We start from the raw sequence: 132405 nt of genomic DNA on the forward strand, positions 1-132405 counted from the left end.
GGGTTTGGAAACCGTCAAAATCTTATTATTTGAATGTTATTACTGTTTAGGACAGTCTTGAATCCTGTTTTCTAAGGTGTTGAGCACCCACATGAGAAACATGCTAATCCATTTCAAACTTTCAAACATTACTAACTGTGATGCAGGAATCTTGGAAATATATAGATCTACACAGAAATTATTAACATGGTCACAGCCTGAGGTACAGCCAGGGGTGTAAGCATTAATGAGTGCGCAGAATTTCTTGCCATGTCGAATGTGTGGTCAATGGTGTGAAGCAGTTTAATGGTATTTCTGTGTAGGCGTAATCAAAGAGAGAGACATGATGTCAGCTCTGGATCTCGGTTTATCTTCAGCCTTTCTACTGCCATAGCAACTCTTAAGCAAGGAGGAGCTTATCATTTAGACAAAAAAAATGTTCAGATCCTTTCTGTCAAGTTAGCCAAACCTTTACTATGGCATTGTTCATAAAAGGCATCTACTGGCATCTGCATGCTTCTATATAAACCCTGTCTTTGCATATAAAGCAAAAACACAGCACATTTTTATCTTTTTAAGGGACCACGCTGCGCAATAATCACAATGTCATTGGATCAAACACGTGCCTATACGGGACACATGCACAGGCTTGTTTTATTTATCAGTGTAAAATAACTACCAAGTACTAGCCTATATTTATGTTCTGAATGTGGCTCTGTCCTTGAACATTATAACCTCACTCACCCTCAATTATGCTAAAATAATGAGGGTTCTGCCTTCAAATTCTCAAAAAGCATTTTCTAAAGTAGCATCCTACAGCTTGTGTCTCCATAGACTGTATAAAATTACCTTTAAATAGTAAATAAGCTGTACTTGAACACAGTCATGTTTTAACACTATTGTCAAGATACTAACGTGCTCCAAATGGGAACCCTAATATGGAGCTGTTTATCGCTTTATGTTGCTTTCTTCGTCACCTTATTTGAGTGTGTTAGCAGCTTTTCCTAACTTCCACCAAACACAGAGTACAGCTGAGGCTCATGGGAATGTAATTAATAATATGATGTAATTGACACTCACTAAAGCCATCGCTAAGGGAATATCAATTCCCATAGCACTTCATTCAGCAGCTGTATTTTACTCCAAGCCACAAATGTCAGCCTCACGGCCATGCATCACCAAAGGGATCACTGAAGTGGGATCACAATGAGAGCGATTTTGTCTGAAGCATTCCAATGACATTACGATGAAGTCTAGCTGACTGATGTTCTGTCTTTTAAGCCACTGTTAACACAGAGCCTCGAAGCCATGAATTTGAATTCAAATCACTGATGAAGCACACTATTCTCGTGGCTTGGATGCTTCAGATGCCACACAAATGACACACGGACAAAAAGCTTCTGTAATGGCGACACGAGCCAGTCGTCAAATACTGAATTCTGCCGTTTGATGACAGCCAAAAGTAGACCTTCTCAAACAATAACTGCAAGAGCAACTCGGCTTCAGAAATCTATGGTACTCGAAATTGTTGTTTATTTTGATTCCACAGAAGTAAACATTCAAAGCAGACAGGCATAAACAAGCCAGGCATCTCAAACTTTTTATTGGATGCAAATTAAATAGAGAGGGAGCTCTTTAAGACCATTTGCAATCCTCTATCTCGAGCAATTAGGCGAGGGTACGATTGACAGCAGCAGAAAGCAGATGCAGAGATGTGACAGGCAGCCAGACGCACTCCAGTGTGCTACACCGAACTCCCCTAATGCTTTGGCTTGTAGATAACTTTACAGATCAGCCATGATTATGTTGCTTATTAATTCAATCAGTCAGCTCTGGATGGCTGCTCTTTTATTAGTGCCGTCTTTTTACTTATGCACTCTACAAAGGCAGATGTGAGTGATGCAAGCAAAGAGAAAGCAAAGGAGTGAGAGACAGAGAGAGGGAAGAGAGAGGAGACCTTTGACAAACTCTGAAGTAATTGCCTCTAGTCATTTGAAAAAGAGGTTTTAGGATGAAAAATTGATCCATAGATCTATTTAATCAAGAGCTGACTCAAGAATTGTCCTTTAGAGTACCTCTGCTTTCTGACACAAGCGAAATAAAAAATGAGACACTATGTTTTGGATTTTACACTTTTGACATTTAGAGTATTGTAACATTAATTGACCATATCACGAGTCTCTGCCTAGCTCAGTGGGTTTCTAAGGATCTGGTATCGTGGCGCTAGAGCAGATCAAATGCAGCTTCCGCGAGGCATTAGAGATCCAGCCGAGTATTCCTTTCTCCTCTCTTTTGCCACTTTCTATAATTACTTGCAATACCACACCTCCCAAGTTGAAAAAAATAATAATTACATCAGATGTTAAAACTTTATGAGGGTGACATGGTGAGTGTGATTAATGTAATTATTCCTTCGGGTTATGTAGTTCTCTGTTCCACAGTCAAAGAAAAGCAGTGAAGTCAGATGCATCAAAGAAAAGTTACATAATATAACCGAGTTTCCCCCAAAAAAAGTCAATTATAAACAAAATTTAAGTATTTTCATATCATATGTACTTAACTGAGAATTGCCAATATTAATTGTTGAAAATGAGAAAACGAATTGCTTAAAAAAAGTGCTCAGTTTCAATTTAATGCCGGCAACATGTTTCAAAAACGTTGTGATAGGGGCATGTTTACCACTGTGTTGCATCACCTTTTCTTTTTAAAATAACACTCTGTATGTGTTTGGGAACTGAGGAGACCTATTGCTGTAGATTTGAAGGCAAACTGTTTTCCCATTCTTGCCTGATAGCTGCTCAACGGTCTTGGTCCTTCATTTCACACTGTGCAGCAGGATTTCAGTGGGTGACAAGTCTGGGCTTCAGAAAGGCAGGGCACATGTATTCCTCTACAAAGGAATACATGAAGAATGGGGTTTTGCGTTAGTGAAGCAAGAAAGGTGTTTTTGGAAAATGTTGCTCCAAAACTTCATCATTCAAGCGTCATTTAGCATTAATGGTGCCTTTGCTGAACAAGTTACCCACACCGTATGAAGTAATGGCCTGGTCTCAGAGTCAGTTAGGTTACAGGTGAAACGGTGATCTGCATGTTTGATTTGGCATGGATGCCTTTCTTGATGTAACCCTCCGCCTTTATCTGGGCCGGGGACTACATAGTGGCTTGTGGCAGGTTGAGGTGAAGAGAGTGTCGGGCAGAATCTGAAGCTAGAAATTGAAGGGGTGAAGCTGAATGTTGTGATTGTGTATGACCCACATGTTGGGTGTCAGTTAAAGTAGGAAAAAGAACTATGGCGTAAGCTGGATGAAGTCCGGTCACCACTGGTGATTGATAGACTTCAGAGGACATATGTAGGTCAAGTAAACAGAGGTGATGAGGATGTGATGGGTTGCTATGGTGTTCAGGAGAGAAATGTGGAAGGACAGATGGTTTTGGACTGTGAAAAAACTGATGCAATGATTGTGGTGAATACACATTTCTGGAAGAGTGAGGAACATAGGGTAACATATTAAAGTGGACGTAGTTGTCAAGGAGGGGTTTGGTGTGTCCTTGGGCAGAGAACAAGGAGACTTGGTGATGGGATGAGGAAATACTGGAAAGTATTCATGGGAAGAGGCTGGCAAAGAAAAAGTGGGATAGTCAGGGAGATAAAGAAAGTAAACAGGAGTACTGGGAAGTTCCTCCTGTCTAATAGAGAGGTGGCAAATCCAAAGGCTTAAGGTGAGTTGTACATGAGGCTGGACACTCAAGTAAAGGGGAAAAAAGGCTTTATCAACTGGACAGGCAGAAAGATTGGACTGCAAAAGATTTGAAGCAGGTCAGGGTAAGGATAGAGATGGAAATGTACTAACAAGGGAAGAGAGTGTGCGGGGAAGGTGGAAGGAATTCTTTGAGGAGCTCACGAATGAAGAAAATGAGAGAGAGAGGAGGTCGGATAGAGGACAGTTAGTGAATCAGTGAGTGCAGAGGATTAGTTAGAAGGAACTGAAGGCAACTATCAAGAAAATATAGAGTGCTCCTGACATACCTGTGGAGGAACTGAGCTGTTGAGGAGGGCAATGGACTTTTTAATCAGTTTGTTTAACGCAATTTTGCAGAGTGAGAAGATCAATGAGAAATGGAGAATAAGTGTACTGGTACAGATTTTCAAGAACAAATGCTGAGCTATTGTAACTACAGAAGGATAAAACTGATGAGCCACATAATGATGCTATTGTTGAAGAGAGAACTAACGATCAGCAAGAAGTGGTATGGCTACATGCTGAGAACGACCACGAGAGATGCAATGTTTACTTTGAGACTACTGATGAAGAAAGAACAGGTCGGAAGGAGTTGCACTGTGTCTTTGCTTATCTAGAGAAAGCATATGATAGGGTACCAAGAGAGGAGCTGTATCATGAGGAAGTCAGGAGTTGAAGAGAAGAATGTGAAGGACAGAGATACAGAGAGAAAGTGGAGATGTGTATGGTAGGAGCCACAGATGGGTTTACATCAGGGATCAGCTCAGGGCCCCTTCTTCTTTGCACAGGTGATGGACAGGTTGACAGATGAGGTCAGGGAGGAGTCTCCATGGACTATGATGTTTGCAGATGACATTGAGATCTGTAGTGAAAGGGAGCAGTTAGAAGAGAGTTTTGGAGGTATACTCAGGAGAGAAGAGCAAGACAGAATAAATCTGTGTGAATGGGAGGGAGACAGGTGTAACGGTGAAGTGGCAAGGTGTAGAGATAGTGAAAGCAGTTGAGTTTAAATACCTGGGGTCAACCATCCAAGGCAACAGACAGTGTACAAGACAGGTGAAGAATAGAGCAAAAGCATGGTGGAGTAGATGGAATCAAGTTTCAGTGATTTGTGAAATATTGCAGCATGAGTGAAGGAGAAGGTTTACAAGATACTGAGACCTGCTATGATTTGTGTGTTTGAATATGATGGCACAAAGTTACAATAAAACGTCTTTAAAAGAAAGAGGCTAAGTTAGGAAAGTGCAAAATCAGTCAGGATGACTGGTGAGACTTGAGGTCTTATTCGGGCAAAAATCCCCTGTCTTTCCAAGACAAGAGGGCGAGCTGGAGGTGATAGAGTTGAAGATGTAAAAACATTTTTTATTTTTTGGGGGGAGTGGCAGAAGGGACAGGACTAGAACTGAATATATCAGAGGGACAGCTCAGGTTAAGTAATTCCAAGACAAAGATAGAGAGGCAAAGGTGGTTTGGACATGAGCAGAGGAGAGATGGTGGATATATTAAACAAAGGATGCTGACTGTGGAGCTGCCAGACTGGAGAAAAAGAGGAAGAGCACTGAGAAGATTCACGATGTAGGGAAGGAGGACATACAGAGAGCTGATGGATGCAAGGGATAGGGTCAGACAGAGGTAGATAATCCCATGTGGCAGCTGCTAAAGGGAGCTGCTGCAAGAAGAAAAAACTGAGATTTACTAGGATTTTTTTCTTTTTTCTTTTTTGAATTAGACAACTTCCTCGGGTTTTTGTTTCCCCGGTTCAAACTGTTTCAAAACATGTTGCTAGCATCAGTTTCAAAATAAGTATACATTTTTAGTTTTGATGACTGAGAGCCAACATATGATTGCAGTTTAGCTTGTGTAATGATGATAGCATGTCTTCATATCTTACAGCCACTTTTAGCACTTGTTTGTAATTTAAGACAATGAAATTGGCAGTAGTACAGTAGTGCATTGTATTTCCTTGCTGGAGTCAAAGACCTGTCATTTAAGCCATGGGATGTAAATGGACGGCAGCACAGTGTTGGCACTGTTGCCGCACAGCAAGAGGGTCCTGAGTTCAATTCCATCATCTTTCTATGTGGAGCTTGCATGTTCTCCCCATGTTTGCGTGGGTTCCCTCCAGGTACTCTGGCTTCCTCCTACCGTCCAAAAGACATGCAGTTTGTGGGGATAGGTTAATTGATTGATCCAAATTGCCTATAGGTGTGAATGTGAGTGCAAATGGTTGTCTGTCTCTGTGTGCTAGCCCTGCGACAGACTGGCGACCTGTCCGGGGTGTACCCTGCCTCTCGCCCTATGACAGCTGGGATAGGCTCCAGCACCCCCTGCGACCCTGAAAAGGATAAGCGAATGGATGGATGGGTTTAAATGGACCACTGCTTACATATATATTTACTCATTTCAAATAAATGTGGTACATAATACTGCGTTTTAACCCAAAGTTGGAGGCGTAGCATCATTCTCCAGTGATACAAGGTAATCAGTATTATTAACTTAATTAATCAAATCTTACTCTTTAACAAATAAAAATCAGCATGTAGATGATGAACAAGAAGCTCAGCTCATTTGACTGACAAGTTCTACATACACGATGTTAAAATGAATACAATTCTCTCTCTCTCTCACTCACGCCCTACCAAAAAACCCTGCAAGTCATTATTGAACAATAATTAAATCAGAATTTACAACAGAAGCTCAGTCTTGTGCTGTCGATTCATCTTGAGTAACAATAACACATTGTAAATGCAGAAAACAGAAACAGGAGAATAGAAATTTCCCCTTCCCGATAGTACTGCATAGGTTTGTTAATAACCACATCATTGTGAAGAAGACCTGCAATTAATTATAACTCCCTTAATAAATGAAAGATGCCATTCAAAATAATAAAAAAAAAGACTTTATGTGCAGTTGCAGATCAAATGCTTTTTGAAAAAATTTAAAAACACACACATACATAGAAGTGCGTCGTCTGTGAAATCAGCTGTTTGGACATCTTAATGATTCTTTTTGTCCTCATTCACATCAGTTTTCAATTGTTCTGCTAAGTTTTTAATTAATTTGTTTCAAGGCCACTGTGTGCATTTAAGAAAATCAAACAAAGTGTGAAACGCAGAGAGAAAAAGAAAGTGGGAGAGAGATAGAAAGAGGGATGGGTGTTCTTTTGATTTCTAAATGAATAAAACTTCCTCAGCCTTTAAAAGCTCAGTGGCTCACCATGTACCCACATTACAAACCCCAGCAGCAGTCTGAATTTGAGGGATAAAATAGTGGCATAATGGGGACTCTGCGATGTTTCTGTTCTCCTTGAACCTTGATGAGGTCTACACCATGCTGCTACTTCTGGACTTCTTCTTCTAAAAAAAAAAGAGCAGTTCACTGTCAGCGGCGGTGCACATATCTTCACGCACAACGATGTGCAATTTGACGCCTTGTTGCCAAAGAATTCATCAGAAGTGTCCCAGTTGAGCCGCAGTGAACATAACCCATTTTATACACTTAAAATAGTCCCCGCGAGGAGTAGCATGACATGGTCAGACAGTCCCAGCAGAGTTCGCTGAAGCGAGCTCGAGTGTTTTGTCCACAGGGACATGTCATCTGTGGCTTGCCAGGGAACTTAAAAGGCGGGTTGGGGTGCTTAATATGACTACGTATGTTAACAGTGACTGCAACTGAGGACATGAGGTGAGTCATTTCACAAAAGTAGTCAGCGGCTTCCAGTAGGATGTATACAAAGGTCACGACAATGGGAATGAACCACAAAGGAAGAATTGACTTTGTTTGTGCTTCCAGTCAAGGGAATAAAATTGTAAAAGGCAGGAAAGGGAGAAACGGCAGCAGCAGTGCATAACCACGAAGCAAATAACCTCACCTTTAAAATTAAAGTCACTTGTCAACATGAAAAATAGTGTGGAATGGCGGAGTGTAAGCTCTGATACAGGTTTTCAGTCCTAATAGTTTGCAAGTAGTCCTGCTTACACTTGTTGGATATTAAATGTTTTTCCTTTCGTGTTTAATTCTCACTGTATTATCTTCACTCTCGTCTATTTGGGGCTTTGCCAAAATTGAGGAAAGCCTTGTCGATTTGAACAATGTTTGGGAGCGTCCAGCTTAAGATCGCTAATGAGTGGCACACCAGCAGTGAGGTTGAAGGGGTCAAAGACGCAGCTGCTGAAACAAGAAAAGTCAGATCTCTAGCAGCACCGAGTGCCTCAGGAGCAGATGAAAAAACAAAACTTTAAGCCCTTCGTTTACTGATGTTTGGTGATTTCACATACTGGTTCGAACATTATGTTTATTATCAGCTGAGATCCTCATCGGTGTCTAGTTCAGCACTGGAAAAGGAACACTTAAACATTCAAATTAACAGATAAAACAATTTAATCTGTTAATTTTGTAGCTTTTAACCAGCAAGAAAAGGGCTGGTGATTATATTAATAGTAATAATATTATTGTTGATCTCTTTTTATTAATTATCAGCACTGTGCCACTTAGTGGAGGGAAGAGAGAGAGAGAGAGAGAGAGCATAGCCCAATTATAAATTAGTAATATTTCTTCTGGGTTTTATGGAGGAAAGAGAATTGATATCAGAATTCATGTATAAAGTCATGCATCATAAAATATTAAATAATGTATATACATAGCCTTGGGCGCAGCAACCCATCATCTCATCCACGTTCTGTGCTGCCATTTCTGAATTACATCTGCTGATAATTATATTTGAGGGGCTTATTACATGTCTAGATTCATCTGCACAACATAAACCTTGAGTTGACCATGGATCCCTTCATGTAAAATTATTAAAACCTGAATATATAAAACCGTTACTCACTGAAGAGGAGCACAGTTGTTCTTCTGTGTGGTTAAAAAATGAGGTAGCGTGTGGTTTAAATCAGGCGGTGACTCAGACTGGTTTAGTGTAATTTGTGGAGACCATCTGGCTACGTCGGTGCCACCAGCTAAAGTAGAGTTTCTCACAGACCACGAGAACAAATGGTATCAAGTTACAGGATGTAATAACAGCGGTGTAAAAGCCCATTGCTGACAGATACTTTCCATATGAATTTTGTCAGTTACATGTTCCCAGTGGCCTTGTGGAGTTGTTTAAATGGGAAGGGGGCGGGACTTGGGAGGGACTTTAGAGGGGGTTGCATGTAACATTAGAGTTATTGTGTCCGTTTCTGGCCCTCGCAGCACCTGTCCCAAAAGGCAAATTAATCCCATAACCAAAACATATCCCTCTCTCTCTTGCTGGGCACAGACATGACACATCTGTCTCAGCCATTATCCGTGGCGTGACATGTTGCTGGGATACATCACATGACACCTTCACATGGAGGATATAGTTACTGCAGCATTTGGTCTCACATCTTATGCATGATGCTTCTTTCATCCCCCCCCCCCCCCTCCCCCCTCATATGACCTCACTCAAAACACTTTCTTCATAGAGAAATGTTGTTGAGAGTTGTTCATGACACGGCACTTGAAGACGGAACAAGGGGGGGAGAAATAAGACCTTGAAATTGCTTTAGTATCATGAAGTGAATAGCACTCTTTTTCCTTCTTTGGAAAGTGTGCATTTCACTATCTCGTGGAAAGAAAAAAAAAAAGACCCAGAGCAAAACCAGTGCGTGACTATATCCATGTGGTGCAGTGCCCAGTGCTCAGGTGGTGGCTGCCCTGATGAGACATGGCTGTTGGCTGTTCTCAGTCCAGTGAAACAGCATCATCAGTGGCCAATCACAAGGTCCTGCACACGACCCTGAAGATCAAAACCACAGGGACTGAGTGTGTCTGTAAAGCCGCTTTTCACGCTTACTTACATAAATGTAACAGATGTACAAAAGTGTAGAAATGTTGCCCTTTTTTTTTCCACCCAGCAATATGTTGTCTTTTTTTGCCTCAGACATTCTTGGCTGATGATATTTTCAAGTTCCTATTTCTCTTCTGTACCGCTGGAGACAAATCTACTCCACCATCTCCTTTGATATACTGCCTGCTGAAAAGAAAAATAGGAGTGAGAAATAAGTAATAGATTCTTTCCTGGAAATACATATCTCGTGAGTGGGAACACATAAAGAACTTCACATTAATTGGAACTCTTTGAACTTTACATTTTGAAGGCAGTAGGCTATTTGTTTTATTTATTTTATTTCTTCTTTTTTTTTTTGCAAATAGAAAATCTGTACTTTTCAGCTCTAAATAAAAAGACTTGCATATTATGTATATTTTAGGTTAGATAAGTGTGTATTATATGGATAAATAAATGACGAGTCCCAATGTGAAGGTGCACAAACATCAACTAACAAACCAGTCATTATTGCCATATATTCCCTTTCAAATATCATCCTCACTGCCCCATACCTGCAGCTAAGGTGTTTTGGATGTTTAGGTAAAGTAGGATCGAGGCAAGGAGGCAGGGAAAAGACTTCGGAGATGGTTGTGTGCATAACTGTGGAAGCAGGGAAAAGCTGAGTAGAAGGAATAGACTATACGGACTGTCTCTGCACCTATTTCAACCTGCTCAGTGAGCCATGTGCTCAGTCCTGTAAACTGCAGTGCTGCTTTATTACTTTGTCAGTCTCCTTAAGTGGCTTTTGCACTGTGGAAAAAAATAGGAAGACATGTCTGATAGAGGATGTCCAACAGAGAGTGTAGAGATTACTGGAGACACTGCACCGGGAAAAAAAGGGAAATTATATTTTGCTGTCTTGTGAGCCCCGTATCATCAGCCTTGCCAAGTTTTTTTTTTTTAATGTGCTATAAGCGTTGTATCAATCCGAGCAACCAGAACCTTGCAACCAGAATCACACGGCACTCCTGTGGAGGGCTTTAATCTCACTTTACTGTGCCCATAGTTAAAACTGTTCTGTCATCTTCTCATCCCCCTAAGGAGTCCTGAGGGAGCGGAGACAATTTATTTCTCATACCAAATCCCAGTTCAGTTCTTTTAATAAAATTCAAGCAAGTAATAAAAGACATCTCAAACACACCACTCTTAAGCTACCTTTCAGAAAAGGGAGGGTTTGGATGGCTACGGTGGCTGTCTGAATTGCAGGAGAATAATGATGATACAGGGAGATAATTTCACTCCAGCACTTTCCTGGAAACTCAAATCAAAATAAAACTTATTTTTCATTCCTTTGTGTGATTTCCGTAACGATTAAACATCACAGTCTTGCAGTGAGTGAGTGAATGAAAATTTGGGAATTTGGGAATCCAGTTAGACAGTGCCACCTCTTGGCAAAAATAGGCACACTTTTCTTCATGCGGTCCGTACAACTGCCAGAATTATGCTCACTGTACAATTTATCCATGCAAAACCAACTGACTCAGTGTATTTGTGAAGGAAAGAACATAGAGGGGAAAAGGCTTCATCATAAAAACAACCACGACACACAAAAAACATTCACACGTTCTACTGGGACAAAGGTGGAGATGTATATATGCTTAATATTTACATAATATTTCTATATATTAAGCTTTTATGTATTTAATAACAACAATACAAGGACTAAGATCTACACTCAACTTAAAGATAGGAACTAAACTACTGCAGTGAAACATCATTTTGCTGCAGAAATGATTGCCTTGTCTACTTTACCCTGCAATACACTGGCGACCCATTCAGTTTGTACCCTTTCTCTCCTCCTGCAGGAGGGCTGCAATAGACGCCAGCCCTCCTGCAGCCCTCAATTGGATGAGCAGGTAAAAATTACAAAAAAAAAAAAAATAGATGGATTTTTTTTCTGTCCATCCATCCATTTTTTTTTTTTTTGAGCAGTAAAGTTGTGTATTGGCTACTACTGTTGTCTTACAGCAGGCAAGTCCTGGGTTCAAATCCATCATCCCACCAGGGCCAGTTTGCGTTTTTTTCTCTGTGTCTGCGATGAATGGTTCCTTTTCATTTCAAACAGAAATATGAGCTGTTTATAAATACCAGATCTATTTATTCATTACAGCGTAACAAATGTTAAAGAGGAACATGTGAAAGTTTATCGATCCTTCCTTGCCCACTGTTGATGCATCAGCCTGTGTGAGGTCTGTCGTGAGACTGCATCTTTTCGTCTCCGTGTGCACAAAGCGAGAAAAATCTTAGCGCTTGAAGAATGACCTTTCTTTATGATCAAAGTGCAGTTGGCAGGTTTCATGTTGGGTTTAGCGGCTGCTCAGAGTGTAAATGGCTGTTGGTGTACTATTTCAAGGGTGCATGCTGGTCATGGATTTATCGGTGGTGCTCAAGACTCTGTCATTAGTTAAGTCTTTAGATTTCCACTAACTTACAACTTTTGAGCTTCAGCATGAGGCAAGCCACACTGAATTTGTAGTTGAAAAAGCTTCCATTTTTATTTTGTGAGTCTCCGTGTAATACCTAAACCATTATGTGAATCATTAGATTTTAAATGAGGAAAAAAGAGTAGTATAGATAAAAATTCTGCGCCAGTACTCGTGTGCAGCGTGGTGGAAATCCCAAAGCCAGTGACACTGCTGATTTTGACAGACAAGGACATGATGAGCTATGTCAGCTCTGCACCAGTGAAGCGGGGTTGAGCACAGATGCCAGTGACAGGAGCTGGGCAGGCAATCAAGTAACATTCATTATTGGTACAAGAAAGAACCATAATGATTCTGCTCTTTTCAAACTCACTGCTGACTTAGATGTTGCTGCAATAAGTAGCTATTGTTCCTCTATAATAAATTGCAGATTTTAACAGAGCAGTGACAGGATTCACTGGAGCATGAACTTGGCATTAATATCCCCATCAAAGTCTTCAATACAACTGATGCACAGCAAATTAATCTGAGATTGATTCTGATTTCTATCAAAGCTTTAATTTTTTTCATTATAATGTTACTGCCTGTGTAGTAGAAGAAAGTCTAACCAACATCATCCTGTCATTCTCAGGGGGAAGCAGACACAAAAGAAAGAAAGATTTTCAAAAAAGACTTCAGGTGTGCAATCAGGTCATCATTAAGCAGAGACTGTAAAAATGAGTGGTTAAACCATTGTTGTGCAAATGGCCTAAACGCTCACTGTGACTTGATGAAAATATTTAAAAGAGATGGAAAAGCATAAAGGTATGCTTCTACTCAGAGACTTTTAGGATTAAGCTGAACTCTAGTGTTCAGTCCATATTAGTAAAGAAAGGCATTGCACGCTCACATTTGAAAACACAGAGCTCATCATAATGATTTGATTGGACAACAAACATCCCAGTGTTTTGTTCTAATTTCCCCTCGCATCAGTTGCTTTAACTCTGATCCTCTGGGGATGCTACCCTGTAGAAATCGGGGTTCAATCCACTTCATAGCAGGGTTAAGCCTGGGTTGGTGGTGGGGATATTTGAAGTTCTGAGTGTGAAGTAGCAGTAAGCTGTGGGCCAACAGAGCTGTAAGCCGTGAGCTAACAGGCGTCTCAACCAACAGCTAAATATAGAGTGAAAAGTCCTGATGATGCTGCGATGTCTTCATCCAGTATTTGATTGCAGACACGAAAGCAGGGTGGTACTTCTCCCAATTGTATTTAAAAACCAATGAGCATACTGGACAGCAGTACTCAACGTGATTGCTACAAAACACTTGTGAGATGGGCCTTTATTAGTTTAAATACCTCATTTTTTTTATTATCTTTATTTCTATCACAAAGCCTTATTTATTTAGACAAAAAAGAAACTGCCTCGAAGCTTCCTATAAGACAAGGTAGCCCTTACAGAGCTGCACTGGCTCGGAAAATAAGTTACTGTGTTTAAAATAACAGCAGCGGTGCACTGAGTTGCTGAGGTAACGCAGTTAAGGTCCTATTCAGACTGCCATGACTCCAGTGCATGCGTTGGCAAGATGATATTTATGGATCTTGACATTATTAATATTATTTAAATGGCTTAAGAGATTTATAAAATGATGCATTGCCATTTCGAACAAATAATAATTGACTGTTTAATCATTTCACCTGCAGAGTAATCATTCAAAATAATATTACCGCTGTTATGTACAGTGTCATTAGAGGACCACGAATAAATTGTTGCCCTGGGGTCTTTCGGGAGGTAAATAGAGTCATAATTTTTTTATTAAATTAATTGATCGAACACATTTTTCTTTAGACAGGGCCTTTAGTGATTTTTTTGTTGGTGTATCATTCTTTACTAAAAAAGAACATCTTGTCCCTCATTATAGCCCACAGGGTTTTCTTGATGTCATCAGCTGCTATGAAAAATACAAAACATTTGATCATCACAGAGATTCAAACTTCAGACATATTGATCTGTCCAGGTAGAAAGCAGAAACAATAGTGGCTTTATTTCACTTGCTTTGATGCAAATGAATGTGCGGGTGCACTGGAGAGGCAATAACAGAACAACATGCAAAAAGGAAAGTTTTTAGTTGTTTTTTTTTAAGGTAGTAGCCACAGACCACCCCCCTCTCTTTATCCATCCTGGGTGATTTTTCTCTAGTTTTGCTTTTTCTGTCAATACTGGGAGCATGAGAGCGGCATTCTTGTTGCACAGATAGCCTCACTCCTCCAGGATATGTGCCATCACAAAAAGGTTTGCTGTTTCTCCTAGTGCAGTGTCAAGAGTGTGGAGGATACAAGAGATGAGCCACTACATGAGGAGAGCTGGGCAGAGCATCAGCTTAGCTCCTTTGTGCAAGATGGAACAGAATTAGCACCACCAGAGACCTACGAAATGACCTCCAGTGGCCCTCACGTGTGCGTGTTTCAGACTGGACTGTCTGAAACAGACTCCATAAGGGTAAAATTAGTTCCCGGTGTCCTTTGGTGGGACCTGTGCTCACAGCCGAGCACCATACAGCTTGACTGACATTTACCAGAGAACATCAGAGCTTCAAGGTCCCACCATGCTCACACTACCCTTGTGTGACAGATGTGAAATGGTCTTGAGACAGTGTGTAAACTTTATACTGCTTCCACCATTTAACCTCAATCCATGCATGTTTTTGGACTGTGGGAGGAGTACTGGGGAGAAATCATGCAGACATGGAGAGAATATGCATCTCCACACAGAAAGGCCCCAAAACTGGACTTGAACCCAAAATCTTCTTGTCTGGCATTAGGTCTAGCGGTGGTCTCGTATTCTTGGAAGGTCACATACACCACTACATGGTAGCCAGCAATATGCTCACAGTTTCTTGGTGCTGGGATTAAATCCTCATATCCACTGTCAGTGAGCCCTGGGGTCCTGCTGGTACAAGACAATGCCAGGATTCATGTGGCCAGAATATGTAGGCAGTTCCAGGACAGTGAAGGTGTTCAAGCCACTGACTAGTCTTCATATTCATCAGACAAGAATCCAGCTGAGAACCTCTGATATTACTTATCGGTGCCTCCAACACATTAAAATAGTCCCACAAACTGTCCAGGAATGGAGAGACCTCAGAACACCATCCATGTTTTCAACCAGAACATGCTCTGATGTTGTGAGGAGTGGTGATATGTGTATGATTACTGAGACGGATTGTGAAACAAGTTGAAGGGCCATGTGATTTCAATTTTTGGTAAACCTCCAGTCCTTACCAGGCCTTAAAATTACGTAAGCAGGAAATAGAACCTGAAATGAACTACATAACATGACATGTAACAGCATTTCTTTATTTGTTTGACAATAATGTTGCCAAAATGCAGAAATATTGTATGTCCAGAGTACAGAGTAAATTATCTTCCACAGAAATTAAGAGCTTAAATAGCATCCAGGTGCTTCTAATCAGCACTTGATTAACTGATCATCAGCAAGTGTGAGCACCTTTATAAAAATCAAGTCTTGGCAGTTTGCTGTGGAGCATTCAGTGTGTGTTAACAGAATGCCCAGGAGGGACGATCTCCGCATTGATTTTAGCGAAGCAATTGTTACTGCCCATCAATTTGGGAAGGGTCATAAGGCCATTTCCAAACAATCTGAACTCCATCATTCTACACTGAAAAAGATTATTCACAAGTGGAAAACATTCGAGACAGATGGCAATGTTCCCAGGACTAAATGTTCCAGCAAATTCGGGATCAGACCATGAAAGGGTCAGAGAAATTGCAAAAAACAAATTAAAAAAATGTAAAAAACAAAAAAACAAGAGCTACACCTCAGACTCTACAGCAGGCTACAGCTATAGCCGTTAGCTTTAAAGTTCATGACAGTACAATTAGAAAAAGACTGAACAAGTATGGTTTTGATTGCGAAAGAACATGAAAGCCCAGCTTAGGTTTGCCAAATTGCATTCTGAAATGCTTGACCATAATACAGAGCCAAGTCTGATGAAAACCAAACACAGCATATCAGCACAAACATCTCATAACAACTCCATGGTGGTGGAGGAGTGATGATTTGGAATTATTTTGCAACCACAGGACCTGTGTGCCTTGTAGTCACTGTGTCAACCATGAACTCCTCTGTATACCAAAGTATTCTAGCGTCAACTGTGAGGTCATCTGCCTGAATGGCAGAAAATGATAAGAATCAGGGTGTTGCAATGGCGCAGGAAAATGTTGTGGTGAGACAGTAAGGGTGGTCTTTGTGCATAAACAAATGCCTGCAAACCTCAATGAACTCAAACAGTGGTGGAACGAGTGTGCTAAAACCCCTTCAAAATAATGTGAGAGACTGATTAAATCATACCGAAAAAGATTTCTTCAAGTTAATTTGCTATTGCTGCTAAAAGTTGAACTACAAACTATAAAACCATGGTGTGTAATTAGTTTTTCAAATACCGCTTTGCATTTAGCATTTTATTTTGTTATCATTAATCTTTCACTCTCTTCCACGGAGTGCCTTTTATCCTTCCTTCCTCAACTCACTCCTAACCGGTGGAGACAGATGGCTGTCCCTCCCTGAGATTTTTTCCTGTTAAAAGGAAGTTTTTCCTTCCCACTGTTGCCAAGAGCTGGCTTACTGGGGGTAGTATGATTGTTAAGGGTTTCTCTCTATTATTTTAATTCTTCTTTACCTTGCACTATAAAGACTATATGTTGTTGTGATTTGAAGCCATATAAATAAAACTGAATTGAATTTTTCTCATTTTAAAATCCAGGACAGATCCATTTTTTATGTCCTTTTATGTAAAATCTTAGAAATGAACGAGGGTGTACTTTCCTTTTTACCAAGTTTTTACCTTTTTACTAGTTTTGAGACGGAATATTGACAGAGGGGGTTTTATTTTGGAGGAAAAGCGGAAGAGGAAGAGGGACAGCCTCTTTGAAACTTCCACCAATAGCGTACTTGCTTGGTAAAATATGAAAATGGCGGCTCTCTGTAGTGAGTTTGGGGATCTGGTACAAATCAAAAAACAGCTAATATCGGTGATATCGCTTTGCAAAGAAAGAGGACTTTTACACAGCGCAAAGTGGTGAGACTCCCAGTGAATAATGTGCCATTAGCTGGCTGTCTTTTTGCTCTTTACAGTAAGCGTTGACGTCTAGTTACGTGTTAGCTGCGTTAGCACTGATAAAAAAATAAAAATCAGTCTCTGTATTAGCTAGCTGTTTATTGCCGTTAACTTTGCTGTCAGTGTCACCTTAAACATAAGCAGACCGTATATGTAGATTTACTAGTTGTGTTGACAAAGTCCACTATGTTTAACGTCAGTGTTGCCTGTGCCTGAGGCATAACTTGGTTCAGGTCGTCTCTGTAGTCAGTTGTTTTTGATCAGTAAATTAAAACTGGGGAGTTTAGATGAATGGAAATAAACGAACTGATGTCAGATGAGGAAGAAATCTAATGCTAAATGTTGCACTTAGGTGTTAATATTAAAATTGCGGTTGTTCCTTTACATTTCAGGGCTTCTGAATTGGCATTTGCTTTGGATCCTCTGCCAAAGGATGAACTGCCACCAACATCCCCTTTAACAGAGGTTTGTAACACTGTCATGACTGAGGTCCTTTCTGGGTTTCAGTTGTTACTGATGTTTTTTTCTTATTTCTTCGTTCTTTCACATGCAGTACAGTTTGTTCCAGTTCTTCATTCGTGTCTGTGAAACGGTGCAAAATTGTCACTTGTAAACACGTGTTTTATAGCTCCATTATTACTACATTACATTGGAATCTGATATATTACCTGTGGCATGACTCCCGTCTTGTGGAGGACAACTCTTAATGCTTTATGGCTCAGGTCAAGTTTTATGTTTGGACTCCTCCAGAAATACTAGTGCAAGTGAACTGCAGATCCAGAGTGCTTAAGGTTTTGCACAAACCGGTCCGATGTCGTGCAAACCTCCCTGGAGTATTATTTTCATAGAGAAACCGACACCCTGGTTGTGCAAGAAAATTGAACTCTAGGGTCATCAGTGAGTTTTAATGCCACTGGAGTATAACTGAGATTTTAACTGGGTGTTAAAAGGTTAGTACGTTTACTAAAATGGATCAAAATAGCAATTAGTAATTAAAGTGCCATATTTGTTGTATTTTCATTAATGACACTTGCGTGTTTGTGTATACACTTGAAGGATGTTGTGTAGAATCTCCAAATAAACCCCAGTGTCTATTGTGATAAAGGAAGAAGTCACTCAGTGGCATTGTGGGAACTCTGATGTTTTACTGTTTAGTTAACAGGTGTGTAGAACAGGAATTGGCTATATCAAGATTTGTCTGCACACACAATCTTTTCAAAATGTGTTTGTCTTTAATTTTGATCTTTTAGGATATGTGGATATGGGTGTGGTGATAATTTTCATACTATAATATAATATGAATAAATAATGATCTGGAATTCATCTAAAGTTTGATAAGAATTAAAAAACAATAAAGACAGACAGATTTTCTGGCAGGTGGCAGAATATTATTTTTCACATGTGTATATTGCCCCCTGTTGACAGTTCTTGCAATGTAGATATTAAGATGATCTTGTAATAACTTAATGATGTTATTCAAATGGCTCTTATTTGTCATCATGCAGGAAGATGCACAAGACCTGGATGCACTTACACTGGCCAAATCATACTTTGACCTGAAAGAATATGATCGTGCTGCTTACTTTCTGAAGGGCTGTCGCAGTCAGAAAGCTTATTTCCTCTATATGTATTCTCGCTATCTGGTAAGATTCTGTAGATGTCGAGCATGCCCACGTCCTTTTGATCCTTCCTTTTTATGTCATAGGAAGCCCGATTTTACTTTGATCGTTGCATTTGTAACACATTTTGTCATTGTCCTTCTGTTTTTTCTTTTTTCAGTCAGGCGAGAAAAAGAAGGATGATGAGACTGTGGACAGCCTGGGTGAGGAATTCTTCTTTTACACCCATAAAAGATAAAAATGAGGAATTGTATTCGTCTTTATAGCGTATTTGTATATTTTCTGTGTTTTAGGCCCTCTGGAGAAGGGTCAGGTGCGCAATGAAGCTTTGCGCGAGCTAAGGGTCGAGCTCAGTAAGAAGCATACTGCAGGAGAGTTGGACGGCTTCACCCTCTATCTGTAAGATTGCTCCTCCATAGTGAAACACATTACTGCCATTATGCAGACGTATACAGTGGATTACTTACAGATGATATCATGTTTGTGTCTGTGTGAACACACAGGTATGGGGTGGTTCTAAGAAAGCTGGATCTTCCGAAAGAAGCCGTGGACGTGTTTGTTGAGGGAATACATGCACTTCCACTGCACTGGGGCGCGTGGCTGGAGCTCAGTAACCTTGTCACCAATATTGAAATGGTAATAAGCCTTATGTTCGGACACACAGAAACTGTGGAAACTGATAGCATTTATTTCCATAAGCTAACTCGCCAAATCCACAGCAACAGTTTCAATTAAAAAATCAGTCCTTTTTTAAAAATAATTTTAAAATACAGGATCCACATATTCAGTAAATGTTCAGAAATATTTACACCTTGAAGTGACTCTGTCTGCTTCTACCGCTTCCCCTCAGCTGAAGTCACTGTCTCTGCCAGACTGCTGGATTAAAGACTTCTTCATGGCCCACATGTACACAGAGCTGCAGATGATCAAAGAAGCATTGCAAAAATACCAGAACCTAATAGAGGCTGGCTTTTTGAAAAGTACCTACATCATCTCACAGATTGCTGTGGCCTACCACAATATCAGAGGTTTGTTTTTTCTCTACTTTTTCAGTGGAAATATTGAATTTCTGATGAATGGCATGTGAGCGGGCCGAGTCTTACAGCACGCTGTCTCCCCTTCTTTCAGATATTGATCAAGCTTTGGCTCTGTTCAACGAGTTGAGGGAGCAGGATCCGTATCGTATCGACAACATGGACACATTCTCAAATCTGCTTTATGTCAAAGTAAGTGTATGCCAATTGCAATGTGAGATCTGAAGAACATTAGTCAATAATCAGTAGGACTGATGTGGTTTGCACAAAGACACGGGGGCCAGTTTCTGCATTTTTTCAGTGAGGGGTCAAAGTAAATAAAATTGTAGAAAAAAGGAAAGTCAGTATCATAACTGAAATTTTGTAGTGTTGCTGATTGTAATCATGTTTCCACAGAGCATGAAGCCAGAGTTGAGCTATTTGGCCCACAACCTGGTGGAGATTGACAAGTACAGAGTGGAGACGTGCTGCGTTATCGGTAAGCATTGAACTAATGAGATTAGAGGTCACCGGCTGCAACAGGACGTTACTTATGCTAGTTTTAAAACAAATGGATTGTTCATTATGTACATGTAATCTATAATATATGTTGTAAAAGAAAACTAGTGTTTCCTGCACTGCAGTAAGTCGTGTGTCTGATCCACAGGTAACTATTACAGCTTACGCTCTCAGCATGAGAAAGCAGCTCTCTACTTCCAGCGGGCCCTCAAACTGAACCCTCGCTGTCTCGGTGCCTGGACACTCATGGGACACGAGTACATGGAAATGAAAAACACTTCAGCTGCCATTCAAGCCTACAGGTCAGTCTGGATATCTCATAGTCGCGCTCAGCATCTGCATCATCAGGATGTATTTATTATCAGGTGACACAGGTCTGGAGGTTTAAACGGGATTTATGATTTTAGTCTGGTGTCCTTTTTCTTCCTCAGACATGCCATTGAAGTGAATAAGCGAGACTACCGTGCCTGGTATGGTCTGGGTCAGACATACGAGATCCTCAAGATGCCCTTTTATTGTTTGTACTATTATCGAAAGGCTCACCAGCTCAGGTTTGGACTTAAGCTAAGCAGATGATATTTCATGCTGTTGTTATAAAGAATGGACGGTTTTTGGAAGAAAACTTAAATATTAAATTTAAAAACACATATATATAAACACTTGTTGTTGTTTTTTTCTCAGGCCGAATGACTCTCGCATGTTGGTTGCACTGGGTGAAAGCTACGAAAAACTGTCACAGCAAGCCGAAGCCAAGAAGGTACACATCTACCCATTGCCAGTAATTAACAGTAGTTTCTGTAGTCAGTTCCAAAGCTTTTGGCTTGATTCTAACTTGTGTCATGGATTTATTTTTGTGAAGTGTTACTGGAGAGCATATTCTGTCGGAGATGTAGAGAAAATGGCTCTGCTCAAACTGGCAAAGTAAGTGTTTATCACTATATTGAGCTGAACAACAGTGCTCTGAAGAAACGATTCTCTGATCTGCTGCTCGATATTTATTTTCCTTTTTTATATATTTATTTTTCTGGTCATTTGTTATTTTTGTCAGGCTCCACGAACAGCTGAATGAGTCTGATGATGCTGCCCAGTGTTACATGCTTTACATTCAAGACATTTTCTCTTGTGGGGTAAGTACTTTAAATTAAGCTCTGACACTCATATTCTCAGGGTCTAGGATTGCGATGATTTGCTCTTTCAAGTGAGATCATGATGCTTCAGCTTGCTATTATTATGTATTAGTTATTATGCATTATTATTAATTTGTTTCATGTGATAGAGCCTGACTGACCAGCAAAGATGACTTGGTAAACTGTAATCCAGGTTTTGTCTCCCAGCGTCACTGAATGCAGCATCCTTTCATGTTTCTTCCCAAACAGAAGGGGCTTTAGATCCAGTCTATTAATGCGTGTGGATTTGGAATTGGCAATCATTAATGGGTTTCATTTTATCTACAACAAACAAAAATGGGCCAGCATGTTTCTTTTCCTGGGGACCAGACAGAGTTTTAGACAGTAAACAAAGGCCAGATCTTGAAAAAGGCATTTCACTTTTTTTTTTTTAAATAAAATAATCCCTTTAAATGCTATATCAACTTTAGCCTACGTCCACACAGTGTCTGTCTGATTATCATCGCTGCGCGGGCAACTGATTTAACACAATGTTTTATGTTGTAAATATTGACTCCAGACAACTGTTCAGCCGTCATCAAAATCCAGCATTACCCTTACAGGACATGATCACAAATATGAAAGAAATCCAATTATGCTGTTATTTAGGTGATCTCTATAAACCGATTCTTTAATATAGAGAAACTGTTGACAGTGTTTTGAGCATTTGGACAGGCTTCAGTTGCATGCAAGTGAAGGCTGTGTAGAGGAACGTGTCACATGACTAACATAACTTAGCTATTGTTCTGCAACAATTTAGCTTTTAATACTTTGTGTGTATTAATAAATAATGACCAGAGCAATGAAAATCTTGACCCAAGTATTGGTTAAATTATTAGAAGGCCTCCAAAATTAGCTGTTGCCCCCCCAGGGGCAAAGCCAGCAGATTGTTTTTGCTTGCAGAGATAACTCAGACTTAAATACCAATGAAATACAGAAATGCATCATTGCATTAGTTCATTTTCTGCTGTTTTACTCGTGTGTTAATTAGCCAAATGGGAACAATTAAGATGATGACATTGGGGGCTGGAGGTTCCAGCCCTCTGGCTCTGTTTTTCCCCACTTGTGCTCCAGGTCATGTATTGCATTAATATAAAGGAATATAGTTCTAACCAAATTAAGTCTTGTCAGGAACAACTGGAGCATGCTGAGGTGAGCACAGCCCTGCGGTACCTGGGCCAGTACTATTTCAAGAACAAGCTCTACGATGAGGCATCCCTTTGCGCTCAGCGCTGTTGTGACTACAATGACGTAAGTGTTCCTGTACGATTTGAGCATCTTGTTTTAGTTGCTGTTGTGTGGTCGGTACTGATCGGTCATGCCTCGTCTTGCAGGCACGTGAGGAAGGAAAGGCTCTGTTGCGGCAGATCTCACAGGTCAGAGATCAGATTGAGACGCCTTCAGCAGACCTGTTTGCACCACTCTCAAACAACAACACTCCAGTCAGGAGGGTGTCTCCCCTGAACCTCATCTCATTTACACCCTGACACCAACTCTCTTCTTCATTGGCTTAAAAAAAATGGACAATTTATCTATCCTGTGACATGAAACTGCTCTGAAGTTTATTTTGACGAGGGCTGCGTTGGAATTTACATAATAAACTGCATTTGTTTTTGTAAAACTAGCAATCCTGACCATGTTTGTCCAGCCCATGACATTGTTTTAACATTTCCAGCAAAGACAATCAGCGTACCTGCAGTAAGCACTGGACAGGTCAGTATGCACGGTGCAGCATCGCATACAGTAAATACCCATTTCTTGTTTTTGGTAAGGTTTAATGGTCAATAGTGCAATAGTACAAAAAGAATCCCAAATAAAATGTTCAAGAGCAAACATTCAGACAAGATTAACATGTATATATGAATGAACGAACACACACACTACAGTCTAAAGTTTACAGCACAGAGCATACAAATGGGAATTTGACTTCTCACTTCATTGCTCATCAGTACGGTTTATGTGTAAATAGTTTACAGCACAGTCTTTACAGGGACTGACTGGAAAGGGTAAAATAATTTACTACAGTTTTAAAGCATGATTATATTCAGGCTGCTCAAATGTGTTTGTAGGATTTATTGTTTGGTGGAGGGAGAGTACAGCATAAAGGCACAAAGTGGAGTTGCAGAGGCAGAGCAGGTTGATTAACACACATGCACTTTTTTAACCATACAGTCACTAAGCAGCTTTACCTCAGCTTAAAGCATTAACAGTTCAGTTGATGCCAATAATATAGTTAAAGTAGAAAAACAAAAAAAATATATTATAAAGACAACAGCAACTTAGTTTGCTTTAAAGCTCAGTACTTCCCCCTGAGATTACGAGGGGTGACGACCGGACTAGGAGGTGGAGATGGCTGACGGGACCGCAAAATCCTTGAGGAGGGGGTCAGATTTGCATCCTCGGCAGCACGGGTGTTGTATTTACGTGTTGGGGTGCGAGACGGGAACAGAGACTGGAAAAACGGTCGTTTTTGCGGCGGACGGTTTTCGGGGTCGCTCGGTGCGCCGGCGCCACAGCCTCTCTTTTTGCAGGAGCCCAGCATGCTGGGGGCAGCAAAGCCAGACGGGGGCAGCTGGGGAGGGAGGGACTGTGTTTGGGCCAGGGTCTGCGCTTTCCGCCTCAAGTCGGCTTTGACCAGCATCAGGTCGTTCTGGAGCTCCATAAGGATCTGGCCCTGAGAAGAAGAAGTCAGTTGACAGGGGGTGGGGTTAGACAGGAGCAGAGAGGGAGGGGAGGGCTGTTTAGTTTCAGAAGGTGAGGCAAAAAGCAACAGCTAAACATGCTCTAGCTCAGTGACAGCTTGGTGCAGATGTTAGAAACCTTGTTTTAGTTTAAAATCTGCCGGTGCAAGTGAGTTAGGAGAAGAAAACAACAAAGAGTTTAAAATGAGAACAGCTCATAATATAATACAGGTTTTTTAAAGAGTTCATGCATTTTATCCTCACAAGCTGCTTCTAACTAGAAGGAAACATCGCTTTTAAACTGCACTGATGGAAATTTAACATGCAGTTTGCAAAATGTGTTCAATACTTTTTCAGCTGTTGCAGAACACAGAGGGCTGAGCACCCTGTTAAATAATTTAAAGAAAATCTTAGTTTACAAGTAAAACTGAATGTGCAAATTGCACACTGCACATTGCTTGACTCTACCTGTTTGGCTAAAGTCTCATCTGCAGCTGTTAAAGCGTGGCGCAGCCTCTCCCCTCCTGTGTTGCGACAGCAGGCTCTTTCACCAGACTGCAGGTCCACCCCCAGCCTCTGCAGATTGAGCCGCAGCTGACGCAGGTTCTGTTGTAAAAAACAAAAAAATATATATATAAACATACAAATTTTAATCTTTCAAAGAGTCCAGAGACTCACATGCAGCAGTGAGTTTATGTAGAGCATGTACTGACCCGCTGACCCTCCTCCAGCTTGCGGTCAGCAGCAGAGGTGAGAGTGCCAGCACTACCTGGCACTTCTAGCTGCATCTTAAGCTTTGTCACCTCTGCACAGACAAACAGAACAAATCAGTCAGCCATCATGAACAATAACCTTGTGCATATAATCAGAAATCTTCCAGTCAGACTGTACCTTGAGTCTTGGTGCACAGCTCAGTGCGGCACTGGTCGAGTTCAGTGCGCAGTCTGCCGAGTTCATTCTGCGTATTGACGCGCTGAGAGCGGCGAGGGCCCTCAGAGTCTCCAGGTGGCGCCGTCATGGGGGCTGCTTCATTTGCCTTCTTTTTTTCCTCAAGAGCAGCAGACAGAGCTTCAATCTCCTGATCACGTTCCTGGGAGAACGGAAATATATTTAGTAGAGATCCAGCGAGAGCATCGCAAACCGTTGCGAATGCTTAATTTGCAGAGAATGCAAAGCATTAAACTTTCAAGTCATTAACTGACCTTCAGCTCCTGGGTGTAGAATTTCTTCAGGTGTTTCTGCAGGCTATTTATCTTGTCTTCATACCTCTCTTCAATGAGCGCCCTCTCAGCATCCAGTGTCTCACTACAGGGTGAGAAGATATGAAATGTTGCTATATGTAGTCATTACGAAAACAGTTAAACAACACATTTCTCCTAAATCCCTGCTAAGAAAACACTATTAGATGTGCCTACTGCTCCTTACCACTAAAAAGTATCACAAAAAAAGCCTTTAAATTGGCATTTCAGATTCAAACAAGCACCCTCACACACCTGAAACCATCTTGCATTCTAGAGATGACCTCCATCATCTCAGAGACCACCTGCTCTCTCACATTTGCTTCTAGGACTTCTTTCTCTTCCCGCTGGCGCTGCACCTCTCTCTTCAGAACATCAATGGCCTGCAGCAAAGCCTTAACGTAGAACAGTCGGCTGTTAGAACAATAGACTTTTGACAGTTTTTGACACATTTAGGATCTTAAGTTTATTTGGTTTAAGTAGTGTTTCAAAATAAAAGGTTGATTTATTTTGTCAGTGAAATAAAAGTCCTTAATATTTAGGTGTTACATGAAAAGCAGAGGATGTTACCTTAGTATCTAACATGGTGATATCTCCATCGTCGACATCACTCTCATCCTCTTCCTCCTCCATCACCGTGCTGTCATTACCATTTCCTGTTGGATCACGAAGTAAAGACAGGATGTAGGCCACTCTGGTCTTCGTGGACGGGCCGTGGACGAGCTTAAAGAGAAACGGCACATTTGATTGATCTCACACAGGACGCAAAACTAAACCAGCCACTCAGGTACAAATGAGTTTCTTACTTGGGTAGCAATAGCAGAGAATTTGAGGGCCTGGAGGGTCTCGTCATAGATGGATGCACATGGATTGATGTTGACCACCATGGTGGAGGTTCCTCGCCCACAGAAGAAACCCTGCAGGACACGGGTCAGCTTACTGTCCCTGAAAGGCACCACTTGAGGAGGCCGTGACCTGTTGATGCAGTAGGAAAACCTATATTAAAACCCATTTGGTCATTAAATCTTTATATGTACACTAGCAAAAAACAAAAACGCCATACAAGCTGTAAAAGTTGATTTAGTGTAGGAAATCCACACGCCATAAATTAGCAGATCAATAATTTAATTACTGCAGAAGCTGACGTGAAGAAAATTTATAGCAATTTAGCATTTTCGATCTTGAGAGCACAAAAGTAGTAAAAAGCTCCACAAGATGATCTGTTTCAACCATTTCTCTAATTTACTACACCACCTAAACATTTTAAAACGTACTTATTGCTCTGGTTGTGCCTCAGGGCAGCAATGCAGCGCCCCAGTGTTAGGAGGGAGGTGTTAATGTTGTTGGCCTCCTTCATCCTCTCACCATTACGCTGATCTTTACAGCGTTCGGACCCAGCCAAATCACACACAGTCAGCCTAAAAAGGAGACAGACTTACATTATCACCTTTACAAACTCTAATCAATACAAGTTAAAATGACCCGAAACTGAAATCAAGACTGGGTAATTACAAGCAAACTTACTCGCTGATGTGCATGGCCTGGCCTGAATTTGCTCCAGGGTGGACGTGCAGGACACGGAGGGAAAAGATGCTGTGGCTGTGTAAGCGATATGTTTATGATCAGAGTGTCCACAAGTGTAAATCAAATTAAGGTTTCAATAGGTAAACGCGCCTTCTAACACGCTCCTACCTGCGACTGGAGTTCTGGTTGAGGTGAGTGCTGGCAAAGCTTTGGTTGCGACGCCCAACTCTCAGAATCCTCCAGGCTTCCTCGGCGCTGCGGATCTGGATCCAGGTCAGGTCTGATACAACAGGAAGAAGCACAATGTGGTGCACATGAAGGAGCTGCAGCAGTAGTTACACATGCTGTTATACAGGAAACACATGAATAAAGCTAACGTAGTGTTCAAAGTCGTGACCATCTTTTGCACAGTTCTTTATTCATGCACTCATTCATTGTGGTGTGTTGTTGCACTCCCACAAACACAAAGTGTACAAAGACTGCAGGTAGAATTGAGGTTGGGGAAAATGAAAGAACCAATTTACAGTTTTTAAACATCATTTCCTGCCTGATGAAGCGTAACATACATCAGATGAGAGCGGCTGCCTGGTGGGAATGAGCCTCAGGAAGTTCAGGCCGACATACTTTGATCTAGTTTTAACTCCACTCCTGTGAATGAGCCACTGTTACCTTTCACGTAGGGGTTGCCCTGCTTGTCGTCGCTTAGCCGCAATGTGACTCTCTTCCGGGGCTGCTGGGAGGGCGAGGCGTCCAGTAGGTCGTACAGGAACTCGTTGTAGATTTCATAAAAGGACACCCAGATTGAAAACTGCACTCCTTCCTCGAGATCTTCCCCTCCGCTGTGCGACAGGCTGTCCGGCTCCAGACAAACACTGTCCGTGTCTGAAGAGGCAAATTAAAAGTCACATGTTTGTTTGTTTTTTAAGGCAGTAATGATTTTAATATAAAGAAAGCGGTGTTTAAACTGGAAATTGGTGTGTGCTGCACAAACAACGCTGATGTTGACTTCTTTTTGTGTTCTTATATTGTAAACAGTGCTGTGTACTCATCAAACATCAACTATTCTACTCCAAATACAGCATGTGGTGTGTTTAGCAGAAAGTTTACTCCATTTAGGAATGAAAATCCTCACCTTCCAGCTGAGTGCCAAAGGTAGTGGTAGCAGACAGTCCTCCGATGCCACTATCCCAGATTGTGGTGGTGCCAGTGCAACGAGAATTCCCATCCTGAAATCCACAAGAGGAAGGAGAATCAGAAGATGCATAATTCATCTGCAAGCAAACATTTAACCAAGTGGCAGTCTGCAAGGAAAGGAATATGCCAAATATACCAAAGTGTAGTCACATACGTTTGGAACACCACAATGTCCAAATGCATCCTAAAGTTCACCTTGTGTTCCAGAGTAATGCTGTAAGGCCTTTAAAAGTCATATTTCTGTTTACCTCTTTGAGCAGAGAGTTTCTGCGAATTTCCTCTGCCTTGACCTCACCGGCACTGAGCTGCCTCACATCCTGGTACAAGACAGGCTTCAGGTTCATGCCACCATACAGACGGCCCTGCAGTTTCCTAAACAGGGACACTAAAGCCCGGGGCAGCAGGCCTGCCTCTCGACCGCTGCCTGCAGGCCAAAGTTTGATAAGCATGGTTTATGTTGTGCGATTACATAACGAACAAACCTCGTAATTAACCCTGGGATTTATGTGTCCAAGTAATATCTGCAGAACAGAAAATAACTCACCCTGAATGGTGTAGGTCTTTCCAGAATTGGTTACACCATAAGTGTAGAGAAGTCTATTTTCTCCTCGAAGGACATCGTTTATCATCGCCTTCATTGTGCTCTCATAAAACTGTTGCTGCGCTGTCTCAGGACCAAATATCTAAGGAGAAATTTAGAGAAAAAAAACATCTTCACTGGTCTGTTTCACTCCAGCATTCCCATTTTCCCCACTACTTTAAAGTTCTTCTCTGAAAATATTATTACATGATTACTACCGTTTCTTTTTCTGAATGGGTTTTCAGTTTTGGAAACAGTATGTTTAGGTAAAGAGGAGCTACACATATGACTCTCCTACCTTCGTGAAACTGAACTTGTGAATACTCGGAGTGATGCCTCGTTCTGCTGCTCTCATGTTCTGAGAGTCATTTGGAGCTTTAAGCAGCAGGGTCTCTTCGTCTTGGATAGCCACACAACCCTAAAAGAAAAACAAAATAGACTCAAGTACAAATACAGAGTACTGAAAGCTTTTAACCTAGAAGAAACGAAAATGTTGACCTTATTGTCTTACCTGCTCTTCCCCTCTGGATCTCTCCGTGTCAGTAAGTGGTCGGATGCGCAGGAAAACCTTCACCCTCTCGGTGGCCCCTTCATCGCAGCTTTGAGATTTCACTGCTACTTTCTAAACACACAAGCATCTTTGTAAAAGTTTTGATGGTAGAATGGAAAAATATTAACAAGTGTAACACCACCAAACTGCAATCCCAGGGTTTAGAATTTTACATATTGCATCTCGCTCTACTGTAATACCCATCTGGGCTTTTAATGCCTATTTAAAGCCTGCCAGACTGAAGAAAGCAGCAGTGTTTAAGAATCAGAGAGGTAGCAAGTGAACTGGAAATGTGTCAGAATGATGTAGTTTAAACAGAATGTTTCCCTGCCTCCCTTTCTTTTTGGGGGGGCTGTTATTCATCTCCTCTGAAGGAAAAGCGAGGTATGAAATTATGGCTTTGAAAAACAGTTACACCTCTGGCAATATTGATCAATTATATATATAGACACACAAAAAACCTCATATAGATTTGTTCTGAACATGTTTTGTTATACCTGAGGGACATATGATGGTTTTTTTATTATTATTATTATTGGGAACTCTTACCGGCCCTGTAATGGATGGCCTGGTGTCCAGGCCCGGGGAAATAACAGAGATCTCTGGTAGACGTGGTCTGGCCAAACCTCCGTGCTCTGCTGCTGTAGATTCAAACACAGCCATTTCCTCCTCCTCATCAGAGGGGCATCCACACGGAGATGACAAAGACAGCGCCATGCCCGTCTATCTGTTCCAAGGAGAACACGTTTTCATTAGTATGTAGTAATTCTATTAAAAAGGGATTACAAAATGTTTCAAACATGGGCTTGACTGAGGGCGTGTGCACAAGTCACTTCGAAAGAATAATATAGGCTTGTGTTGGAAAAGCAGCAATATACAACATAAAAGATGAAAAACTAAACACACTCACACGAGTGTGTCTGTGTTGTTTGTAATAATGATGTAATGATGTTATTCTCTGTTCAAGCATTTCATTGCTATGAATTAGTTAAACATGGGTGTGTCGTCATCAAACAAGCTGACAGGTAAAGGAACACTAGTTTACTGTTTAAAGCCAAATTGAACCTGCTTAAGTAGTCAAACAGGAAATATTTCCCAGGCTTTGACCAGACCAGACAAGTTTGGCATTAGTGCTGATCAATACAACTGCTCTACAGCAGGTCCTGTCATGTTTATTCTTTGTAGCTATTAAGATGAGCGAGTTTAGAAGTCTCGGTTTTTCAATTTCATTCCCTTTTTTTTTAATCCAAATGGTATTTGGTGTTACACTGAGCAGCATTTAAAAAGTATAAAATCCACGTTTAGCATTTTAAAAAAAAATATCACTCGAGCCATATTCACATTTCACTGCTTGTTACAGCAAGAAGACTTTGTGCCTTCAAAAGAAGGTGTCTCAGCACTGAGTACAACTAAAATAAAAACCTCAGTGCTGAACCTACATGTGCAAGTAGCCATGTTTAGCCTCCAGTAAGCACGTAGTAAACGGAGCCTATATTGCAGTGAATTAAACAGAGTCACTTTAACGTTTATACTAGCTAACATACATTTAATAACAATGATTTCTACTACAGGTACCAATATATGCTAACAAAGAGATTTGCTTCCTGGTTTTAAATGGGAATATCGTGCAGTCACTCAAAACCAGAAACAAGCACACAAAAAAAACGTAGATATTGCATTTAGCTTAACACACACTTACATAACTCCGTCAAACAGTTATAGTTACAATCTAATATTAATTTTTGTAACTATTACGTTAACTTGTTTAACGTCGTATTGCCCACGTTTAAGTAAAACTCACTTTAACTTTCCTGGAATGTCCAAAATGTGGCTGGTTTCCAGTAAGCTCGTTAGCTTAATGTTTACGATAGATCGCCAAAAACCAACGTTGAGGTAAAACTGTGTCAGTTCAGCAAACCCTCCTCGTCTCGAGCTCTTAGCACCAGCTGAGCCGCTTTACCCGATTGCTTTTTGGGTTTTTGAACAATGCGCTTCCCCACAGGGAGAGTCGTCGATTGGTTAAAGTGTATCGCTGTCTTCCCTTTGATTGGTTAACAGGGCCTCGCATGGCGCATGGGCTTTGGAACGTGACGTCGCGAGAGGGGGGTGCGGCCAGGATTTTTGGTCGAGGTGCCATTTTAGTAGGCCAAACAAAGCGAGCGAAAGCACACGAATAATATCAGCTTGTTTGCCAACCGCCAGTACAAATGTAAGAAAGAAAGAAAGAAGAATAATATCAGCTATGGTTCGTACTTGCTGTGTGATGGGTTGTAACGTTAGATCGCACGACCGGCAAGGGAATAAGCTTGAAAATGGGCTATCTTTTCATTGTTTCCCCACCTGGAAGCAAAACCAGGGAGCTCGTGTGTCGGATGTTACCAAAAGAAGGCGTCTAGCCTGGATAGCAGCAGTGAGACGAGCTGATATCCAGTTCTCCACCATCCCCAGATATCTGTTGGTGTGTTCCAGACATTTTCATTCGGGTAAGTTCTAAATAAGTTCATATTACTCTGTATAGCCTATTAGTTTTATTTGCGATAGGCTCTGAAGTCATAGCAAATTTGAACAAATATCTCAATGTGTAATTTTGCATAACTGCGTTCTATTTACAGAGTTGCTAATTACTTAGCATAATTGCAGGCAAACCAGCCTATGAAATGGATGAAACAAATCCTGACTGGGTTCCAACGCTATACATGGGGCACTCCGAAATCCCTGCTTCAAACCTGGACCGTCACATACGACGAATGCGACGAAAGCAGCAAAGAGCAGCAGTCGGAGGTAAATACAACTCCCACCACCACCAACATAAAAAAATGCTCTCACTGTCCGGTAATCAGCTCATAGCTTTTTGATGAGTCATGCACTTTTAATTGGACTTCTGGTGAACATTTGCCTTATATGTATGCACTCATTGTATCTGACAGGCTTTAGTAATGGAGGAGCAGAGTCTGAAGGTGAGGCCTGCATAGAAGTTACATGAAGAGCTGCCAGAGATGGACACGTCAGAAGACCGACACCTTAATCACCACGTGATGGAGGCTGTGGCCAAGAGTGGAGGCTGAGGTAGTAGCAGCAAATGTAGAAAATGGAGATCGGACAGAGAGAGACGCAGAAGCTAAAAGACAGCTGATGGATTGTGTGTGCTGTGAACAGAGCAGAAATAAACCAGCTGTTTCTACTGGAATACCTTGTTTTGCTATTTTACTGTCCTTATTCAACAATGTAAAAGCTTTCCTGCCAGCATCAAAGAAACGGTGGCATTTCCAAATGCTTTTACTCACACTCATCCGCCTTACATTTGATCTTCCTGTCCAGCATCTTTGTGTGCACAGGTTAAGATCCCCGCGTTTACAAAAGGCTTCTGTCAACTTGATGCCAAGGACAGACATTGACGATACAAGAACTATTGCCCACCTAATAATTCATGTCGAGCGAGTTGAAGGTAGTTTACGCAACAAGTACAAAATGCTGCATACCACCATGTTGGTGTAGGTCAGATTACTTCTTTAATGTGAGGGTGAAGAGAAGACCCTTCAGGATAAGATAGTGAAGGTTTGCTGCGTTTTGGTGAACATGTGCCCCATTGTGGTAGTAAAACCAAGGGAAAATGAAACTTGCTCTTAAGTACTATTAAAAGTCTTGTGCTGTGTATATATAGTTATAATTTTTCAAAAGATACAGTAAATTTACAGAATGTTAGTGGGTGTTATTATGTAAATGCTGTCATTATTTTATTATATAATATATATTTATTATAAAAAATCTGTCATTTGTAAACCATAAACGACATTGATTGTAACTGATTTGATGTTCTATAAAGCGGTTTTAATAACAGGCAAAATTTTGTTTGTTTCTTTATTCAACTTTTAAACAGTGGTACTTAGTAAGTACATATTCAGTAAGTGAAAATTATTTGCATGGCAATGCACTTCAGGAATCAATCTAGACCCCCTAAATAAAAAGTTATGGGGCATTCAGAACAGAACTATGCTTGGAGAAATATTTTCCCACCAGTTCTGGAAGGCACACTTTTTTTTTTTTTTGAAGAACTCTTGTGCTCTCTTCAAACGTGGTTCCCAGAAATCTACATCAGGGAAGATGCGTACCACAGCCATGTCTCTAGGTCCATGCAACGAGGTCACAGTGGTTGGAGCTGGTGACAAAAATTTGTGTTTGCACCTGTGAGTAGTAGGGGTGCGCGCTCTTTAAGTGAAGTCCATTTGCAGCTGACTCCAGGCAGAAGTCTTTATCCTGTGCATCCAATGCCTGCTTAATGCTGTCCATTGTGTATTTAAAAGGACACTTAATCTCCAGGCACCCCTCCCCACAACAGTCACACATTGTGAGATGCTCCAAGTTCAGGAAAAATTGTGTTCACAATAAAACTGCATAAACGAACCTGCAGTTTATAGTGATGTGCTGCAATTGTTTTGGGTGTAGGCCTTTCATGCGTCCTCTTCATGCTCCACTCCCCATCTTGTTTGTGTAACAGACACAGTTTTCAGGGTAGCTCACACAATTAACACTTTGAGCTGGTGTTTCCAAACTTGTGGCAAATACAGCGTGCATCACAGAAGCTGTGATTCTTCCTGCACACCATCGAAACCAACTTCTTGTGCTGAAGTCTTGTGTGTCCTTCAGTAGCTTCTGCCTGCTCTTCAGTCACTGTTGCAGCATTTAGACACTTTACACAGTGCAGCTGTAGATCTGTAAGGCCAAGGAACTGTGTGCCTTTGTTGTGTAAAAATGCTAGAGACTCGGGTAATGTAGGTGAATATACAGTGTATTTAGTGTGATATTTCTCAGTTCCTGACAAACCCACAGCTTTACTGTGTTCCAGCAGTGTACCCAATAGCGGTGACAACTCCTCCAGAGTAGCAGGTGGAATTTTTCTTTTTTGAGGACGGCTTCTTTTGCCTTTCACTACAGACGGCCTGTTTATGTTTTGATCGAGAGCATTTTTTAAAAACGGTGCCTGCTTAAACAAAGCACACATTTCATTGGTTCCTCTCATATCACGTGTTGTAAGTAAATGTGGCATTTGATCATAGCGTGGAGGCAGCATGGCTGTGTATGGGCATGTTTACAAAGGTTGTCATAGGGAAGGTATGTAAGAAAGGAATAACTAAAACTGAAAATAGGGAGACAGGAGTCATAAAGTGCAGAGGATCTCATTCAAAACTTATAATGCCTTTTTAATTTCATGCATATCAAATGTTTATGGCAATAGAAAATTATTACTTTAAAGTCCATTTAATAACACAGTATTGGCTATATTGGCAGTTAAGTACAAGGCAAACAAACTAAACCCATGTCATTACGATGTATTCTGTACAGAAAAATAAAATAGTTGAATTGCATTTAAACATGAAGGAATTGTGAGTAATATGACTCTGTCACATAAAAGGAATGGGCATCGTGAGTACAATTCCTTTTGAACAACTGTGACAGGATGATCACAAAATCCCCCTTTAGGGCTCAGCATAGGGGATCATCTGCCTCCATCTCACCCTGTCCCTAGCATACTTTTCTGTCCTCCTATTTCACTACATGAACCTTCCATAAACCCTCTCTGTGGTCTTCCTTTTTTCCTCCTCCCTGGAAGTTCCATCTTCAACATCTTTTGTCCAGTGTATCCACCATCCCTCTTCTGCACATGTCCAGGCCATCTTGGCTCTCTGACTTTGTGTCCAAATGGCTCAACCTGAGCTGTCCTTCTGTCCATTCTGGTCGCTTCTACTAAAAACATTGTCATCTTCAACTCTGTTGTTCACAAAATCCAAATTTCTTTAGATTTTCTACCATTTAATATATAAGCTAAATGTTTTGGGGGGTTTTTTGTTATATAATACTAATAACTATGTGATTATACTTGAAATACTTGCTGAATCCTTCCTCATTCTTTCCTTTAATTATGTCTTATACAAAAAAGTAATGTAAAAGCAGAGTATTGCATAAAGCCTTACATTGCTGGATGCTGCCAAATAAAAGTTTGTGAATTCCTGAGACAATCACCATTGTGAGATTTATGCAAATCAGGTATTCTTTTTAAAATTGATGTCATTAAATACACTATGTATTTATCCAGTTACATCTTGTCCGGGTTTCGTGCTTTGTTCCATAGCAGCAGCGATGCTGTGAATACTGACTCGATCGTGTGAATTTTCAAGCCTTTGTTTCTGCACACTGTGGCGAACACCATAACAAAAGTAGATGATCAAACCTGTTCAAAATTTTAAAAGAAACGTAGAGGTCACACATATAAAAAGAGATATTTTTGCACACGTATAATCTTTTTTTATGTATTTTGTAGCAGAAATGTGCTGCACATACCTACTCCCATCCACACTGTGTAGCGGATCCAAGTGTCTGATCCAAGCTGAGCCATTAGATGGACATTGACAAAGGTACTAAAAATAGGAAGTAATGGGACAAAAGGAACCTGGGGATATAAAAGAGGAGAAGCATTGTTAAAAGATATTAAAGGGAAAAAAAACCCCAAACCCCCCAAAATTCAGAACTTTAGAGCTTAAAAAATAAATAAACATGTAATGATAATACAGGTTGGCTAAATTTCTGTTTCTATTTCTATGCTTTCATTAATCAGTCTTCACCGTCTTTATTTCATACCATGAAAGCAGCTTCTGCTGTATTCTGCGGTTGCCTCCAGACGATGAGGATGATTAGAAAAATCATTGCTACTATCACAGAAAGACAAAGTATGCTCCACCACTCCAGGGCTTGCAGGTAATCTACAGCCTCAGATACGAAGACGCTGAGAACAACTGCTAAAAAGACTGAGGAGAATCAATAAATCAATACGTTTGAATTCTATTAATCAAAAATTAAATAAATAAAAAGTACAGTACAACAGAAAGATGATAACTCACTAATAACAAAAGTTAAAAGGGACACATTTTTTGATGTCCTTGTAGTGGCTTGGTATGGAGGACATAATATCCCTCCAATGGTAAAAGGTTCTGCTTTGCTTAGACTAGAATCATCACTGAGGTCAGTTTGATACCTGTAAAATTAAGGAAATATAATTAATTTTTTTTTTAGTTATTTCTACTTATAATATTCTCGTAAAGCACCAAATTATTATATTCCTGTTTTTTTTTTTCTTGTTCACATCCTGGAGTCTATTTTTAATGTCTGAACAACACACCTCAAGTCAACAGCACTTCATTACATGATCTTTTGTAATTATAAGTGACTGATTAAAGTAAAGAAAACCTGATGTCTTCATTAACTCTTCAAACAAGCAAACCCTGAGTCATTCATCTGTTTAATTTCATTACGCTCATTAGTGTGCATTGTTATTTCCCTACCTAGCGTACTCACACATTTTACGACAGTAATACGACCGTATCATAGTCAATATTTTGAGGTTGTTGAGCCATTTTGTGACTGACCTGTGTATCTACACATATTATTAGGTATACTGTAAGCATCATAGAAGGCAGTAATAATATTAATTCATTTGTATAAACAACTTAATTCTGTCTCTTATCACAGGTTCTTCGTAACCACTCATAAAAGGTAAGCTTCTTTCAATAACAAATATACAACCTTGTCTATGCATATATGTCTTGAGTGACCGCTTATTTCTCTATACAGTGGCTGCAAAAGTATTCGACCCCCTTAAACTTTTCCACATTTTGTCACATTACAGCCACAAACATGAATCAATTTTATTGGAATTCCACATGAAAGACCGATACAAAGTGGTGTACACGTGAGAAGTGGAACGAAAATCATACATGATTCCAAACATTTTTTACAAATAAATAACTGAAAAGTGGGGTGTGCGTAATTATTCAGCCCCCTGAGTCAATACTTTGTAGAACCACCTTTTGCTGCAATTACAGCTGCCAGTCTTTTAGTGTATGTCTCTACCAGCTTTGCACATCTAGAGACTGAAATTCTTACCCATTCTTCTTTGCAAAACAACTCCAGCTCAGTCAGATTAGATGGACAGTGTTTGTGAACAGCAGTTTTCAGATCTTGCCACAGATTCTCGATTGGATTTAGATCTGGACTTTGACTGGGCCATTCTAACACATGGATGTGTTTTGTTTTAAACCATTCCATTGTTGCTCTGGCTTTATGTTCAGGGTCGTTGTCCTGCTGGAAGGTGCTGCAGACTCCAAGAGGTTTTCTTCCAAGGTTGCCCTGTATTTGGCTCCATCCATCTTCCCATCAACTCTGACCAGCTTCCCTGTCCCTGCTGAAGAGAAGCACCCCCAGAGCATGATGCTGCCACCACCATATTTGACAGTGGGGATGGCGTGTTCAGAGTGATGTGCAGTGATAGTTTTCCGCCACACATAGCGTTTTGCATTTTGGCCAAAAAGTTCCATTTTGGTCTCATCTGACCAGAGCACCTTCTTCCACATGTTTGCTGTGTCCCCCACATTCAAACCATTGTTAACCACTGTTAACAATGGTTTTCTTCTTGCCACTCTTCCACTAAGGCCAACTTTGTGCAGTGCACGACTAATAGTTGTCCTATGGACAGATTCCCCCACCTGAGCTGTAGATCTCTGCAGCTCGTCCAGAGTCACCATGGGCCTCTTGGCTGCATTTCTGATCAGTGCTCTCCTTGCTCGGCCTGTGAGTTTAGGTGGATGGCCTTGTCTTGGTAGGTTTACAGTTGTGCCATACTCCTTCCATTTCTGAATGATCACTTGAACAGTGCTCCATGGGATGTTCAAGGCTTGGGAAATCTTTTTGTAGCCTAAGCCTGCTTTAAATTTCTCAATAACTTTATCCCTGACCTGTCTGCTGTGTTCTTTGGATTTCATGGTGTTGTTGCTCCCAATATTCTCTTAGACAACCTGTGAGGCCGTCACAGAGCAGCTGTATTTGTACTGACATTAGATTACACACAGGTGTCTCTATTCAGTCATTAGCACTCATCAGGCAGTGTCTATGGGCAACTGACTGCACTCAGACCAAAGGGGGCTGAATAATTACGCACACCCCACTTTTCAGTTATTTATTTGTAAAAAATGTTTGGAATCATGTATGATTTTCGTTCCACTTCTCACATGTCCACCACTTTGTATTGGTCTTTTACGTGGAATTCCAATAAAATTAATTCATGTTTGTGGCTGTAATGTGACAAAATGTGGGAAAGTTCAAGGGGGCCGAATACTTTTGCAAGCCACTGTATTTTGTTAAGCCCTAGCAGCCTTTACTAATGAGCCACCACTGGTTGCCACTCAGTTTGGACAAGATCTCCAACAGCACTGGCTATAATGCAGCCCCACAACATGACAAGGTCTCCACCGTGTTTTAGCTGCAGACATCACTCCATAAGACCTGTTGCCACTGGTTTTTAGTCTAGCTCTTGTCTTGTGTTGAGGTATTTGGCAACGCTCAGCATTTACTCATTGCTCCCTTCATTAAGAATCACTTTTGAAGGGGAGCCATCATTCCAGTGAGATCATCCAGTGGCTGGAACAACTGAGGGGACAGATGAATCTCTCAAATCCTGTGTTGGCTCTTTGTATATTTTTCTATGTCTTAAGGACATGACTTTCAGATACTGTTCATTAGCTGTAGGTAATATTTTAAGCCCTGTCTTCTTTTGTCCTCCACATTTCCAGTTTCTTCACTTATTAAGGACAAACTGGACACCATGCCAAGATTGTGGTGTAGTGTTGTGTTTGGCCTGCTGAACCTTTATGCAGGATTCAGAGGCAGAACTGGACTCAAAAAGCTGGACTTACAGGAAAGCCACAAACTAGAAAACCTGGAAACTCAGAATGGAATTAATAAGCAACTAGGCGAACAAAACACGAGGGAGACACAGCATGATGGTGGTTGGTACAAGGAACTAAGGAAACTGAGGTCTTAAATATACACTTGAGGCAAATAGGGAGATGAAACACTTAAGTGAACACAGCTGAACTAAATCAGGGAAACAAGACAGAGCAAAACTGACACAGGAGGTGAGACTATCAAAATAAGAGAGGAAGCATAAACACAGGGACGGAAACACAGACTCAAGACATACAACCCAAGACAAGGAAAGGGTAAACAAACACAGAGGCATGACTGAGACAAGGGAGAGAGAGCGAGAGAGAGAGAGAGAGAGAGAGAGAGAATGGACACGAGGGGTGACTAACATAACGAGAAATCAAGAACTATAACCAAACTCAGAAGCACAAGAGAACAATACACTCATTAACCATATATACATAAATCATCTTATACCTCTCCAAAGAAATAACTAACAAGTCCAAGTAAACTGTAATACTGGGTCAAAGACAAAGATATGCCAATTTCTGGCTAATAGCTCTTTGTGTTTTCTTTGGCATTAACTGGAAAAAAAATAGCAACCAATGATGTTGGGGGGGTCTGACAGGCTGCTAGGAACAAAGCGCGTCAAGATACAGTTTTAAACTGATGCTTTGTCTGTTAGACATATTACCATTTCATCCTTTCAGTTAAACCCTTTTATATTTGAAGGATTCATAGGTTAGTGATTGAACAAACAAAAACATTCCTCTGAAAAGGGTCAGGTACAAGGACTGAACTAAAACTGAGTGAGAAAGCAGCCAGTGCGCAAAGAAAAACTTTGAAAGACCTTCAGAAAGCTGGACAACTAATGGTGAAGACCACTTTTAAAAAACGCAAGAAAGTCTTGTTTGTTAGGTGTAAAATATAAAGAGTGGTATATCATCAGAGTGATAATAAATGCTAACACCACTTCTAATAATAAGCAGTAACAAGTGCAGTGCCAACATGCATACGTGTGATGATCTGTACCTTAATATGAGAATGCAAATGGCAACAAGTGTGTAGGCAAACAGGGTTCCAATCGACATCATGTCAACCAACGACTTCAGGTCAAACAATAAAGCCATGATAGCTGCAAAGAAGTAGGAGAAGTTATGTTTATAAATTCTGCAACCATTTTATCAGTGTAGTAGCTGATGGCCTTAACAAAATCAAATAATTAAAAAATGCAATTTAAAAAATTATATTATAATCTCTTCTAAAGTTAGTTATACCTGCTACAACCCCTGAAGCCAGTGTAGCAATGACAGGACTTTGTCTGTCACTCATGTTACTGAGAGGTCTGAAGAGCAGTCCATCCCGGGCCATGGCAAAGAGAACACGAGGCATCGGGAACATTGATCCTAGAAGGCTTCAGGGAAAAAAGCTCATAGCTCATTAACAGCAATTCAGTTATTCTCGTGTCCCTGTTTTAATTCCTAGTAATGATCCCAGTGATTTTATTTGGTGTATGTGCTATAAATGTCACCAAAGGAATATTGTAATGTATAAAGAATTGTAGGTTTGTTTATACGTGATACTTCATGCATTATACCTTGTTGAGAGCGCACAGAGTGATCCCACAGCAACTGCATACTTTGCGGGGCCCCAACCGATGTATGTAAAGGCCACAGGCAGTGGGCTGTGAACGCTGAGCAAATAGTATGGCATCAAAAGAGTCAGGGTAGCAGACACACCAAAATAAGCCAAGAAGCAGATAAGGAGAGACGCCACAATCCCGAGTGGGATTGACTTCTGAGGGTTCTGAACCTCCTCTCCTAAAGAAAAACACAAAATTATCCCAGTGTGGTTTATGCCATCATTTAATCTTTAGATGCGTTTTTATGACATAGCACCATGTCTATAAAATAAACTATTTTACAAAATGTATATGCTGTAGAGAATATTCTAGTGTGCAAAGATCTGTGTTTTTCTGGACAATTAAAATTGCCACAAACATCTTCTGAAGTCATTGTGATCAAATTTTCACTTTCCTTATGCAGTGCATTATAATTACTGGCTTTGCACTTAAATTCTAAAAGTTACCTGTTGTTGCAATGCAGTCAAATCCAACAAATGCATAAAAGCAAGTGGCTGCTCCTGCTAATGTCCCCTCAAAACCAAAAGGGAAAAATCCTCCACTGCCATATGTGGTGGTTTTATTCAGGGTCGTACAGTTCCTGTAAACAGTGATCAACAGTCAAGCAGCTAAAAAAAGAAAGAAAAATACAGCAGAAGCCAAAATAACAGGGGAAGGGGGAGGCCATACTCGGATTGGTTTGGAAGGGTGTCTTCATATCTGTACCAGTTGTTGATGTTCCCCTTTATGAACCCAGAGAGGATAACAAAGAGCAACACCAGGATGTTAACTGCTGTAAAAACTTTATTTACAGTGGCCGATTCTTTAACACCAAATGCAAGAATCCCTAGAAAGAAAAATATATAAGAATTAATTTCACCATGTCAATGAACCTAGTGGAAACTCATTTGTCAAATATTTACTTTAGTCAAAAATATGTAGGACACTTCAACCTCTTGTGTGTGTGTGTTTTTTTTAATCATTTTTTAAACTTACAATAAACTAAGAGTACCTGTATTTTGTTAATAAATAATTAGGTTTTTAGTATATGAAACTTACCTGCCAAGAGCATAATGATACCTGCTGCAAAGAAGTCTGGATAGGGAGCCAATCCAGGTAAATCCATTGCAACCTGTTTGCCTAAAGAGTTGGCAATGACATTTCCAATGAGATCATCAAAGGTCCCACTCCAGGCTCTGGCTACACTTGATGTCCCTTAACAACAGAAGCCATTAGCAAACAGCACCTGGTGTTACTTAAAATGACTTGACAAATATAATTTTAATCTATGATTTTTCCAGGATTAATATTCATTCAATGGCCTTATTGTTACCTATGACATAAGACAGCAGGAGGTTCCAGCCCGTGACAAAAGCCCATATCTCACCCACAGTCACGTAGCTATAGAGATAAGCAGAGCCAGTTTTGGGAACACGAGCTCCAAATTCAGCATAACACAGTCCTGCAAAGATGGAGGCCACTGCTGCTATCAGGAAGGAGATTATGATACTAGGCCCGGCCACAGCTCTGGCCACTTCTCCTGAAAGCACATACACACCGGCCCCCAGTGTGCTGCCGACCCCAAGAGCCACCAAATCAAGGGTAGTCAGACACCGGCGAAAGTTGGACACTTCACCCTCAGGCTCCAGAGGTTTTCTACGTGAAATATTCTGCAGGAACTGCAGCACCTTTGCACCGGACATCTGTGATAATTAGGAATTATTCAGTTAATTGTGTGGGTACTAGAAGAAAATCAAAACTTGAGAACTGGCAGTGAGAAAATTGTGAATACAACCAGGACTAGATTTTAATTATTTTTTATGCTGTTATCTGATCAAACAAAGTAAATTTGTTTTGTTTTACAGTTCATTTAATCCGAGTTGGTAAATAATAAATGGACTAGTTCTTACGTAGTACTGTTCTGCTCTACTTGAGCACTCAAAGCCTTTATGCATTTAATAATTATTATTATTAGTGTATAAATCACCATATGACTTCACATATGAACAAGCTCACGTTTCATACCATCAACAGTAAGCTACAACTACACATACAGAAACTTTACTGAACAGTAGAAACTATAAGCACTAATTTTTACTTTGTTATTCATGCAATAATTTGACAAGTATATTTCATGGTCTATTTGCTGAGTAAATGAGGGCACATAGTGCTTTATCATAATAAATTTATGATTTTACAGTGTTTATATAATGTACCGATGATTCACCGTGACTCAGATAAGATGTCATTACAAATTAAGCCATGCACACTAATTACACAAACTAACAAACGGAGATTACAGCTGATATATTAAAGTCACATCAATAAAAAAAAGAGAGAGACATTCCTTACCTTTCTAGCTGAATGCTGTGTGAGTCTGTTTTGATCTGTCCCACTCCACACTGTGTATGGAATAAATTCATTCACCGTGAACTCTTCACAGCCCAACATTTTTTACACATTATGTTACATTTCAGACTTATGTGCCATTTCTGAAAAAGAGTGGATCCGAATGATTTGTGTGAGCACTCACATATTAAGACTTTATAAAGGTGAGAGCAAGCGGGAAAAAAAATATTTTAGCTGTTTTTTGTGCGTAGATGACACTTATACTAAACATGTTTTTACATTTGAATTAAACTAAATGCTATAAAAAAGCTATTGAAACCTTAATGATGAATTGCTCTTACTGATTCAATAATAAAGACGTGCTGATGAATTTATTAATTTACTTTATAATTTATTTTCGCTTCAAATCTAGAAACACATTTACTCATTTATTGTCATTTCTTTCAATAATATGTGAACAAATTAACCATGCACTAATTTGCTGTAAGATTATTGGCCTCATTTACCAAATGTTACTGTTAATGGTTCTCACAGTACTTTATACGCCTGCTGATTAGCATCCCAAGGTCTGCATGTAGTATGACGACCTTCCTCTAGCTATAAAGAAGTTGACTGAAACTTAGAACAGACTTATTAGACTTATTGTAACCTCTGGAGAGCTTCCGTGTGCCTGATGTCTCATGAACATACAGTCGCCTTGGGACCCTGGTAAGTCAACACGTTGTAAAGTGAAATGGTTTTCACTGGAGACATCTCCTCAGCAACAAATTGACTTGTTCATCAGAGCGGGAATCAACTAATTGTTTGGAGAACAATTAGTTGAACATAAGGGTACAATCCATTGCTTCCAGGAGTTCATGGAATTACAATGCAGATGAAATACAATAAAAATGTAAACGTGAAAAAGGCACTTAGTTATTACATAATAAAAATAGTAATACTACTACTACTACTGCTACTGCTATTACTAATAATAATATTACACAGAATCCTGTTCCAAATCCAGTTTAAAATGCCATTTTTATCAAAGCCTGTACAGAAAGGCAATCTCCACAACTTGTCTTTTTTAATCCAACAATGAGGCTGTGTACTAGGAAATACATTAATTTTCATTTGTAATAGCGTAGACAAAAGAATAGATTTTAAGCCCCAACCTATCCTCTGCCACTTTAGATGTGATTTCTTTCAGGAGGAGTGAACTGTGAGCTGACTTCATTAGCTGAAGGAAATGGCCTATCCTTCTCTTTGTTAATGATTCATCTGCAGAAAGAGGTTCAGAAGCCAGCAGCATTGTCTAGTGAAATCATTCAGCAGTCAGGATATTTTGGAAAAAGTCCCTAAAATCGGTGAATAGCTGCAGATTGACTGTTTCACATGTCTTTAAGTAATACTCGGGAATTTGGGAGGTAAGTTTTATTTGAGCTTATATGCCCTATTTTTGTTGTTTTAAATGGATGTTTAAAAAGCAGGACATTATTTGAACCAATAGACCCATAACTACTTTCTGATTTAGGTTTTTAATCATTTGAAACCAGTAATAAAACCATGGTTAGTGGCTTTATTGATTTTAAAACGCTTTTGAATCAATTTTTAATCACAGTTTAGTTAAAACTGTTCTTTGAATTAACTGAGTTACTTTCTGTTTTTTTAACATTTACCTGCAAGATGTAATAAATCCTAATTGTAGAAAATTGATGTGTTTTTTTTGTTTCTCCTTAGCGCAATAAAAATTCTTCTTCTTCTCCGTAATGTGGCAAACAATGGCTCCTAGGGGTTGTAGTTGCTTCATTATCACGGCTCTGCCCCAGCATTTTTCCAGCAGTATTAACCAGCTGCAGCAGGGCCGCTATGGCTTTTCTCCATGGTGACTGGGTTCACTGGCCATAGCATTTGCAGGAAGGTTATTAGAGTGTGACTTCTCTCTTGGCTCATGTATATCCTGTGCTTGTTTCAGTTCATCTAGGATATTTCAAGAACACTATGACACTGTTAGTGAGGTGTGAAATATTTAAATTGATCTCTTCTTAGAATTACAACTAAAGAAGTCAGCTCATTAAGAAAAATCCTAACTCTTAGAAAACTTCTGTATCTGAGTGGTCTGGCTCAAGCAAGAAATATAGCCTCAGGCCATGATGGCTCATTACAATATTTTGTCCCTGCTTAAGCTGGAAAATGAACTCAATAATTGGAGTTAAATCAGTATTACACACTCGGCATATTCCTGTGTTTTTCTGAATTAAAAACGGAAAACTCTAACGATTTCACCAATGGTACTTATTTCTAACCAATGAGTTGTTCATCTCTATGTTTCAAACAGGTAGACCTTCATCAGCATAAACATGAATAACACAAAACAACCCAGCAGGCAGATTGATGGGAGAAGTTAATATTGAAATTTTCTTCACCCTGGGAAGTCACAGAAAACAATCGTATCCAATCAAAGACAAAAAAAGATGAGACTGCTTCTGTATTATTTGACACTGCTGGGGTCCAGTTATGTGATTTCAACGTACGGACCCCACCAGAGAGCACAGATGACTGGTGATATTTTACTTGGAGGTCTTTTCCCCTTACACTTCGGCATTGCATCCAAAGATCAAGACCTTGCAGCCCGGCCAGAATCCACCCTCTGTGTCAGGTAATTTATGCTCTGAGGTAACAAAAAACCCTTTTGCAAACCAAGTGTGTCGTACTCATGCCTTTTTTTTCTTTGCACAGGTTCAATTTCCGTGGTTTTCGTTGGCTCCAGGCCATGATTTTTGCGATTGAAGAGATTAACAACAGCAGTACGCTCCTTCCCAACATCACGCTGGGCTACAGGATTTTTGACACTTGCAACACTGTGTCAAAAGCCTTGGAAGCCACCCTAAGTTTTGTGGCCCAAAATAAGATCGACTCTTTAAGTTTAGATGAGTTTTGCAACTGTACTGATCACATACCATCAACCATTGCAGTAGTAGGAGCTGCTGGATCTGCTGTCTCCACAGCAGTTGCAAACTTGCTGGGTCTATTTTATATCCCTCAGGTGAGTTGATGGGTAATAGCTATGTCAACAACACATCATTACTTCCTTATCTACATCCATAAAAATTAAGTCTACATATAATGATTTTTGTGTTTGTTCAATAAATGATTTGAAAGTGGTTAAAGATAATTAAGAAGATGCAATGAAAACCTGATAGATGAACTGAGCAATTTCCTGTTTCAGATCAGTTATGCCTCGTCTAGCCGCCTACTGAGCAACAAGAATCAGTACAAGTCCTTCATGAGAACCATTCCTACAGATGAATACCAGGCCACAGCCATGGCAGACATTATTGAGTACTTTCAGTGGAACTGGGTCATTGCTGTGGCCTCCGATGATGAGTATGGGCGTCCAGGGATTGAAAAGTTTGAGAAGGAGATGGAAGAGCGAGATATCTGCATTCATCTAAATGAACTTATTTCTCAGTACTTTGAGGATCACGAAATCAAAGCTCTGGCTGACAGGATTGAGAATTCCACAGCTAAAGTAATCGTTGTGTTCGCCAGTGGCCCAGATGTCGAACCTCTAATCAAAGAGATGGTTAGGAGAAACATCACAGATCGGATCTGGTTAGCCAGTGAAGCTTGGGCAATCTCCTCCCTTGTTGCTAAACCAGAATATCTTGATGTTATGGCAGGGACTATTGGTTTTGCTCTAAAGGCAGGTCGTATACCTGGCTTTAGAGAGTTCTTACAGCACGTCCAACCAAAGAAAGACAGTCATAATGAATTTGTCAGAGAGTTTTGGGAAGAAACCTTCAACTGCTATCTAGAAGATAGCCCGAGATTCCAAGAAAGTGAGAATGGCAGCACTAGTTTCAGGCCTTTGTGTAGTGGTGAGGAGGACATCGCAAGTGTTGAAACACCATACCTGGACTACAAACACCTTCGTATCTCCTATAACGTTTATGTTGCAGTTTATTCCATAGCACAGGCGCTACAGGACATACTCACATGCACACCTGGACGTGGACTTTTTGCAAACAATTCCTGCGCAGATATAAAAAAAATGGAAGCATGGCAGGTACAATGTATTTAATTTATGTTTAATAAAAGGAGTTAAATATTAGATATGCCAATGTGTGAATCATGAAAGCATGTTCTTCTATTTCTCAGGTCCTTAAGCAGCTTAGGCATTTGAACTACACCAACAGCATGGGAGAAAAGATGCGCTTTGACGAGAACTCAGATATGGAAGCAAATTACACCATTATAAACTGGCACAGGTCTACTGAAGATGGCTCTGTGGTTTTTGAGGAGGTTGGATATTACAACATGCATGCCAAGAGAGGAGCCAAGCTGTTCATTGACAGGACAAAGATTCTTTGGAATGGCTATAGCACAGAGGTCAGTGAAACTCTTTTGTATGTCCGTTAAAACACTGTTATTTCTTGTCATTGAGGAAAAACAAGGGAACGCGGCTCTGACATATCAGTGTCTCCGCTGATAAATGGTACTTTTTAAGGTAAAACAGCTGTCTGCATAAGTACTATCGGAGCAATAAGAGTGAACCAAAACTAAACTTGTGATTTTATGTGAAGCTAAATACAGATGTCACCTCTGTGGTTGTGGATTACCATTTTTCAGCTCCGAGTTTTGCATTTTGGCCTTTGCCATCTGGGAAGTAGTCCCCCTGTTGGCCTCCTTTCTCTCCACCACTGGAAATGCAGTGTATGGCCCACCTTACAGGGCCAGTATTTGTTACCTTTCCACATTGGATAAAATGAACATCACACTATATTTAACCCATTAGGACAGAGTAAACACTGAGACTCACATGTATGGTATAGTTTCCACATCCATAAGTCAGGTGCTGTCTGCTTCAGTCTCTGTTATGTAAGATGGTGTGTGTGAAGCCCCATGCCTTCCGCTTCTGTAACGTAGACTTCTTTTTAAATTAGTACTGGGGGATTTCTTTAAGTGCCATCTGCAGATTTCTGTGTCCGTGTCCACAACACAGTATAATCCACGCTCCAAGATAGTTCCACTGGTTTTACATTTCAGAGACACAGGCTACAACCATCTTTTATGCACGATTATCACACAGCTTTCCTGTCATCATTCAATATGCTATTATATGCATATTGATTCCTGACTTAAGGTAAAGAGCAGAACTTGGACTGGTCTTTAAAAGGTAGACAGATGTACTTTACGTCTGTCTACCTTTTAAAGACAATAACTTTTTATGGTGATGTTAAAAATAGCTGCATACATAATATACACGATCACAGAGAAAAATGTAAACTTTCTATTTTACATTTGAATGCCCATCTAAATCAATCCTTCTCATTAACCTTGCTGTTTGTTTTATCTTCTAAAGGTGCCATTCTCTAACTGCAGCGAGGACTGTGAACCTGGCACAAGAAAGGGGATCATAGACAGCATGCCTACTTGCTGCTTTGAATGCACAGAGTGTTCTGATGGTGAATACAGTAATCATAAAGGTATGTAGGTAGATGCAAAACACTCTCTGCTAATGTTAGACTTTATGAATGATAGAGTTTTAACACAGTTTCTCTTATACAGATGCCAGTGTTTGTGCCAAGTGTCCAAATAACTCCTGGTCAAACGGGAACCACACATTCTGTTTCCTCAAGGAAGTCGAGTTTCTCTCCTGGACAGAACCATTTGGGATAGCTCTGGCTATATGTGCAGTACTGGGTGTTGTCTTGACAGCCTTCGTGATTGGAGTCTTTGTCAGATTTCGCAACACCCCAATTGTGAAGGCCACAAACCGAGAACTATCGTATGTGCTCCTTTTCTCACTTATCTGTTGCTTCTCCAGCTCTCTTATCTTTATTGGAGAGCCACAAGACTGGACATGCCGTTTACGCCAACCCGCCTTTGGGGTCAGTTTTGTTCTCTGCATCTCCTGCATCCTTGTCAAAACTAACAGAGTCCTTTTGGTATTTGAGGCCAAGATTCCAACGAGTCTCCATCGTAAATGGTGGGGATTGAATCTGCAGTTTCTCCTGGTGTTTCTGTGCACATTTGTCCAAGTCATGATATGTGTGGTCTGGCTTTACAACGCCCCTCCTTCTAGTTACCAAAATCATGACATCGATGAGATCATTTTTATCACATGCAATGAGGGCTCTGTGATGGCTCTTGGGTTTTTAATTGGCTACACGTGCATATTGGCAGCCATATGTTTCTTCTTTGCATTTAAGTCACGGAAACTTCCAGAAAACTTTACAGAGGCCAAGTTCATTACTTTTAGCATGCTCATATTCTTTATTGTTTGGATCTCTTTTATTCCTGCATACTTCAGTACTTACGGCAAGTTTGTTTCAGCTGTGGAGGTCATTGCTATCCTGGCATCTAGCTTTGGGATGCTAGCCTGTATCTTCTTCAACAAGGTCTACATCATCCTCTTCAAACCCTCCAGGAACACGACTGAGGAAGTCAGATGCAGCACTGCAGCCCATGCTTTCAAAGTGGCTGCCAAAGCTACATTAAAACACAGCACAACTTCAAGAAAAAAGTCTGGCAGCCTCGGTGGGTCTTCTGCTTCAACTCCTTCCTCATCGATCAGCGTCAAGACCAATGGCAATGACTACGACACTGCTTCAGGAAAGCACAGGCCAAGGGTGAGCTTTGGGAGTGGAACGGTTACCTTGTCCTTGAGTTTCGAGGAGTCCAGGAGGAGTTCTCTGATGTGATTGCTAGGTGTTCATGTGTCACCTTCACTGATCCAAATTAAGTAGGGGTGTATTTTTTTAGACTTTGTTTTGGAATTTATTTTAATGTAGATTTTTTTCTTTACATTTTTTTCCCTCTCCATATTTTATCAGAATGATCAGTCGAAACAATATACTGTCTATGAATTCTGTTACTTTTAGTATTTCTGATTAATGTTAACTCTGCTAATATGGTAAAACACAGCATTACAAGCAAAATTTCCAATTGTTGCTTGTTCTTTAGAGGATTATCCACTTTCTAAAAGGCGTTCGCACTGTTTTACGGCACAATGCTCCCTCCTCTGATAAATATCCTCCTATAATCCCTCTATTGTATTTTGTTATGACATTATGAGTTTGTAAAATACAAACTAACTACCTATAATGTGTTGTATATAATAAAAATGAACCAAGATGCAAGTAAAACTTACCTAAATTCTCTTGGAAATAGATCTTATTACTAGAAAATCTGGTGAACACACTGACTAAAGGGGATTCTGATCTTTCTAAGAACTTGCTCTGCTTGTGGTTTGCTTGTCACAAGTATCTGACAACTGCAAACAGTGCAGGCCTATCTCACATGTTAATGCCATTTGTGCAGTAATCCTGCCCTGCAGTCATTTCTTTACAATGTGTGTGAGATGTAAAGTGGTAGGAGGAGTAGCCATCTGCTTGCCAACTGTAAAATCTGTAACTTTTCTAAACTCTATGGGACGTGTTTATTTCAGGGCTGCAGAGATAATTTTACATAGAAAACTGTTTAACAAATCACCGAACATTTATTGAACAGACGATACAGTACACCCATAAATGTACATGTTCATGGGTGTACTGAGCACAAATAATAGTATAATAGTGGCTATGTGGAGTCTGCTCTCAAAAAAAATCCCATCATTTGTTACCAGAATATTGTGAAAGAGCACCTTGTACCTTTACAAAGCTAATAATATTTTTTGTGAACTTTCTACTTTAAATTAAGGTTTAACTCCTTAGGAATGATAAAGGATAGAGAACTGAGTATTAACATGCATATGAAATTATCAACACAAAAGTGAAATACAATAGAGAAGGTATCATAATGTAAGGCTTCTTTGATGGTGCCGAATCTCCTGAAACTCAATACAACAAATTACATTTACAACCCTTAAAAGAAATGAATAGAGGGAGACATAAAAAAAGGACAAATCCAGTTTTTTAGAGTACCCCACATTTAATCAAAATTATTACTTTGGAATGTCCTCAACTGGTCAGTAAATGACAAACCACAATGTAGTTGAGTTTCAGCAGTTCAATCTGAACATATAGTCAAAAATGTCTCTTGTCAGTTCATCAAGTCTGAGCTACACCAGAAGGAAGTGCATGTTTCAAATGAATACTGTTAATGGATGTTTGGCCAGTTATGAAATGAAATTGTTTCTTCAATTCTCCTGTTGTGAATGTTTAACGTGTGTATTTAATAAAGGCGGAGATAGCCACGATGGTTTACATATTATTAGTGTCAGTACACTGACGTTGTCTATTTTTCTGACTTAGATGAAAGTCCAGTCATATTTTATGACTAATTAAAACAGGAATTATATAGCCCACACTGTGTGAACATGAAAGCCAAGACTTGGAAAATTTATAGCTCAACACCACCATCTAGGAACGCAGCCAAGGAAATATTCCTCTGAAAAGTAGTGACATTTATTGTTTCAGTGCCCAAAACCACAACCCCACATCCAAGTCTCAAAATATAATAAAATCCCACGAGCTATGTAATAGCATATTAATATAATATAATACATGTACACTATGTTACAAAAATAAGGTAAAAGGGCATCTCACAAGCACCAGACCTCCCACATGTCTCAATAAGAGGTCAGCGTGCTCAGTTATCCAGGACCACACTCGACCTGAAACTGACTGAGGTGCAGCTGGACAACCAACTCCTCTGTTGACAGGAAGAAACGAGCTTTATCTGTAGAGGCTCAAATATAGCTCTGCAGCACGACCAGCATGTTGCTGACATCTGAACTCTAGGGTGGGATGAACCATAGACTGAACAAAATAACCAGGAAGCATTGCATGCTGTGCACATCTGTCAAAGCTTGCCCTAGCTGAAAAAGGAGAGGGTTTTGTCAAAGTACTGTAATTATTCAAATGGAAAACACTGGCACACCTGCAAGTGGAAATAGGAAATTTGACAGAATTTTAACTACAGTGGAGTAGAAATTTACCCTTTCGCAAAGTTTATTTAAGCTAAATCTTTCATATTTTATTCACATAAAAATCTCACAAAATTAAATGTGGAAAGAGAAAAGACTGGAAAGCAAACTTTCAAAGGCTGTAGTGCAGTTGTATTTAGCTTTTCTTCAAGCTGTTTACATGACTCTTCATCAATGCTCAGAATTAGCAAAAACAACAACAACAACAAAATACAAATAAAAAACCCCGAGTACAAAATCCAAATTGAAATAAATAAACAAGTCCATATTATAGTCCATTTATACCAATTTGCATAGGTAGAATAGACACAAATTAAGCTAAAGTCATTTATAAGACATCTTAAGTGGAAATAAAGATAAGATAAAGACAAAAACTTTTAATCTTGTTAGAGATTCTACTGCTTTTTTAGAAATATGAGCAGAATCAGAAGCACTGTGTGTAGAGCAATGACTGCATAGTAGTGAAAATTTATGTACCAACGTACCAACAGTTAAAAATGTATCCGTGAGTTTTGTCCTCCAGTAGTTTTAGGTGTCATCAAAAGATCGCAAACTTCAATTTTGAAATTTTCACACCGGAAGTATTTATGTGACGACATCATCATCAACTCGCAGACTTTCTGCCTCAACAGAAAAACAGCGTTTATGAGGCATAAGCAAATAATATAAAAAGCAGAAATGAAAGAAGATTTACTCATAATAAATAATATAACCGTTAAACCCCCCGCCCCCCGAGGTTTCTTCAAGGTCTTAAAGGTAAAACGGTATTATGAAATGCGTGGAACGGAAGTCCTTACTAATTTACGTTTACTTGACGGGTGGGGTTGTAGACGGGCTAATTACAGCGATGTTGTAGTCTGTGAAAGGCTACTTAAGTATCAGGTAAGGAAATTGGTGTTTTGTGCTAAATTGAAATAAGGCCAGACTGTACTCGGCTTCCAAGACACGTGTCTCTTTTAATGCTAATGTTTTATTTTTAATAACCGTTACATCCGCATTCGTCAGCTAGCTAGCAGGTAAGCTATAACTACAGGTGGAGTTTATGTGAGGGCATCAACGTGTAAGTTGTGAGCCTCTGTAATCATAAAAAGGGCTGCAGTCAAAAGAGAGAGGAGCTGGCACCAGTATAAGGAAAACACAAAGGTACTGTTCGGTTGATCTGCACCTCGTGTTATGGACGAACTAGTCGACGTTAGCTTGACTCTGTTCTCAAAATTAACTCAGAGAAATCTTACTAAAAATGGCAGAACATTAATATTTAAATTGTAAAACGCTTTCCTGCAAACTATCCTGCTAGCATCCCAAGAGAGGACAACCATGCTAGCAATAGCATAATGGCTTTCATGTGTTTTGTTTGTCGCTGGTTGTGAGTTAAAAAAAATATCATAATAATGATAACGAAAATATGAGTTAGCGTTAATTGTTATGTCAGCTGATGGCATCTGTGTTTGATTTAATGGAGCGAGTGTATTATTATAGTAGTATGTCAGTGAAACTGGAGTGTTACTCTGTTTTACATGTTTTTGGTTTAAATAGGGGACCTGGAAAAAAAAAGCCCATTCATTAATCTCCTCTGTAATGGACATTGGTTTTTGGTCTATGTCTTTTGACTTATTTGAGCTACCCTACTAAATCCTGATGTACTCAATGGAGGGCATACAGGGCTTTCAATTGGTCTCTCATGTGTTTGGCTGGGATCTTTTAGTTCGAAAGAGGAAGGAAATCACAAAAAAGGTTCAGCTTTTTTTTTCTCGGTTCTCAGGAGGATCTAAAGAAAATTACTACTATTAACAAGCAGTTGACAGTTTTGATCAACTTATCAGCTGTTTCTATATCTTCGGGCATTTTCTGTTTTTGAAACGGGATAGTTTGTTTTATTATGCAGTCATTTTCTGTAATGAATACTTTACCAGCGAAACTACCATCTGAGCAATAATCTGCTCAAGTGGTAGTACAGGTTCAGAAAGTAGAAGCATCAGTTCAAGTAACACGGTAAACTGTTTCCTTAATGTGGCTTTTCCTGCTAACGTGTCACATATTGTTAGCTAAAACCTGCCCTCAAAATGTGTTGCATGTTTCCAAGCAAAAACGCACCCTTTTTTTGGTTCTAACATTTTTTATTTTCTGTTCATCTATTCCCAGTTGGTGGAGTGCTCAAGCTTATGGCCGCCCCCCGTCTAAAAGTGGAGTTTTCTGATTCACCAATGGAATTTCACAAATAAGTGCTTGCTCTATATTATAGTGATTATAATAATTAGTTTCTATATAGTCAAGGAGCATGTCTCATCAGCATGGGATGACTGGTCAGCGAATCTATGGCTGTCACTGTTTTTGCTGAAACGTTCTTTGTGAAAGAAGTAGCGTAAACTATAGCTTACAGAATCTACATTCACTTTTTCTGCCTTCACATCAGCAAAGTCACATAGCCATGGGCTATTGTTCAAGTTCGAGGAAGATTTCACGCAAGAGCAAGTACGTCATACTGCTGATTCTTGTGCTGTCAGTACTGGCATGGATAGCAATATTTTCAAGAGAGATGGTGAAACCTATCTGGCATTACCCCGGCACTCAACAAACTCATGTCAAAGAAGAGAGTCAGAGGAACGAGGTCGACTTGCAGATAGAAGCAGCTAATGAAATAAATACGCAACCACAAAAAACCAAGTGCCCTCAGGAGTCACCATTGCTGAGTAAGTATAGAACAAAATGCTATTTAGATGCCTTTGTATGAAATAACTACCATGTAACTCAAGGAATCCATCAATCAACCCTTTATGTTGAACATGTTATGTCATGTTAACAAGTGTTAATACACATTAAAACAAATGTTCACTGTTAAACATGTGAATGTTGTTTCTTTAGTGGGGGCTGTGAAACTGTCCTTTGAGTCGTCTCTGAAACTGAAGGATGTAGAGAAAGACAACAAAGAAGTAAATGAAGGCGAGTATGAGCCCTCGGATTGCACAGCGAGGCAGAGCGTAGCAATCCTCATCCCTCATCGCAAGCGAGAGCGACACCTCCTCTACCTCCTGCATCACTTGCACCCCTTCTTGCAGAGACAGCAACTACACTATGCCATTTATGTCATCCAGCAGGTATTTGTCACCTTTGTGCACAGTGGAACGCTGGAATGCTTGTGGAACATATCTGGGTTATTTTGCATAAAGCTGTTGAAACTTCCTGGTTATATACATAGTGTTACTTTGTAACACTATAAACATTACTAGGAAAAATATAACTGGTAACACTGAAGGAACTGTGTTCCGAAAAACCAACAGGCAACAGTTCACACTCTTACATGATCTAATACTTTTATTTGGAGTTAACTTTAATTTAGCTCTTGAACTTAACTGGCAGAGTGAATCTTAAACTGCCTCTGCTCAGCTGAGAATCATTAAAGCCATGGCTGAGACTTCCAGTCAATCACTCAATCAATTAAAAAACATTATTATAGAATTCAAAATCTTATTTGGCTTTCATATGTACCTATTTTCAGTGATATCCACTTTTAATAGCAAGAAACTAACTAGCCATATTCTTTTTTTTATTCTTTTTTTCTCTCTCTTTTTGTCATATTTTTCAAGTAAACTATAATTTACAACAGCATAATTAAACTGGAAATTCTGTTTTTGATGTGCCAGCCGAATGGCCCCATGTGCCCATCCCAATGAAAAATACTAGAGGCTACTAAAGTACTAGAATTTCAATCACTAAAACTGAAGCACAAACCTCTTGGACAGTCAGTACCACACAGCAAGCTGTAGTGTTTGTTAACTGATTCCATTAAAAGTCCTCCAAAACGGACTGGCATCTTGACATAGATTTGGTGGGTGTGTCTGCATGTATGTAGTGACTGCAAACAGGAAAAGCAAGTATGTCAGATTTGATCTGTTCTCTCATGTCTCCAACATTTCTTACGGATGTTTCCAGAAGTTAAGAATAAGTAAAGATGTTAATCTTATCAATGCTAATAATAGTCCGCTGTCCAACTTAATAGCCCCACTCAGTGGATTAAAATTTTATGGCCTATGTATGGGGTTTTTCTTTCTTTTTATTTTTTTTATATGATTAAGTTCGAGCTGGAGTTGGGCAGCACAGTGGTTAACACTGTTGCCTCACAACATGAAGGCCCTCAATTCAAACCACCATCTGGCCAGGGCCTTTATGAGCAAAGTTTCTGTTGTTCAGCCTAACACTAACCCTCTGTGTTCCAGCTTCGTCTTACACTCCACAGTTAGTGGGGTTAGGTGAATTGGTGTTTCTAATTTAGCCACAGATTTGAATGTGGGTGTGACTGGTCATCTGTCTCTCTATGATAGCTCTGCATCAGACTGCCGACCTGTCCAGTAAAGTACCCTGCCTCTTGCTCTATGGTAGCTGGGAATAGACTCCAGCCCCCCTGGATCACTGTATTGGATATGCGGAGGAAAGTGGATGGATGGAGTTATTTGAGTTAGTCAGTGAATTATTGTAGCCCTAGATATGAAATGAATTCACCCTCCTTACGGTTTCTGTACAGGAGGAACCCAAAACTGGAATAGAAGAAACAAATTTTTTTGTCACTTTCAGGGTGACTGCTTTTTTTTTTTTTTTTTTTTTTAAGTCTCAGAGGTTTTCCCAAAATAGGCTGATTATTCATTACTTATAGCTATAATAGGCTTTCAGTAATGAATAACTTTATTCTTGATAAAGAAAGATATGCAGTGATATGCAAGATTATTATTTCTGCTTACACAAACAAGCAGCATTAAATCATACTTTGTCCCTAATCACTTTTACATGTAAAAGCCTTTTTTTTTTTCTTTGCAGTGAGTAATGCAGCCCATCACATACACCAGGAGAACACAGACATCTGCAACAAGCTCTGAACTTTCCACAGTGTCTTGCATGTTGTAATCTTTGTACTTTCTTTTTCTTTTCTTTTTTTTTTAAAGGCTGGTGACGTAACTTTTAATCGTGCCAAGCTACTAAATATTGGATACTTGGAGGCACTAAAAGACTACAACTGGGATTGCTTCATCTTCCATGATGTGGACCTGGTACCTGAAAATGATCATAATTTATATGTTTGTGACACGCAGCCCAAACACTTGGTGGTTGGCCGCAATGTAACAGGATACAGGTAAGAATGACTAAGAGGAAATTTACTGTAAGTCATGAAAAGCCAATGAAAAAAGCAATGCTTTGTTTTTCCTATGATGATGCATTCAGAGGTTTTATTGTCTTTAATTTTTTTCTCATGTTTGTTCACTTTCAGGCTGCGTTATAAAGGCTACTTTGGAGGAGTCACTGCCTTGAGCAGAGACCAGTTTTTTAAAGTGAATGGGTTTTCAAATGCATACTGGGGCTGGGGTGGAGAAGATGATGACCTTCGCATCAGGTGAGGCATGAATAAGTGAAAACATGACTACATTTTAAACATTGCTGGTAGTACGTATTCATTCAGCATGCGTGTTTTTGTCTCATTCAGGGTTGAGCTACAGAAAATGAAGATCGTTCGGCCGCCCGCTGACGTAGCTCGCTACACGATGGTGTTTCACAAACGAGACAGTGGCAATGAAGTAAACCGGGACAGGTCAGTAGTGGAGAGATGGCAATAACGTGTGTGTAGCATGTTACAGGTCATTTCATAGTATGGGTTTGTGCTTTTCAGGATGAGGTTGTTGGGTCGAACACCACAGTCATGGAGGAAAGATGGACTCAACAGCTGCTCATATAAGACTTTATCAGTTGAGAGGATGCCTCTCTATGTGAATGTTACTGTGGACATTGGCAAGCCATTAAGTTGAAATCTTAAATAGAAAGCCTTCTTGTGACCAAAAAATACTTTGCTATATTTACAGATACCAGAGTGCAGGAAAACTGCTACACATGCAGAAGACAATATGTTGAGCATGCAAAATGCACATTGTTTTGATTTAGTTTAAATACTAGAATCAAATTAAACCAGCAGCTGCATTCAGAGTTAGCTGAAACATTTGAGTTACGTCCAATCTTCATGGTGTTACCAGCATGCAAAAAAACCCAAAGATTTTTTTGACAAGGAAAGTTTAGCTTTTGTCAGAAAAGTATCCAAATCCCTCATTTGAAATTGTCTAAACCATTTAAAAAAGTCATATATGATAGTTAAAATCATAGTGCACATTTTTCTTTCTCCATTTAAATAATCTTTGTGCCTTACAATGGCTAACTACACATTTTCCTCATCAGCCTTTATGAGCTTATCCACCATAAATATGCAACTTAGTCCCAACCCCGGCATTTCACAGTTGGCTGCTAGGTTGGCAGTTGGCTAACTCTTGATTTATGAGCATTCCTCAACTCTGCTCTTGTGAAAGACCCGACTCGGGTCCACACTTCTACAGTCTGTCATGTTAAGAAGCAGAGTAAAAACAAATGCTTAGGGGAGAGAAAATTATCATGGTGGACATCAGTATTGACACTGCCAGGATAACTGCTTGGTTCTGGTTAAACTAAACTAAACTGTGTAGATGGATTTACAGTCATTGATATTTATTACACATTTATTACATGTAATAAGTTCCCATCAATTCGAGAAACACTTTCTTCACCTGTCTGGCCTACCCTCTGCTTTATCTATCTCTGTAATACAAGCCGAGCTCAGCAGAGACACATACACAGTGCAGCAGTGGAGAGGAGGGGCGCAATTAAAGTAAACTGAAACAAGCTCCCATAGAAAACAAACTGATGGCTTATAATGTGCTGCTACTGCTGGATAAACCTCTTTTCTTATCTGCAGCTCTGCCTCGCCCTACTTGGCAATTTCAAATATTGTGATAGGGCTTCAGCTGCCAAACATTGATTAATTTACGCTCCTGCCTTAACATTTGTTAACGGCGTGTATCTTGTGTGTTTTTATTATGAGTGCAATATCATTTAACTCTTACAGTTACAGTTTGGCAGTTATGATTGTTATGATTTTTTTGACATGCATCTTGATCTAACACCTCTTAGATGTTTGCTTCTGTTTTTCCACTCCACTAACACAGCATGTCACAGCATATTTCCCCCCAGCTTTAACTTTAACTTGAGCAACTGCCTCATGAGTTGGATAACAGAGACGACATCTGACACAGTTAATGTTCAAGTCTGATAGCAGTTGATTATTGGATTATGAATGTAATTCGCACTAAAGCTGGATTATTAATTTTGATACATCCCCAAACTACAAACTAGCTTAAATTACTACTTAAAAAGTAATTTAAATACAAAAGCACAAAGTGCCTAATAAACAGCACACATTTAAATCATCATTTAGTTGTTTATAGATAAATTGCACCTGTATTTATGGGATTCAACACTTGGTTTCTCACTTTTCTAGCAAAAACAAGGACATGTTTGGAATGTTAGTAAAATCACAGTAATCATAGTAATGATGCTATCTAAGGTCTTCCTTATTCTAAATTTGGCAGCAGTATTCTAGCGTTTGTATGCTTTTTATGCTTGCTTTGTTCAGTGAGTGGTAAACAACCACTTTAAGTTCAGCATGATAATAGTCTTTTTCACCACTACTCCATCAGATTAAGCAGAAAGATTAAAATCTCATGCAACAATAATATATAAAGGATTCCATTCAGACATGTTATTTTGAAAATGAAAGGACTTAAGAGTTAGGGAAAAAACAGGGTGATGTAAAAGAGTTAATTATACCAGTCATTCTGAAAACAAGTAGAGGACAGTATAGGTCTTATGCCGATTGCTATTGATGAAACCTGTGCATTTTCACACCATAATACTGTGAATATTGGTCAATTAGAAGGTCAACTATGCTTACGTTGTGTTTTTAGTGCACACTGTAAGCTCCTCTAGGATCACAGTAAATGATCCTACATTAAAATTGCTATGAAAAACAGCTTTGCTGCATTAATACACACAACTACAAAATTAGCCCCATGAGCCATGTTTTCTGATGCAGCGTGGTTCTTATAATGACTAACATGCTTGATTTTTATCTAGTAGAAAATATTGGGTGGTGGATTATTTATTATTATTATTATTTACTGGCATCTCAGACTGGAGCAAATTGCATACGTGCTTTGATCATTGCATTGTTTGATACACAAATTTGTCATATGTTTTTATTTTAATGCAAGGTAGTATAGCTGTTAACTTGCTATTAAGATATGTTCTTATTTGTATCTTTTTCAATGAGCAATATTAGTAACTATACTGGGATATAGATTACTTCTGCTGTTACACGATTGTGAGTTACGGGTCGCAATGAATTTTGTGTGTGTGTGTGTGTGTGTGTGAATTCTTGCACTGTTGATGAACAAACTACTCTTTAAATCTGCGGTGTGTTGTAGCCATTATGAATACAAGTTCTCTGTGTTGGTGGCCATACTGTCTGTTATTGTAGTTCTATTTCCACTCCTTGATGAATGTTATGTTTGTTTGTTTGTTTGTTTTTATATGTACTGTGGTTTTAAATCTTTTATTTTATATATCTGAAACATTTGAAGTAGTTACATTTTCAACTGTAATTTGATCAGGACTGACAAAATCATGTTGTGATATTGTAGCATTAAGAACCTTAAACTTAAATTCTCTCGAATTCAGTTTATACTTTGAAATTCAAAGTAGTTTTATTGTGTAGTTTTTGTGTTTAGAATTTTTTGTTTTTGTTTTGGATTATGGGATTTCTGAAGAAGAAAAGGGATACAATTTGATTGACTTGAAATGGTATTTTCTCTTTAGACAACGTAATAAAATATTTTCTCTTATGAACAGTTTTATGATTTTGTGTTTCAGTGTTTAAAATACAGTTTGGGATCATCTTGTACAATATACTGTATTGTTTAATTTATGGGGAAAAGGTATTTCTCTGTTTTAATATAAAAAATACAGTCTGGCTAAACTAATAATACAAAACCAGTTTTCTCATCTTTACTAAAAACACTCTTTTATCATTTACTGGCTGAAAAATTATAAAACCTTTAGATTAATGAGTTGTTTATTTCCAAAAAAGGAGGTGTGTCAAATAAGGGTGTGAGAGTGGAGGTATGGGTTATAGACAAATTACTCTAAATGGAGCAATAAAAAAAACTGTCTGCTTGGAAAGCCAGAAGGAAAGATTGATTCATTTATCAGAACTTAGAAATTATGTCAATATTTTTTATGGTAATTCTATTTTAATGCAGAGAGAGAAAATATCAACCCCCCCACCCAAATTACAAGGTTATGAAAAGATTTCCAGAGGGACACATCCCACCCAGCATGCACCTATTCCAGAAAGGCAGTACAATACAATAAAAGCTAAAACAAACAGACTGGGAAAAAAGTACAATTGCCAGGGTTGTTACAATAGTAAGTAAACAATTAATGAACATCCGTTTGTCCCCCTTCCACTAACCTGTTCAATCAACAATTACTCAAACATGCATGCATTTATTTATATTTTTATGTTGTATTTATTAGATACTCTTGATTTGTGTGCATGGAATGAAAGATTCTGATTCTGAGTTGCGTGTCATTGAGTAAAATAAGCATTTGATTCCCTACAACTTAGCTAGAATTATGTCTCCCCCACATTGCCACACAGAATACAATCAATCAATCACAATACTTCTGATCTCAACTTAACTTAAGTTTATAAAGCACAGCTTCCTATAGAATCAGTTTATTCCAGTCCAAACTCAATCTTCATGGGTAAGGCCAAAGACCTCATGAGATCATGGAGTGGCCAGGCCAGTCTGCAGACCTCAGTCCCATAGAACATCTGTGGAGGAAGCTGAAGCTTGGCTAAGAAAACTAAAGGATTTCGAGTTTCTGTAAAGAGAAGTAGACCAAAATCCTTCCTGAGATGTGTGCAGACCTGGTGACCAACTTATAACTTCTATGTATTGTTTTTTCTGGATTTTTAGTTGGTTTAGTTTATTTGGTTTTTCTTTTTCTCGCCATTAAAATTAAACTAATACAAAATTAGAGACTGTTTATTTCTTTTTAAGTGAGCAAACTTACAAATTCACCAGGGGATCAAATAATTATTTCCCGCACCGTAAATATGCACAAAGCTGGAAAAGACTTCAAAGGCACGTCTGGAGAGCAGAGTGTTTATCAGTTTCACAATAAGACAAATTATGTACAAATGAAGGGAACTCGGGCCTGCTCTAAATTATTTAGTAACAACAGTCTGCAAAGATCTTATGAAGTGCACGCCATGCACATCTGAGAGAAATGAAAAGCTGAACCTGAGGATAACAGGAAAAACAACTGTGGAAAATAATTAACCCAAAGCAAGTGTTCATCTGCAGCTCATCTCAGAGGACGAAGGAAGGAAGTTTTGCTTTTTGGAAATGATTTCTAACATTATATCTGGAGGAAAAGTGCACTGCACATCAACACAAAATAGCAAAATGTCCTTGTTTGGGCCTCCTGTGATTACCACAGGACCCTGATCTTATGCACTTGTTAAAAAACAATTGAACGGTCAAGTCAAAGTACTATTGGGCACTTAATGTTCATAATTAATAAGAAGGTAAAGAAAATGCAGGTTATTCCTACCAGAGGTCTGTGAGTTACCAGAATCACTGCCCTACACAGTGAACGGTCACTGAATGTGTTCAGTAAAGACCTGCAATGTCCAGCTGTTTGTGACGCATTCAATTTTGAACATATCTATGCATATTTGTTGTAACTGTGCATTACATAAGAAGCACAACCTCACTGTGCAATTTGCTGTAGTGCAAAGATTTGACCAGTGGAGGGCGTGGAGAGCACAACTTCCAGTTTAAAGAGGACATCTCAAGGTATTTAAGAAAATTGCATTTATTGCCAAACAACTGGGACAGCAGTGGCCTCAATTCATTATAATAATAATAACAGGATTAAGTATGTTGGCTGTGCAAAGACACACAGCTCAGACATGGAACATAACAATAAAAGAAAATAAAACAATAAATAATCTTTCTTGATGTTCAAATAATGTGAACTTATATCTTATTTTCTAGGATTCTAATATTCCTGCTTAGTTAGAAAACATGGCCTAATCAGGTTTGGCATGAATAGGCTATGCAAACAAAGAGTTAGACTCTCTGTTGATATAGTTTAAGCAAATTGACATAGCACCTCACGCCTATTTAAATCACTAAAGCCAACATAGCCACCTGTCTCGCATCAAATACAGCTGAAATATCAATCTTCTGTCTTGAAAACCTTATATCCTCATGCAAAATCAACAGTTTTTTGTATATGTAAAGAACATTTTCTCCCTAATTGTGTCATTTCCCTTCTTCCACATTTAGCCGGAGCCAAATTGTGCTGCAGATCTACCAAGGCATTGCATCACTCTGAGAACATGTTCTAAAAGACTCAAAGTAAGGACAAGAATAACTCCTTATTAGTCGCACACACAATGAAATGGTCTCTTAGCATAGACACTTTTTTTTATTATTAACCAGTGCAAAGAAAGAGCGGGATGTCTGAGGCTTTGTATGAACAGCATGATGTCATCTCCTCTTCCTATGGTGCAGAATGAAAGCTTTGTCTTGCTGAGGCCAAGCTTGGTCATGTAGCTCACATGTGACATTCACAAAACACTCACAAAAATATCAACTCTGCGAGCTGTGATCTACTCAACAAACCACACAGTTCAGATATTTAAAAAAAAGGTCCACAGCTACCTACAGTGTGTACCTCGTTGTTCTTGCTTTTAAATACTATATGGCTTGTGTAAGAGCTCCTTTGTCAGATGTTCTCATCTCTATTTGTAGCAGAACAGTCATTTAAGTATGTGGAAGTTTCCTCTTTTTGCTCCAGTTGTTTCAAACTGTTCAGTTACGCAGGTCAGATGAGTTGAATCTGAATTTTGTGTGTGTGTGTGTGTGTGTGTGTAGGTGTGTTTGTGCCTGAATGTCAGTATCAGCCATGTCTGTTTAGAACAAATAGATCCTGGGAAAAGGATTCCTTGTTTTCATAAATACGTAGAAGTGAGAACAGATGGATGGATTAAGAAAATGTTCTCAGAGGGGAAAAAAAAGAAAGACATGGAAACTGGCATTTTTGACAGCTGTAGTAAAAAGTGGTGGTTAATGTTTTATAGAAATAAAGGATTATTTGTATGTAAAGAATCCGCATAGAATCATCACCCAAGTCTGCCGTTTTCTCTCTGCTCTACTGAGAATTCGAGCTTCTGTCAACTCATTGTTTTGGTTTTCCGGCCTGTTATTTTACTTTGGTTCACTCACACTGCTCGTGTTAGCGACTGGGCGGGAGGCAGACAATGTCAGCAATGAGCTGGTAAACAGAGCCGAGCATTTAACAGCCAAGGAGCCAGATATTTCCCCAGGGAGCAGGAGGAGGCCAGAACACAGCTAAAAGAAGCATAATTATTAGACTTATTAGCCTTAAGTCATGGGGTGGACAAAAAGCAAAACTCTAGATTAATGCTAACGTTACTGCATGTCTCCTAGACGTGTAAAAGGCAGCACTACTCCCTATCTGCTTTACCATTAAAAAGTGATACCAGGTTTATGTTTTTAATGTTTGGTTTGCAGCTTGTTATTTTATAGCTTTTTATTTCTGTATAGGAAAAAGTTGCTTTTACTCCAAATCAGTTTTTCAAGTTATGTAAGGCTGGTTTAACACGCTCTTTGGTGTCTGCATATGCATGTTTTTCTGGCAGGAGTGAATGGTTTTAATTCGATAAATGTCTACAGTTAATAAATCACTGCACTCGGTGGTTTGTCAGGGGGAATCGGCGATTATGTCCAAAAATGTCACTTCATGGAAAATTCAGTTTTTCACGGCTTTAAAATTCCAAGCCTCATTTGCGGAATATGTTTCTTGGGGTCTGTAATTTTCCCTGTTAAACCGTTAGAGTTCCACAACCCTCAAGAATACACTCACTGGCCATTTTATTAGGTATAATCATATCACAGTGACTCACCGCATTAAGGCAAGTAGTCATGGTCAAGATGATTTGCTGTAGTTCACACCGAGCATCAGAATGGGGTAGCAGCTGATTTCAGTCATTTTGAACATAGAGTGGTTGTTGTACAAATCGCTGATCTGGCATTTCGTCCCACACAATCACCTCTATGGGTTACAGAGAATAGTCTGAAAAACAAGAAATTGTGGATTTAGAGTTTGTAATGATGTCAGTGGTGTAGTGGTCTATGGGCCTCTTAGTAACAACTGAGCATAAACACCACAGCCTACCTGAATATTATGCAGACCATGCCCATACTTTTATGGCTACAGCGTACTCATCTTCTGATGTCTGGAGAGAGGCAAGAGATTCACCTCATGGATGTACAGCTGACAAATCTGCAATAACTGTGTGATGCTGTCATATTTATATGGACAAAACCCTGGAATGTTTCCATAAAAAATTAAGGCAGTTCTAAAGGCAAAAGTAGGGCCCAACCCAGTACATATAAGGTGTACCTTATATTGTGGCAGGTGAATGTATAGACTCACTATTTATGGAGTTGGGCATAATGACCCCCTGCAATTGTGTTTGTATTACATGGAAAATATTACATAGAAATCATTTGCATTCTATAACTAACACGACTCAGTGTTTTAGCCATTAATTCATTATTTGTTTGAATAGAAACTGAACTGAAAAAGACAAAGATTACATATGTAGCAGTTAGTAACAAGAACCATGTGTTGTCCATCTCGTCACGCTACCCCTCCCCATTTCCCCCCATTTCCCATCTGTGCCCTTCAGGCCCTTACTTCAGTCAACTCCCACTTCCCTCTTCCTTCAGAACCCGTCTGTTTTTGTTTTCGAGCCGGGGCTCTTTGCACAGGAAACTGTATACATTGGGAGCATTCAGGAAGGCAGAGAGAAGTTTTCCCGTTAGCTCCAAGTTTGGGCACATTAAAAAAAAAAAATAAGGAGAAGAGGAGAGTAATTACTAATATAGGAGAGAAACACAAGTGTCAGCTGTTCTCACTCCCTTAACTTCACATCCCTCCCCTTGCATAGTCTCAGCATTTATAAAATCCCAGGCATACCACTGCCACAAATCAACACGTTTACGAGAATGTGTTTCTTTGTGAAATTAGAGAAATCTGTGTAAAACTAGGGCCATTCTTCACGGGGGGGTCTTGCCCCTCTTGACGCATGTTCGCCTTAGCTACAGAGAATCTGTGAAGAAAAGGAGACAGTGTGGAATGAAGGAAAAGAGGAGGAGAAAGAAGGAGCAGAGCGAGACTGGTTGGGGGTTAAAGAAAAACGACAGGAAACCGACGGATCCTAACGCAGTTTCTGCAGAGCTTTCAGAGATAATGCCACATTCTAGAGAACCTACAGTCACACCGTGTCTTTTTTGTGTTTGGTCTTCTGTTGAAATGACAACACTCTAAAGGACTTCAAGTTTAAAAAGTGACGTCACTTCTCCTCTCCTCTTCCAGTGTGTGGTCAGACAGAATGTGAGCGGATGCAGATTTTTTGGGAGCTGTTTGCTGGGATTTTTATGTGGCTGCTTTTTGATCTACTAACTCAACTTTCTAGAGGTCATATGGATCATTCGGTGTGCTCTCAAGGAACTTTTTGCTTTAATCATCTGGACTACTAACTGGATCCACATGAAGAATAAAGGGACGAAGCAGAAGACTAAGAAGAAAGGAAGTGAAAATGCGTTCGGCTGTGACCTGATAGAACATCTCCAGAATTCAGGACAAGATGGTAAACTCTTTTCTTTCTTTTTAAAAATTGCTTCCTTGAAATCTAATTCTACTTTACCAGAGCTGTTACTAAACTTCAAACTATTCCTATTAATAAGTATTTCCCATATAGATAGAGGCTAATGAAGATAATGAGGGTAATAGGCTTTACTAGTCGTTTCTTATGTTGTTGCAGCTATTTTAACAAAAAAATTTGTATGAGCAAAAGACAAAACATTCCTTCATGTAATAAACACAGTCTTTGTTCAGCGGTTACATATACACACTGTATGTATCCAAGTATTTTACATTTAGTAAGGTCATTCATTCACCCACTGACTAAATTAAATGGTCATTTGCGACGTTGGGTGTGGCTCTTACATTTTTGTGTCAGTTTCCTATGGTGACTATAGTTCCTATGAGTAATTCTGTGCCTACCAAAAGACTTGCTAGGACTGCGGCTCCCTGCTTCTGTGAGAAAATAACGAGCCAAGAAAAACAGACCAGAAACAAAGACTTCCCGACTCGTTCAACAAATTGTTCAACTAACCGGGTTTTCATTAGCTTTCTGGGGTTTTTCGTGTCCGTTTATGTCATCCTCGTTCTTTTATCACTACAGTCATATGCGAGGTTTGACATCATATGTTAAATATGAAAAGAGTGAAGAAAAAACCCTCCCACGTGCAGATATGAATAGCTACGCAGAGGGTAACTTTAAAGATGACCTGTTAGAGTGGACACACTGCAAGGCGGGGTATTCAACACAGGAAGTGAGGGAGGAGGTATAGGTTGTACTCCTATGTCATGGAAGCATATTGGGCTTTTGTACTCTTAGTGACTCTCCATGAAAGTAGCTGCACACCCCTGAGAGCAACTGGCAAACTCACAGCAACACAACATAGATGATAAGTTGAGTAAAGACTCAAAAACCTACATATTTTGACGCATTTGAAAGTGTTTTCTGCATTGCTCTACTTGGTATGGTTAAGTGCTGAAACAGCTTTAAAAGCACAGCGTTGTGCACAAGTGACAATAATGCATTCAGCACACTTGTACATCTACAATAAATGGTATTTGACAGAAAATACTCTCAACTTTTGCATTTTTAAGATTAACTTTAATCTAAACTGTCAAAAAAAACCAAATGATAAATAATAGTTGATAATATTTAATGAATAAATATTGATTTGATGCCAAGAAAGTTTAAAACATACACTTCCTGTCTAGATGAAGTAAGGTTTTTTTTCAGTTTTTCACATTAGGAATGTGATGTTGGCTGTGTAAAATAAATATTGCCTGTGTAAAATAACAGCATCAAATACTTTGGTCCACGTACAACAACAGTTTCTGTAACATGTTCAGTGTTTAATGAAACATTTAAGATGACAGTAGCAAGACATGCAAATACCTGTTTTTTTTACAAAGTTTCATGTATTGTTTTGTTGCCACATGCTGTCAAATCCTGTTTCAGAGGCTTCTTTGTAAAACAGATGAAAATCAAATTGCATTTTGTCCTTCTGCGAGAGGCAGAAATCTTCTCTAAGTCGGGAAACGCGGAGGCACAAAATGGAAACTCCAGAGTGCCTCATCGTCCAGAATTTAACCACAAGCATGCTATTAAAAGTCCAATTAAGTCAGAAGGAAGAGAATTTAAATAGCAGATTGTTGGTGTCTGTGGTGATGAATGAGAGACTAACTCCTGCAAGTAATATCCAGGCATTCATTTTGTTGAGGACACAGTCTATGTTTTGTTTGCGAGATCATTCGTTTTGTACGAAAAAACTGAAACATTACATAAAATTCAATATCTAAAAAAGCTAAATGTTGATTAAAACTTTTTAATTTGTTTTATATTCAAACTTTTATGTCAGGCAAACAAAAACGTGGTATTCTTATTTATTTATTTTTTTTACTATTTTAGCCCTTATCAGTCAGAGTCCTAAAAGAACACCTTCCAATCAACAGACATAAGTAGACTTTTAATTTGGAATGTAACCTTTAGCTTCCTGAGACCTGTGTTTATGTTTAAGTTGCATTTTTTTCCAAAGCTAATTTCTCTAAGCTATATGGAAGTAGTTAATGAGTGAGTATAAAGATAAGTATAAAGACTAAACTTTGTAGAGACTAAATAAGTCTGTCCTTCTATGGGGCAGTGTGTTTATTTTACAACATAACACAATGATGTCACAATATTGTAATAAAGTCTATTATGGCCTCTTCTTTAAGTTTGTATTCAACCTAATAACGTAGTTTTGCAGCAATGGCAAGTGTGTATATGTAAGTATCTATGAAAAAGCAATTCTTCAGGAACTGTGGTGTTGAAAAATATGCATGGCTTTTTTCCAAGCTACCAGTTCCTTTGGCAATAAGTCAAAAAGTTGATTTCAGACACTGCTTTCAGTTTCCTGTCACACTTTAACTGACTATTTAGCCAGGATGAAACTGACAAGACACAGTTAAACAGTTCAACACCTGCCACTATTATAAGTTTTCTGATAGGCTAATATCAGCAAACGTTTACACTACTGTACAGCCAATATAACTACAAATGGAATAAGTTGGGGACTGACATTCAGTCATAAGTAGCAATATACTTTTAAGACTTGTAAGTCAGTATAGGAACCTTAAATACTCATTTAAAATAATAATGCCTTAATTATATTCTTTCATCTTTAAGTACGACAAATAAACATGTCAAATACATTCTATAAACCTTCATTAATGCACAGTTAATTAATGATAATAATTAATGACAGCAGTTTGCTGATCTGCGTGAAACTCGGAAGATGAAAAATCTGATTAAATGTTGGAGGTCATTTCTATCATTCAGAAGTTTTTTAAAGCAAGAGTAAGCTGACCCAGGAAGTGACTTGCAGTCAATTGTTATTTTTATAATTAGTTAAAGGGAAGCTGCGATCGGATCGTATGGTTCAACAAACACTGGAAAATTGCAGTCCATTCTCATAAGGTTTTAAAATAGTGGAGCAAGACAAAGTTGTGTTCAGAAGGTGATGTGCCGTCGTTTAGAAAGCTGCGCAGGTCAGTGGTAACATTTCAAAAGCCGTTTTCTATTAGAGGAAATGTCGTAAGTAATCCCAGCTACAAGGACTGGGTGTGTCAACTTTCCTCTGAAACAAACAAACCATTTTTAACTTCCTGTCCACCTACAATCACCAGCCCCAAGGAGTCGAAAACAGTCATAGTGGAACAAATCACATACCATGAAGTCGACCGTATGCATTGTTACTGTGGAAAGTTAAACGTACAGCAATTTCCTCCCCTTGCTTTTCCGATTAATGCAATGTGGATATGTGTAAAAGAAAAAAAAAGGTGAAACACGATGAAATATAATCGTTCAGGTTTCTCTACGATTAATATTGTTTCTTTAATGAAGTTCCTCAGGTCCTCAAGAAATGTGCAGAGTTTATTGAGAAGCATGGGATTGTGGACGGGATCTACAGACTGTCGGGGGTTACCTCAAATATCCAGCGTCTCAGGTACTCCTACCATACGTTTTTGAAGATTTGCAACAATTAGACATGACATGCTAAGAATTACGATTTAAAATCTTAGACTAATCCTGATGGTCTGTATGTATCGCTTCTGTTTATATGCAGCTTCTCTGAACAGTTACTGGTGTATGTATTCTTCTTGAAAGAAACAACACACATAAATCATCTGCGTTATGCAAATGTTTCCTTAGATCTTTTTTGCATCTTTTTTAGCATCTTTGCTGGTGATTTCTTCCCCCAAAATAACACAAGTCAACTGAATGGACTTAAATCTTACCAGCTACATTCTGCAACCGTAGTTAGCAGGGGTGTTAAACAATCAAAGCATTCAGCTAAGTCTGTGTGTGTGTTTGTGTGTAGGCAGGAATTTTGTTCTGAGGCGTGCCCTGACCTTACAAAGGAAGTGTACCTCCAGGACATCCACTGTGTGGGTTCCTTATGTAAGCTGTACTTCAGGGAGCTACCCAATCCTCTGCTCACATATGAGCTTTACAGCAAATTCACCGTGAGTACATTCAAGTCACATCTGCTGTCGTGATGGGGGAGGGGGGATCCTGTGTGACACAGAAGTGGTTTGACTGCACGTTCAGCTGGTCATATGTCACTCACAAGAGACCCTGTAGAAAAGGGTACAATTAGCAGATATCAGCTTCATATTGGCTAATTTGCATTTAAATGGTATTTTCTGACCTAATGACACTATTCATTAAGACTTTTTCATGTTTATAACAGCTGTAATTTTACAGTAATGACAACGATAACCATAACCACTTCCAAAAAATGTGTTACTCATGAAAAAAACTTAATTTAAAGATGAAAAAAACATCTTGCCTGTTTCACTGTTGCATCAGATGCACAACGAAGTTAGAAAAACACAGTTAAAGTGTAATCACATCTTCATAAATTCCGATTTTTAGCACCGAACCTTTGTGAATTTTCTGGATAAAATGCAGGCAAAAAAGTAGGAAAGAAGGAAACAGAAATATCAAACTCTAAGACCAGTATCATATTTTCTGCCCAGTGTTCTGTGTACTTTCACGGGGCATTTGCATACCTTGGCATTCATACATTTCGTGCCGCTGGTTCCTGAAAAACTGTAGGACTCCAGTGTTTTAGGAAAAATCTGCCCTTCGCACGGTGCACTAAAAACATCATAAGAACAGTTTAGAAAACTTTATTGTTTTCTTTAAAAGAACAAAGTTGGTGCTAAATTGCTTTCAGATTGCAAACGTTGCTCCTTTTTTTTGCATAAAACGTTATTTTTAGGTGGACTGTTTGTACTTTGACTGTTTGAGTTAAATGCAACTTACAAAAGCTCAGCTGTTTGAAGCTCCACTGCATTAGTTTTACAGCAAACATACCAACCTATGCCTGTCTGTTAACAGGGCTAACAGCCCTGACAGCTAGATTTGTTTTTTAGCCTACAGATAATTATAACATTAATCATATCGAGTGTAATCTAAGATAAAAAAAAAAGAAAAAGAAAGTTCAATGTTGTTTTAGTGCAGAGCAATCTAGTCGTTCTGCAGCTATATTAAGGTTTTCTCTGATTAATGATTAGAGAGCTGCAGAAAAAACGCTAATGCTTTTTTAAAAAAAATATAATGGTACTCTATAACTCAAACAGTCTTCTAATGTACTTCCTCTAACATATACTTAAAAGAATGCTGGCGTTCATGAATCTCAAAGTAACAAAATTAGGCTAACATGAATTATTTTATGCGGTTCGCATGCAGGAAGTGGTCTCAGTCCAGGACGATCATGAGAGACTTTTACACATTCAGAAGGTCATCAAAGAACTGCCGACTGCTCACTTCAGGTGAACCTTTAACTTCTTAAACTTTAATGGATGTGACAGTCGTCCTGCTGACAAACTCTTTACTGTGTTTGATTAATCGTGTTTAAATAAGTGTGAAAACACATTTTTTCTCACCTATCCTTAGGACTCTGGAGTACCTTGCAAAGCACTTGTCCCACCTCGCTACCCTGAGCACCCAAACAAACATGCATACACGTAACCTGGCTTTGGTGTGGGCTCCAAATCTGCTGAGGTGAGTTTAGATATGGTTGAGACACATTATACGCCATCCAGTGTCGATGCAAGTTTTTACTGTTGGGTTTCAACACTTGTTTTTGTATTTCCTGTATTTAGATCTAAAGACATTGAGGCTTCATCTGGTAATGGAGACATGGCTTTCCAGGAGGTGCGGATACAACAGTCGGTGGTTGAGTTTATTTTAAACCACGCAGATCAGATCTTCAGCAGTGAACAAATTCAAGTCAAAGAAGGTATGACACTTCTTTTGCTGAGGAGAAATGTTGAGCTGAAGCATTTTCTCAGTTACCAGCGCAAAAAAACAACATTTTATATTTCTCCAGGACCGGTTTCGAAGTGTGGGGAAAAGTACGCCACGCTCCCCATCAGTGGCCAGTGTGGGCCAATGAAGTTGATGAGTTTGGAAGAAGCTCAGGCTCGCTCCTTAAGTCCAGACCACCCTCTCCATAAAGAACGCCAGCGAGAGAACAGTTTGCCTGATACAAGCACGGCCACGCTCTATCACACCGTCATAGACATATCAGACAACAAGTAAGATTTGGGCTCAGCCTCTCGTGTGTTTAAAGTGCTGTGATGCTGTGACATGTGACAGATGCCAGTGAGCTTAATCTTCTCTCTTCGTTTGTCAGGAGAAAGTTTTCTGGGAAATCGAAGAAGTGGAAGTCTATCTTTAACATCGGAAGGTCTTTGGACCCAAAGGGAAAACTTAGCCGGAATGGCAGTGTGCTCATAAGAGCACAGGGAATGACAGGTAAAGATTCCCACAGGAGAGAACTATTTAAAGGAAAAATAGCTAAATATTCATCCCCACCACTCTGAGACCGGGCAACATGAACAGCCAAGCAAGTTAAAAACAGTTGGACAAGATGATTTGCCTTTACCTTTGACCTTCTTTAATGATGTTTCGAAATTATGCAGGCCTTAAAGCGAATATCCAGCCCATGCTAGTTAGTGTTAATTTAATATTTCTTTTTTGTTTTCTTACAGAAAAAGCTGCTCTCCGTCCATCCAGGAGCATGGAGTCCTTGTACACAGGTGGGGCTTAAACCTTGTTGTAACTATTTGCATGGAACTGAAACAAACTGCATAAATTTTGGATGTTTTAATTTAGCAAAAGACTTTCTCTTTGCTTCGTTATAAAAGAGTACCATTGCATATGTTGTAGTTCTCAGAAATCGTGTGGCACAACATTTTCTTATGCTAATATTTATCACTTTTGGACTTTTAATTGCAGATGATGACAGAACAGGAAGCAATAGTCCAGCTGGTGGACCAGGCAGTATTTTCATTCCGGATGTAAAATCCAGAACGCTGGGATCCGACTCGCTCTGTGACATCAGCGAACATGATCAAAACTGGGAGTTTAAAGGGAAGAACACTGGGGGGGCAACGGGTGGCTGGAATGTCAGCGAGAACCAGAAGGGGTCTGAGGCCCCTCAGAAAAACCTGCCAGAGCAGCTCAAGGTGTTTAAAGGTGACGACCTCGGTGGCTACAAGCCCACCTCCCCAAAAAACAGGAGGATGTTGTACTCGGCTTCCTCGCACAACAGCTCCTCCCGACCCTCCTTTCCAGGAAGTTTCTTCCCACTGGAGTCTTCGCCGAGGCATCAGCGCAGAGCCGTCAACATATCTGAGCCTTTTGCTGTGTCTGTACCTCTGCGTGTGTCAGCAGTTATCAGCTCTAACAGCACGCCATGCAGAGGGCACGGCAAAGAAAAGGCAGCTACTCTGAAACCCTGCAAAGAGACTTCAGAGCAGAGCGGCAACAGTGGAAAGAGCAACACTTTCCCTCAACTGGAACGGAAGAGGCAGGAAAGAGCAGAGAAGAATAACGTAGAGGAGGTGACGTCCAGGGTATCGTCACAAGGTAAAGAGGCCATCTTCCTTTTTTATGTGAATTGTTGCTCACATCTAAAGTCATACTTGTGTAACCAGTTGCAATGAAAACAAAAAACATGTTTTATTCAGATATAAGGAAAGAAATGGTCCAAGACGGTCAAGGAGAGAGTATTTCTCAACTGGAATTGCAGTCCCTTGCAAATGCAAGAGAAGGCAAAGATGCAGCGCCATCTTCTGGGAAAGAACTCCACAACCTGCCCACAGAGAAGCAACTGGTAATCATCTCCGATTACAGATGTTGTCTTTTGTTATAGTTCAGGTGTAACACTCCATAATAATTTGTGAAATTAATTTTTTTTTAAAGAATAAGTGCTGTATTTTCTAGTATTATTAGTATTTTGCATCACGTTATTTACTCAGGTTTAGCCCCGATTCGTGCAACTTTTAAAAAAAGGAATTAACCAGACCCAATAACACTGCTTTAAAATACCAGAAATGTTTTAGTGTGGTAACCCAGTTGTTCTTGCTCATGTAAATTTGCTATAATTTGTTACTCTTTGCTAATCTTTGCTTGCTTATCCCTTATAACTTCCCAGGATAAGAGATCTTCTACTGGCAAAGACCTGTGGTCTGACCTAAACCAGGAACTGAAAATAACTGAACCCGAATTTGACCTGCTGGATGAGAATGTTAAACAAGTTAACGTCTCAACAAGCATTTGTGTGAACACTAAGTTAACAATGGATGTTAAGGCGAAGCGCAGCCGCAGCTCTCCATCTCTGTCTTTGCTATGTAGAGAGCAGTCTTCAAATACCTCTCGGAGTGATTGTGAAGTCTCCGCAAAGAAGCAGCCTTCAGAATCAGACATCTTACTGTCTCTTCACAAAACTGCGCCGCCTACTGACACGATGGATGAGAAAGAGAAGAAACTGAATCTTAAAATCCCACCCTTAAACAAAGATGACTCAGTTTACACCAAGCAGAGCCAGCTTTGTCCAAAGGAAGCCAGTTCAGAGCAAGTCATAAATCATTTAAGAATTGAGGATGTTCTTGTGGTTGCAGATAATATAGACAGGAAATCTCACAAACACGAAATTCCTCAGGAGAACCAAAATGCCTTCAGTGATGGAGCGAAGAAAGTTGTGATTCCTGAGTTGGAGATCCCTCAGAGGCTTCCAGTGTGTTTGGAGGAGAAACGTAGCACACTGGAGCTGCCGAACCTCGACGATGATGAAGGAGGGACTTCAGAGGAGCTGGACCTGGTGGAGCCCTGGGAGGATGTTAGCTCCACTAAGCAGTGGGTTACAAGCCCACTCCACTCACCGGATGTGGAGCACTTATTTAACCACCTGTCACCCTTCAGCTCACACGGGGAAACTTTGAACTTAGAGGTGGAGAAGAGCTCATCTCCTCAAGCTGATAACAACAAGTTCTTCAAGAGCACCGAATGCTCTCCAGGAAACCTTCTTCAGACTACAAACAGCAAACCAGAAACAACGTGGATGTACGTTCCTTCAGCACCTACACGGTCGAGCTTGAACAGCAATAGCACAACACAACCTCAAACAGAAAAGGGCAGCACAACAAAATCGAAGAACACAGCGTCATCTCAGAGGTTTAATAGACAAATGTCGTATGAGGCAGCAGCTTCAGAGAAAAGAGAGGAGAAATGCTTTTCTAAACACAGGCCCTGTTCGCTTAACTTGGATCTGGGACATAGGTATATCAGAGACATTTCTAATCAGCAAAACCGTACTTCAGCAGAGTTTTCCCCCTGTCAGAGGGGGCTAATGGCCTCATCTGGAGCTGTGAACAACGGGCTGCCCTCAGAGTTGGAGCTGTTTCTGAACGATCGGCAGGCGCCTCTCCGGCGAAACTCGGCCCCGGTCAGCGTGTCTTCTGTGCGGACAGCGTTCATGATAAAAACGTGCCAGGCCAAAGCTGTCCCTGTCATCCCCCCAAAGGTGCAGTACAGCCAGATACCTCACTGCAGACCCGAGAATGAATTTGACAGAGTGAAGGAACAAGAAAAGGAGAATCCGGAGAAAAGCAATGCTGCGCCTCCTCCGAGCGTGTCAGACCTAAAGGAGGAGCTGGAGAATAAAGAGCCAGCCCCCATACTCCAAAAACAGCCAAGTGTTGAGAAATCTGCCGAGTCTTTGAAGATCTCATCCACTCCAGAATTGCCTGTGATAACCAGGAGGCACACACCCAGCCTGGAAGTGTTTGTGGATTGTCCCAGACCCAGCAGAGGGAACCTCTTACAAAGACCGTCCTTTAGGAACAGACAGAGACCTCAAAGTCTTATCCTGCTCAGTCCTCCTTTTCCCATCATGGACTATCCGACGTCGGGGGATGACGGCAAGCTCCTTTCACCCATCAAGAGCCTGAATGACGCGTCAGCAGCGAATGTCTTTTCTAAAGAGATGGCCGAAAATTTCAGGACAACAGAGGGGATCGCTCTTCAGAATAAAATGACTATCCCAAAAAGCGGACAGAGACTGGAGACATCAACCAGCTGCTTCTACCAGCCACAGAGAAGGTCGATGATATTTGACAGCAGGAGCCACAGGCAGATTGAGTGACTGGAGATCCACTCAGTGACCATGTATGTAAATAGATGCGATACATCAAGATCCTAAGGAAGATGATATGATAACCTGTTGTACATTGTATGACTCACACATTCCTTGAAAGGCGGTTTAAAAACAGGAAGTAAGTGGGAAAGAGGAAAAGGAAGCCACGATGTGCCTGAGTGCCATTTATCCTTGAGTGACATCTGCAACCAATGTTTTTTTTAAGTCTCCATTAGTCTATTATTTTGGTCTCTATTGTGTTAGAGATTGATTTGCTGTCATCTATTTGTTTTTAGCTTATTTAGGAAATTTATTTAAAATTCATTTTAGGATAACAGACATTCTGTCTCATTCCCAAGGTGTGCTATGATATATTTGAGATTTAAATCCTACCCTGTCAAAGAGAATCACTGTCAGACTGGAAAGTATGAAAAGCATCCTTTTGCTATTAAAACTGCATTTTTTTTTAAACTTGCAAACTGGCTGCTGGGCAGCTTTTGTCATAGATGAAATAGTGAGCTGTGCTAAATATTTTCTGATGAATGAAAAATCACTATTGACCTTTTAAACCGTAAAAAAAGGAAAACAAAATCTTAACTCAGGGTTGAAAAACTGGTTATTTATCCAGAGGCTTGAAGTACCATTTTAACCATACACAGCTTCAAAATCCAAGTTATACATGAAAGTAAAATGTTACCAGCAACACAGACCTCTGAAAAAAATGTCCCTGCGAGTGATTTTTTTTTTAAATTTTGTATGGAGTCATTTGGTGTTGCAGTGTCTAAACCACATTTTACAACCACAGTTAGAAGTGAAACCTGAGGGGTCTGGAGATGATTAATGAAGTAGGAAAGAAAACGAAGGGAATATCTGTTGCACTGATTAGTAGATGTTTTTGTGCATAAAAGGGTTAGTAGCTGTATCTGTCTGATATAACAGAAATGTAGTTCAGTAAAGTAGAAGTATGGAGAAGTTTAAAGATATGAAATGGAAATATTCAAGTCAGGCACACTTAGTTCAAAATGGTCAGGTTAGGAAGGTTTGGTATGGAGTAGGTAGGTAATCCATCCTCACACGCATATTTAAAGAAATACATGGACAGCAGATAAGCACAATGTACCATAATGAAGACATAAATAATAAGCTAGAGGATCCACACAGCAGCATGTAGGATTTTAAAATAGCTATACTATGATTTGCGTAAATGAGTTATCGCTGCAGGAACAAAGCTGAGTTTTTTAAAACAATGTTGTTCTGCACTTTGGGACTCGGAGCCTTTGTCCAGAAGAAAGAAACTGAAACTCACGATGGAAAGCGGTGCCGTAGACGCGGCTCACCCGTCAGCCCGTTAGACCATTTGATTCAGTGAGTTTCTGTTCTTTATAGATAAATATGACACTGAGGAAAAGGGCAAAGCAGCCTCAATGAAAGCATGATACAATAAACTCAAGGTGGCTTTATCAATGTGCAAATATGACAGATGATAGAATATGGGTTTGTTTTTTTTACACGCAGCTTTTTACAGTTTATTAAGATCAGCTTTAAATCAATAATTATTCCAAGAAATGTATAAAACTGAAGATATTCCCTCTTAACCCCTAGTGAATGGATATTTGATGCATGAGTTTTGGGGAATTGTAAAACTAAAAAAAAATACATTGCACAATACAAAAAAAAGCAAATTAAAACAAATGAGAGCTCATTTATGCAAAATTATATTTAATTTTTGTTTAATTAAGTCAATAAACACTCCTTTTTCCCATAAAGTTGAATATTTTAGTATCATTTCATTTTTCAGGATTTAAATGGATGTTGGATGTAAACATCTGTGTATGAGTACATTTTCTAAAATCATGGATCATAATAATTATCTTCAATTTTTTTAAATAGTAGAATATAATGAAATCATCAATGTACCAGCTTGTGATCGGTCTCATTATCCTGGAGTCATCCAACAACAGCAGAGTCATCTGGATACTTTAAATTGTCCTGTGTTCATACCTGCCCTGTCACATGTTTTTGCATGGGATAAACAATAACAGTGAGATAACAATATGCACATTTCAGTTATCCGTTAGTTGCATCCAGTCAATTTGCAAGTCAAGAATCCAGCCCACAAGATTTTTATTGAGGCCAAATTGTTCGAATAGTTTGCTGATTTAACTCTAAGGCAGAAATGTGCTGAAGGTTGAAGAAAAATTGACCCACAGCAGACGAGCATACCTTTACGATTTCTGCTCCTCTATGCGGTCTGTAAGCAAGCTCCACGGGTTGCATTGACTAACCACTGATGGTTAGTCATTTGTTATGGAGAGAGCTGAGTCTGCAGGAGCGCTGTCTGGATTCTGGTACACTCATTTCTAAAAATGTCAGAATACAGACACTGGAAAGAAACCTGTCCCATACTCGTGAGCGATGTGATGACACCGCATGAGATTATAACCTTTTTACATACGTCAACCTAGTTTGTTCTCAATAGCCTGAATACAGATCTCAAGCCTGATCCTTTACAGGAAAATGACTTTATTTATTCCTTTATAAAGTTTCACGTGACTTTACGTAAACCTGATACTGTATATTACACATGCAACGACAGGCTCAGTGCAGAGCTGGTGGCTGTTTTTTTTTAAAAAAAAAAGAAGTATTTAAAAGGAAATTTCTATTTCCAAAGTCAGTATATCAGCACATGAATTAAGAGCTTTAATTCCTGTGTCACTTTTTTCTGTAATATGATTGAATGGATTTCACTTTGGATTTAATGAGAGGGTTTTATTTGGTCATCTGATGATGTGATCAGCGCTGCTCGTCAGACAGTAAACTGGAGCTTGAGTTTGTGCGTGCTGACTGTATTCACTGTGCTTGGATCTTAATGGTGCTTTGTGTAAAAGTCAAATAACACCATCTCCGTTTTACATTTTCTGCTATTTTTGAGTGAACAGCCCAAAAAAAGAAGAATTTTTTTTTAATCACTTTGTATGTTAAATTGTATTTAAGATGTCCTTCATGTAATTAAAAGTTGCAGTGTTTTTATACTGTAGTTTGGACAGCCTGGATGTGTGATTAGTGTCGTAGTGTTTAATTACTTTGTAACTCATGTATACTTGTTGATACTGAAAATTATTGATTGAATTGCGTGTAATCATGGAGTGGGGGGAGCCTTTGAGATGAGCTTTGCCTTAAAATTATCTGATTATGGCACCTAAAGTAATGTACATAAGATGAGTTTTGTTACAACAGAAAGCTATGAAAATAAAATGTTCAAAAAAAATTACATAAATCAGCGTGTCAATGACTGTTATTAAATCACGGCATGTCCAGCTCACCACTTCAGAGCTAGAGTTTAATTATTTGTTAATTATTAGTTTACTGACGTTTCCACTTTGACAGCATGAAGTGTTTTGGTGCCCCCTGAAAATGAAAGCAACCAATCCCAAAAATGCAAAAGAAAGAAATACTTCTAAATATTTTAAGGAAGAAAACTTTTCATTTGGCTATATTCTCCAAAGAAAAAGTTTGGGTTCCTTAAGTTCTTAGTCATAATTCCCCTCACAATCACAGCTTTCAGCTCTTCTTTGTTATTTCAAAAGGCTTCTAGCTCTGTGATCTTTCACCACTGCTGTTTTATATTGGTAAACATTTGGAAATGATCCCCTTTCTGTCTTTGGTGTTTTCTCTTTTTTTTTACAGACTCAAGAATTTGCTGATACCCAATAAAAGTCTGTTCTTTTCTCATGCAGTAAATTGTCCCCTGACCCAGTGGCTGCAACACCAGCCCAAATTCAGCCAGCAAATTCTGTTTTCATTTCAGAACTTCACAGACTCCACAAAAAACCCACCAAACATGTTCAGATGCTTGTTGTTTATTTTATTTCATCATCAAAGTTTTCGGTGATGACTGTAACAAGGCCCACCCATACGAAGCTGATTCAAGTCTGAGTAATGAGTAGTCTTGGTAAAAGTCATGAGTGCTGCACATATTTTGTGTAACGCTCCTTTTCACCACTTTGACGTGGCACAAAGGATCAGTACACCAAGTTTGCTTTAAATATTGAAACAAACGCTTCATCTTCAACTTTGTAACTTTTTGGTGATAACTTCATCTTCTACTTTACAGTAAGAGACCACCATTGCTTCTCTTTCCTTGTGAAAGGTACATGCAGGCTGAATACAGTTTAATAGGTTTTTAAAGAGTGCTCTCCTGACTGTTTTTCTGCCCTACTTAAAAAAATGTATCTGGATCTTAGTGCCAATCTTCACAAGTGGATGATTAGATAGGAATTCTCTATTTTCCTCTCCTTTTCAAAGCAGCTCCCTGAAAGGAGAATAACAGAGCTGACCGGTGCTGCTGCCTGAATAAGAAGTATTCCTGTAAGGGGGCCCCCCGAGATTTTTCATGTCAAAACTCTGTAAGCCTGGTGGAACACACGCTTCCATTTTAATCTCCTGGTTCTGTGCTTTGCCACCAGGTGACGCTCCTGCTTCACAGTGCACATCCGCGCAAGCCACCCAGCTGCGGAACAAACAAACAGACAAACGCGTTGAAAACGGAGAAAGCGCTCCAGGCACGTGAAAGTGTTTCAGCTGCTTGGCATACAAGGCGATAGAGATGGTAGAGTTGTGGTGCCCTTTATCTGTCGGCCGAGAGAATCACTCGGGTTGTGTGTCACTTTGGTTCCAGAGTGTTTTTTAGTGCGTGTACTTTGCGCGTGTTTGTGCGTCTTTAGGGGAAAGACAACCGCTCGTACTCTCTCCTGACCCCCCTCCCTTTTTTTTTTTAAATTAAAAAAGGGTTTCCTTCTGCATGCCCACACAGTAACAGCATAAGGTCTACGTACTGCAGCAGCATCTCAGCAACAATTCTGCTACTACCTGGAACCGAAACTGACAGAATGCTTTAAAACGCAATGACACACAAGTCTTTTTTAACACCATCAAAAGCAAATGAAAACTCTGTAATTGATTTTTTTTCTTTCTAACCTAGACACAATAAATAGGCCACCACCAACAACAACAACAACAAGTTTCTTTTTCGCATCTCAGTGCGCACGGCACAGCTCTGTTATCCCCAGTTTTTACGTCTAAGTCTGATATTTACATCAGTGGCCTGTGTGCAGGTGCCACAGTCAAACGCCGACAGAAAACAAATAAGTTTCTTTGTCCAAATGTCAAATCTCATACCTATTTAGACAGAAAAAAAAGACAAATCATCCTCGGAGGCATTCAGGGTGCGTCAGTGGTGGCGCTCGCAGAGGTCTCTTCCATGTCTGAGCAGTTCATTATTTCTCAACCTTTGACACTGCTTGTGTATGGGCCGAGAATTAAAAAGGCGTATTCTGAGCACACTGAAAAAGGCAAGCAGAGCACAGTGCGCGCATTGAATATTCAATTAGCGAGGGGCGACTGAGGAAAAGTGAAGCTGCGTGCCAGTCCTTCATCTTACACTGCTGATTAGCTGTTAAACAGATTATATACAGTTGAATGGGTTCAAATGTTGCAGCAGAATGCAGCCGGAGTTCAAGGCAATGACGAGCGGTTTTCTTCCTTGCCACTTCAGCAAGCTCAACGCACTTTGTCACCAACAACAGCTCCGTAATGAAACGTGTTGCTTTTGCGGGGTTTTTTTTTCTTTCTTTTTTTTTAATAACATTCATTTTATAACACAGCGTGAGCAGCTGAACCCATTTCCAGTCCATCAGTGCAGGTCGAGATGTTAGTTGAAGCTGCAGCGAAATATAAAATGATAACCGTCATAGACTGCAGACTGCGGGGATAATATTTTTCTGCCTTCTAAATGTTAAAGCAAAATTAAACCTTTTTTTTTTTCATTTATAGCCACACAAACAAACCCACTATAGTTTTATAAGTAAACGCGTTCCTTAGGCTTACTGACAAAAACTGTTACAAGTCTTTTAAAAACGCCTCACATCCTCAAGTGATGAAATGTTAAGCTAAAAGTGTATTAAATTCACTAAAGTCCTGATTGAAAATTATCTACTGGAATTCATTTCCCCCCTTCCAGCAGTAAGTCTGGACTCTGCATTTATAAACCAAGTTGGAAGTGTGGAACAGCTTGTATTTGTTTCTTAAGGCGAGAGTAAACAAACACCTTAAAGTGTGTAAAAGTTTACAAACTGTTTTGTAAAAAGTTAGTGAATTAACTTGTTAAGATTTACTACACACTTTTTACTAAGCTGGATAAGTTTAAAGTAGTTGAATGTGCAGTGCCACAGCAAGCCACGCGGGTCCAAAAGAGCTCTCATTGAGAAGCCACGTGTCCGTTTCCAAAGCCTCTCCAACTTAACCACCTCCTTTGTACGACTAACCCACATCGGCAGCGTCCCTCCACATAAAGGGATTTGCAATTTCAAGATATTTCAGCTTAAATGTTTTTGACAGTTCCCTCGCTTTTACCTCGGCTTGGTTATTTTAACTGTGCCAAATGGGTCACCTTGGGTTGCTGTCTGCGCGCAAAGGGCTTTTGCGCGCATTCAGTCTGAATTTTTTCCAACTTTCCTTGACGGGGAAACCAGCTGCTGGTCGTGAAAAGACGGCTTATTAATTGTCCTTTGTCATGCAGAATTGCTTGATTTCTAAAGAAACGTACAAAGGCTCTTTTTCAGGATTCAAGTATTTTGTTTCGTGCGTATTTTCAAACCATCGAATCAGCTGCAGCGCCGCGCCGTCTACCAGACTCTCAGGTACTGACTGCCTGCTCCCTTTGTCCCCTTTTAATGCTGTTGTAAATCGTGCAGACTGATTTGTTACAAGCTGTTCTTTTAATCTGATAGATAAGAGACATGTCAAAGAAAAGCCGTAAATAAAAAATTAGCCAGAATAAAGACAAGGGCGAGTCTGCTAGATGGGCGCCTGTTGACTCAAGCGGCTCTCCAGCGTCAGGGGAGCCCTCTCCTCAGCTCCGTCAAGGTTACGTCCACAATTCCCTTTTCTTCTTTTTAAAAAGACACCGTAGTCCTTTTTGCTTCAATGAATTGATCGGCACAAAATTAAGAATAAATAAATTGAGCATTTGAAGCACCGAGCGTATAAGCTCCCCCAGGGCGCATACCCCCGGGCTATTGAATGGATAAAGGGCGCTTTGCAGAGGACGTTGTGAGCAAAATGGAGCTCTATGGTGCAATTAACAAAATGGTCTAATCCCATATCTTAACAAATGCAAATATTAGAGTTTTGTTAAAATGGTTAAGTGAACAATTAAATGAAAGTTTACAAGTGGAACTTCACATCCAAATAAGGCACGCTGATGCAGATAACGTGCTGTACGCAATTTAGGAACAGTTTTTAGTCTCTTTAGAAAACTCTAGCAGTACGTTTATACGGAGTAAATATAATTTAAAGCCTATTCAGCCTAATAAATATGACTTGGGCAGTCAAAGGCTCTAAAGAAGAGCCGCTGGTGCGGTGCGTAAAACGGGCAAAGAAATATGGAACTATACACCTAACTCATAGTTTGATATTTTGGACGTGTTTTATTTATAACATAATATTTATTTTAAACTGAAATAAAAAGAAAATTACACATACACTGATTTTACACTCGTTTTTCACCAGGAGAGCATTTTAGTTTTTTCCTAGAAGACTGGGTTTCTTTTTTTTTAATGACTGCCGCGTATTATTTGACAAATAATTCATTTGGGTGGTTTAAATCATTAACAATTTAAAAAAAAATGTTATGCTAATTAATATTTTTTTATGTTATCAAGTTACACGTGTCGAGTTTTAAGAGGTTTGTATGGGGCTAAAACACACAGAGTTTATAAAACCGACAACAATCTTGTGCACAGTGCTCCGTTAACAATTAGAACAATCTGGGTCACGGACACTAAACTGCGTCCTTTTCTCATTTATTTTCATGTTAGATCGATATCTTAAGTTATGCGCATTCCTGATGCACCATTATACACCCACAGTGATTATTTACTCGGTCACACGAGACAGATCGTTTCAGCTGGGATGAAACTTTGGGAGGAAAAAGCTCAGAAGGGCCAGGCAGCTATAGCTGGGTCGAGTGCCCCCCAGGGAAAGCGCGTAAGAGGTGTCCACGGTAATGCATTTATCGCTTCTGAGTGATAAAGATTATGAAGTACTTAATTTACTCCTTAGGCACGTAATATCCAACGCGCTTCTTCGATGTACAAGAACATTTTATTTGTGTGTACGACGCAGGGCAGTCTGGGAATCTCACGAGGGGAAATAGTAACACCAAATTTGTTTTGGGTTTCTGTGGGGAAAAAATTAACTCTGTTAAGCACCTTTAAAATCTCCCCAAAGCACCAACACACCCTGCAACCAGCAGCTTTAACGTTTCGTAAGGGAATATTAAAATATGCGTGTTTAATTTGCACAGAAACAGTCTAAGTTCTGAAAAGCCGAGCAAAGCGAACGTTTTCACGTAAGCGCAGCTATCCAAAGTTTTAATATATGAATGTTCCTATATCTTATTTTACTAGTTTAAATAAAGGTTACTAGATACAATTTCGAATATTTGTAATTGTACCTTTTTGGCTTTTTCCTTTTAAATTAATACCTAAACTAATATTTTCAGCCGGAATTCATGTTTGTCCCCGTGCGCATTCAGTGGCGCGCAAAAAAACATAAAATAATAACCCACAAGACAACGTAGTCTACCGCTCAGAAATATTTTATTTAAGTATGAACATTTTTAAATAAATAAATATTTTTTTTCAATTACACTGAAGATATAATTTCAGAGTGGTGTCGGCGGATTTCTCTCCAGCTTTCCATATTTTAAGTCACAGTTCCATCCACATAGAATGAATCTAACCAGTATTTACCAAGTATAGTACAAAATACTGTCTTCCCCAAAATACTCATTAACAATGTTGCTATTGTTTGTTTGGGGTTTGTTTTTTGTTTTTTTTTGGGGGGGGGGGGGGGGTATCTTTACAAATATGCCTACCATATTCATCGGATTGGCAACAACAAGTGACTGTTTTCAGAAAAAACTACATACAAAACGTACAACATGTATACAGCTATACAATAATTCAGGGCAGTCCCCTGATTTTAAAATATTCTCTGTCTATGTACAGACGACTGAACACAAGTGGAACAGTCTGTTTGTTTTTGGCTGTATTCAAAATCATCAGGAGCAAAATCTTTCAGAAAGGGGGGATCAAAGAGGGGGGCGTTCAGGGGGAGACGGACAGGTCCACATCTTCCTTTTCGGACGAGGAAGGAGATATGGGAATGTCATCATCCTCTTCCTCCGAGCACCTGGCGGTTGACAGGGACGAGCATTTGCAGTTATGTGATCCAGTCCTTTGGCCGCTGCTCTTTCCCTCCTTTTTGTGCTTCACTCTGCGGTTCTGGAACCAGATTTTTACCTGCTTCTCGGACAAGTTCAGGTACGTGGCGATCTCAATGCGCCTCAGTCTGGAGAGGTACATGTTGGAGGTGAATTCTCGCTCCAGCTCCAAAAGTTGCGTGCTGGTGAAGGCGGTGCGCATGCGCTTGCTGCTCTGAAGTTTGCCGTTACTGTTTTCTGAGAAAACAAACATAAACTGTGAGCCACGGGGGGGAATTATGGAAAGCAATTTAATAAAGCGTTTTCTGAACTCGATCAGTAGTTAAAACAGCCTCTACTCACCGATGGAGATGCAGTGGAACTGTCGAGGGTCTGGGACCGAGTAGGCAGCCTGGTATATCCCCGGTCCGTGGCTGAGGTTGACGCTGTTGGATGAAGAGTGTTGCCTCGTCAGAGCCGAGTGGCAGTACTGTGAGCTGAAGGGGGGAAACGATGCTTTGAGAAGCGGCAGCGTCGGTGGAGATGGATGGAGCTGGGAGGCGGTCATGCACAGCGGGCAGAAGCACAAAAGCCCGGCTTTCCTCGAGTGGCAGGAGCCTGGCAGCCCGTGCGCGTGATGCGGCGAGTGCACAGCGTACGGGAATAAAGGTGGGTTGTTCTCGTTCCCTTTGTCGTTGGCCTCCCTTAAAATCAAGGAATCCACGAGAAAAGATCTCGGCATGTTTGCAAACTTGTTGCTCGGCGTGCTCGAAAGTTGAAGTCGTTCGTGCTCGTTTGGTTGCGTCAGCGTGCTCTCTCCGGGACTGTGGACAGCGAAGTGGTGCTGAAGGCGCACAGCCTCTCCTTAAATAGCTGCCGTGGACTCGGTTCGGCCATGTGACGGTTACGCTGTAAGCGGCCAAGAGCTCTCAATAGGGTTTTGTGCCTTTCTCTCGGCATTCCCACTGCACGCTTCCCCATTATTTCACTTGTTAACTAAATGAACTGCATAATGTAGTCTATTCTTGTCAGCCCCACCCACGCCGCAAGAGGCGGCACAGCCCATTCTCCCTTTTATCATCATTCTCATTTTATCATAGAGACGAGCTTAAATTTGCGAGAGAAAACGTTTCTGTCACATTTGGAGAGCCGGCGTGCATTCAAGTTTTGTCTTAGACATTAACCAGTGTGTCTGAGTTAAAGTCTAAAGTAGGTCTGCGTGTCCCGGGGCGAGAGGTAGAGGTGGAGAGTCGCTGGTACACATTTACATTTATTCAAATATTTCAATCCAGCAGGTAAATTAGAGAGCAATTTCCCCGCAGTTGCTTTTAAAAATCAAAAGTTAATCGCGTCTATATATGGTGGAGCTGTCAAGGCAAAGCCGTCAAGTATTGTTAAAGTTTTTCTTTTTTTTAATTAACACCAGAAAACACCCATGATTCCAAAACCTACGTCTTTTATTTCTTTCTTTTTTTTTCTCATTATTTGCGTTTGCATCCCGGCAGGTCTGTGTGTCTACTTTACTGACAGTGCAGAAAGAAGAAGAAAAAACATAAACGCAACAGCTGAATGTAAAGTTTATGCATATCCATTTTAGGGTTAATGTGTCATTTCTGGGCACAAAAAAAGGGACAAGTCATTGCCTGAAGCCAGTGCTGTTAAAGAGCAGTGATTAATTCCTTTGCTCGGGCCCCTGCCGAGTCGGGGGAAAGAATATGTAAAAATAACCAGGTTTTCACTCCGCGGCCCTTATTGAATGTCATTGTGGAGGGTTTTCAATGAGAGAGAAAGAGAGTCGAATTAAAGTGTGTGACAGCGGCGGATAGACCCAACAAAGGCGACTCTGTCATAGAGGAGCCCAGTGCGCGGTGCGTGAAGCCCCCGCCTCGCGCTCTGATTGAATTAAGTAATAGGAAAACATTTTCTTTCACTTTAAGGCTTTCTGAACAAGACCTTCAAAGAGACTTGGAGCCGTAATATGTGAGTAAATAGTGGAATGCGATTCTTCTTCTGCAGAGCTGCTTCTTTCCTAAGCACACAACGTTAAAGTACGACTAGACGTGACATAAAGGGTGAAAATCGACGCTTGTTTTCCCCTCTTTTTCTTTCCCTCTGATGTTCCTATACTTGACACGTAGGCCATCTTTTTTTTTTTTAATGTAAGAAAGGCTCCTCGTTGTCGCTTTATTGTTTACGTGTTCTGCTTTAAGCATCATTTGCCATAAATTGTCACGTCCAGGGAATTAGTCCTTCAGCTCCACAACACAGCCACATGACGGTGTGATGCTATCTGTTCTCTCCTCATAAAAGAGGCTTAATGCGCTCAGCTTCACACCACTAATCTTCACTAAAAAAAAAAAAAACAAGACCTGTAATTAGGTGGCGCCATTAAAGTAGTTACAAATTAGGAGCAGTTAAACCCTTTAACGAGATCTCGTCATTAGGACAAAAACCTGTTATATGCGCGAGAGCCATTTTCAGATTTATTTATTTTTTGCATTAGTCCATCCTTTCATTTCCTGCCAGGAATGAGCCATTAACTAGTCTGTCAATCTTGCTGCAATCTCTGAAACCTGTAAATACGAATCTGCCGCTTTTGTTACGATTCCTAATTACTTAATACGTTAATGACATGTTTTCATCATACCTCAAAACACTCACCGAGAGCTTGCCAGCTTGAGCCCTAAAGCTCCCCCCCCCCCCCAAATTAAAATAATAGTAATAATAGTAATAATAATAATAATAATAATAATAATAATAATGATGATGATGATGATGATGATGATGAAAAAGGAGGGGTAAAACGCGTCTCTCTCTTTTTCAATACAGGCCTCTAATCGCTTCAGATTTGAAAAGAATTATGCCTCATATCAAGCTTTCTCAGATATGCAGCCTACGCGGTGGCAGCTTGACGCATTGCTCGACATAAAGATGTTATCAGAGGCCCTAATTTTCAAATTATGTGCAGCAGTCATCCCGTGGATAGGAATAGAGGTTTCATGGGTCCTCTCGCAGGGGAGGCTCATCCTAATTTGCAATCCCAACTGGAGACTGACAAATAGTTTTGACCTCCCTCTGGAGGCGCGGGCCAGAAGTGCAAAGAATCTCATCCTCCATAATCACTTGTTACTGAGATAAGTAATCGAGGGAAAATAGCCTGCTCACATTATAACGGCTCATTTTTGCACTAGTTCCAAGCTGCAAAAATACACCTGTAGGCACTCATAAGGTTTATGCATCATCACCTCCACATCCACATGCACTTTTCTTTTTCTGTTAATTTATTTAATGTTTTGTCACAAACCAGTGAGCCGGACTAATTCAGCATAGCTTCATGCGTTCAGTAACTAGCAGCTGTGGGTTGGTAAAGCTTCTTAACATTAATGTTTGATGGGGAGGGGAAGCCATACCCCTGAAATAGTAAATTATTTATAAGATATTAAGTTGGAACAATTGCCATCACTCAAATTCATCCCTGATGATAACACTGACCAGTGCCTGCTGTGCTGTTGGAGAAGCACATTTTCAGGGGCTTTTACGCAATTATACCCAAAGATCTCGTGCCTGATGACATAAAGAGAGCAGTCTGTTTATGGAGATGTAGTCAATATCTCCTTTTCTTTTTGGTATGAATAATTCATAGTTTAAGACACTATCCCTCCCTCACTTAATATGTACACACACTTAAACACCCACACATCTCTAATACAAATGATGGTTTTAGCTGACAGTGTAACAGGATTTAAGGTCCCAGTGGGGTTTGGCCCAGCCGCGGATGGGCGCTGTGACTGTCGACGTGACACAGAGGGCCGGCTGCCCCTCCTAATCTCCCCCTGAGGCAACATCACAGGCTGCAGATCCTGCTGCACCTCTATGGACGCACAAAGGCCTGATTATCATTCATATGCTCACCAGAAACACCAGTCCAATAGATAACAGATGACACGTAAGTACCAGCTGAATGGTGCAATATGTTTAGGCTGCTGGAGTCTATAGGGACTAATGAATCCTTAAGAGAGAGGGAGACGGACAAAGAGAAGCTGTCAGTCAAGGTACCATAATGTGACAGATATAAGGCTCTACAGGTGAATTGGGAATTGAGCAGACCAGAGAAGTTTTGTGTTAAATATTCTGTTGAAAATGTAAGTATCATGTTTTTATGGGTTTTTAACATTCAAACAGATCTGTAATGAAAATTTCAAATATGTGTATATATATATATATATATATATATATATATATATATATGAATACCTTTTTTTAGTAGGGGCCTGTCAGTAATTATTTTGATTTGAGGAAAAATTCGAAAATGACAAAAATTTATGTATAATCACAACTTAACTCAGCTTGGCCTCACAATTAATCAGATCAAATTTAACCTTTACCTAAAGTTTCAAGAAACTGCTAAGTGAGACTTACATTTTCAACACTTCTGATGTACAGTTCTTAAAAAATGTATTTTTTTTGTTGAAATTTGTTTTTATTTTTATAGTCTCAAAAATGAATGTTTTGTCCTTGAGTCGGGTTTGTACGTTTGTTGACATCTGGTTGCCTTTTTACTGATGAGAAAAACTCAAAATACCATGTCTATTAACTTTTTTACATTCCCTGTTTCAATGTTGCTGCATCAGGAGTGGAGATCAGTACATTACAAAACACATGCATTATGGTTTGCCTTTTTGTAAAACTAATTTTTAAAGGAATCACATTCAGAAGATCAGAAATGTGTCGAAATGTGATTAAAATTGATTATTCCATTCTTGTTTTGCAAGCCTGAAAATGGTGGAATACGTGAGGTTTTCTTTGGAGTTTCCTGGTGTCTTTGGCCCAACACTGATATGTATAACTTGGACCACTTTTATTGATATGAATGTAACATTTCCAGACACATTCAATCCAAAATGCTCTGCCACAATATTCCCACTCAATCAGTTTTCATCTGTAAACAAGTACACAACCCTTTTGTTTCAGCACAAATCAAAGCTTAGATTTGTGTAAACCATGCACAACACTTTTTATTGTACAGTGGGGCAAAAAAGTATTTAGTCAGCCACCGATTGTGCAAGTTCCCCCACTTAAAATGATGACAGAGGTCAGTAATTTGCACCAGAGGTACACTTCAACTGTGAGAGACAGAATGTGAAAAAAAAATCCATGAATTCACATGGTAGGATTTGTAAAGAATTTATTCGTAAATCAGGGTGGAAAATAAGTATTTGGTCAATAACAAAAATACAACTCAATACTTTGTAACATAACCTTTGTTGGCAATAACAGAGGTCAAACGTTTACTATAGGTCTTTACCAGGTTTGCACACACAGTAGCTGGTATTTTGGCCCATTCCTCCATGCAGATCTTCTCAAGAGCAGTGATGTTTTGGGGCTGTCGCCGAGCAACACGGACTTTCAACTCCCGCCACAGATTTTCTATGGGGTTGAGGTCTGGAGACTGGCTAGGCCACTCCAGGACTTTCAAATGCTTCTTACGGAGCCACTCCTTTGTTTCCCGGGCGGTGTGTTTTGGATCATTGTCATGTTGGAAGACCCAGCCTCGTTTCATCTTCAAAGTTCTCACTGATGGAAGGAGGTTTTGGCTCAAAATCTCACGATACTTGGCCCCATTCATTCTGTCCTTAACACGGATCAGTCGTCCTGTCCCCTTGGCAGAAAAACAGCCCCATAGCATGATGTTTCTACCCCCATGCTTCACACTAGGTATGGTGTTCTTGGGATGCAACTCAGTATTCTTCTTCCTCCAAACACGACGAGTTGAGTTTATACCAAAAAGTTCTACTTTGGTTTCATCTGACCACATGACATTCTCCCAATCCTCTGCTGTATCATCCATGTGCTCTCTGGCAAACTTCAGACGGGCCTGGACATGCACTGGCTTCAGCAGCGGAACACGTCTGGCACTGCGGGATTTGATTCCCTGCCGTTGTAGTGTGTTACTGATGGTGACCTTTGTTACTTTGGTCCCACCTCTCTGCAGGTCATTCACCAGGTCCCCCCGTGTGGTTCTGGGATCTTTGCTCACCGTTCTCATGATCATTTTGACCCCACGGGATGAGATCTTGCGTGGAGCCCCAGATCGAGGGAGATTATCAGTGGTCTTGTATGTCTTCCATTTTCTGATGATTGCTCCCACAGTTGATTTTTTCACACCAAGCTGCTTGCCTATTGTAGATTCACTCTTCCCAGTCTGGTGCAGGTCTACAATTCTTTTCCTGGTGTCCTTCGAAAGCTCTTTGGTCTTGGCCATGGCGGAGTTTGGAGTCTGACTGGTTGAGGCTGTGGACAGGTGTCTTTTATACAGATGATGAGGTCAAACAGGTGCCATTCATACAGGTAACGAGTGGGGGACAGAAAAGCTTCTTACAGAAGACGTTACAGGTCTGTGAGAGCCAGGGATTTTCCTTGTTTGAGGTGACCAAATACTTATTTTCCACCCTGATTTACGAATAAATTCTTTACAAATCCTACCATGTGAATTCATGGATTTTTTTTTCACATTCTGTCTCTCACAGTTGAAGTGTACCTCTGGTGCAAATTACTGACCTCTGTCATCATTTTAAGTGGGGGAACTTGCACAATCGGTGGCTGACTAAATACTTTTTTGCTCCACTGTAGCTTCAGATCTCCCTAAAGATGAAGAGGACTGATGATTAAGGCAAGTGAAGTAAAAAATATCAAATGATGATGAGATCAGCCAAGCGGTGAAAATGTATTTGGAGTAGACTGTGGCATTTGTGGTCTAAATGTAACCTCATTATTGGCTGATAACTGATCAGAAATCACTGCATCCTGATATGAAGCATTGCCTTCTTATCTTGCTCTCCTAGCTGTTAGCAAAGTCCCAAGTAAATATATAGTATTTTTAATGTTTTAATAAACCTTAAAAATCGTGTATAACTTGTTGTCCCTCCCTTCTTAATTCATTTTTCTGTAATTTTCAAATGCTTTCTGATTGCTTGAAATACTCCACTACATTCTCTAATCATCAGTAACATGAGCAGAATCTTTGTCACTTAGTTATTTTTTATTACTGTAACTAGGTTCACAAATTGCAGGATAAATGTCTGACATTTGACCACAAGCTGAGCCTGAATGTCTGGGTTGCTCGCTAGTATATTTAATATTCACAATTAAATCTGCTGAGAATTTTAAAATATATATTTGTGTCAAATGAGGCGGTGTGAAAAGGGAAGAGTCGATTGGACCCAAAAGTGCAGACTCTCAGAAAACTTAACTTAAAAGCAGCTTTATTACTGGAATGCCAAAAATACAAAACTAAACTATGAGGCACAGGAAAACTAGACAAACAGGCAGCACACACAGCATAGGAATGATGGAGATTGCAACACAGGACAGAGGGAGACGCAGACATTAATACACACAAGAGCTGTGTCCCAAAGCGTAGGCTGCATCCTTCGGAGGCCGCATTTGAAGGCCAATTACGTCACAGCCAGGCGACGAAGGCTGTCCCAATTCATCGACTCCTTCAAATGCGGCCGACAAATGCGTCCTTCATTTCCCCGAATTTGAAGGATAGGTCGAGTGTTTCCTTCGTGGCCCACCATATCCCAGAATTCATAGCGCGGCCCAGCCCATTCCAGTTTCCAACAATGGCAGCCGGGTCACAAAATAATATTTTCAGGCGAGAAAGTAGCCGTGTAAAATTCAAATATCTGCTTGGTTTATCAAGACACGCATATTTGCCAAAGTGCTCCGACGTTTTTGGAGACGTCTGTTACCCACCCGCTCGATAGCAAGCCGGGGGGTTCAATGGTCACTCGAACCGGCGAGAGCAGCGGACTCCCGGCTTCATCGTTTTCAGACCCCCGCTCTTTCGCTACTCAGGTTAAACATGATATAAGTCACTCGGATAACTTAAAAATGTAATTGTTTGGCTTTTTTCTGTGTTTTACTTGTTCCGGAGAAAATCGGTTTGGCTGAGATCAAGATTATTAGATTGGATTAAATAAAACTTTATTAATCCTCCGGGTGGGTTCCTCCGGGATTTTCACACAGCTGAATAAACGTCAAACAGAAAACTGATTAAACAGAAGTGTGAGACAGTCGAGAATTTACGCCAGTGTCCTGTTATATTTTAGATAGCGAGGAGCAGACGGCTGAGTTTATTAAACTCCACCGAGACAGCGGTGACGCAAATCTGAAGGCTAGACTGTCCCATTTCACAGCCTCACACTTCCGTCCTTCTCGGTCTTCGAAGGACTTTGAGGGCCGGGTCCTTCGAAGACCGAGAAGGCTGGAAGTGCGAGGATGCGGCCTACGTTTTGGGACACAGCCCGTCGTGTCCAAATTCATGGGCTGCATCCTCCTGAGGACCCGGCCTTCGCGGTCTACGTGGGCCGGGTCCTCAGAAGGTCGGGTAGGCCGGAAGTAAACGGCTGTGAAATTGGATGGTCTAGCCTTCTGATTAGCGTCACCGCTGTCTGGGTAGCAGACGTCTCCGAAAACGTTGAAGCACTTTTGCAAATATGCGTTCTTGATAAACCGAGCAGATATTTGATGTTTACACAGCTACTTTCTCGCCTGAAAATATGTTAAAAGTTTATTTTGTGACCCAGAAAGATTAGTATGAGTAATTTTAAAACTTAGTAGCAGAGTAGCAGCCGCCATTGTTGGAAACTGGAGTTTGGGTGGGCCGCGCTATGAATTCTGGGATATGGTAGGCCACGAAGGACACACCCGACTCAAATTCGGGGAAAAGGAGGACGCATTTGTCGGCTGCATTCGGAGTCTACGAATTTGGACAGCCTTCGGCGCGTCGCTGTGACGTAATCGGTCTACAAATGCGGCCTCAGGAGGATGCAGCCCATGAATTTGGACACAACCAGCTATTGACAAACGAGGTAACACACCACAGGAGGGAACACAGCTGAACGTAATCTAACTAACGAGACAGGAACAAGGCTGAACATGAGGATCATAGGACAAATGACTGTCAAAGTAAAGCAGGAAGTGACAAGCACACTGATACAGAAACTAAGATACAGGAACTTGACAGGCAAAAGTAAACCACAAAGAAAAAAGTGACTTAACACAGGAGATGACACAGAAACACATAGGGGGCACAGGAAAAACTAACTTACAGAGGTGCATCCTGCAAATCTTTTAGAAAACCTCACAGTGAATCAATATTGAGATGAACATAAAAATATACAGAAGGTATGAACACATAGGTCTAAAAATACAAATCTAAAGTGTTTCTAGAATGAGCAGCAAACCAGCGGATGTGTTGATGACATGTTAAAAAGTTTTTCTTTTCCCTGATGGTGAATCTGCTTGCTGCATCCATCCCTCAGCCAGACATGTAGAGCCTCTCTGATCTGGTTGAGTCCAGGTCAAGTGCTGTTGCTAGGTGCATCGTCAAAGCTATGTCTGTCTCTACACAGCTGGCCACACAGAGCGTCTCACTGACAGCCACACTGTGAGTGCCAGCGACTGGTGCAGTTATGAATTACTGCTAATTATGACAAAAACAGATAAAAATTCAATATACCTAAATGTTATCATAGAGCCTCTGAAAATTACTGTACATCATCTTTTGCCCTTGACTAACTAGAGGTTGCAAATTTTGATACCGTTCAATCCAAAAATATCTGGTTTGTGTAGCTTTTATTTTTAGCATTGTGATTAGTTTTGTATACTAATGCTGACGCATCACTGGAAAAACAATGAGAAAAATCCATAAGAATTTACAGTTTCCTCCAGTGAATATTAAATATTATTGTTTCATATTGTAGACTTGTACAGATCATATAATTTAATCACGAGCCTGGAGCTTTTGGCATTTTTCTCACTCAACCTAATGTCATATATAGCTAAAAGGAAAAAGGGGCCTTTGCCTATTTTGACAAAAAACAAATGAGAAATAGATGCTAACTTGGCAGCCTGGCCTCAGTAATGAGCCCATTTACATCTAAATGTGACGACGCTATGGGAACTAAAATGGTCAAGCGCACTTTTCCCTGAACTTTTTGACTTCTACCGACTTTGCCGTTCGTTCCAGTATACAAAGCATTTGTTCGCTAATGAATTTTCAAATTGTGCTGTTTAACGTCAAAGTTGCCCCAGTCCTTGCACTCACTCCTCATAAATGAAAAATAATTAGAAATCGTGCTGTGCTCAGAATTATTATTAGACAAACCATTAGAGGTCTAAATATCTTTGGATGATTTCAAATTTCCTTTTGATGTGAATCCATTGGTTCTGCTATAGTTATGTCTCAAACGTTCCCTTTGACCCTATTCATGTGAAGGCCTTGAAATGTTCTTCAAAAGGGTTTGTTACCCTGCGGAGGTCAGTAGGCTATTACGTATGGCTGACTCACATTTTTCCAAATCAGCAGACTTTTGGCCTAGAAATAACAGGTCAAACCAATGAATTTAATGAACTCTCCCAGACACAATGAATGCCTCTTGCCATTTGAACCCCAATAAAGGGATATGGGCAGGTCAGCAAGCCCTTTCAAGGGGTTTGTACACAAATGTGACAGAATGCAGTTGCTTCAGTGTCTGCGCTGACAAGTTGTTCAAAGTGCTGGGGATGTCAGAGATAGTGCCTTCATCCACACTGCTCCCTTTGTTCCCTATTTTGTGTCCGTTGCGCTTTCACAAGTCCCACAAGTACAAAAGCCAAAGAATGCAAACCGTCTTTTGCAATGTTGTGTTTGCCTCATTTCTCTTCGCCGAATGTTATGCTGTAGGCGCGCATGTTGGAGACTTTTTTGTAGAGAAAACAAAGCTGAATTACGGCGCAGAACAACTTCTGATGGTGACGCGCTGCTCCTCCCTCCTTTTCGCCACTTTACTTTTCTGATCCTCCCCTCTTTCTCTCCCCTCATTCACTTTTTTTTTCTCTAAGATTTGATTTTTGATCCTTTGATGTTTCCAGTGGGATTTCTTCTACAGCTTAGAGACGAAGATTTTCAGCTGAATTAACAACTATTTTACATTTTGTGTTTAACTTTTTAAAAATGTCTGTGTATTGATGGGCATTTTCTTGATGCAGCTGCCTGGCTGGTTTTCGCTTGGTAGAAAAAACAAAAAACAATCTTGCAATCATACGGTGTTGGAGTGTTCACTTAATTGAATCAATTGGAAACCCATGGGAAATCACAGAGGGGGGTAAGTGTTTGGGAGGAGGGAGGTCAGAGACTTAGAGCAGCAAAAAGAGGGGGAATAGACACCCACCAAAACTACCCATGTTACCATTAAGTACTCAGTTTTAGCTCAGCAGTTTATAATTACCCCCATCTCAGTGTTTTCCTCTAAAGGAGCAAGATGAGGAAGCAGAGACTAAAGCCACTGTGATTCTTTAAAGTTTTTTTTTTCATTAATGACCTCCTGCAGCTTGGCCCATTTCCTCTCCATTCATCTCACATTAGCCTCCATTCAAGAGTCACTATTGTTTTTGGAATTGTTTTCATTTTTTAGGATACAAAGGTTTGAGTGTCGACACTTTCAACTACTTTTTTTAAAAAAAAAACTCTGATGGTACAACTTTTTATGCACATGATGTTTTAGATGTGTAATGAAAACATAGCGAAAAGGTTTTAATGATTCTGTTTAAAACCTTAAGGAAAAATAGATTTTTCAACTGTAACTACACTTTAACTGTTTGAGATTCCTGAGTGGCAGGCATACTTTCGGGGCAAAGAGCGAGAAAGTGAAGAACATTTGCATGAATGAGAGTAGACGCCTGCGTGATTTTCATAACTGAGTACCCCCCCCATTTTTTTTTTCAAATTTCCATTGTAAACATTGTGATTTGGAGTCAGCTTTTGTTTCATTTTTTTTTCTGTCCCACTTTGTGGTTGTTGTGGTTGCACTGGTCTTACCCCTCACCCCCCACCTCATTCTAATGACCTCTGCAATGGCTTTTAACTCAGTCTGACACTCTGCTTTTGACAAAAACTGGGAATATATGGCTCCGTCTTAACGTCTCTCAAGAGTTATGACGTAAGCAGTGTGAAAAAGAGATTTAGGCTAATTCAATGTCCATAATACAACCATATATGTGAGAGCTAGTGTGATGACGGGTCACTGCCCATCTCATGGGGTCCCCCAGTTTTCTGCAGATGCGCTCTATTGAGGAGGCGACACGCGGCGGGATGCTGCTGGGAGTTAGTTACTATTTCTCCATTACCATAGAAACTAACACACTGGCTTTCAGCTGGTCTAGGCCAGGGGTCCACTGACACCAACTTTCACACCACTCGAAGTCTTGACAAAACCCCAAATGGATCTCATCACACAGAATAATACCCATTTGTACCCAGTTCACACACAAAATGAGCTGCCAGCAAAATGCTATAACAACAAAAAATAAAGTGGCCCCATTTTTGGATGAACACACATTTAGGACAATATGTGCACTGTTACATGTTTGCGCATAAGCCAAGATGCAAGCAACAAGTTATAGATGAATGTATGAATGAATGTATCTACAGTATCTAGATGAATGCAATGTTATCTCCTCCCACTAAAAAAATGTGATGCAATGAAAAAATGTGCAGTTTCGTTCAGCCTTAATGGAATAATTTTCAATAAGCTAATTTATTTTCTTGTGTAAGGGAAAAATAATGCCACTTCAATGTTTCTGTGGTCATTAAAAAGCTACTGCAGGGTGTACTTTTAGTCAGTATTTCAAGGATTCTATTGTCATTCGCATCACGTTAACATGAGGTGGAACGATGTGTACACACGGTCCGGGAGCAAAAAGAAACAAAACAATGAAGAAACAGATTTTTTTTTAAGTAATAAATAAATAGTTGGTGTTTTTTTTTTAACAAACAGAAATAACAAGTAATAAACAGCCTGTATTTGTATAGTGCTTTACTTAGTCCCTATGGACCCAAAGCGCTTTACACTACATTTAGTCATGTAGCTGAATGTGGTGCTGGCAAGCTACATTTTAGCCACGGCTGCCCTGGGGCGCACTGACAGAAGCGAGGCTGCCGGACACTGGCGCCACCGAGCCCTCTGACCACTACCAGTAGGCAATGAGTGAAGTAATAATAATAATAATAATGAATTGGATTTATATAGCGCTTTTCAAGGCACCCAAAGCGCTTTACAATGCCACTATTCATTCACTCTCGCATTCAAACACTGGTGGAGGCAGCTACAGTTGTAGCCACAGCTGCCTTGGGGCAGACTGACAGAAGCGAGGCTGCCATATCGCGCCATTGGCCCCTCTGGCCATCACCAGTAGGCGGTAGAGTGAAGTGTCTTGCCCAAGGACACAACAACCGAGACTGTCGGAGCCGGGGCTCGAACCAGCAACCTTCCAATTACAAGACGAACTGCTAACTCTTGAGCCATGATCGGACCTTACGTGAGGCCAAATCTTGGCCTCAAGTAAGATTGTGAGGCATCTCGGAGTCATTTTTGACCAGGATATCTCCTTTAATGCTCATATTTAACAAATATGTTGGCCAGCTTTCTTACATTTGTGCAAGATCTCTAAAATGAGAAACATCCTGTCGCAGAGTGATGCTTAAAAACTAGTTCATGCATTTATTACTTCCAGACTGGACTACTGTAATTCATTATAACCAGGCTGTCCTAAAACTCCTTGAAAAGCTTTCAACTGATCCAAAATGCTGTGGCAAGAGTACTGACAGGGACTAGAAAGAGAGAGCATATTCTAACAAACTGGTTTCTCTTCATCAGCTCCCGGTTAAATCCAGAATGTAATTTAAAATCCTTCTTCTCACACACAAGGCTTTGAATAATCAGGCCTAAGAGTTTTTAAAAGTAGAACAGGATTCGGTAGACAGACATCCTCTACTTTCAAGATTAGTCTTAAAACTTTCCTTTTAGATAAAGGCTGTATCAGGTGACCCTGTATCTCCCTTACTTACATTGCAATAGGCTAAAGCTGGTGGGGCAGTGTTGCTTCTTCACTCATCTTTTACACTCACTATGTGTTTATACACCATTATGCATTTAATTATTAGTTATTATTAATCTCTCTTCCACAGTGTGTCTTTTATCTTGTCTTCCTCCGCTCACCTCCAACTGAAAGCGGCTGATGGATGCCCCACCCTGACCTTGGTGACGGAGACGTCTTCCTTTCAAAAGGAGGTTTTTCCTTTCCACTGTCACCAAGTGATTGCTCAAAATGGGTCATGGTTGGGTTTTCTCTCTATTATTGTGGAGTCTTTACCTTAAAATATAAAGCTCACTGAAGAGTCTGCTGTTGTTATTTGGCGTTATATAAATAAAACTGAACTGAAATGAATTGAAATAAAAACTGACATCTGCTGATTCAGTTCAGTTCAGTGCATCCCTTACTTGGATCATTCTAACGATACAAAAATTCACCTGCTATTGAAGGAAAATAGCTTCAGACTTTGCTGTTCCTGACACACCCTTAATGCAGCTGGGGTGGGTTGTGCCACTTTCTCCGCCCAAGCTTTCAACCATCAGATCCATTTAGGTTGATTTTGAACTCTCTCTCTGTGATCATTTAAACTGGAGAAAGGTGTAACATTAATGATGGACCTGCTGATCATCACTTGTCCAAATACTTTTCTTCTGGTATTTATTGGTGCATGTTGATTGTTCCTCAAGGGAAACTCATGTATTTATTTATTTTTTACCTAAAATGTTTATTATAACTGTGCTAAAATATACATATCAGATACAGCTCAATTTACCATTTCTGGTATAACCTTATAAACCTAAAGATTTTGCAAGTAGTCCATTTAATATTTTTTTTATTTTTCTATCTTACATGCTGTCCATTCATGAAGCTGCGCAACAATGTGGACTTCATGCCAGTGAATATACATTTTTGTCCATTCTTAATGTATATATTGCACGGTGTGGGTAATAATATAGGACTGTGGAAGGTATAAGGTCAGAGTTCACAATTGATCCTCTCACCCATGGCAGGTGCAGCTCACAGGAGTGAGAGGAGCCGGCCCCTCATCTCTCCCACCTCTTCACGCTGCTCAGCAAGAGAAAAGGAGGAGTGTAAATGAGTGCACTCCAGAAAGCCATCACCTGCTCCCTCCACCCTCAAATCCCCACTAACTCTGCCAGACAGATATCCTACAACCCCAGCTCAAAGTTCTCCGAATCTAGTTAATGACAGAGCCAGGGAGAAAGAGATGGACAGAGAGATGGCGAGAAAGTGACTGGGGAAGAGCTGAGCAGTTAAAGTTTCAGCTGTAACTATGCCCTCATTTTTTTTTGTTTTATCTGTTTTGTTGTTTTAGTATGGAAACTTTTATCAGCAGCAAAATGTACATTTGTCATGCCCATAGAGAGAAATGAATTGGACTGGAAGGGCCATTGAGTTTGTGCGCACAGAGAGCCCAAGGGTGAGGTTGTGTATTGATGGGTGCCCCTCCCAGCTTCTCCCAGAATCCCCCTCTATTGTGACTTTGAGTGAATGTATCCTCTTGCTAAGGGCACTGGAATGTGTCTTCTCAACTCATGTGATGGATGGGGCCTTGTTTTGCACTCCTCCGCCCCTCCCTCTGAATCCCTCTTTCTCTCCCTCAGCCTTTGACTCTTTCATCACATCCTTTTATTCAGCACCAATAAAAGTCAGTGATTCTTCATCAGCTGTTGTGCAGATCTGAGGGCCGCTGTTATTTTTCATCTGGAGTGTGTCACACATCACCATTCAGCCGCTCCGTCACACAAATTCAGACATTGGCACGGAGGCAGAAGCAGGTGGAGATACACCATCAATGAATTATTCAAATGAGACACAGGGCATATCCTTTAAATTAAATTTAAATACTGGGATAATATTGTTTAGTGGGTCTCTATTGTCGTGACATACCATTTTATCCTTAGCGAGTTAGAATAAAATAGCATTATTAAAAATCAATAGGGACACTACAAAATCTTTTATAGCAAATTTTTGAAGGCATCAAGAAAAACGGGACCTTTCACACTACATAATTAAGATAATTTGAAAACATTAATACAAATTTCACTATCAAAATAAAAATGAGGAAAAATAACTACAATTTTTTTAATCAATGAAAACTACATGGATGTGGCATGTCGAGGCTACATATACTTACTGGCCACTTTACTAGGTGCATCTGTTTATTAAAGCATATACCTAATAAACCAACCACTTGGCAGCAATTTAATGCATTCACATCATCTTGACCATATAGACAACCTGCTGAAGTTCAAACTGAGCATCAGAATAGGGAACAAATATGATTTAAGTGACTTTGAGTGTGGCATGGTTGTCGATGCCAAACGAGCTGATCTGAGTATTTCATGAACTGCTGATCTACTGGAATGTCCTCACATATTTCTCACACAGGTGTTAAGAAAGAATGGTCTGAAAAAGACCAAAATATCCAGCGCGTGGAAGTTCTCTGAGTGAAAATGCCATCTTGATGCCAGAGGTCAGAAGAGAATGCTGCTCTAAACTCTGGAGTACGTTCTTATTGACCCATAGAAATGTCACAAGGCTTATGCTTTGCAATGCAATGGTTTTGAAGCATTTATTTATTTATTTGCCCATGAGTAAGTTTGCTAATCATGTTGGTTGAAGCTAATAGAAGCAGTCAACAGATATAAATAATAGCGCTGTTTTAACAGCACCCTGGTTCAGCTGCAAGCAAATGCACCCTACTCAGAGTGCACCCAGATGCAGCAGCAAATCATTTACTCAAACTCATAACAGAAAGAAAGAACGGCAGTAGCCTATGTTCAGAAAAAAAAACAACATTTTATTTAAATAAAAAAAACACAATGGTGGGGAGGGAAATGAAGAGAAACTGGCTTCTTTTTTCAACTATAACCGTGTTTACAGGCCGTTCTCATGTTTATTCATCTTACATACTCGACCAAACAACAAATACAAAATTAAACAAAAAAGTTAAAAATCAAAATGTCTCTTCCAGCGAACAAAAAGAAAATCTCCGACGTGAAGTTAAGTCTTTTGCACGATTTGGCGCATCTCAAATAAATAAATAAATAAATGAATAATCCAAAAAGTAGCTATATTAATACTAAAACAAACAAGAAAAGAAGGTAAAATATTCCCTCCAAACCAAACTTAAACATAAATTCTTTGACAGGAAAACAAGCATGTTTACTGTATCATGTTTTAGCAGTGTGCGCAGGTGGTTAACAGTATTACCAGCGCCGCTGAAGACGGATTCTGAACGTGTGCTTGTGGCTGGTATAAACAGATATTGGCCATATCGGCCAACCTTAGCTAACACCTTCATGAAAACTATTTCGCAGGTGATCTGAACACATGACCAAGACTGCACAGTGTAAATAAAACAAATACATAATTATCTGGGACATGAAACAATTTTCAGAGAGCTCTTGAAGTCCCCTCCACCCCCATCTTTTTGTCTGTATAATATACGTACTGAAAAACATCGAACAGTTCCGCACTTCCATGCATTGGTTTACATTCCTAGGAATCTAATGCTTTTACACAAAAAATGTATTCATCTAAAAAGTACATTTAAAATTGTATGTAAGCAGGGGCGATTCTAGAATCAGAGCTTTGGGGGTGCTGAGCACCCAGAGAGCTGCCCAGCCAGGCAAGATAAACCTGTCTCTGTCAGTCCCTGCATCCTTAAATGTTGTCCAGAGTTCTCTCTGTCACTTTGGTGCATTTAAACCCTGTTCCTCCCTGTCCTCATCGTCTGTTGTCTTCATCTCCATTATCAGTCATCATAATTTTACCCTCTCTGTGCAAGTCTGCAAATTTCTTTATTAAATCACAAGATTCTTAAATTCATCACGTCTCTCTGTGCCTGGGTCCTCGTCACAAAACATGACATCACTGTTTTGTACATTTTAACACAATTTAATCCCCACATTTGTGAAAGAAAAGCAAAACACTTTTTTGAAAAGTGTCTGTTACAAAACCATCAAATCTGGTAAAGGTTATTTAAATGCTGCAAAAGAAGAATGGATTGGAATAAAAAAAAAAAAAACATATCCTAACCTTAATTACTGGGGAGAATAATGAGTGATGCTCATAGTGAGTAAAAAGTAAACTGAGTGCATTTTTTGGACAGAGATTCACTTTTAATGTGTATGTATAATATAATACAGATACATCAAAAACACTCCCACAACAGAATAAATTATTACAAATAAATTATTACATAATATTAATAAAAACTATAAAAATGGACGCAACCTTGCATGTGGTAGAATGTATACAATGTATGAAAACATCTTTACTGCAAATGCTAATTTTACTAATTTAATTATACTAATTTTGTGTTGTAAGATTTATGACTTTCATGCTTTCATAGTGGTACTTAGGAGAGCTTGACATTTTATCAGGTGGTACACACTGTAAAAAGTTTGAGAAACACTGATAAGGTAAGTGTATGTGTGCTTTTGGAAAACATTTAAAGCTGCTGTACAGAATCTTTGAAACAAGCTTAAAACATGTTTAGAAACAGAGCATCTGCTTCTCTTTACAGCTCCTCACTCCACCAGGGCTGTTTGGCACTGATAGTGTGCAAATGTGATGTATGTACTGCAGCAGTCATACAGACAACTGGATGGTCCAAAAGCTGGCCTACCTATTACTGGCTGAGGTTTTAGTAGAGTTGTGGCTGAACCACATAAAAATATATCATTAATTTTAATCTCCCCAATCCATTATAATGTTATGTTGGAATGTTGTTAAAGAGGGTTAAAATGTTTCAACCCAGTTTGTTTTGCAGATTCTGTACAGCAGCTTTAATATAGGGAGGACACAACTTCCTGATTCTGTTGTGCCTGTCACTGTTCCCTGTCTGTTTTCTTACCTGGTTCTTCCTGACCTTGTACTTTCTCCTCACGTTCCCTCTTTCCTCTCTCCCTCTTTGGACTGACAATCATACACAAATAGATTCAATTAGATGAAAAATTTAATTAATATGAAAAAATACTATTAAGATCACTAATAAAAAAGTCCTCTCTCAATTTACTTTCAACCATAAGACAAATAACCAAACCACATGAACATCTAATAAAAGATATAAATATTGAAACACTGATCCAACATTATTCTTGATTGATGGATCATTTGATCTTACACTTTTACCTGAACGTGGCTCCTTTTTTTGAAAAAACTTCCTCATATCCATTATGAACTTGGCTGTCTCTCTGTACACAAACACACAAACACAAACACACACACACACACACACACACACACACACACAACAGGAGTTATAAGGTTAATGGGCATCCAGTCAGTTAGCTAGTTAGTATTCATTACAAACAGCACAGTGGTAACCAACAGTAGGCTACAGAGAATTTAAAGTTTCAGATTTTAAATAGGCTGTATATATTTCAATGTTAGCAACAGGACGGTGAAATGTCACACCAGACAGAATGTGAAATTTACTACAGAGCAGGACGGATTGTAGGGTAGCAAACATCATCAGAAAACACGTTTTCAACACTGCAGGTTACCTGGTGTAATGTTTTTCAGCTAAAAAGAAACATGGTCTGAATCCTACCAACTATATAAAGAGTAACTGAAGGTTAAATGCAGCTAACATGTCCTGTTTTAAGCCAGGCACTCACACCTCCTCTCCGTTGCGTCTCAGCCACCAGCGCTCTGGCAGCAACAGCGCTAGAGTCAGAGCAGGGGAGAGTTGGAACAAACCATTTTGGGAGGGGGGATTATCTATACTTTTGTTGTTAAAATGTTACGTCTCAAACAAGTACAGTACTGTATGCTTTTTATATTTTTAGTAGTGTGTCACACAAACAGCAAATATTGTCAAAAAAAGTAAGAAATCTTTGGGGGTGCTTTGATTCATTTTGGGGGTGCTGAAGCACCCCCAAAAATGGGCTAAAATCGCCCCTGTATGTAAGCATACAACTGGAAACAAAGTTGTATTTCATTACAGTTATGTCCATATATATTTGGACACTGTCACAAGTTTTGTTTTTTTACCTGTTTACTGAAATCTATTCCAATTATAGTTCTATCATAAACATGGACATAATGTGTAGACTCTCAGCTTTCACTTGAGGCTATCCACATTGAAATTGGATGAACTGGATGGGTTTAGGAGTTTCAGCTTCTTAACATGTGCCACCCTCTTTTTAAAGGGAGGGTGTCCAAAAGTAATTGGGCATTTGACTCAAAGGCTATTTTATGGGGAGGTGTGGACAATTCTTTCGTTATGTCATCAATTAAGCAGATAAAAAGGTTGGAGTTTATTTGAGGTGTGGTGCTTGCATTTGGAAGATTTTGCTGTGAACAAACAACATGTGGTCAAAGAAGCTCTCCATGCCGGTGAAAAAATCCATCCTTAAGCTGCAAAAACAGAAAAAACCCATCTGAGAAATGACTACAATATTAGGAGCAGCAAAATCTACAGTTTGGTAGTCCTGAGAAAGAAAGAAAGCATTGATGCAATGCAAAAAGACCTGGATGTCCACAGACAATCACAGTGGTGGATGACTGCAGAATCATTTCCATGGTGATGCGAAACTCATCCACAACAGCCAACCAAGTGAACAACACTCTCCAGGTCATAGGCGTATCGATATCCAAGTCTACCATAAAGAGAAGACTGCATAAAAGTAAATACTAAGGGTTCACTGCAAGGTGCAAGCCACTCATAAGCCTCAAGAATAGAAAGGCTAGATTGGACTTTGCTAAAAACATCTAAATGGTAAATGGACTTATTCTTATATAGCGCTTTTCTACTCTCACGGAGAACTCAAAGCACTCTATACAACATGCCTCATTCACCCAATTACACCCATTCTCACAAGCACTTTATCTACACTTAGTGCTTTCTAACGACATTCATACTCTGATGGATGCATCGGAGAGCAAGTTGGAGTTAGCATCTTGCCCAAGGATACTTGGCATGCAGACTTGAGGAGCCATGGATCGAACCACCAACCTTCCGATCAGTAGGTGACCTGCTCTACCATCTGAGCTACAGCCACCCTAAAAAAACCCAGCACAGTTCTGGAAAAATATTCGCTGGACAAATGAAACCAAGATCAACCTCTACCAGAATGATGCCAAGAAAAAAGTATACAGAAGGTGTGGAACGGCTCATGATCCAAAGCATACCACATCATCTGTAAAACACGGCAGAGGCAGTGTGATGGTTCGGGCATGCATGGCTTCGGAATTCTAAGCCATTCAGAGACATACTGTCTGCTCAAATCCAGTTAAATGCAGTCAAATTGATTGGACGGCATTTTATAATACAGATGGACAATGGCCCAAAACATATAGGCAAAGCAACCTGGCAGTTTACTAAAGCAAAGAAGTGGAATATTCTTGAATGGCCAGTTGAGCATGCATTTTACTTGTTGAAGACTAAACTTTGGACAGAAAGGTCCACAAACAAACAGCAACTGAAAGCCACTGCAGTAAATGCCTGGCAGAGCATTAAAAAGGAGGAAACCCAGCATCTGTTGATATTCATGAGTTCAAGACTTCAGCAAAGGGTTTTCAACTATGTACTAGAAATGAACATTTTATTTTCAGTTATTATATTTTAACCAATTTCTTTTGAGCTCCTGAAATGAAGGGTTTGTGTTAAAAGAAAATGCTTGAATTCCTCACATTTTTATGCAGTCTTTTTGTTCAACCAACTGAATTAATGGTGAAAGTCTGCTCTTTAACTGCATCTGAGTTGTTTCATTTAAAATTCATTGTGGTAACGTACAGAAGCAAAATTAGTTGTCCCTGTCCAAATATATATGGACTATGGACTATAACTGTATGTATTTTGAATCCCATTTTGTTTTTTGCTCTTTATGCTGTTTTCTTTTTCACTGTAAAATCTCACATTCAGACATAACATCCTATCAGTGGTTGTGGAAAGTAAGAGTGTCTCTATTTAAAAAGTATTATTCAACCGAGTGTTACATAAGAATCTCCAAACAGGCCTCGCAAATGAATCACAAGCTCAGTCATCATGTCAAACAGTGATCCACTGGCACTTAAACCACTTTGTGACGTTTCAAGCAATATAAAAAGACTCACAGACAACTAAATACAGACAGAAGTATCACTTGGGCTTACATTAATGCTTCTGTAATAATATGATGGTTTCAAAATGACTCACCGGCAAGTTTTAAAAAGAGATTTACGGATTACGCTTGCATAAGTCTTATTTACAGATAAAACCAAATTTCAATATATGCTGATCTTATTTTCAAACAACAGACTTGCATTCATTGTACTAGCAATGCTACATTTTGATTGTTTTTCCCCTCTGAAAACAGGGTTTGGCAAAATGGGTTTTGCAGTTCCATTGAATTATTGTGCAATTCAACATAGGAGTGAAAAAATCCTGCCTTTGATAAAGACACATTTTTCTGTGTTTGTTTAAATGTTTCTACAGTTTTGAATGAACTTATTTATCACTGGTTTTCTTGTAAAGTTGTATTCACAATCATTTATACACATGACAATAAAATTATAAAATAATGAAGACATGAAGTTCAGCTGAGATTGTGAAAAGAGTGTCATTAAATCTGAGTCACACACAACTAAAAATATTTTAATAATTGGTAAATGTGAATGGAAGCACCTTCTGACTAAACACTGCAAACTGTCTCAAGTCAGAAGACTGACTAAAATGTGCGTGTTTTTAAAATCATATTTGTTCCCAGATGAAATGGGTTAAATTATGATCTTCATTTTATTTCAGTACGATCTACAAAAACAGTCCCGATTTCCTGTATTGTTGTCATCAAAAGACACCCATAATATAAACGGGAGATAAAAAATGACATAGGATTAACCATAATTGATGTTACTGTTATTAGATTTAGACAGCAATGAAAACAGGGATGTGACATTTTTATACTGCACAAAAATGAATTCTAGACATACAGCATACATTTCTTTTATCATATTAACAATCTTATGTGAAGCATTTTTCCTGCACACCTGTGGTCGTTGTTGAATTCTTCAATTTATTAAAAGTACCCTTAAATGCTTTTAGTCATCTTGTTTATCTACTTACTATAAAAGCTTGAAGATAAGTGACAAGATTTTGAGTTTAACAACATAAAAATTTGATTTATATTTCATTTTTATTACTAAGCACTATAGAAGTCCTATACTGAACTATGTCCTGAGTTGATTAAAATAAAAAAGGTGGTGTGGGGAATATTACAACGTGTACAAAATGGAAACTGCAAAGTTCCTAGACTACAACATCAAGTGTAAATGAATAATAAAGTCACATATGTTTGATGCAACTCATTTTAAAACAATATTTGTTACTGTATGCAACTGCCATAGACACCTCATTTTATTTCCTAGCGCCCTCTGCAGGCTGTTATATTCACTGAGGCAACAGTCAATGAGGAGAGCCCTTTCAACTAAAACACAGTAGAACACAATGAGCAACAGCTGTATAAATTTCATTTCTGTTGAAAATGCAATATGCTATAAGTTTAAAATATCATAAAACATTTTTCTATAATCTAGTATTGTAAAAGTGTGTAAGATCATTTGGGAGACAATAAATTAAGGATTAGATCAAAAATTTCTAGAACAGTCCCATTTCAGTAATTTAATTATCAAATAACTGCTTGTTAGAGTGTCTGCTTTAAAAACAAAAAATCCCAGCAGATGAGATTTTGTATTTAATATTGCTGCCCTTTTCTTCTTCCTTGTACTTCACTCATTACTGACAGCACAGTGAAGGAATGAAACGAGAAATTGCTCAACTTGACATCTTGATTTTGGCCATAAAGACTAATTGTGAGTAGAACTGAGATGTTTTGTCAACATGCGGACAATGAGCCATCAACTGAGGTAAATTTAGAATCACCTCCAAGCCGCTGCCTCGTTTATATCCGACTGTAACAGAGCTCCATTGCTCAAAATGTAAACACTTTTTTTTACCTTTAATTTTATTATTTCTGGCAATTTTTAGTGATCTTTAGCAAGATTTTATTAATTCTGTGAAATAGCTGGAAAATAAATTAGTACATTATGCTTTTATATATATTTTTATGTTGCCTGTGGTTTTAGAAATAAAACTCTATACATACATTCAAATAAAAAAATGTTAAGTTCTTACATTTGTTTTATAGTACTCTCTGATGACGTTCCAGTAATGACTTGTATCAGTTTAAGCACACTTTTTAAACAAATCGACTTTACTGTAAAATGACTTTTTTAATTCTAATTTTAAAAAATTATATAAATAAAAATGAAAAAATAATTGACTGGTTTGGATGAAAATTGTTACTAGAAAGACTTGTTTTTTATTTCAAAGTACAGTCATTATTTTGTGGATAATTAATTCATGCACTGCTCTTTTGTATTTAAGGAGAATGTAATCTTTTAGTTTGCATATACTAAAAAAAATGGAAATTCATTTTTTATTTATTAAAATTTCAATTTATAATAATTAATTTTACATTTTTGTATCATTTCTACACATACATGAAATCTTTTTAAAAAATGTATGTGAAAAATTTTACTTTAGTCTTTCAAAGCTAAATTTAAAAAGTATTTTCACATGATGTCTGTGAAATACGGATGATACAGGTATGTAGAAAAATAGAGTACAATATTAAACAAAATTAAAATGTGCAAATTACAATAAATAGCGCTTTAAAATTCATCTTCTAGTAGCAGTCGTAGCAATGTTAAATGAAAACAAGTGGCCAATTTAGCTTATTTACCATTGTATAATTTATAGCTGATACTGTTATTATTTTTGTTTGTGGTCTAACATCACTCTAGCAAACAGAAATGATATTTCAGGCTTAAGAGACACTTTACTTGTTTAGGAGGAGTGCTGATGTGAGGCATATCTTACAGATTTCAAATGACGTGTTTATGTCTGTATGCACGTGTGTGTATGAGGCGAAAGTATAAATGTGCATGTTTTTAATCAGTCCTGGTATAACCTCTTGAAGCACAGAAAAATGGCAGAGGCATTAAAAACATAAAAGGGAAAAAGGGCAGTAATGAATTTAGAGGAAAATGGACATTAATGGTATTAGCATTACTCATGTTCCATATAACAAATTATTGGAAATTTGACAAGCACACCAAATTATCTCCTCATGCCTGACAGGAGTGTGGTGAAGTCCTCTCTACCTGCTGAGGAAAGACAATTTCTGCTCATTTTACTATTTTTAACAATAGAACCAACCCATTAAGACAAATTAATGTCATTATCAAGTCTCTATGAAAATGACAAATACCACAGTTTCGAGCAGCTTTAGAGGCTATTGACAATAATGAAATTCGCTGTACAGGTACTGAAAAGAAACACTCCAAGTAATTATTTTCTAGTAGCTTGTTTGTCTGCCATCCGTTCATTTGCTTTCAGCTCAATTATCTGACTCTGTGAGCATGTGGAGGCGCATAGTGCTCTGCAGCCCACAGAGCGAGGGCCCTAATTGGGCAATTACCGTTCTGTTTCGGGGCTTTTAGCTCCTGTGGAGAGTGGAGGGAGACCGCGGTGTGTAAAACCATGAGGACCTTACATGCACAAAACCACACATATACACTGTTTAAACAAAAACAAAACCCTGCGTCCTCTTTCTATACACACAGCACAGACCTATACGGTGAGGCTTTAGTGCAACAAACACTAAAAACATCAAAAGTGACATGAGCTACAGGCCAAAATACAGTCCTCTCTGTAACACGTAATGCAGGTACAACACTGAATTACATGTACAAAAACTTTTCAAACATATGATTATGTCACCGCATGCTAAGCTATGTCATGTAGATATGCATTCTTCCCGATTTCCCTTTAAAGAACATTTCCTCTAAGTAACCACCAACTATAAATAGCTGAGAGCACTCATTGTATAACATTGCTGAGTTGGGGGGGAGGGGGTTGAGGTAGCAGGGTCAACAGTAGGTACCACTTAGAAGTGTTGTGCATCATCAAAAAGCTGGAAACTAGGAGATTCATTTCGATGCTGCACAATCAGGTTGCAGCAATACTTTTGCTATTTGCAGTCATTTCAGGTAGAGGTAAAAAGTCAAGAAAGTTTGCAATGGATACCTCGGTCACTGTATTTGTTCAACATGGCAGGAAAATAAAGTACAGAGGAGCGACAGCCTTGAAGAAAAACTTTATTAAATGAGTGAGTATAAGCGGGTCACTTAATGGTTTGCTGAATTATATTTGAACACCTATGGAATATTTAACCAATCTGTAACATGTGTAACACTACCAACACAGCCATCCATCCAAATTCTTCAGCTTATAAAATATAGGGTCGTCTGGGGACCGGAGCCTATCCCAACTGCCCAACTTTTTTTCCAAAAAAAAGCGGGGTAGACAACTTTTTTGCCCTGCGACAGGGCAAAAAAGTTGTCTACCCTGTTGTCTGTCGCAGGGCTAACACAGCAAGATGGACAACCATTCACACTCACATTCACACCTAGGGCCATTAACCTACCAAAACTAACTTTCAAAGAGATGGCATCTCTAGAAAGAATCCATCCCCTCCAGTACCAAGGTTATCTTCAGTCTGTAATAAATATTATTAATTATTACGATCATTTCAAGTTCCACAATTCTTAGCTTTCTTCTGACTGGCTTCTGACTGGTTGCCCCTTGTAAACAGAAGGTCTGTATAAGTTGGTGGGTGGGTAGCGAGGCATCTCTGCTCATAGCCAGAGCTGTGGGCCTAAGATTAGCATGTTAGAGACACCTGCTCTCGTCTACATCATAGAGAGCCAAGAGTACAGAACACTGTCTGAAACAGAGTGTTTAGAGCTGTCTAAAGCCTCATCTTTTTGCACATATGCTGACGTCAATTTTGCCATTTTAAAATAAAGTATACAGACTAAAGTATTGGGCCACCTACGCATTAGACCTAAAGGAGCTAGTTGGCCATGGAAACCCATACCATGAAGCTCAGTTTTTGTGTTGATGTTGCTGCAGTCAGTTGCTGTGGTTCTTAAATGGTTCAAACTTGTAATAATACTACTTATCGTTCATTGTTCAAGATCTAGGAGGGATAAAAATTTCACTATGTTACAATTGTGGTTGCTTACACTATACCGCATATAGTGTAAACATTTACCATAGTGAGCAAATACAATGGTAAATACTCTATCTTATATAGCGCTTTTCTACTCTATCTTTACCACTCAAAGCGCTTTACACAACTTGTGCATTCACCCATTCACACCAGCACTTTTCTCTATTGTTTCTAAGGCTACGTTCACACTGCAGGCGAAAGCGCATCAAATCCAATTTTTTTGACCCTATGCGACCCATATCCAATCATGGTATGACAGTGTGAACGGCACAAATCCGATATTTTCAAATCTGATCTGGGTCACTTTCGTATGTGGTACTGAATCCGATACATATCCGATGTTTCAGAAAGCGACTGCTGCGTGAATGGCCATGTCGCATTAAATCCGTCTTTTACGTCACTGACACAAGACAGACACCAATTATCAGTGCCGGAAAAGCGCCAGATAAGACATTGCGAACGCTTCCTGGCCATCTGGTGAAACTGCTGGGAAGACAACGTTGGAGAAACGTTAACATTTTATTTGTACTGTATAATCTGCAGATTCTGTCAGAATTCTGCAACTATCCTTTGAAGCACCGCTCCTCTCTAAAACAGCAATAAGGATCATTATTAGGTTATCTACATTATTATGTAAATAACAAAATAACTTAAAGCAAAAATTGGGAAACGTGAAGTCCGAAGTCTTTATATTAAGGGCCATTAGTCAAACAATATTGTTTGCTCTGGGTCTAAACAGAGCGCGTTGTGTGTGACATCTTCTTTTGCGCATGCGGGCCGCTTTGAGCGTTCACATTAGAGCGTGTTTGCTGTCGCATTTTATTTGTAGTATGAACAAGCAGACAAAAAAATCGGATTTGATCAAAAAATCGGAATTGAGCATTAAGACCTGCAGTGTGAACGTAGCCTAAGTGCTTTCTAACTAACATCCACACACATTCATATTCCGATGGATGCACTGGAGAGCAGGTTAGTATCTTGCCCAAGGATACTTGGCATGCAGACTGGAGCAGACTAGGACTGAACCACCAACCTTTCAGTTAGTAGGTGACCTTCTCTACCACCTGAGCTACAGCCAACATCAACAAATGTGCATACTCTTTGATGTTCATTTCCCTGATAGCAAATATTACTATTTCCAACATGAACAAAAAGTCTGACTTAATATCATCATTATCAAGTTTTGAAAATTCCTTAGCCAGTGATGGTAACTTGATCTGATTTCCTTATAATGTCAAATATTCTACGTAGCATGAATATGCTGCATGAGGCGATCAAACCGAGCTATATTTCGAGGTGTTTGCCCACAGGCTCTGCACTCGTGTCTTTTATATTAGTGTATACATGTGTTATTTTGTGACTCACTCTCATTCCTGTAGTAATGTGAGAAACCAGGAGCACATTTCAGCCTTTAAACCTGTGAAATAAAAGTTGGCATACCGACCACTCCTCCCCACCTCACTCTCCCCCTCACTAATTTTCATACTATCCCTGTACTGCGTGCTCTCCCCCTCACTTTAACATTCTGTCATGCGCTCCCTGGATCATGTAGCTTGTGTTAATTAAACCCTCTTTCAGATCATTTTCTTGCTCAAGTGGCCTCAGTGCAGCACCCATTAGGCAGAAAGCTCTGTTATCTGAATTTCCAAATGTAGCTCAACATTTATTAAAGTGAAATTCATCCAGTAATTGCCCGCCTCGGTATGCCCCATGTCTCCCTCTTACCTCCAGGGCCACCTGCTCAGAGACACCTCCAACTATTTACCAGCATGACGCAGGGTAATTAGACCTCTCTGACCCAGTCCACTAAGAGCCCGGTAATTGCGTTAATAAAAAAATTAACAGCAGCAGCATGAGGATCATTATGTAAAAATACCCAGTAATGAAGCATTAGCCTTGATTTTATTTGGATTAAAAACAGCTATAGGTATTTAAAGGTTACAGTGTCTGCTAAAACAATATCAGAGGAGAAAGTTGTCTTTTTTTTAATCAAATCTCTCTTTAACAAAGAAATAGACAACCTGAGGTTTTAGCACAAATATTAAAAGTCCCCAAACTCAACTCTAACATGCTGGTGCGATTCAATGCAAAAATCTTGTTTATGTCCGCTGACACGTGGAGGACATGTCATTTAACTGCACCCTGCATAAAAACATGAAATTAGTCCTATCTCTGTTAGATATGACCTCCTAACTCCTTCTTGGGGGGATAAACAACAGCAGCAGCAGTCAGGGGTAGTACGTGAGGAACACGTGCAGATGTAGGCTTTTTTTCCCCTTAATCTTTAGCTCAAAAGTTATCTTTTGCATATAATGTATTTATCTTTCACCCCAAATAAAAAGAGAATAGCAAAGACAGTTTTAGTTATACCTCTCATTGTTAAACAATGAAATTCTAACTGCTCTTGCATGATACATACAAGTTTAGATTGTTACCAGCAGGAATCTTGTGCTGGGCAGACTGACACGGTTTCCTGCTTTGATCCCTGTTTCCTGTTTTGAATTCTTAGTTCACATATTCAAGTTTGACTTTCTGTTTAGGCTTTCCGTTCTTCTGTTTGAAGTTTTGGGAATTCAGTTAGGGTTTATTTTTTGTTATTCTATTGTGACTTTGTTTCCTTGTTATATAATCATCTCTCTGGTTTCTGTTTACTTTATGTTTATACTTGGGATTAGTTCAGCTTTTTGGGTGTTTTCTGGTGTCTGAATTTGTGTTTAGTACTGTAGCTGTTGTCACCGTGCTCCCTCTATCTCATTCTGTGTATACCTCATCCCTCTGTGTTTCCTTCTGCTATTAGTCTCCTTTGGTTTTTCCCTATTTTAATTTAAAGTTTTCATGTCTTGTGTTGGTTTTGCTTCCTGTCGTTCCCTGATTTCTTGAATAATATTTTGATTAACTTTATGAATTTTGTTTTGTTGGATCTGTATTACTTTTTGTTAAACGTTCCGCTGTCCACATTTTGGCTCCTTAACATTTGTACAATCCACACTGCCACCATACTGCGACATAGTTCATGTGAAATACAGTCCTCATTACTACAGTGAATGTATTATGTCCCATGCAGGAACATAATAAACAATCTGTTTTATTCACATAAGATAAAAACAATAAAAATCATCCTCTGGGACTCCGTGGTTTTGTGCATTCCATTAACAGAGTGTTTTTTACTTAGACCTGACATGCAGCACAACACTTCATATGTTGTTACTGTTGAGATAGTACCTTTTACGGACCATCACTGCCAAATTGCTGACCTAGTTTGACACTCACTTACATCAGCGAAAACTATAACAAGGCTCAGTATACTGGAGATTAAATCTCAGAAACTCCAGATATGTTATTGAATTATTTAGCAATAATAAGTGCAACAAGTGATATCTGCCCCTTTATTTTGACAGCGATGCACATTATCATAGGCTGTGAGACTGCTGCTGTTGGTGTAACTTCTTTGTGTGTTCAGTTTAGTATCTGCACCACAGCTAAATGGCCTGTTATGTAACGCAGAACCATGGTGCTTTTCTTATTAATTACTTTTACTTTAGTGCTACTCTATTTACATTTACTCTGAGTTGAGTCAAATGATTAATAGCATCCTGGAAATTCTGTAGCATTGCATCAGTGTACCGTCCTTTCTTTACAATTATTTTCATCCCAAATATTTCCCAATAATGTAAATGAATAACTTCACAGTAGTGAGAAACAAGCAAGTTTCATTAGCACTACAATAAGTTGCCAGGCACAAATACTCTATGCCAACAGATGTTTTAAGATTACCATATATATAGTGACATCCTATGGGGAAACAGTGCAACTGCAGTTAATCAGTGAGAAATCTGACAAAAAGGAGCAGCCAGCGTGTTTTAGTATTAACCTACTAACTCCTCACTGACTGATTGTCAGGGTAGAAAACGTCACAACAAGTTCTGACCAATCTACTGTACAGATAAATATAGTACGATATAGACAGATAAATCTGCTGGTCGGACAAGTAGGATGCGGGACAAGTCTTCTAATAGAGTACTACATTCTACAATTGTCTTGAAAAGACCAAGCTGCATGTCATCGGGTTGTCTGCGCTGACATGTATGCTCTCTGCCAGGTTCAGCTGGGACATGGGGATTAGTTTAAGATAAATTTTCTTTAAAAACCCAGTAATGAACCGTGCCCGTGGCCAAATATATAAAGCAAGTTTATTTAAACCAGATAAAAATCAAGCCTCCTTCATTATCATATGAAGGTAGTTGTATATAATGATCATCATGCTTCATTTGACATCAGCTTGGCAGATCTCCACAGGCTGCCATAGGAGCTCCAACTCTAGGCAAACTGCACAGTCATATCCCACAATAGCTATCTATGAAATACTGTAGTTTAGGCAGACAAGAAAATAACATAAAAATAAACTCAAGACAAAGGTCCATAAATCCCCAGGTTAGTGTTTTACTATTGAAATAAAGCACAACTGTGCTATTCTCCTTTCCCTTAGGTTTTAATCTCCAGTTGCCATCATAGTAAGGTTAATTCTGCTAAGAAGAAAATTACAGAGGTTTTTATTTGGTCAAAATATTAAAAAAGAATAAAAATGAAAAATATTTAATACTCAAAAATCACATTTTCTTTTCTTTTTTAACTTTTTGAGCATAGACCAGCACATTTTTCACATCACATAATCTCTTGACGAGGATCAGTGTATCATTGCTAGCTATGGGCCTTTTAAACATTTATTTCTATGAGGGAATTTACTTTTGCCAGTCTATATTAAAGCATCAAATTCAACAAAATGCCAGCAGCTGAAGTTACAGACAAGATTAATGTGAGATCAATGGCAATTAGTTTCTCTTTTTTGTCTGTTTTAAATGTATCTCTTTTTATGTGTACCTTTGTTCAAGAACACAAAGGTACACATCCCTGTTCAGTTTCTTTTGGTTAAAGGGTTGAATAGAGAGCTCACCCGTGGCCTCGCTCATTACCAGCAGGCCCTGTTAGTATTTACAGCATCACGGTGGGTTGACCTCACACCTCACACCCATTCAGTGTTAGAAAATAAACACGGCTGCACCGGGCCCCGCAAGGGAGCCATTTCCTCTGAAAAGACACACAGGGTTTTGTGGCTTAACTCAACTTTTTTGTTGGTTTGTTGCAATGACATGGGATAAGGAAGGAGAATCCAAACGCTAATTAGGAAATGAGGAACATCGTCCTTCCCTTCTTGAATGCTCTTTCTGGAATCTTTTTATTTCTGATCGGTCAACCATGCACAATCATCCACCTGCTACTTCTAAATGATGGGTCCTTTTTTTATTATTTTTGTTTGGATTCACCCTAAAAGAATTTAAATGAGTTTTCAAATATTTGCACTGTGTTCCCAACAACATGGAAAACACCACTAAGCCACTAGGGAGGGGAATTGTGTTTGGCAATGTGTTCTTTCATCATAAAAGTTATTTCACTGACTGAAAAGAAAGAAAATGTACGTTTTGCTTTAAGACTTACACTAAGAAACTCATCTTTTCTTCCACTGTTACTGAATAAAGAGCATTTTGAAGATGAAAATAAACTGAATGAAAGGATGCTACATATGGCATCAACATCAACATCAAACCAAACACTTCCCCCAAAACTAAATGTGCAGACCTGTGTGAACAGGTGATCACTGCTTTAAAAAACCAAATGTTTAGTCGCTGCATAGCCTGATGCTAAGCTCAAAGCCAAAGAAGAAACATCAACTTCTTTTTGCGTTGAGCTTCTTTAAACATATTGCTCTTTTGCCCTTCATTTGACTGCGAAACCTTCGGAATCACTGGTTCCAAATTGTTTAACATGCCTTACGGAAAGTTTAGCAACATTTAGACTTCTACTCATGATACAAAAGTACAACTCAGTGATTTGGAGATATTTTTTAAATGAGTAAAAAACATATAGTTTTAAAATGTTAAGTATTAAAAACATTGGAGTTAAGCTAGCAACAATAGCCTCTTCATTCAATCCACTAAAGGAGCCGTTTCTTTGAAGGGCAAGCCAAGAGAAACAATTCTGTCAGAAGGTCTATAAAGGGCCGTTTCTGAAAGGACGAGGAGTTCTGGGAAATAATAGAAAAGCAAATGTTGAGAAATGAGAGCTTAGAAGACTTGAATTTTTTATAGAATGTCTAAGGATAGTATTAAATGCAATTCCCTGGGGAGAATGTGAAAACAAAGGCAGGCAGAGGGGGTATCGGCTGAGGTCAAATTGTGTCAACCTGAGTTACGTTCAGATGACTGCACTGAAGCTGACCTGTGTGCCAAGTATTAGACTCCACCGGCCGGTTGAAAAAGCCCGCTTGCATTTCAGCTCCTTGATGTCAGTATATCTCCAGTGGGCCATGTGCCTTCACTTGACAGCCTCCTGGTTTGACGACATTATTTTTCACAGCCGCCCATCGGTGAAAGCATTTGCAGCAATGTGCAATGGCAAATTTGTGATCTGGCAACAAATTAGGGCATTCATAAATCCTGAACAATGACAAGAATTCCAGTATTCACACTGGTCTGTGATGGTGAAGAACAGTGCTATAGGTAGCACACTGAAGGAGATAGCTTTTAGAATAATTTTTCTGTAAAAGTTCATGTTATGTAAAAATTAGCCTTTCATATATATTTTTGAAGTGTTATATGTTTTTTCACCACTGAAATGGGTATTGCAAGTAAAGCTCTAGCTCAGAGTTATTTCCTGGCAGTGCAAACCATCCCAATCAGCAGGGAATGAAAAACAGCAGATAATATGATTAAATTAAATGCTGGAATGCTGGTTACTTTTAACATAAAAATAATCACCACTGTTGGTTGGCTGTTTGCTTAAATGCCTGGCAGGAGTTTCAGTGACAATAAAGCACAGCTCTAACTGAGCACAAATTTAGTAGGAATGCAGCTCCCAATTGGCTGGCTGCATTGCTAAGCTAACCTGAAAATTAGCCTGGGCAAAGACTAAAAACCAGGGTGTGGGGCTGTAAGGAAAGTACATGTATAAGTGACTTCTGTAATTATTTGCATTTATGTGTAAATGTGAGGTGTTTTTTTATCTTGACTACATAATTCAAACCAATATGCTGTAGGTTAGAGCAAGTACTGTATGCTAACCACTTAAGGTTACTACTGTTGTGATGTGGCGCTATATAAATGGCACTGAAATGAACTGAGTCTACTTCAACTTCATGACTTCAACAATAGCTAATCAAGTCAGGAGCTAACAAACCTGGGCTTTATAAATTAAACAGTACTGGTGCTGTGTTATTGTAGCTTTCTAAAACAGCAGATAATACTGGACATAAAAAAAGGGATTTAGAAATACCACAGCAATAATGCATGATACGTAATCATGGTGAATGACAACATTTAGCATATATTTTAAGTATGAAAAGGCACACAGTGTGAAACAAAAAGCCCCCACAGGGGAAACAGCATCTTTCTTTTGTGTGTAGTTTAAACTCACGGCTCATATTCGAGTTTTTGCGTTATGGGTTCAGTAACCCAGTAAATGCAACATTAGAAAATAAATCATGTGTAAAGGGCCTATATGGGTACTTTCAATGCCCATAATCTTTCTATAGGTTGTGCCAATATGACAACCAAACAGCTTTTGGACCTATGTACTGAAACCAAAATCGATACACTGTAGCTGTTTAGTGCACATACATTGTACACCTATATTACCAGTATCAGAAGTTTACATAAAAAAAAGTGTGGACAAAGAATTAAGAGACTTACTGTAATGGATTATGTAAAATCATTTTGATGTAATGAAATAAGAAAAAGACTCTTACTTCAAATTATGCATGTTTCCAAAAACAACAGAACACCAGAGTTTAAAAAGAAACCTATAAATTGGCTGAAGCGTAAGGATACCACTCCACCTAATGAAGCTCAATTCATTTAGTTAGGTATCCACCTTGTGGTAAATAGGTGGTACTGCAACATTTTACAGGTTGCGCATATTTTGCTCAACTTTATAGCCACTAAAAGCCATAGAGTTGGAACTGTTACCTAACCATTATGTAATATGATGCAAGACTGTCACCTTGCAACATATTTTGGTCTTTAAATCTAAACATGCATTCAAAAATAAATCAAATTAAATCATCTAAACATGCCAGCGTCATACCTCAATATTTTTTTCACTCAGTCTGAAAGAGAAGTGGGTGTTTTACGTGTCTACTTGACACTTCACTTCACTTCAAGCTTCACTGCAAACGCACCCAACTGTAACTAAAGTTTACCTGTCTAAACTTATCATCAATTAAAACTTCTTCGTCACTTTCTCCTCTTTATATCGTTATTACAACCTAAATGCACAGAACTCTGAGGCCTCGCGTGCCTCCTGAGTTCTGCATTGATGGTGGACCTGTTTTTTTCTCCATGCTGCACTTCATGGCCTCCTCTACTTAGCAGATATATTGTTCTTCCTACCACCCCCCCACACACGATGAGATTCCTTGGCGCACACAGTCACACAGGCTTTTAGACACTCATTAGCTCTTACTAATACAATAAGCGTCACCTTCCATTACATGGTGCTCGGCTGGATATCAGGATTGGAAACCCACCAAATCTCCACACAAGCGGTGCTACCCCCTCAAGCATGGCATTGTCTTTCAACCACAATGTCAGATTGTTGTCTCTTTTCTCTTTAACCAGTGTCTAAAGTGTAAACATATACACTTAATGTAGATAAGCGCACATACTGACACCTTTCTCCGACACACACACCATCTCATGGATGCTCTTTGAAGGAGTGGCTAAACTGACACACATTCTTGCATTGTGTGGATCCTCACATCAACTTTGGGGTTTGTTTCAGTGCAGGCAGCTGTTTAAAAATCCACCGTGCCCCCGCCCTGTTCAAGCCTGTTGTCTCGCTTTCGAACAGCACATGTAGAGGTGTAAGAAAATCTTAATTAAGACTCCTAATTCTCCGTGCTGTCGCCCGACCACGGCTGTGGACTCACGTGAACCCTTCTGCGCGCAGCGTGAGGATAGATGTCGTTGGACCAGGTTGGCAGTTTTGTTCTATCATCTGTACTCTTCAAACTTCAACCAGGATTAACAGATACTTATTAAAATCTATTTAATAAAGTTCTCATAATAATATAATTGTGTAGCTTGTTGCAAACTTTCCATATAAAAACACTACTATGTAGCAAAAAAATTTCAAAAGACCTAATAGCAAGTAGTTTTTCATTTTTGAGGTAAGGTGTAAATTGAATAAACATGATTATAATAAAAGAAAAGTTTTCATGTTTTTTAATAGTGTCATTTTTCCTGTAAACAACAAACTTGTCTAGAGTCTGGCCTTTTCATCAGGAATCTAATTTGTTAACATAACAGTTAACACGCACATGTTAATGAATTTTCCTCATTATACTGAGAGGCTACAGTATGCCGTATGTCACCGCACAGATATATAATGTGTAGTGACAAGTGCTTGCCACTGTAAAGGTGATTTCAGCTCTGGGTTTTGTATGTCGCTCTTGGGTCTGAGGCTTCTCCCTCTGAGCAGTGGCAAAGGGCATGTGATCCTCGGCGTGCAGCAGATGCCCTGAAGAAGACTTGCAGCAGATGAGTTGAAAATGAGCGTGACATGTGTTAAACAGGCGAAGCCCCGCAACGCTGACGTTTGACAAGATGATGGGCGTAGGCAATTATTATTGTCTCCGCTTAAAAAGCAGTCAATATTCAGGGCTGCAGTCTTTGAAAGCAAAAGTCATAATACAAATCAGCTTGACCAGATTTTCATTACTAATTGAGGTGCCTGAATGGAATATGATCAGGCTTAAACAGGCAAGAACCAGATTTTGAAATCCTTAAAAGCCCGAGGGTCCATAATGGTAATTTTAAGGAAATTGATATAAAACGACCACTAAAATGATTTCAGCGACATCCTTACATTGTAACATGTAGGTGTCAGCGTCTATGAGTTCTTTCTTCACACACTTGTAGTCATCTGCACGCCCTGACAGACCTCCGACCTCAGTCCTTCCTGCCCGACAAAAGTACCAATGATGGTGCGTTAGCCATGGGGTGGAACATGCCAAGGGGGCGCTCCACTCCACCCCCTTCCCTCTACCCACCCTCCAGAACCATTTGGACCACAGGGAATGGGTTAATCACATTAGAGGCCCAGAAGAGAGATGGGAAGTAGACAGTACCGTGACAGCCGGGGTAGCACTGGCACGACTAATCCCGTTAGGCCGAGGAAAAAGGGGGACGCCATCGCGCCTACGAGGCTGAGAAAGAGAAAAACATTTTCCCAGGAATGAGTTCACCTGTATGGTAACACAGCGAAGTTGGCCTGTTGATGCCTATTAGAAGAAACAATCGCACTTGGCACATACAAATGTTTTTTTTCATGCTGGGCACCACTTTATTGTCAGTGCCTGAAAAAAAATCAGCAGCAGACAGTGGCATCGCATGAGATCCTCTTTCATGCCACAGTGAAGCCCCCCCTTTCAACCCACTGCTATCTGTCTGCCAAACAGTGAGAAGATGGGGAGGGGTGCTGTAAGAAGGATAGAGCCTATTTCATCTGCCATTGTAAGTGCACCCGAGTTCAACCTTAATGTAAACCTTTGCAGGCAGGATATGAATAGGATGCTCTCTATAAAAATATATCCTGCTGGGTAATCCGGCAGATGGCCACAGCAGCGGACACTACAAGGGAGGGTGTAGCCACTGCAGGGGTAAACGGGGAACGTCCGTTCAGCAGCCACTCTTCAGACTGGGAGATGTGGAATCAAGATTCTTAACTCCCCTTGGCAACGCTGGGAAACAGAGCCGTCAGTTTAGATCCATCAAGTTTCTACTTAATCTCACCCACCATTTTTTTTCTCTCCAGTTTCTCCTTTTTTTTTTTTTGTATCTTCTCCCTTTGTTGTGGGGATTAAGCCAAGTGGTAAAACAGTGATTTAATGATCTTTCCATGGCTATGTGCACCACTTAAACCATGAGACAAACAAGCTGAGGCATTCTAAGAGTCACCCCCTCTGAAGGCGGCTGTTCAGGAACTGTGAGGCTTTTGATACAGCTTTAAGCTCTGGCTGATTATTTTTCCCACTGCGGTGTGATGTGCTGTGCTCTGCTATGGGAAAATTGAAGTTTTTGTGTTTTGTGAAGGCCCATTGTAAACAGGATAAGAAGAAAACAGTTGGATAATTTAATGATAGCTTTATAATGATAAGGTATGGTAAATTGTAATGATTTCTTTAAGCACAAAAGAAGCAGTGCTGTTAAACTTCAGCATCGTCATTGCAAAGCATAAGAAAAATACATAAATATTGCAAATATTTCTTTTACAGTCAGACAAGGCAAAAGGGGGTCCAACCCAGTACTAGCCAGGTGTACCTAATACAGTACTATGTAAAGACTAAAAACTACATTTTCCAACTCAGGAAATGATGCATTTAAATGTTCCAATATTATGCCACACCAGGAAATTATTTCTTCACCTGTGAGTGCCTTGTCTATTACTTTTCATGTATTACCTCTTCAAATTTATTCTCCAAACTCACATGGTGCAGAGCACTGAATATATCTGTTTGAGAGGTACAAACTACATGGGAAAAAGCACATACTGACCAATGTGTTTTTATCTTATTCAGAATATGAAAGAAACTTCGCTTTCCTTTTTAGAAAACTCACACATTAAGGATTACTACAAAAAAATCATTTAATTGTGGTAAATTATATATCAATACTTCTGATACAGTTTGTGTTTGTGTCTGTATGTGTCTGTGTGTCTGTTACTCATTTACTGAGAAATAACTGCCAAGGCATTGGCAGTGACCAGCAGAGAGTAGGACTAGAAAGCCATAATAGGGCGACAAATATCAGAGGAGAGGCAGTCTGTGTGTAATGGATGATGGAGGTGTGAGTGTTTAGGGCAGTGTGCAATAAGTGGGTAAGCTGGTGGTTGGCTACATTGGGGGACACCAGTAGGGTCAATGATGATGATAATGGGGAGGGTAAGCACTCTATTGAGGTTAATACTTCTGAGCTGGCTAAGAGATTATGCCATTGTGAAAAATATTTAAGACCTCACAGATTTTACACCGCTAAGAAATTCAGAAAGAGAGAAGACAGTTTTCAAACTACACATTAATATGAAAAACTGTAGCCATGACCAAGCTGCAAGTGAGCTGACATTCAGACACAAATGGCTGATCATTAAGTAATAATGATTTTAGATGGCAACATTCAGGTTATTGAGGAGTCAGTATGACCCCTGCTGTAATTAGAACATCAGCTGTAACTGCTGATTTATTACAACCCTAATTCCAAAAACGTTGGGAAGGCTGTGTAAATAAAAACAGAATGCAGGGATTTTGAAACGTCATACACCCATATTTTTTTATTTGATGGCAGTGACATATCTCGAAAAAGTTGGGAAGGGGCACGTTTACCACTGAGAAGAATCCCCTCTTCTTCTAAGAACAATCGTCTGCAAACTGAGGAGACCAGTTGTTTGACTTTTAGGGCAGGAGTGTTGCCCCGTTGTCTGATTTAGAATTCCAGCTGCTTTTTATTACCACTTACGTGTCATTATCATCCCAACTTTTCCGAGACGTTTTGCTGCCATCAAATTCAAAATTTCAAGAAATACTAAAATATAATATGTTTTCTATGTTTTACCATAAATAAAATATTGGTCTGTGAGACTTGCAAATCATTCCATTCTGTTTTTATTTACATTTTACACATCCTCCCCTGTTTTTTAGACCTGAAGTTGTGATTATCACACAATCCCTGTGAAAACATGGACTCAGACAGGTGTAACAAGAAGAGCATTTGTACTTATTTTTAATCTGAGTCCACAGCGAAGAGTTGGGAACGGAAGTCCTCCATGAAGGTGATGGCCTCATCAACAATTTCAATCTTCTTCTTGACCGGGAAACATCTGGGCATGAGCTTTCGTCCATACTATAAGATTTTAAAGGTGGAGCCTTAACCATCAGTAGGAAATAACTTGCTATGAGATTTTTTTTCTAAGCTAACTAAAATTGATTTGTTGGTAGAGCACTGAGAGGCTAAGTGTCTTTATTTCTCAAAGCTAGAGGTAACATTTCTCAATTGTAAGAAGAGCATTCTGTGTGTTTGTGTTGAGCTGCATTTTTACAGATGTTCCCCCTAACATCACACAACAACCACTTATATATGTGGCACACTGACTTAATGCAAGTACAGAATGTATTTAATGTTGTATGAATCTATGTTAAATGACTCACTGTTTTCTTGGCGTCACCCAGCGATCTCTGAATGCACTTCTTCATCCTTTCTCTGTGTTGCTCCATCTCCAGTTTAAGTTTTTCCTCTCGCTGTCTGGAGTGTGTAACAACATGTAATAAGAGAGGTAGTTATACAGTATACTGGATTTTTATCAATGCATCAAAGACAGGAATTAAAATATAAACAGAAACAAAACCCATTTTTAGCTTTCTGGATTGTTAAAAAAAAAAACTGGAGATTAAGGAGGTGGATAAAATTTACTATCTATTCACAAGTTAGCCCTGTTTACTAAACATCTGCGTTCAGTGAGACAAACCTGCTCCTCTTCTCGCTGTCCTTGATGTTCCTCAGTGTTTTCAGCACGTCCTCTGGGATGCTCTCAACTTGCTGGAACAGCAGAGACATACGGTGCTCAAAACCAGTCAGCATCTCCAAAGGGGTGATTTGGGTCGGCCGTTCATCGATGCATGAGGAATACACCTTTGCCACCTTAATCGCCAAATCATTCAACATAATATCCTGTATGTAAGACAGTTGTAGAAGATGAGAGAAAAAAAAGTTCCCCAAGGCTGCTTTGATTTCAAATAGGATGATATATTAAAAAAGTCGAGCATAAAGTACACTCTGCATCATTACCTGGTCCTCTGTCTTTATTGATTCATGGAGATGAACACTCTTTTTAAGCATGGCCACTCTCTTCTTTTCGATGTCAACTCTCTCCTTCATATCTTCTACATGCATGTTTAGCTGCTCTTCTTCCTCTTTCCTTGACACAAAGAAGAGTTTATTTACTATCTATCTATCTATCTATCTATCTATCCTTGGTGCTTTCCTTTTGCTTGGTTAGCAGACATAGCAGCAGTCACATAAATTGTAAGTTCAAAAACCAACTTTAAACCACCGTCACGAGAGATCTGCAAGATACTATGAGGACTTCTTCGCCGAAATTCACGCTGTGTACACCTGGCTTTGAAAGAACTGTTAGAAAAACCGCGATTCTCACATTTTCTTTACGGTGACCTCGAAAGTGTGCTCCATTTTCTTATCCATCCTGGTGATATTGTGAATCAGAGACAGGTTCTGGTCAGTCAGCTCTGACAGCAGGACCACTACCTCCATGGGATCGAAGTTATATAGTTCCAGCTTGTCCTGCAGGGAAAGGGAAGTGAGCACTGTAAATAAAGCCTCCTGATGAAAATGGCTGTTGCTTTAATGATCTTTGGTTTTAGACTCACTAACTCTGACCTCATAGATTGTGTTGTTTCCATCCAGCTGGGAATTCTTCACCCTGAAATGAAATAGATTTTAAGATCATAGTTTTAAAAAGTTTTATTTTGCTGGAACTCCTACCACCTTCTTTGCTGTTGTTGCATTGCTCCCTGTTGCTCTGATAACATCACAGATTAAATTATCCAACAAAACTAAAACTAATCAAACTAACTAATCAAATTAAATGATCTGAGAATTGATAGAAAAGAACCAACTGGTGATAGTGTGTGTGTGTGCTTCCTTACACTGCATCACTGTGGTTTGAGGACAGTGTAGACTCACTGGTGGGAGGCAGCACTCTATCTGGAGTGGAATCCAGATCTTTCTCCAAGCCTGTGTTAAAGTTCATACTTACAGATCAGATGTATGTGAGCTTCTATGCCAGCAGTTATAATGCATTCAATAGTAACTCAGACACGGTTTATTTTTTAATAAAAGGCTGGTCTCCCATTTGAGAAACCCACACCAGTCTGACCCGTATCCATTTAATGTTGTTTTCCTACCATCTGGTCTGTCTGGCAAGCCTTTGGTTGTTAAAGTCGCTGCTTTCTGGGCTTCCTGCCACTCGGGAGGAGAAAGCTTGAACAAAATTCTCCCGTACCTCTTATATTCATTCAGAACCTTCTCAATCTTGGCAACTTCACTATAAAGAAGAAAGCTTTAGCATGCCACTTATTCCAAATTTGTCACTTTCTTATACAGATCTATGCATTAAACCGATGCGTAACGCATTTAAGTGACATGCATAATATTCCTATTGTCAGCCATACCTTTTTAATATTGCTGTTTCATCGGTGACCTTCTCAATCTTATCACTCATTTCCTGTATGGAGCTACTTGAGTTTTTCAACCTGCTAAAAAAGCAGTTTTACAGTTATTACAACAGAAAATTATATTTAAATCAACCCATCCCCTATTCAAAACAATATTTATATCAAAATATCCCATTTTGATATGGGGAATTTTCTGATGCTTACAGATTTTGGGCATCCATAACTTTCTTCTCAACAGAGGTGAGGAATTCTTTCAAAAAGCAATCTTCAAATGCCTTGAAATCTTCAAGTCTTTGTACTACATACTTCTGTGCAGTCATGGCCTTTGCGGTCGTCTTAATCTTTGAACTGATCACCTTACCATCCAACTGGATTATTTAACAACATAAGATTAACATAGTGTAAATTTGTCATAATTAAAAGACAGAAAAGCTTTGATGACTGTTTTCTAACAGAAAACGCATTTATTAAAGAAATAATGAAATATGATAGACTTTATGTGCATACAATTGAAAAAATAGTTCCAGATTTTAGGAAATATAAATCAAGGAAGAGATAACGCTTAAGAGCCAATACGTCCTTCTTTTTTAACAAACAAAATTTGATTTTATTTCCCCTGCTTCCAGTCTCTCCAGGCTGTAGCGAAATCCTAAGTAAAGCTAATCCCAAACATCTTTTCATTAAAATTAAAAGTTTGTCGGATTAAAATCTCTATAGCTTCATTTAAGATCAGGATATTTGTACTGACATGAATTTTGAAAGAATCTCGACCTCAGGATTAGTCCTGAGGGATTCTTCTTGGGTCTAGAAAAACAAGCTAAACATTTTAATAGAAGTAGAACAATGTGCAAAGGTTTTGAGCCACCCCTCAAACAGAAATTAGTTTCAATGATTTTTGAAATATGCAACCATAGTTGTACAATTATAAGAACTAATGTAAGAGAAAATAATAGTGTCTGTATCTCTATCTATTTTTGATGGGCTTATGATGGACCTCTAAAGTTTTCTTTTCTTTTGTTTAATGCAACTGCTGATTTTGCAAAAACTATACCTTAGACCCTTTAATTACATTACCTTTAGCTGCGCATTCTTCTCTGACATGAGGATCCAGTTCTCACTGCTGTCTCTCTTAGAAATGTCTAAGCAAAGAGAATAAGTCGTGTCAACACTAGAGAGAAATCCTTCAAACAAAATGTAACCTTTAAAACACTGCATTCTGCTCTTTCTTCACCCACCTTGATTAACCTCAGACGTTGCCATGCCTGTGAGGTCTTGAGTAGGGAGAGATGTGTTTTTCCTCTTCTCCCTTTCCTCCTGCTCTTTCAACAGCAGACCTATCACCTCATTTGTGGACATGCTTTGTCTGTCCTGCACTGAAGACAGTCAAAACAAACCCTAAAATAGTTTTCAATACAGTGCTTTGAAACCGTTTTTGTGTATGTTTGTGTGTATTTTTCACACTTGCATGTTTCACATCGTTAAAGAAATGCTGCTGATCAAAAGGAACTCAAAGGCTCATCTCAAATTTACCAAAAAGCATTCCCCAAGAATTTTGTGAAAATATTCTGTTGACTGATGAGACAAATTAAAAGGTTTTGGAAGGTCTAATTCTTGTTACACCTGGGATAAAAACAAAAACATCATACCAACAGCCAAACATGGTGCTGGTTGAGTGTGATGGTCTGGGGCTGCTTTGCCGCTTCAGGACCTGGACGAGTAATTGATGGAACCATGAATACTGCTCTCTACCAGAAAATCCTCAAGGAGAATTTCTGGCCATCAGTTTGTGCCCTGAAGCTCAAGCTCATGAAGTACAAATTAAGATTTTTAATTGTACTAGTCAAATCTGATCAAGATGCTCTGGCATGACCTTAAACGGGCTGCTTAAGCTTGAAAACACTTTATTATGTGAGAATAAAAGCAATTCAGTAAAGAAGAATGGACCATAAATTCATACACAGTGATGTCAAAGACTCGTTGACAGTTATTCCTAACATGTGACTGCAGTTCTTGCTGCCAAAGCTGGTACAATCAGTTATTATGTTTGGGCGGCAATTATTTTTTTAGACAGGTTTAGATAGTATTTTTTGCAAAATAAATTAATTCATCATGTAAAAACTGAATTTTATATTTATGTGGGTTATCTTTGCCCAGTGTTCAAATTTATTTGATGTTCTGAAACATTTAAGTGTGACACATATGACACAGGAAAATAAATTAAAGAGTGGGCAAATATTTTTTCACAACATTGGAGTTAAGTGCTATGTTTACATTTTACAATTTCACAACACTTTTTTTTTTTAACAAATAAGGTCCAGATTTCTAAACAAGTATATATTTCATCCGATGAAATGACACTACAAATATCACCAAAACTTTGTGAAAAACTAGCAATTAATTTTTACATATGATTTGGGTGCTTACCTGGCTGTAGTGGCGAAGACATCTCTTAGCTTGATGCTAGATTCGCTGTTGTTCTTACAAACAGACGTTTAAAGTCAGGTTTAGCCGCAGTTTCTTCAAACTACAAACAGCAACCATATAACAACACACTAATTCATAACAAAAGAAAAACACTGACTGCCCTACTGCAAGGTGATGCTGTCATTCTTATCATTTTGTAATTACACCAAAATCTTAAACTGGAACTAGCGTTAGCTTAGCTTACTTAACCCTCTGTGTAAGTAGAACTGCTAGCTTATCGACACCGTAGAAATTAGCCTTTATGCTAACTTAATGATAACACTTTTTATGCATGCTTTAATTTAAAACATGGTGAATTCAGAAATAAACTAAATTACCAAATACATAAAAACTCAATGACTGCACCCTCTGAACATACTCTTTCTCTTTATCACATGGATAGGAACACTGGAGCCTCAAACTTTAATGTTTAAGATTAGAAGTAACAGACGACTGTCCTGGTTACTGTTGCCTTGTTTTTCTTCTTCTTCGTGACTATTGTTTAAGACTGAGGAAGTGGACAGTGTTTAGAGGAACTGTGTAAAAAAACTGCAAGAAATGTTTTAAATTTTCTGATGTTTAGATGCAAATGTTAGTTCCATGTGCAAAAGATGATTAAAAAATAAATAATACTGTAAATAATAATTATTTACAGTAATGTGCAAAAGTCTTGAGCCACAGCAATTGAAACTTGGGGTAACATAAATGGTTTTCAAACTGAGTTTGTATGAGTCTAACAAGCTTGGATGACAATATTTGTTATGACCACTTGTGTTTTTGAATATTGCCTGAAAGATAGGAAGATAAAATTATTAAGTTGTCTGTTATAATTGGTACAACAGTGGTTCATCCCTTGAGCTGGGTGTCATGTTATGCTTGAATGATTCATAGATCACTGGTAAGTGGCATAACAAATAAAGAGAAAGAAATAAACAAACCAAAATCCCCTTTAATTAGTCAGATACAAAGACTGTAAAAAAATGCAACTAGTGTCAATAAAAAAGAGAAGAAGAAAACTTTGAAAGACCTTCAGAAAACCTGGGGAACTATTGCTAAAGAATTTCTTTTTTTAATTAAAAAAAAGTCTGACTCCTTGGAATCAAAACCAAAAAAGAAAGAGATGGGTGTCTCAAAATTATATATTACTGTGCATTTGAGTGGCTACGACTAATAAATACAGCAAAAAAAAAAAGTATACCATTACATTAATGTAATCAGAATGTATACAGCATGAGACAATGAGGCAATACATGAGAATCGTTATTTTGTGGTGCAGACCCAGAAAGAATTAGACCAACACCAAGGAGAGCTGCAACCCCCAAACTTCAATTAGCCCCAAAACTCAAATAAAAAAAAGCATTCAGAGCAAGTGTTGGGATATGTCACATATGTCATCATGTAAAGAGTGGCAATGCTACCCTCAGACTACTCTTCCGTAAAAGACTCTACAGGAGGCTGGAAAAAAGTAATGCTTCAGTGCCCTCTAGAGACAAAAAGAACATGAAACTCTATGTGTCTTGGTGAAGTTTTCTGCGAACCATGAAACACTTTAACAAAAAATATACATGAAAAATTACAGATTCAATAATGAGCTACCCCGTGCACATGTATTAGACAGCAAGCGCTTCAGGTCAGGTGACAGAGCTCTGGTCTGATAGTTACCAGGGAATGATGAGTGACAAAGGGTTTGCTTTTAAGTCATGCCGGAATCATGACTTAAAAGCAAACCCTTTGTCACTCATCAGGACTGCAGCAAGCAAGCAATTCATTGCCCCAGAGAGGCAGTTATTCCACAGCAACTGGAAAAGACATCGCAAGATGACAAAGAACCACCTTTAAAATGTATTTATACTTTTATTTATTTGTTGTCATTTGTGAATTGTACATCACAATATAAATATATATATCATTGCCTGCTTCCTTTTCTT

General features: G+C 39.4%; 8 protein-coding genes, 1 long non-coding RNA gene and 1 pseudogene across 14 annotated transcripts; 5 read left to right on the top strand and 5 right to left on the bottom strand.

Annotated features, from left to right (window-relative positions):
• Positions 1-16941: 16941 nt before the first annotated feature.
• On the top strand, positions 16942-23252 carry cdc23 (CDC23 (cell division cycle 23, yeast, homolog)). The gene is made up of 16 exons (XM_006802265.3): positions 16942-17069; positions 17501-17573; positions 18614-18751; positions 18888-18930; positions 19021-19126; positions 19231-19363; positions 19578-19755; positions 19856-19953; positions 20158-20239; positions 20408-20561; positions 20691-20810; positions 20941-21016; positions 21119-21180; positions 21308-21386; positions 22557-22676; positions 22760-23252. Exons 1-16 carry the CDS (start codon positions 16957-16959, stop codon positions 22910-22912), a joined length of 1728 nt encoding a protein of 575 aa, XP_006802328.2. The 5' UTR covers positions 16942-16956; the 3' UTR covers positions 22913-23252.
• On the bottom strand, positions 23161-31179 carry kif20a (kinesin family member 20A). Its single transcript, XM_006802266.3, has 19 exons — positions 30994-31179; positions 29742-29919; positions 29154-29264; positions 28941-29060; positions 28607-28745; positions 28311-28486; positions 28001-28094; positions 27538-27750; positions 27037-27148; positions 26869-26943; positions 26619-26762; positions 26151-26319; positions 25915-26067; positions 25600-25739; positions 25309-25411; positions 24998-25196; positions 24820-24911; positions 24575-24712; positions 23161-24099 (listed from the first exon to the last, which is right to left on the bottom strand). Exons 2-19 carry the CDS (start codon positions 29907-29909, stop codon positions 23722-23724), a joined length of 2724 nt encoding a protein of 907 aa, XP_006802329.1. The 5' UTR covers positions 29910-29919; positions 30994-31179; the 3' UTR covers positions 23161-23721.
• A 121-nt stretch (positions 31180-31300) lies between these two features.
• Positions 31301-33026, top strand: LOC148100870 (uncharacterized). 2 transcript variants are annotated; one of them, XR_015719713.1, is made up of 3 exons: positions 31301-31675; positions 31805-31973; positions 32120-33026. It is a non-coding gene; the product is annotated as an uncharacterized LOC148100870 (long non-coding RNA). The 2 variants fall into 2 exon arrangements; XR_015719712.1 differs by having other exon boundaries at positions 31304-31675; positions 31833-31973.
• A 132-nt stretch (positions 33027-33158) lies between these two features.
• On the bottom strand, positions 33159-34209 carry LOC148100871 (uncharacterized; annotated as a pseudogene).
• A 996-nt stretch (positions 34210-35205) lies between these two features.
• On the bottom strand, positions 35206-43005 carry zgc:175280 (cationic amino acid transporter 2 family protein). The gene is made up of 12 exons (XM_087846819.1): positions 42916-43005; positions 41897-42266; positions 41623-41778; positions 41254-41410; positions 41031-41164; positions 40540-40762; positions 40220-40356; positions 39975-40077; positions 36086-36219; positions 35826-35992; positions 35529-35637; positions 35206-35418 (listed from the first exon to the last, which is right to left on the bottom strand). Exons 2-12 carry the CDS (start codon positions 42264-42266, stop codon positions 35276-35278), a joined length of 1833 nt encoding a protein of 610 aa, XP_087702945.1. The 5' UTR covers positions 42916-43005; the 3' UTR covers positions 35206-35275.
• A 2360-nt stretch (positions 43006-45365) lies between these two features.
• casr (calcium-sensing receptor) lies at positions 45366-49598 on the top strand. Its single transcript, XM_006802270.2, has 6 exons — positions 45366-45550; positions 45631-45937; positions 46121-46960; positions 47053-47283; positions 48257-48380; positions 48463-49598. The coding sequence occupies exons 1-6, from the start codon at positions 45366-45368 to the stop codon at positions 49596-49598; spliced, it is 2823 nt and encodes a 940-aa protein (XP_006802333.1).
• Positions 49599-52536: 2938 nt separating this feature from the next.
• Positions 52537-60549, top strand: b4galt4 (beta-1,4-galactosyltransferase 4). Of its 3 annotated transcripts, none has more exons than XM_006802269.2 (7): positions 52537-52579; positions 53966-54513; positions 54686-54918; positions 56758-56945; positions 57081-57203; positions 57294-57398; positions 57477-60549. In XM_006802269.2, the coding sequence occupies exons 2-7, from the start codon at positions 54252-54254 to the stop codon at positions 57610-57612; spliced, it is 1047 nt and encodes a 348-aa protein (XP_006802332.1). In that variant the 5' UTR covers positions 52537-52579; positions 53966-54251; the 3' UTR covers positions 57613-60549. The 3 variants fall into 3 exon arrangements, with proteins under 3 accessions (XP_006802332.1, XP_006802330.1, XP_006802331.1); XM_006802267.2 differs by lacking the exon at positions 52537-52579 and adding an exon at positions 52616-52705; XM_006802268.3 differs by lacking the exon at positions 52537-52579 and adding an exon at positions 52863-52966.
• Positions 60550-65977: 5428 nt separating this feature from the next.
• arhgap31 (Rho GTPase activating protein 31) lies at positions 65978-79681 on the top strand. Its single transcript, XM_087847247.1, has 12 exons — positions 65978-66482; positions 69855-69957; positions 70333-70477; positions 71709-71791; positions 71916-72023; positions 72125-72261; positions 72352-72559; positions 72658-72779; positions 73016-73063; positions 73263-73895; positions 73997-74142; positions 74464-79681. The coding sequence occupies exons 1-12, from the start codon at positions 66383-66385 to the stop codon at positions 76450-76452; spliced, it is 3822 nt and encodes a 1273-aa protein (XP_087703373.1). The 5' UTR covers positions 65978-66382; the 3' UTR covers positions 76453-79681.
• Positions 79682-85086: 5405 nt separating this feature from the next.
• On the bottom strand, positions 85087-86655 carry gsx1 (GS homeobox 1). Its single transcript, XM_006802272.3, has 2 exons — positions 86072-86655; positions 85087-85966 (listed from the first exon to the last, which is right to left on the bottom strand). Exons 1-2 carry the CDS (start codon positions 86448-86450, stop codon positions 85614-85616), a joined length of 732 nt encoding a protein of 243 aa, XP_006802335.1. The 5' UTR covers positions 86451-86655; the 3' UTR covers positions 85087-85613.
• A 38866-nt stretch (positions 86656-125521) lies between these two features.
• On the bottom strand, positions 125522-130956 carry LOC102780148 (coiled-coil domain-containing protein 38-like). 3 transcript variants are annotated; one of them, XM_006802275.3, is made up of 14 exons: positions 130857-130956; positions 130439-130491; positions 129250-129387; positions 129089-129153; positions 128219-128382; positions 128012-128095; positions 127745-127884; positions 127487-127574; positions 127218-127260; positions 126976-127121; positions 126609-126738; positions 126289-126491; positions 125972-126065; positions 125522-125666 (listed from the first exon to the last, which is right to left on the bottom strand). In XM_006802275.3, the coding sequence occupies exons 2-14, from the start codon at positions 130458-130460 to the stop codon at positions 125547-125549; spliced, it is 1437 nt and encodes a 478-aa protein (XP_006802338.2). In that variant the 5' UTR covers positions 130461-130491; positions 130857-130956; the 3' UTR covers positions 125522-125546. The 3 variants fall into 3 exon arrangements, with proteins under 3 accessions (XP_006802338.2, XP_006802336.2, XP_006802339.2); XM_006802273.2 differs by having other exon boundaries at positions 130439-130538; positions 130857-130950; XM_006802276.3 differs by having other exon boundaries at positions 130439-130483; positions 130857-130947.
• Between the last annotated feature and the right edge of the window lie 1449 nt (positions 130957-132405).

Source organism: Neolamprologus brichardi, chromosome 10, assembly GCF_056152115.1.
Source record: "Neolamprologus brichardi isolate AB-2024 chromosome 10, ASM5615211v1, whole genome shotgun sequence".
NCBI lineage: Eukaryota > Metazoa > Chordata > Actinopteri > Cichliformes > Cichlidae > Neolamprologus > Neolamprologus brichardi.

Bases quoted from the DNA above. Each gene is read 5' to 3' on its own strand.
- b4galt4 (XM_006802269.2), top strand. From the start codon at position 54,252: ATGGGCTATTGTTCAAGTTCGAGGAAGATTTCACGCAAGAGCAAGTAC. The intron at 54,514-54,685 runs GTAAGTATAGAA...TTGTTTCTTTAG, and splicing joins TCAGGAGTCACCATTGCTGA to TGGGGGCTGTGAAACTGTCC. The intron at 54,919-56,757 runs GTATTTGTCACC...TTTTTTTTAAAG, and splicing joins CCATTTATGTCATCCAGCAG to GCTGGTGACGTAACTTTTAA.
- casr (XM_006802270.2), top strand. From the start codon at position 45,366: ATGAGACTGCTTCTGTATTATTTGACACTGCTGGGGTCCAGTTATGTG. The intron at 45,938-46,120 runs GTGAGTTGATGG...TTCCTGTTTCAG, and splicing joins GTCTATTTTATATCCCTCAG to ATCAGTTATGCCTCGTCTAG. The intron at 46,961-47,052 runs GTACAATGTATT...TCTATTTCTCAG, and splicing joins AAAAAATGGAAGCATGGCAG to GTCCTTAAGCAGCTTAGGCA.
- arhgap31 (XM_087847247.1), top strand. From the start codon at position 66,383: ATGAAGAATAAAGGGACGAAGCAGAAGACTAAGAAGAAAGGAAGTGAA. The intron at 66,483-69,854 runs GTAAACTCTTTT...TCTTTAATGAAG, and splicing joins CCAGAATTCAGGACAAGATG to TTCCTCAGGTCCTCAAGAAA. The intron at 73,064-73,262 runs GTGGGGCTTAAA...TTTTAATTGCAG, and splicing joins CATGGAGTCCTTGTACACAG to ATGATGACAGAACAGGAAGC.
- zgc:175280 (XM_087846819.1), bottom strand. From the start codon at position 42,266: ATGTCCGGTGCAAAGGTGCTGCAGTTCCTGCAGAATATTTCACGTAGA. The intron at 41,779-41,896 runs GTAACAATAAGG...TCTGTTGTTAAG, and splicing joins CCTGCTGTCTTATGTCATAG to GGACATCAAGTGTAGCCAGA. The intron at 40,357-40,539 runs GTATAATGCATG...TTTTCCCTGAAG, and splicing joins CTCTGTGCGCTCTCAACAAG to CCTTCTAGGATCAATGTTCC.
- cdc23 (XM_006802265.3), top strand. From the start codon at position 16,957: ATGAAAATGGCGGCTCTCTGTAGTGAGTTTGGGGATCTGGTACAAATC. The intron at 18,752-18,887 runs GTAAGATTCTGT...TTCTTTTTTCAG, and splicing joins ATATGTATTCTCGCTATCTG to TCAGGCGAGAAAAAGAAGGA. The intron at 18,931-19,020 runs GTGAGGAATTCT...TCTGTGTTTTAG, and splicing joins TGAGACTGTGGACAGCCTGG to GCCCTCTGGAGAAGGGTCAG.
- kif20a (XM_006802266.3), bottom strand. From the start codon at position 29,909: ATGGCGCTGTCTTTGTCATCTCCGTGTGGATGCCCCTCTGATGAGGAG. The intron at 29,061-29,153 runs GTAAGACAATAA...TTTTTCTTTTAG, and splicing joins GATCCAGAGGGGAAGAGCAG to GGTTGTGTGGCTATCCAAGA. The intron at 26,320-26,618 runs GTACGTTTTAAA...CTGCATCAACAG, and splicing joins AGGCACAACCAGAGCAATAA to GTCACGGCCTCCTCAAGTGG.
- LOC102780148 (XM_006802275.3), bottom strand. From the start codon at position 130,460: ATGTCTTCGCCACTACAGCCAG. The intron at 129,154-129,249 runs GTGGGTGAAGAA...CTCTTTGCTTAG, and splicing joins AACGTCTGAGGTTAATCAAG to ACATTTCTAAGAGAGACAGC. The intron at 126,066-126,288 runs GTTTGTCTCACT...TACACACTCCAG, and splicing joins GACAGCGAGAAGAGGAGCAG to ACAGCGAGAGGAAAAACTTA.
- gsx1 (XM_006802272.3), bottom strand. From the start codon at position 86,450: ATGCCGAGATCTTTTCTCGTGGATTCCTTGATTTTAAGGGAGGCCAAC. The intron at 85,967-86,071 runs GTGAGTAGAGGC...TTGTTTTCTCAG, and splicing joins GTTCCACTGCATCTCCATCG to AAAACAGTAACGGCAAACTT.